At 37.3% G+C, this 144,179-nt stretch overlaps 2 protein-coding genes across 3 annotated transcripts; one reads left to right on the top strand and one right to left on the bottom strand.

Annotated features, from left to right (window-relative positions):
• The first annotated feature begins 3,854 nt into the window (after window positions 1-3,854).
• LOC149832353 (helicase-like transcription factor CHR28) lies at window positions 3,855-81,621 on the top strand. Of its 2 annotated transcripts, none has more exons than XM_090014470.1 (13): window positions 3,855-4,071; window positions 9,667-9,852; window positions 9,939-10,138; window positions 10,259-10,405; window positions 10,534-11,231; window positions 12,656-12,727; window positions 12,817-12,894; window positions 12,981-13,881; window positions 27,112-27,242; window positions 32,854-33,075; window positions 58,891-59,475; window positions 59,633-59,842; window positions 81,276-81,621. In XM_090014470.1, exons 3-13 carry the CDS (start codon window positions 10,033-10,035, stop codon window positions 81,378-81,380), a joined length of 3,255 nt encoding a protein of 1,084 aa, XP_089870596.1. In that variant the 5' UTR covers window positions 3,855-4,071; window positions 9,667-9,852; window positions 9,939-10,032; the 3' UTR covers window positions 81,381-81,621. The 2 variants fall into 2 exon arrangements, with proteins under 2 accessions (XP_089870596.1, XP_089870595.1); XM_090014469.1 differs by having other exon boundaries at window positions 9,961-10,138.
• A 4,702-nt stretch (window positions 81,622-86,323) lies between these two features.
• Window positions 86,324-131,915, bottom strand: LOC149832354 (phosphatidylinositol/phosphatidylcholine transfer protein SFH3-like). Its single transcript, XM_090014471.1, has 15 exons — window positions 131,877-131,915; window positions 131,263-131,394; window positions 129,973-130,219; window positions 108,008-108,107; window positions 94,737-95,003; window positions 94,521-94,598; window positions 94,308-94,409; window positions 94,176-94,225; window positions 93,735-93,834; window positions 93,532-93,630; window positions 93,285-93,392; window positions 91,357-91,498; window positions 90,002-90,357; window positions 87,360-87,434; window positions 86,324-86,632 (listed from the first exon to the last, which is right to left on the bottom strand). Exons 2-15 carry the CDS (start codon window positions 131,309-131,311, stop codon window positions 86,615-86,617), a joined length of 1,791 nt encoding a protein of 596 aa, XP_089870597.1. The 5' UTR covers window positions 131,312-131,394; window positions 131,877-131,915; the 3' UTR covers window positions 86,324-86,614.
• Window positions 131,916-144,179: the final 12,264 nt, after the last annotated feature.

The following is a 144,179-nucleotide window of genomic DNA, read 5'->3' on the forward strand; positions in this document are numbered from 1 at the left end:
GGCACAACCTCTACTTTGGCTCAGTGGCCCGTACGAGTGAGGTGCTCTCATAGGCACAGGGATACGAGTCATTATGACATTATTCCAACAACGGACATCATTACGCCATTTAACCGGTTTCGGCAGCTCTTCTGTCAACCATTTTGTCAGCACCTCCCCTGCTCTATTGGCAGTGGTGTGACGAACCTTTCTACGTTGTAGAAAACATTTCATGAACTAGGTAGCACTCCGCTATATGACAGAGTATCCTGTTACATTCTTTCTAAGCTATTCTTAGCTTCTTCAGAAATTTCAGCAACACTTCCTCTCTTTGATGAAGAAAGCGTGCGTTTCTTTTATACATTTTAGCGGCATTTCTCATCTTTGGCGAAAAATTGCTATGCTTAACTCAAGAAATGGATGCGCACTGTTGTGCGTACTTTGCATCCATCAAAGTTGTTTGGAACCTTGGGTCATAGCCAGGCCATACATAAATAACTTAGTATTTACGAAAAGAGCATTTTACCAAAAAGCGAAGCCTTTCCAATAGAGGCCTCATTCGTCAAGCAAAATCTTGAACGAGGAGCGGTAAGGGAATCACATTGGCGATTTGGAGTTGATCTCTATTTAAACGCTCATTTACGCGCCATATACTTAGTATAAGTAGAAGCCTGTGCTTTATAGAACGATGGCGTAAAAGAAATACATATACTATTGTTCAGGGTGTGTAACTGAACGAAATATTCTACATATATATTTACAGAAAACATAAGTCTTTGCGTCATTCAACGCGACGACATAAGTAAATGCATAATCGGAAGTGAATTAATCAGAAATTGCAGAAAGCAGAAAGCCTTGACATCATACGATGCAACAACAAAGGTAAATTACACAGCCTTGGCGATATAAGACGCGATGACCCATTTTCAGACGATATACACCAAGATTTGTATCCAATGATAGTTACAAGGCGACCGGGTGAACACCAAAGTGTCCTAGAGGGCTTAACCAAGAACTAAGGTGAGATACCATTTTTAAGAACGCATATACTGCATAATTGAACATATATATCCGATGATAGTTACGAGGCGAGCGAGTGAACACCAAAGTGTTCTTAAGGGTTCAACCAAGAACTAGGATCAGATACTACTCTAGAAAGTATATGATATATACAAACAAGCAAACACTTGAGAGAGATGGATCAACGAAGCAAACTTACTTCAAATTACGGAAGAAACGACTCCTGAACGCTCCAACGCTTCAAACGAGGTTCGATCCTTCCGTTGAGAGGTCAGACCAGGTCAGATGAGGTCGACCTAGTTGAGAAAGAGGTAAAGCAGGTCAAGCTGCTCAACCTAAGTGGTTTGAACCAAACTGGGTTCGGTCCAAGTCAACTGGGTTCAGTAGGTTCGGTTTTAGCCCAAACAAGCTAGGTCTAGGTTCAGAAAACCAAACCAGAATTTGGACTAAAAAAGACTTTGACTTCAAACCCAACTAGGTTCAAGTCAAGTCAACTGGGTTTGGACCAGGTCAAGTGAGATAGGACCAGGTCAGGCAAGCTAGGACCAGATCAGGCAGACTCAGACCAGGTCAGGTAAGCTAAGCTAGGTAGGGGAGGTTCAGAAAGGAGGAGAGAGAGGGGTTGGCGATTTTTCTAAAGGGGGAGGGGGGGCTCCTCTATTTATAGGCAAGCTTGCTGAGCCCCTAAGCAAGCCCTTTTACCTTAATGCCCCCTTGGCTTTTTCAGAAATTCAGGTTGATTTTATCCATCTGACTGTTTGATCTTATCCAGATGGAATATTCTATGGAATATTCCCCGAAAGGTTCTGAAAATATCTTGGGAATATTTCAGAATATTTTTTAAGAAATATTTTTGTGGGTCCCACAAATATTTTATCGGGTCCCGCAAAAAAGTCGAGTTTTCGGTGATTTTTTTTTGAAAAATTCTGAGTACGTCATTCCCTTCGTATTGACGTAACTAAGAAAGTTGGTTCATAGAAATCTTTTGATTTCGTTCAGGCAGAAAGTTATGACTTCTAGAGTGTTTGAGTATATATTTGCAAAGCGACGAATATCCTAAGTATAACTGATTCGTAGGAATTGATTTGTTTCACATTCTGAGAAAAAATGTTATTTTTACCGGTAAATGCCTCATGAATTTTATTTATAATTTTTCTGAAAATTTGCGGGTCTTACATGTAGCATGAAAAAATAAAGTGAAAAATGAGAAAGAGGAGGGGGGGGGGGGCATAGATGCCACCTCTTGCATCTCAACCTCAAGTAGGACATGAATCCTGGTAGCCTTAACATCCCTGAGATGAAACAACACCCAAACATACTTTACAACGATACTCCAGTTCGCTCCTCTATTGTGTCCTTTACTGTACAAACCTTAATTGTGAAAAGATGGAAGAGAAACCACCATTTGAAAAAAATGGATCATTCTAACATCAAAGAAAGCCAAAAGTGCCTATTTCATTGAGGGTTAGGGTTTGCTAAATTCATTTTATGATATACTTTAGAATTTAAGGTTTTTGTATTTCAATTCTTAATTTTGAAATTTATTGAGTGAATGATGTTGAATCTGATATTTTTTGGGATACACTTTAGATTTTATGGGTTTTATATTTTAATCTTAATTTTTATAATTTATTGAATGAATTATACTAAATGCGATTTTTTTTTCAAATCTGCTTTAGATTTTATGAGTTTTATATTTTAACTTTTATTTTTGCAATTTATGGAGTGAACAATGTTAAATCTTTTTTTTATATGCATTAGATTTTAAGGGTTTTGTATTTTAATCCATATATTTGTAATTTATTGAGTGACTGATGCTAAATATGATATTTTTTTGGACATGCTTTAGATTTTTGGGGCTTATATTTTAATTTTAATATTTGTAATTTATTGAGTGAATGATGTTAAATCAGTTTTTTTTTTATATGTTTTAGATTTTAAGGGTTTTGTATTTTAATAATTTATTAAGTAAATAGTGTTAAATTTGTTTTTTTCCAGATATACTTTAGAGTTTTGGAGTTTTGTATTTTAATATATATTTTTTGTAATTTATTGAGTGAATGATGCTAAATCCAAATTTTTTTATTGAATGTGTTTTAGATTTTAAAGGTTTTATATTTTAATTATTATTTTTGTAATTTGTTGAGTGAATGATAATAAATCCGATTTAAGAGTTTTGTATTTTTAGAATTGCATACTAAATCTATTTTTTTTAATACTTAAAATATGATTTTTTTTATCAAATTACACTAATTTTGAACATTTGTGTACAAGTTATCCACAATAATGAATCAAGATTCAAGAAAGAGGTGTTTTAAAGTGGTGGATGCAAACACTACTAGACAAAGGCACCATGTAACTGTACTGGACAGGGTCAGAACATAGTGTATCCAGCATTGTCCAGGAAACAAACGCCTCCATTGTCAGAAAAACTCAACACTAATAAAAAATTTCAGGAAAAGTGCTGTGCGACATAAGGTGGGTCTGTGTCAGCAAACTACCCGATAAATTTTTCGTCGGGGGAAGGATAGGAAAACTATGCAAAAAACGTAAAATTTTGTTCCGTTCGGGAGCGAGAGGAAATATTCTGTCCTTCCCATTTGGTACCATGACGAGACATCCAAACGTAACCTAAGAAAGAAAAAACGAGACTCCGCGATCCATCGCAGAGTTCAGGTGGGAATCGGGCAAGAAAGGATGAGAAGAGCGCCGGTTCGATATAGACTCGGGAATATCCGAGTCTCAAACCGGGAACAATCCGTTTCTGGCTTCTCGCGTACGTTTTCCTGGTGAACTCACGTCGGCACGTCTCGAAAGCTGCCCACCTATTTAAAGGGTTTGAGAGGCGACGAGACGTAGGTCCGCAGGCCGTAGCCTTCTCATGCTCCTTCCCCCTCCTCTTTCAGAGCTGTGTTTATTTTTGTCGGTTTGCGTTTTTTTTTTCTTGCTTCCTTAATTCTCCTTTCTGCAATCTCATCGAGAGAAGGATTTGAGGCGAATGCTTGAAGGAGCGATCGTCCCGCCTTCTCATCCCGACGAGAAGATCTGGATCCATGTTTCGGTTATCTTCCTGTGAGTTTGTTTCTGTTCCCCTCCGAGAATCCCTCTTTTCTTCGATGTTTCTGTTTACTGATTGTTAATACGTGATTTTTTATACGGATTTTAGTTTTTTTGAGTGAATTAGTTGTGCCTTTTTGTTGCTTGGTTCTTGAATTTGTCAGTGGAAATTGGATAATGTTTTGTCTGTTTTTTTTCTTATCGTGGAATTTGAGTGCTAGGGTTGTCGTCCGTATTGATGGTAATATGGCGGGAGGCCACGAGGAATCTTCTTGTGAAAGAACGGATGTTTCGAGATGTTTTCTTTTTGTTTTTCTTCATTTGCTGAATTGATCCTAGTGCATGTCCAAGCCGTATGCTGGTCTAGAGAGAAGAAAGAATGGAAGTGATCGTGTTTCTTGGACGGTTTAAGTGGGTTCGTTGGCGGGGACAATCGAGTGATTGTATCAGTTCACAGGGAAGAAGCGGGAACCAATATGGTTCACCGATTCAAGTTGGTTACGACCCCACCTGTTGAATATCTGCATCGTAAACAGACATTTGGAGATACTTAGATACTCTTGAGTTTCTATATCAAACGAACGAACCCCTTGGATTTTTTTTTAAATTCTTTGATTTGGTCTGATTGCACAGTGAACAATTGATCTGGACATTTTTTTTTCATTCTTCCACACGTTGAAAATAAGCTAAATTTATGTGAAGGCAACACAGATGTTCATTGTTTCTGGCATACGTTTGGTTCCTGATACTTGTCCTACCAGTCAGTTTTTTCTTCATAAAACAAAGTTAACACCTACGTGCAGACATTCATCTATGGTTCAGTTTCATGAATCCTGTGCTCTCTCTCTCTCTCCAGACTTTTTTTTTTGGATTTTTTAATGCAATATGGCTTTATGATGCTTCACAAATTTTTGCTACTTAATTTTTCCTGATTATTTAGGCAATATTTAGGGCAGAGTTGACAGTCGGGGAAGCCAGAGCGGGAAGTGAGGCACTTCAACAAAGTGAGGCACTCCGCCCGTGTATAACTGTTTAGTTATCCACTGCCGGTCCCAAGCCCGGATAAAGGAGGAGGGTTGCGGTAGGCCTGTGACAGCCAGCATAAAAACTTAGTCATACCCTATGAATATGAACCAATATGAGAATTTCGTTGGGGCGTTCCCTACTGAGCGACGCGCTGTACTCTATAGGCCCGAAGGCAGTGATAAATGGGCAAGGGTTGCTAGGTCATCGCCCGGAAGCGACGCGTCACACCGGCGCCCGGGTGTGGTGTCAAATAGGCAAGGGTTCCCTCACTTTGTTGGACGGGTGGGGGTCAAAAAGTTAGTCCAAGACCATAAAATTAGGTTAGCCACTTGGAACATAAGATCTTTAACTGGTAAGTTGGTAGAGTTAGTAGATGTTATGTGTAGGAGAAAGATTGATATTTTATGTTTACAAGAGACCAAATGGGTAGGTGAGAAAGCAATAGTGATAGAACTTTGGGGATATAAGATTTGGTATACAGGAATAAATAGGAATAGGAATAGGAATGGAGTAGGGATTGTTATGAGTCGTGAGTTTATAGATAATGTAGTTGAGGTCCGTAGGAAGGGTGATATGATTTTACTTATTAAATTAGTATTAAGTTCGGAGATTATTAATATTATTAGTGTTTATGCACCTCAAGTAGGTTTAGATGATTCCATTAAGCGTCAATTTTTGAAAGATTTAGATGGAGTAGTACAAGGGATATCTTATGGAGAAAGGCTTTGCATCAACGGTGACCTTAATGGGCACGTAGGCAATAGTAGGGATGGATTTGAGAGTATCCATGGAGGCTATGGTATAGGAGAAAGAAACGAAAGTGGAGAAAGGATTTTAGATTTTGGTTTGTCCTATGATATGATCTTAGCAAACACTTGGTTTAGGAAGAGGGAGTCTCACCTAGTAACATTTAAAAGTGGGGTTGATACGAGTCAGATAGATTTTTTCCTACTTAGAAAGAGAGATAGGGGTTGTTGCATCGATTGTAAGGTTATACCGGGAGAAAGTGTAGCTACACAACATAGAGTCTTAATTTTAGATCTTAGAATTAGACAATACCACAAAAGGGATAGACATAGGATAAATCCTAGAATTAAGTGGTGGGCACTGAAAGGAGCTAAACAATGAATGTTTGTAGAGAAGGTAGTTAAGGAAGCTGATTGGTGTCTCGAGGAGGATTCAGAATCAATGTGGAATAAGATAGCGGGTGGCATGAGAAAGGTGGCTAAGGAGGTATTGGGTGAGTTTAAAGGCGGTGCACCGCTAGGTAAGGATACATTGTGGTGGAATGAGGATGTCAAATTAGCTATTAAGGTTAAAAGAGAGTGTTATAGAAATCTAAGTAAGAGTCGTGATAATGAGAATTTGAAGAAGTATATGATAGCAAAGAAGGAAGCTAAAAAAGTAGTTCGGAACGCGAGGGATAAGGTATATAAGGAGGTTTATGACAAGTTGGATACCAAAGAGGGCGAAAATGATATTTATAGGCTTGCAAAGATGAGAGATAGGAAATCGACAGATCTGGGTACGGTTAGATGTATCAAAGATGAAACACAAAGGGTTTTAGTCAAAGATGAGGAGATTAAGGAGAGATGGAAAAATTATTTTGATAAACTATTTAATGAAAGTCATGCTCAAGATCTTGGAGACTTGTCCATTCCTTTTCATGATATGAATCGTGACTTCATGCGTAAGATTCAAAAGAAAGAAATTGCAGAGGCTTTGATGAAAATGAAATCAAGAAGGGCAGTTGGCCCAGATGGTATACCTATCGAGGCTTGGAAATGCTTGGGAGAGAAAGGTTTAGAATGGTTGATAAATCTTTTTAACAAGATTTGACGGACAAATAAGATGCCTAATGAGTGGAGGAAGAGTACTTTAGTGCCTCTATATAAGAATAAGGGTGATATACAGGATTGCACAAACTATCGTGGTATAAAACTCATGAGTCATACTATGAAACTTTTGGGAGAGGGTGATTGAGTCTAGGTTGAGGAAGATTGTCATGATATCGGAGAATCAATTTAGTTTTATGCCTGGAAGATCAACTATGGAAGCTATACATCTTCTTAGACAACTTATTGAGAGAAATAGAGAGAGGAACAAAGATTTGCATATGGTTTTTATTGATTTGGAGAAGGCATACGATAGAGTACCTAGGGACGTTCTCTGGTGGACAATGATGAAGAAAGGTGTTTCTCTCAAGTACATTAGTATAATTAAGGATATGTATGAAGGAGTAGTAACCAATGTCCGCACTTGTGGAGGGGTGACAACCAATTTTCCTATAACGGTTGGGTTACATCAAGGATCTGCTTTAAGCCCTTTCCTATTTGCTATAGTGATGGATGAGCTTACGAGATCAATTCAAGAAAATGTCCCGTGGTGCATGTTGTTTGCTGATGATATTGTTTTGATTGATGAGTCTAGAGCTGGGGTTAATGCTAAGTTAGAATTATGGAGACAAACATTGGAAGCAAGAAGTTTTAAGTTGAGTAAGAGTAAGACAGAATACATGGAATGTCGGTTTAGTAAGCAACGAAGTAGTGATGGGAGTGTAGTGAAGCTTGGTGAGCAAGAAATACCGGTGGATGATTGTTTCAAATATTTGGGATCTATCATTTAAAAGTATGGAGAAATTGATGTAGATGTAAATCATAGGATAAAGGTTGGGTGGATGAAATGAAAAAGTGCAATTGGAGTATTGTGCGATCGTAAAATGCCATTGCGGTTGAAGGGAAAGTTTTATAGGACGACTATTAGGCCCGCTTTACTATATGGTACGGAATGTTGGGCTGCCAATAGACATCATATTAAAAAAATGAGTGTAGCTGAGATGCGTATGCTGAGATGGATGTGTGGAAACACAATAAAAGATAAGATTCGGAACGAGGAGATACGTAAGGAGGTAGTCGTTGCACCCATTGAAAACAAGATGAGAGAGAATCGTTTACGGTGGTTTGGACATATTCGGCGAAGGCCTAATGATGCTCCAGTTAGAAGGATGGAGAAATGGGAAAATATATTAGTTAAAGGAGGTTGGGGTAGACCTAGGAAGACATGGATGGAGGTGATAGGAAAGGATATGAATGCTTTGAACCTCACCGAGAACATGGCATTGGATAGAAATGATTCATGTGGAAGACCCAAAATGATTTTCTTTTTTGGTTCATATCGCCGACCCCAATTGTTTTGGGATGAAGGCGTAGTTGTTGTTGTTGTAGGAAGTGCGGGACGACTTAGAAGCAAACCAGGAATCATCTCGGAAGTGACCTAGGAAGCGAAAAAGAGAAAAAAGTAAGAAAAATAAAAATAAATCTAAGCACAAAAAAAATGAAAAAAATAAGTGGAAGCGAGCTTCCCCTAAATTGGGAAGTGCGCTTCCCATTTTTTTTTGGCGCTTCCCCGCATGTTTCAAAAGTGCCATGTTTCGCACTTCCAAAACGGGGAAGCGCACTTCCCCATATGGTATGGTGCTTCCGGTAACCCTGGTTTAGGGGTAAGGATTGTGATGTTTGAGGTCAAAAAATTGTATAATAAGTTGGACATATATATGGATGAGGATTGGGTGGAGGTGGGCCCCTATGTTGCAATCAGAAGTAGGGAATGGATTTTGTGGGGATAAGTTTGATTCGAAATTTGGTTGGAAACAAATTATAGTACGAGGACATATATTCACAGTTTGGGATTGTTTTGCTTGCTTCATTTTTTTGGCCCTTACCATCTATTCTAGATTGGCTGCCTGTGGCTTCCAACTCTGCTACTTATGTCTGCCAACGTAGGAGCTAGGGGATAAAGAACCAGAATTTATTTCTGTATCTGTGCATGTCTTTGTCGGGTGATGGGGCACTTGTGTAACTAATATGCTGAGCCCAGCATAAGCCTAAGTTGCCCAAGCTCTCTCCTATCAAGCTTGAGCTCAATTTTGTGGTCAAGCTTGGTTTGGTCTTATCTTGCAAAAAAAGGAAAAAAATCATGATTTTTTAATGTGAAAGTAGGAAACATGGCATTTGAACCCAGGACCTCTCAACTGGAACTGCAGTACAATATTGCTGAACAAGTGACCTTTTTTTATATATACAAATTTTAAAAGAACCTTTCTATGAGCCCATGTAATCTCAGGCTACCTCTCCTGAAAAAACCATGCTCAGCCTCAACCAGTTGATTTAAATTATGAAGAAAGGCAAAAATTTCAATACATGAAATAAACACCAAAACAAACTTATCATGATAAAATAGAGAGGTTCCTAACTATAGTTTTTTTAAAACTTCAAGGCACCTAGTCTTTTTGAGCTTGAGTTACAAAAGTTGGCTTTTGTTTTGGCCTTCTCTCAGTGCCGTTTTCTATTTCCTTTTTCCATCTGAATTCTGAAACTTACGAAGATGTTTGCAGGGTTTTCCTTGAAAAACTTTTTTTTAAAAATTATTTTGAGAAAATACCTTGCGAGTAGCATCGTGAGCTATTATATTTGCCACTATTGTTTAATACAAGACTACAAGTACAATACAGCTGTTGGAGATTGTGGAATCTGTATTATTACATTTTACATTTAACCTTATCATTCCCTTCATCTCACATTGCAGGTTCTCAAGGAAGTGGGCATGTAGCCAACCTAGATGCCAATCTATATAGTCCCTCTTTCAAAGGTTCTTCACATAGCTTTCCAAAATATATTTTATTTGATCAAATGTATATTTTGCACAGTTTTAGGAATCTTGGCAGCACTGGCAAATTATACAACTCAAGCATGCTCGTGCTGCGTGATCTGGGTGAGTTGATGTTTTACTGCCAGATTTTTGTATTATATCATCTACAGATGATTGAAATATCTGATTAATATTCTGATTTCTAGCAGTTTTAATAATCACCATTTGCAGAAAGGTAAATCAAATTGGAGCAGTCCTCATCATAGATTTCTTAAGAAAGAATCCAGCCAGCTTTCGACTTCCATGGATGTTGTGGATCTTACTTTGTCTGATAGTGAGGATGAAGCAGTTGGTCAAACAGATCGAAGAAAGCTTCCTGCATGGTCATCGACCACTGTCCCTAAGTCAAGTATGAGCATCTGTTCCTTTTTTTTCCTTTATTTTTTGTTTGGCAGGAGAATTGCAAGAATATAATGTAAAAGCATACGCATGTTGTCATGCACTAAACTTTGTTTCTTCGACCATGCAGTTTCTACTGCATTGCCTCGAAGGCCTGCTGTTGGTGGGACATCCCATTGGGAACCAAGGTCTGCTAGCATTAGCAGAAGTGCTCATGAGGTTGATGAAGCAGGATTGCCATCTCAGAGTGTTATTGCACCGGTTAACAGTAATGAAGGTCTGCACCAGTGTGATGATGTTTGTTTGCGGGTATCTGGGGATAACTAGTAACCAAATATCTTCTATCGCTAAGAATGACAGTGGAAATCCAATGAATTGTAATAAGGTGGTCAATATTCTGTGCAGGTATAGATGAAGTGGATGAAATGTTGTATATGGGAGAAAATCGAGCTTCTGGAAGAAGTGGTGGTATCCCTTTTTCTGAAACCGCCTTTGATCGTAGACGCCTACCCCTATCTCTCATGCATGGGAAGCCTATTTCTGGTGCATCTGGACCTCTAGAAAATGGTAGGAACAAGCGTATGACAAGTGAGTTAGATTTAGGACATCAGAGTAAACCCATGAGTGTTCCACAACTAAGGGATGGTGGAGCCCAGCTTGAACTCTATTTTGAGCTTGATCCTACAGGCAGGGTCAAGGTGCAGAATGTTCCGTCAGGACTCAGGTCTCATGGAAATACTGTGCATGGAGCTGCTGAAATTCAAACATCTAAACCTGCTGCATCAACAGATGGCCATAATTATTCCTACAGGAGTGGTCATAGCCAGTTTGTTAATCTTAATGACCAGTCTTTTCACCCTGTAGGTGGTAAAGAAGCAGTTCAAAAGGCTCCTTTTGCAGACTACATACAAGGGAACAATGATGAAGTGTTGATCTATGAAAATGTCAATAGTCGTAGGCAACTGCCTGATACTTTATCAAATGGAAAACATGCTGGCACTTTGCTTTCAGCTGGTTACGGTGAGACTACTCATCATCATGTCATTAGTGAAGAAAAGGCAAACGAAACTGATGAGAGGCTAATTTTTCGAGCTGCATTGGAGGTAATATTAGGAAATCTTTCCTTTACTCTATCGTAGATAACAAAGACACTAATTCACCCTCTTCCTGTTTTAATTCATGAACTTGTTGCATTCGCTCATTTCATGGACTTAACTTCACTAGTACAGGATGCCATGCCCTCCTTTGATTACATGAACTGAACAAGTTTACAGTTGATTGGTTTTTTCTTATATTTTTTATTTTTATTCTATAAGATCATTATGGCAGTTGCATATAGTGGATTTATTTGTTGAAGTTTATGGAGATAACTTATGATTGGTGCTGCAGATTTAACTTTCAAATGCACATTTTGTATGGCAGTTCCTGATGTAGCTGTATGGTTTTAACAAAATGGAACATTCCTTTTGGAGATGAATGCAAATCATATCAACCTTCAGTTTCCAAATCTTTTTCTATGTGGGCTTGGTCAGGAAGAAGCTGCAAATCTCCTTTTGGTAGTAGAAAATTTACAGGCCAAATTCTTGTTGATTGGCTTGAAACTATGGATGAAAATGGGTTAGATATGGGTCAGGTGAGGCTTGACCAGACAATGTATTCACTTTTGAATTGTGGGTTTGGATCAGGATTTAGGTCTGTCTCAGGTCTCGTGCTGAACCTCCTGATCCATTTAGAGTCTGTGTTTCTGTGAAAATGGATCTGCCTTGCCTGATTCTGGCATGGATCTGAATAGACAACCATATTTACTTTGGATCTGACCCAGGTTCAGATACATAATAACATGGGATCTGTGTCAGACCCAGGCTGGAGCTCTAACCCATTTGCACACCTACTTGAAACCATCAGGCTCTTTATCCTTTACACAACCATGTATGGATTGTAAGTTAAACTCCCCAAATTACAGGCTGATCTGGATAATTTTTTTGGTCACTTATGCTAGACTAGGTGCTTCCGTAAGAAAGTCTCCGTTGCTAATCGAGGCTGAGAGACATATGAGGACCCTTCTACTGTAAATCCAGATTTAGATTCTGTATGAGTAGTTTAACCTTCTTTTGGTAGAAGACTTGCTCATTGCCTCCCACTTTGTGGTGGGTTTTGAGAAAGCTAACAGAATGCACCAAGATGGCACTTCAACATCTTGTTAGACCTCTAGAAGATGCTTATACACACACACACACACACACACACTGCAAGAAACAAAAAGACATGCGTGCACACATACATATATACACATTACACATGTATGCGTGTTGTCAGTATCGTATCGTATTGATACGGCGTATCGCAGTATCGCTGAATCTTTAATACAACAACAACAACAACAACTACGCCTTCATCCCAAAACAATTGGGGTCGGCGATATGAACCAACAAAGAAAATTATTATGGGTCTTCCACATGAATCCTCCTGTCTAGTGCTTTAGTGCATAGAAAAAAATTGGCAGCTTATCGGTAACATTTCTCTGCAGGGTCTTGCTCAACCAAAACACGAAGCCAGCTTACCTGACGGCCTTTTAACTGTTCCTCTTCTAAGACACCAGGTCTGTATGCTTTTCTTAATAAGAGCTAACCAGTGCCTTGGTTGATGGTTCTTTTGAGAAATTAATTCTGCATAAATTTCCTTTTACAGAAGATTGCTTTGGCATGGATGGTCCATCAGGAAACTCGTAGTTTCCATTGCTCAGGGGGAATTCTTGCAGATGATCAGGTTATTTATTTTGCACATTCTACATGATTCTGACTGCTGATCTCTATCTTCCACTCTGTTAGCTAACTTAGCTTGTTATCGTACAGGGACTTGGTAAGACGGTATCAACTATTGCCCTTATACTGATGCAGAGGAGTCAGCATTCTAAGTTTATCTCGGATTCAATCGAACAAGTCAAAAGGGAGGCGTTGAATTTAGATGAAGATGTTGACAGTGCTGCTGAGGTTGCCAGAAATGAGCAGCACAAAGATTCTGAGAATCAAAATCAGGCAGCAGATAACACTGGGATGGCTTCCATCCAGAAAGGAAGGCCAGCTGCTGGTACTTTGGTGGTATGCCCTGCAAGTGTTCTTCGCCAGTGGGCCCAGGAACTGAGTGACAAAGTTGCAGATGATGCTAAACTTTTGTTCCTAGTATATTATGGAACCAATCGTACAAAAGACCCTTTTGAGCTTTCCAAGTATGATGTGATCCTTACAACATACTCTATTGTAAGTATGGAAGTTCCAAAGCAGCCTCTGTTTGATGATGATGATGGGGATCAAAGAACCCAAGAAAAATATGGGTTGTCTTCAGACTTCACTAACAGCAAAAAATCAAAAAAAACTGAACATAAAAGTAACAAAATAAAAAAGAGCAAGAAATGCCTTGATGGTTCTTCAGTTGATCATGAGATTAGTCCACTTGCAAGGGTACGGTGGTTCAGAGTGGTGCTAGATGAAGCTCAAACTGTAAAAAACTATAAAACACAGGTTGCAAGAGCCTGTTGTGGTCTTCGAGCTAAGAGAAGGTGGTGCTTATCTGGAACACCTATACAAAATTCAATTGATGACCTCTACAGTTACTTTAGATTCCTAAAATATGATCCATATTCTGTCTACAATTCTTTTTGTTCTGCAATAAAGCTTCCAATATCTAGAAATGCTAGCAATGGATATAAGAAGCTTCAAGCTGTATTGAGGACGATAATGCTGCGCCGAACAAAAGGTACTTTTTTGAAGAGACATTTGGTGTACATTTTACAAATATTTGACTTAAGCTTGCCTTCCATCTTCGTGATGTTATATTTGTTTGCTTTTTGATTGTTTTTTCTTAATGTTTATTGCTGTTCACGGTTAATACTGAAGTATGCAGAGGTTTTTTTTATTCAGCAAGCGTAAACTATCAAGGGTTCTGATCTGCAGTCTGGTGCCTGACCAACCAGAATCGAGGTTATTGGGTTTGGGAAAGGAAAACATGATTGAGATAAAAAAAGGATCTGAGTTCAAGAGTAACAATTCAAAGTTTCAGCCTCAGATGAGATCCGGACTTGGTTGGCCATTATTAATGAAAGAATATTATGGACAGAACATGCATGACCATACAAAAATGGTAGGGGCCTTAGGGTTGGGTTGGGTTAGGTCAACCCAGAATATACATTAAAATGTGGTAAATATTGAATTTCGGATTACAAAAAGCAATCTGGTTGGGTGTGTACTTACCCTTCTCTTGCCTAACAATGAGTAAAATGAAATTAGAAGTTAACTACCGATATAGTTGTGGAACAGGGTTGGCATAACCCAACTCTGATCTGATCTGTTAATAGCTCTGTCTAGTGGGCAGCTGTATATATATCATATGCCTGCATGAATTATAATACCATAATTTGCAGATATTGCTTTGTAATTTAATTACTCTGATGAGAAACTGTAGCCGTATTTGTTGCTGTGCGCTTAAGAAGTTTGTTAATTCAATTCCATGGACAAATCAAATAAGCTTACTTGTCTAAAGTATCCAGAAGTACTGATCAGTTCATAAATGTGCTTTTTAGCACTTACAGTATACAGGATGGAAAATTTTTGGTCATGACATGTCATGCATACATATCATATGACCTCATGGATTCTAATGCTAGATGAATGGCGACGGGATTTTTGTTCTGTTTTTTTTCCCTGTTTCCCTATGTTTTCCTCTGAGAGGAACCAGAGCTGTATTTTTTGATGTAAGTTTAAGAAGTTTCTTTCAATTTTGTGGAAACAAATCGTATCAAACTTGTGTGGATGCTTTCACTTGCAAATTTTTGAGCAGTGCTGATCAGCCCAAAGTGGGATATTAGAGCACTTATGGGATATCAGTATATAGCTGCTCAATTGTTGAGCACTATTTTTGAGCATGACACCTTATGCAGTTACTGGCTTAATGCGGTGATAACATTTAATTTATCATAGCGGCTTGTTAAAACAGTTGTCAAAATGAGAATTATCACCTATACACCATGAGGGTTCCTTCAATTGTCCTATGTCACAGGGACTCTCCAACTAGGTGCCACACCCGCGTCACACCCGCACTCGATGTGGTCAACCTGACCCTGAGTGCAGTCAACACACCCAGGGAGTCGTTTCCTAACCCTCTTTTTTTTTTAAATTGGACCAAAATGGACTTGGTCAAAGTCAACTGAGTCCATTTTGGACAAAGATAACCCTGGGTGCAGGTTGACCACACCTAGTGTAGCAAAACATGAATTTTGCCGCACCTGCACCCGTACCCGCGTCACGTCGAAGTGGATGTGGCGGTCTCTTTGGCGAGTCCGTGTGACATAGTATTAAGTATATAACATATATGCCAAAATAGACACAAATATTTCTCCAAATGGTGTAAATATGATTACTGCCTCAAGACTTGAGGTCAGTTAAAATACAAGTAATTGGAATGCTAAATTATAAGGAAAGATGTTATTTCTATTAACTTGTAAGCCTTTGATGAATTAATTAGATAGTTCTCTAACTTTCAGAAGAACATCAAAATGTATGTACTGAGTCCATATACAAGAGCCAGAAGGTAAAGGATAAAAGATGCTGTTAACAAATAATTAAAGGAAAAAAAGCTAAAAATACATAAATTCCCCTGCAAAGTTGCAACACAAGGAAAGATTCAAGCAAACACTATATCACTTTGTCGTAGTTCAGGTAGTGACAGCTTGGGAGGTGCTAAAAGTAAAGAGATATCATAAAGAGGTGTCAACAGACACAAACACACAGATACATCACAGACAGATTTCATAAGATGTATACATATATGCACACACATATCTATGTTTCATATTTGGTCTTGATGCCATTACATAATGTCACCTAGGTTATTTTTTTCTTTTCTGCTTCTCTTCACTTACAGGGCATGGCTTGTTTAGTAGAAATCAGCTTTTGAATTGTCTGACCATAACGGGTAAGCAGGTTTTTCAAGGGCTTCAAAAACATCAGCCTACAATTTACCAGATTTTCACTATTCAAAATGTCATGTTTCTTGGTCCAACAATCACATTCCAATGTGAAATTCCTAGCAAAAATCCAGGCTGAATCTGTGAGGTTGGATCGAGCCAATAAAACTTGCAACTATGATTTCCAGATACGGCATTTCATAATGGTGCCGTTACCAAATATGCATACATTTATACATGTTGTGTGTATATATATATATATTTTTATACAAAAAATTATATCACTACATCAGAAAAACAGAATCCATCCAAGGACTAATCCTTAGCAAATAAACCATGCGGACATCTATGTGGTCAGATTCAGTTGATCCAACTTGCATCTATGATTTCCAGCTTCCATACCTTCATTAATATCAAATATTTACCCTTTCTATATATATATATATACATATACATGGTGGTCTTCAATGAGTGCCCTTGGAACACTCAAAAGAAGTGTCTAAAAGACACTTTAAGCAAAGCCCTTAAAAAAGGGTAAAATAGGAACAACACACACATAAATAAATAATTTTATTTATGTAAAAAGATGCTTGAAAAGCATTCCAAGAAGTATGTAAACAAGAGGGGCTGCACCCCTATTTATACAAAAGCAAGAGGGAGAGCTCATCCTTTCTAGTCATTGGACTAGTCCAACGGCTAGAAATCTAGCCGTTGGACTAGTTCCAACGGCTAGACTATTTGGTCAAGTTCCAACCGGAACTTGACCAAATTACATTATCTAGTTCTATGTGAACTAAATAATGTTTATTACATAAAAATAAAATAAAAATAAAAAATATATATATAATATAATAATAATATATTATATTATGTATTATGTTACATATTTTAACACTCCCTTTCAAACTTACGGTATAATGAGCGAAAGTTTGTCTAAGAGAAAGTGAAATATGGGAGTTGCAAGAGGTTTGGTGAAGAAATTTGCTAATTGGTATTCTGATGTAACATATGGCAGACTATGTCACACAGATTCAGCTCCAAGGTCAACGCACCCGCGTTGACACGCACCGACACGGGTGCGACTCAGACTCGGTTAACTCGACCCTGGGTGCGGTCAACGCACCCAGGGTCATTTTGTTTCATTTTTTGGATTTTTTTTTTTAATTTTTTGGGCTACAAAATTTAAAAAAAAATTTCTTGGAGGGGGGGGGGCTATAACCCTCTGCTGGGGGCGCCCCCCCTGACCCCCGCCTGCTGACCGCGCCAGAGGGGACCCCCCCTCCTGTAAGGAAAAAAACCCTGAATTAGGTTTCACAACTCATCACATGTCCCCTAATGGGCACAACTTTGATCGAGTCTGTTATATTATATATATATATATATATATATATATATATATATATATATATATATATATATATATATATATATATATATAGCCGAGTCCCTGTGTCCAAAATTTTTGAAATTGCGCCGCACCCGTGTCGCACCCACACCCGCACCCATGTGACATAGATGGCAGATCAATGGTGCCGTGCAGGAATTCCTCTCGAACATAGTGACAATCCATCTCTATGTGTTTGGTGCGTTCATGAAAAGTCCGATTGCTTGCGATATAGATTGCACTCTTATTGTCACAGAACATGCGCGAGACCTGTGTTGCTTCAGCTCCCATGTCAGCTCACAGTCTTCGGAGCCAAACAACCTCCATTGTGGTAGTTACCATTGGCTCTATATTCGACTTCAGTGGAGGAAAGAGAAACCTTCTGCTGCTTCTTGCACCTCCATGATATGAGAGATTCACCTAAAAACACACAAAAACCAGTGGTTGAGTGCCTATTATTAGGATCATCTCCCTAATCAGCATCAGTATAAACAATTAAATCTAAAGATGATGATGCAGACAAGAAGAGTCCTCGTGAAAGAGAACTCTTTAAATATCTAATAATACGTAAGACTGCTCCCATGTGAACATATGTGGGAGCATGTTGAAATTGACTAGCTGTGTGGACGACATGTGCAATGTCTGGCTGAGTGATAGAAAAGGTAGGAAAGAGCTTCAACAAGTTGTCTAAATGGAGTAGGATATTTAAGTCGTTCTCCATTATCAATTTTCATCTTAACATTAACTACTTCTGGCGTATCTACTTTCTTTTCATCTGAGATGCCAGACCTGCAAACAATGTCAAAAACAAATTTAGATTGAGATATCAAATACCCTCTAGGGGAATAAACAACTTTTATTCCTAGGAAATATCGTAATAGTCCTAGGTCAGACATCTCAAAATGAGTTTTAAGAAGAGTTTTGATATTAACAACTCCTTGTTTGTCACCTCCAGTGATGATCATATCATCCACATAAAGAAGAAGAATGATGATACCTGCATCAGATTGCTTAATAAACAATGCAGTGTCAGTCAAACAAGAATGAAAATCAATATCAGTCATAACATGACTAAACCTGTCATACCAGGCTTTTGGTGCCTGTTTAAGACCATAAAGCGCTTTCTCAAGACGAAGAATTTTACCTTTAGGAAGATTAATACCAGGAGGAGCTTTCATGTACACTTCTTCAACAAGACTCCCATTTAAGAAGGCATTTTTAACGTCCATTTGAAATATAGGCCATTTCTTAATAGAGGCTAAGGCAATTAAAGTTTGAACTATGGTCATTCGAGCCACAGGGGCAAAAGTTTATTCGTAATCAATGACATACTCTTGAGCATAGCCTTTGGCTACAAGTCGTGCCTTATATCTTTCTAGGGTCCCATCACTTTTGTTTGACTTTATAGACCCATCAACAACCTATAGGTTTCTTTCCAAGAGGTAGGTCTTGGATAAACTAAGTATTGACTTTTTCTAAAGCATCTAGCTCTAATTTCATAGCTTCAATCCATTCTGCATGATTTTTGGCTTCAAAATATGAGGAAGGTTCAACATAGGATTGAATTAAAGCAAAAGCTGTCCTATATGAGGGTGAAAAAGATTCATAGGACAAAACTTCCCGAGGGGCCTAGAGATTCTAGAAGTCCTACGAGGAGGAGCTTCAGAAAATCTTTCTAACGCACATGGGGGGCGTTGCTCTCCAATTCTTCGTCTTAAATACTGAAGACTAACATCCCTACTAGTTTGATCTTCAATATCATGTTCATAGGGCTTTGATTATTGTCAAAATTACATTCAAAATCCTCTTCATCGGATTTAGAAGTTAAGTCAATCAAAAAGGAATATTCAGTAATATCCTTGGGTTTTTCACCTTCAAATTTTTTTTCTTTTTCAAGGAAGGTCACATTCCTTGACACATATAACTTATTATTTTGAACATTGTAATATCTGTACCTTTTTTGGTTTTCAGCATATCCTAAAAAGGCACATGGGATTGCACGAGGAAAGAATTTAACATTTTTGTTTGTAAATACAAAACATCTGCAACCAAATACTCTTAGTCTGAAGTAGTCTGGAGCTAAGGTACAAAGTTTTTCAATTGGAGATAAGTTTTCTAAAGAAGAAGATGGCATTCGATTTATGAGATAAGTAGCAGTTAAAGCTGCTTCAGCCCAAAACCCTTTTGGCACTTGGGTTGCTATTAACAATGTCCGAGTGGTCTCCATAATGTGACGATGTTTGCATTCTGCAAGACCATTCTGATGCGGGGTATTTGGGCAAGATCGTTGATGAATAATGCCATATGAATTAAGATAGTTTTTAAACTCTCCAGACATAAATTCTCCCCCTGAATCAGTGCGAAAAATGGAAACATTACTTTGAAATTTGTTTGTGACCATTTTATGAAATGTTTGAAAGTGAGTGAAAACTTAAGATTTATGTTTAAGAAAATAAATCTAAGTATGTCTAGTAAAATCATCTATAAAAATGACATAATATGCAAAACCACCTTTAGAAATTACTGGTGCGGGTCTCCAAACATCCGAATGTATTAACTCAAGTGGTTTTGAGGAGACAAAAGTTCTACTAGAGAAAGGTAATCTTTTCATTTTTTCAAGAATGCAGTCTTTACAAGCAAAATTTTCATATTTACAAAACTTTTCCAAACTTGAAAAATATTGGATTTTAGACATATGAGGATGGCCAAGTCTTTTGTGCCATAAGTCTGTTTCCAATTTCTGAACATTTAAGCAAAAAACATTCTTGGGTAGTTCCAAAAGGTCCATGTAATATAGTCCTCCTTCTCTATAGCCTTCCCTAATCAGCTTCCTTGACTGACAATCCTGTATCCAGCAACCATCAGAAGAGAATGATATATTACATTCATAATCAGAAATTTGAGAAACAAATAGGAGATTCAAATTAAGTTTTGGGATATATCTAACTTCTGGAACACAAAAAGTTTTGGTTTTTTCAAAACACCCAATTCTCTTTATTTCAAGAGATGTTCCATCTGCTGTAAAGACTTTTGAAATACTTGAGTTATTTTTAAGACATTCAGATAAGCATTTATAATGTGGAGTCATATGAAATAAGGCACCAGAATTTAAAAGCCAATGAAAGTTACCTGAACCGGGAACAGATGCAACTGCCGCTCCGGTTGAGACTTCAACGGAAGAAGAGGCCTTTTGAAGAAGAGGCTGAAGAATCTCCATAAGTTGAGCCATAGAAACAGGTGCATCTTGATCTTTTGATTCTTCAACTGATGCAACCTTCTTTTCATCTCTTTTCTTTAATTTTGGACATTGAGGCCTATAGTGCCCCGGTTCATGACAGTGATGACAAATCACTTTTCTTTTATCAAATTCACCATTTTTTCTCCCAAAATGAGGTGGCTTGTAGGTGCGAGTATGATTCCTAGGCCTAGATACAGCTAGGATGAAATCATCATCAACTTTAGAGGAACCTTTCCAGAGACGATTTTCCTCCATTGTTAATTCTTCAATAGTTTCAACAATGGAGGGAATTTTTTTTCCGGTGAAGGAAGGCCGATTTGGTAGTTTCAAATTTCGGCCTTAATCCAGTTATAAACTGGTAAAAGTGTTCAGCATCGAGTTGTTTTTGGCGAAGCTTGATGTCTTCGGCACAATGCCACCTTGGTTCTAAGAGAGAAAGTTCCTTCCAAAGTTCCGACAACCCATTGTAGTATTCACGAATCATTTTATCTTCTTGGGTCATTATTTGAACTATTTCTTGAAGGTTGCACACATGTGCAATATCTTTAAGGGAATACATATTTTTAAGGTATTCCCATGCCTTATCGGCATGATCAAACTTGTCAAGGCTTGAGCACTTCTTAATGTCAACGCTATTGATAAGCCATGACATTATTTTTGCATGAGCCATTCTCCACTCTTTCCATTTTTTCTCATAAGAGGCTAGGGCCTTGATTTTCTCTTCTTCCAATAGAAGAACCTCTTTATCTCCCTCTTTTTTGGTAAGAGGTAGTTTAGGTTCCGAATCAGAACCATCCACAATCCCTCATAGACCTTTTCCCCATATATGGTGCTTCATGATTGAAGCCCATGTTACATAGTTTGTATCACTTAATTTCATGGGAATGGTGGTGACTTTATCATTGTCATCCATCGATTACAAGGGAAGAGAAAGAATAGGGGTAGAAGAGAAGCACAATAAAAGAATGAAAAAGAAAGAAATACAAGATGTAAGCGCTCTTCCAATGAAGTGATAAAGCACTTCTCTTTAAGTGGCGAAACACTTTTGCAAAGGACACGGAAACCGAGGCAGATTTTCTCCAAGATCTAATATTCCCGTACCTCTGATACCATGTAATGAAATGGTGGTCTTCAACGAACGCCCTTGGAACACTCAAAAGAAGTGTCTAAAAGACACTTTAAGCAAAACCCTTAAAAAAGGGTAAAATAGGAACAACACACACATACATAAATAATTTTATTTATATAAAAAGATGCTTGAAAAGCATTACAAGTACGTAAACAAGAAGGGCTGCACCCCTATTTATACAAGAGCAAGAGGGAGAGCTCATAAGGAGCTCTCCCTTTCTAGTCGTTGGACTAGTTCCAACGGCTAGACTATTTGGTCAAGTTCCAACTGGAACTTGACCAAATTACATTATCTAGTTCTATGTGAACTAGATAATGTTTATTACATAAAAATAAAAGGAAAAAAATATATATAATATAATAATAATATATTATATTATTATTATATTATATATTATGTTACATATTTTAACACATGCATGCATAATTCATGCACATATGGATATATACTTGCTACTATATACTGTATGTACAATCTAGTTGAAAATCATGCTGGCGAGTTGTATCCACTCAATTTGACCTCATAGATGTGGTCAACATGGTTTCTTTGCTGGGCATCATGCTTTGGATAATCTTTTCTCTATCTAAAATTAAGTTTTTTTTTGTCATGAAATTTTGGTACGTTATGGGCCATTGATTTTGGAATCCCTTGGAAAACCAACTTACATATTGCAAAAACATAATCCAAAACCTATTTTCAACTAAAGAAACTATATAGATCAGATCTATAAAGGTTAAATCTGCAAAAAAAGTGAAAAAGTGGTGTTTTCCAAGGTTGTAAGTATCGTATCGTAACCCGTATCGGTGATGCCCCGTATCGTAAAAAATCGTAAAGTTTTAATAAAAAGTTTCCAAAAATTTCAAAAAAATCAAGAAAAATAAGGAAAAACTTGAAAAAATTCTAAAAAAATCATAATACATGAAAAAATGATGAATTTCACAAAATACAGCCATAAAATCACATATGAAGCATTTATGTCTCTATGAGCTGCACAAGACATTATCAAACACTGATGAATTGCATAAGATAAAACTCTAATATTACATATCAAAACAATTATGTGCTATGAATGGTATGAATGGCCCGCATAAGACATCAAACATTAAATAATCAAGATAATATGCTAGTATAAATGGCAATCTTACAAGAAAAATGCAAACTATGAAATAATAATCATATTAAATAATGGATCTAAGCTAATAAGTGACAAGATTCATAATTATATTACATGATGCAACATATATCTAAAATATATGCATTACTGTATAATGAGTTTGAAATCATATTTGGCTTGTCAAAGCTGTTTTACAAGTTCGAACGAGTTTTTACGAACTGAACCACAAGCTGCTTGACTTATTTGCCGACCCTAGTCTTGGTCAACCATGTGTCCTCCATTCCTGGATTCAGACTCTCAATTCCCTGTAGTGTGGAGCCTTATTGAATCTATACAAGTCCAACTTTTATCAAACCCTAATTTTTGGGGCAATTTACATATTCCTAAAGCGCACCAAATTTATGTTTAGAAGCTTTCGTTTTCAAATTTTAAACAAATACCTACTTTTTTGACACAAACAAAAAAATAGTGATTTTTAATGCTTAAAAAATTTACATAACTATTTTTTTTAAATTTCAAACAAAAATGAATTAGATAGCTTTCAATCATTGAGTATCATCAACATCATCTTTTTTTTTTTGGAAAAAAAATCTCTTTAAATCACTCTTAAGCTCTTTAGGGATGAATATGAACTGGCCCCAAGGAGCCTTATATATTTTTGAAAAAAAATTAAATAAGTGCATTTAAAGTTTAAACTGCATTTATAGTGTATCTTAAGATACGCCCCATATCGTAGTGTATCGGAAGATACACCCCATATTGTAGTGTATCGTAAGATACACACCCATATCGAGATTTGAGTGTGTATCGTATCGGAACACCCCCATAGTAACGATACATATTGTACGGTACTGTATGATACTTACAACATCTGATTTCTACTAGACTAGTAATGTGCTGGTGCTCTGCACCAAACTACAAGGGAGAGAGCCTAACTCCTAACTCTAGGTAGCGTTTGTGTGGAGCAGGACACTTCACAAAATGTAAATACCAATCATCGGCTAGACTGCTCAACAGAGAACCTCTCCGGAACTACAATATTTATAATTAATTTCATGTTTAAAAAACTCAATTGCTCCCTATATTAGTAAGGAGAGATGACCATGGTTAAAAGTACTTGAGTTCAAATATGGTGCAAACTGTTTGGTTTTTGGCATACCTTTGATCCAAATCCAGTACATTATTTTTGAAAAATATGTCTTAAGATAATATTAAAAAATATATTAGATTGTAGTTAGATTTGCATTTTTTTTACATGGCCATGGATCAGATCCACATTTTTTGGTGGATAATTTGATCTTTTTGCAACTTTTACATGTAAAACTATGTCACATGGGTGCGGGTGCGGGGGTGCGGCACTTTCAAAAAACTTGGGTGCGGGGGTGTGTCAAAAATATAAAAAATTATATATATAAACTCCAAAAGTTGGACATAAATGACCCTGGGTGCGTTGACTGCACCCAGGGTCAGGTTGACCGCATCGGGTGCGGGTGTGACGCGGGTGCGGCACCTAGTTGGAGAGTCCCTGTGACATAGATGTAAAACTATTCTTACCGATATTTTTTAATTGAATCTAGTATTACCATATAATATTAGGACCCTGGTTCAAGTCTAATACAGCAGATCTGGTCTAGATTAACACTCAAACTTGTTGGATTTTGCTTGAACTTTGGATTCAAATTTGGATATGACAGGGCCTAGCCCGTGCTACTCATCTGCATCCTTTGTTTCATAAGTACCATTTTCTGACTATTTTGAGCAAATTGCCTGCCTCCTAACATCTTTGAGATGATGCATGAAACCAAGGACACCATTAAAAGTTTGGCTTTTCCAACCATCTCAATTATTTTACATACAAGAATGGCCAGATTACCAAATGGCTTCGAAGATAAAATAAGAACTGGTTTTCTTTTGAATAATTATTTTGAAGAATAGAAAAAAATTTATTTCAGATGAGGAGTGATAACCCTGTTAATTAAAGGAGAAACAGACACAAACAGTGAAAAAGGAAGAAATAATTTGACTGTAAAGTGTAATGTCAAAAAAAGAGTGAGAAAAACACTAACTACGTAAATGTAAGCCACTTTAATATAAAAAATGCAATATTTTTTAACCATAAAGAGATGAAAAAGTTTATGCATGCTAAACAATGTAGTTTGACAATAATAAAATTAAAAATAAACTGTGTATGCTTATGTGCTTCATGAGACTGAGAAGCCAGTTCTTTGAAAATTTGCCCAAAAGATAGTCTGTATTCTTGAAAAATGGACTGCATCATAAGCATGCACTTCTTTGGTATATAACAAATGTTACAAATGCTTACCATATGGAAAACCTATGCTGATTATTTTGTCAAACTTGGTCCAAGAAACCATGGTGCTTAGATAGCTTTGCCCTACTTGCAAACTCTTTGAACCTCCATTATGTCAATGAGAGAGAGAGAGAGAGAGAGAGAGAGAGAGAGAGAGAGAGAGAGAGAGAGAGAGAGAGAGAGAGTTGCGGGGAGCTAGTGGTGGACGTGGCTGAGAGAGGAGAGGGTAAGGGTTAAGGGGTTGATAATTGCTCTTTTTAAATCTTGAGCGAGAGAGGGCGGGGGGGGGGGGTAGTTTGTTAAACATTCTTTCACTTTATTTTTTTATTATTATGTGTTGAATTTTGGAAAAATAAAAAGCACACAGAATAGGTAGTGGTGGAAGTGGCTGAGAGAGAGAGATAGAAAGGGAGAGGAGGGGCTCCCTATTTTGTGGTTTTTTGTCCGAATCAGTTACTGATGGTGCTTTCTATATAATATAGATTGCATGTACAAACGATTTGTAGCAAATTCATATCCTACAAGTGTGTGTGGTGTATGTATGTTATGCCTTGGGATGACAGACAATTCTGAATCAACGTTGTCCATGAAAAAGGAAGCTTTTATATATATAATCATGATAAATTTAAAGACAAGTTTCTTTTAGTATGGATGATATAGACGATAACCTATCTCAGTCCCTGAGAACTATCCATTTAGTCCTTAAATTGCCTTTCCACCTATGACTTCCTATCTTATCATTACTTGTAATGATCATGTGGCCTAAATATGAGTAAATAACATAATAATGCCTTCAAAAGATGATCTAATTAATGAAGGTAACTAAATCAATACTACATGTTCTAGAAAATGAATACATTTCAGATTTTGTCTTTACAGCATATGAATTAGAGTACGCCCAATTATAGTTTGAACAGTATAAGCCACCTAGAGGATTTGGAAAGTGCTTATGAGGAGAATGATCTTTCAAAAAAAAAAATGTTGTGTGATCCCGCTACCTGACCCCTACATATCTCTTCCTCAAGGTTTGGTTATGGTCACACCTAATCAAAAAGCTGTGGCACAGCCATGGTTTTGTAGGTATGTGGGTAGCTTGTAGTCTCGCCTTGTGTGCATGGACTGCACCTAGAGGTTGTTAGAATGACATAACCCACTACTGCACCTGCATGTGTGTGTGTGCATGTGTGTGTGTGTGTGTGCAAGTGCATTTGTGCGTGTATGTTGCCAGCATATTGACATCTCTAAGTGGTATGTGTGTGGGTGTGTACATCTCTCAAGTGGTTGATAGAGCTTTACCTGCATCAACACTGGCATTTTTATCTCAAGATTTGCTTGACATGATGGGATTTTCTTGCCTTGCTCACAAGCCTTGGATTTAGGCAATTGCGATTGCACTATTGCACATTGTGATGCCTGAGGAGATTGATGGAAAAGGAATCTGCTCCTAGGTAGTCATTTAGTTGGAATACCAATTTTATGAAAACTACTGTACTCTTGATTTTCCTTCTGTCTATTTTGAGATTGAATAGGTAAATTTTAAATATGTTTAATGTAGCCCCCTTTAACTAGGTTGCTGATGTGCCTTGGTTCATTGTGTTTTCTGTTGATGTTGGTAAATTGACATGGACAATGTTGTTCTTTGGTCCAAATAGATGATCTATGTCTAGGTTATTGTTTGATGCATTCTAAGGTATGGGGTATTTTGTTGGTGCATTGAATTGTTTTGTTGATTTTGAGCCATGGTTATGGTCCTTTTATGTCTGTGTTCGTACATGGGTTTTAGTAGTCATCGTCATTGTCATAGATTATGCCTGTGTTTCTAACCTCACGTCCATTCATTTGAGGCAGGCGCACTAATTGATGGGAAACCTATCATTAATTTGCCCCCCAAATCAGTATGTTTGAAGAAGGTAGACTTTTCCTTTGAGGAGCGCACTTTCTACTCCAGCCTAGAAGCTGACTCACGTTCAAAATTTAAGGTACTTTCTCTTGCATCAATTTCAAAATATAGGTGTGCATGAATGTTGTAATTGTTCTTTATTTTTGTGAATGTATATTCATCCTTTTTGCTTGTGTCTATTTGCATTTGATTTTAAATGTGCTTGGTGCATGATAAACACAAACCATTATACTATCCCCTATAAGATGGGTTTCTGGCTGAGTATTGTTGAGGCTTATGACCTAGTGTTGGTATCGGTCATGCTTGTTACACTATGGTCGTTCACCAATAAACCTAGTGGTTTACAGAAATTTTGTCCTTCATCATGCTTTTGTTTTTAATAAAACTATCAAGAGGTATTGAACTTTTTCCCACCCCTGACTAGGGATGCATAATGAGTCGAGCTAGCTCAGGCTCGGCTCAGGCTCGACCTGTTTAAGCTCGGCTCGAGCTCGTTCGAAAAATAAATGAGCCGGTCTTGAACAAAGGTTTAGGCTCGGTACACATAAATGAGCCGAGCTTGAAGAGGTAGTCCAGCTCGGTTAGGCTTGATAAACCCGATTAAGCTCAGTTCACATAGTTATATAAAGAAATTAGATTTTATATGTGTATATTATTTTTTTTACATGAACGCAAAAGGTGGTGTTACCTTAGTGGGTAAGTCTTTGAAATCTTTTGAAAGTGGCCTATGTTCAAATCCCACCACCTCAGTTTCTTTTAAAAAATGCTTTTGACACAAATTTTAAAAAAACTTACATTTTTTTTATAAATGTATTCAGTTCGAGTCGATCCCGGGCATAGCTCGAGCCGAGCCGAGCCAGCTGAAGCTCTGTAATGCCCAAAAATTCAAGACTTGTAACTTTTTATGAAAAGTTTGAAAGCTTTGTAATCATTCGTTTATCAGAGTTTTTAAATAGTAATTCAACAGAAAATGGTATTGGAAATAGCAAGTCAATGGACCTTGGGCGCATTACAGCGTAAACTTTCTTTCACAACCAGATTTGGAACTTCATACATTTAAGAAACCAAATAGATTATGAAAATATAATTTTTAATAGTTTAAGACTTGTAAAAATGAGAGATTTTCAAGAAACCTTTATGCAAATTTACTGAAATATCCTTATGAGCGAAACGTCAGGGAAAGCGTCACATCTTGATCTCATCACGCCATCATGCCATCACTTGTTTTGTACAGATCCAATTATTACGTGTGTCAATAAAATGAGTTAGTTTCACGAAAAAACTGATAGATGCACAAAGTGAGACAATATGAAACTGAAATAAACAACCTTAACAAGCAATACGCTATAACTAGCATGATTAGATGAGCAAGTAAGCTATCTCTAGCATGAGCAATTAAGCTATCAAGCAACACAAGGTAAGCAATTCATCCATCATATGATATAAGCAATTTCACGACAACAATTACATTAATCACAAGATGTAAGCAACTTGTATGACAAACAGTTACATTAGTCATAAGTTGTGAACAATTCGTAGATTACGAGTTGCAAGCAATTCTATCAATCACAAGGTATAGGCAATCCGTAGATTATAAACTGTAAGCAATTGCATTAACCATAAGATGTGAACAGTTCGTACATTACGAGCGGTAAGCAATTGCACAACAAACAATTCTATTAATCATAAGACACTCAAGCCAATAAGTGTTGTGAACAAGATATTTATTGTTTCGATATTAGTTGGCCTTGCAGGTATGCACAAGGCGCGACACGTAGAAACAATTGAGACTAATCCAGGGGTTTATTTATACCATGCATTTTAGATACCCTGGGTAGCTAACTGAGTTCGCTTCAAAGGGGACGACCAGTGACCAAAAGAGAATTCCCCAAAGGCATTTGTAGACAACTGATGCATCCTACTTCTGCAGAAGTCTATGGGATCTACCACGTATGATAATTTATGGTAGTCTCGTCCCTTAATTTCGATGACAGGAGACACTGAGTCATTTTCCCAAAGAGTGGTTGTTAACAACCTGTCCATCAGAGTTTTGTACCAATCCATCTTCTCCCTTGATGAATAGAGTGGGTCGAATGGGTGCGTCAGGTGTTATTTAACTGAAGACCCATTCTATATACTCTGGTCTTTCAACCCACTCGAGTATCTTGCCTGTGAAGGTGAACGTCATCATTATGTGATTTGAATAGTGTGCCATTGCACGTTTTAAGGTTACCACAGACCTCTCATCCTACTCATCGTAATACACGACGTACATGTCTTAAAGTACAACCATGATGAGAGGGGTCAACTTGTGAGGATAAAAACATTACCATAATGTGGTTTCGAAACACCTGCCATTGCACGTTCGAGGTAAACATAAACCTCTCATTCTACTCATCGCAGTACACAACATATCTGTTCAAAAGTACAACCACGATGAGAGTGATTTAGATTTCTCCAAAGAAATCCTCACAATATTATTTTGTAAAAATACATGGAGTAATCATTCAAGTTTAAATTTGATATGCTCTGGTCCTTTAGACCGACACGAGACTTTTGCCTGTTAGGCGAACAACAACATTACATGATTATAATAATGTGCCAACGCATGTATCGAGGTGACCACAGACCTCTCATCCTACTCATCATAGTCCAATCATGTCCTTTGTGCCTAAAAATACGACTACGAAAAGAGGGGGTAAAAGAAACTCAATAGTATAATCTCACAGAAGAAGTGATGCAGCAAGTATCTAGTTTAACAAGAAAACCCAACAACAAAGTCTCGCAAAAGATGTGATGCAACAAATATCTTATTTTGATCATGATTTATCTTTCGAACAGTTGGTACAACACTTGTGCAACTTGCACGAGACGAGATCACTATAGAACTCTCATTCGTCTATCGCAGTATCCGTATGTTATGCATGCCTCGCAATACTGGTCTCGATAAACAAGATAAGGTTTTTTCTAAGGGATCACCCCAAAACACAAATTCGTGTCCCTAATCGGGATCATCCGAGTCGTATCGAATACACGAACCGGAGTTGTAAGACACTTCTCCCAAATATATTGATTTGGGAGATCTAGCTGTTATCTCGCAAGACTTTCAAAATCGGTTTTGCAAAACTAGGCATTTGAAAAAAAATGGGTTTGCGCTTGAAGATCATCTTTTTTTAGAGAATCACAATGCATACGTGTGAGTCATGACTTTTAAGACAAATGAGTGAAACAATATACACTCGAAGCTGCACTTAGTGAGTGCAAGCCAACAAAGAGCAAGTTCGTGCACAATACAGTGCAACGGCGAAATAAGAAGCAAGACTCGATGTACGAAGCTGCACATCGAGAGTAAGACGTGCAAGCAATGCACGAGGTATGAAATCATATCTCGACCACCCAAATACACAAGCAAACAAATGTGTAAGCAACACACGAGGTACAAAATCAAACATTGGCTAAGCAAGTGCATAAGGTGACTCGTGAGGTATGAAGTCGTACCTCGATTAAACAAAAAGCGTAAGCAAGAAAAATGCAGGAGCAAAGCTTGTGCATAAAGCCCGACGACAAAGTAAGAACAGAACAACACATGCAAAAGCAAAATGCGAAAGCAAGCCTGTACACAACAAGCGTGACGACAACAGAAAGCAGTAAAGCAAGTAAAGACACAAAAGTAATGACAAGAATTTAGATGCAAAAAGGAAAAGCATGAACACATAAAGCGCGACGATAACAAAAAACAATAAAAGACAAGAAAGTAAATGCAAAAAGAAAAGCTTAGGCATATTAAGCGCGGCGTCGACAGAAAGCAATAAAAACAAGAAAGTAAAAGAACAAGGATCGCGAAATCGTGTCCTTTCTTTTCCCATTTTAGGTTTTAATTGCTTAATATAAGTTCGTCCATTATCCTTTTGTGCAACTTTCCCCTACCTTGGGGAGTCGCGGTACTGAGTTCGTCTTCGAGCGTAAATGATAACGATCTCGAGTTGCGGGGCACGAGGAGGCTTCGTTGCGCAAGATGCAAATGTACAACACATTAGCACATAAAAAGAAGAAATACAAATGAAAGAAGAAGAAGGGGCAAGGGCACCCCTGCATGTCGATTCAAAAAGGAAGGGAAGGGGCAGGGGTTGTGTCTCTCTACCCGTTGCCTGTCCTTCCGAAAGGAGCAGGGGCAGGGGACACACCCCTGCCGATCTGTTGCAGAAAAGTGGCAGGTACTCTGCCCCTGCCTGCCAGGAAACGCAGAGGCAGGGGGAAAGCCCCTGCCTTCCCGAGAATGTAGAGAGAAAAGAGAGGGGGCCCGATCCCTCCTCTGCGTGCAAAGGGAGCAGGGAGGGGCTCAACTCCTCACCTGCAGCAACGGAACACAAGGATGGGTTTGGCCCCTTCCCTGTAAACAGGGGACACAGGGAGGGGGCTCAGCCCCTCCCCTGCGTACAGTAGGTACGGGGAGGGGCTCGGCCCCTCCCCAGCAAGCATGAGGGAACAGGTGGGGCAGGGGCCTTGCCCCTGCCTGCTAGAAACACTTAGGCGGCAGGGGCTTTGCCCCTGCCGACCTGTCAAAAAAATTGGCAGGGGCTTTAGCTCCTGCCGGCCAACCATGGTTTATCGAAAAAAAAAGAATGACAGGTAGGGGCTTTAGCCCTTGCCGGTCGATAGAAAAGAAAAAAAAGAAAAAGAAGAAGAAGAAGAAGAAGAAGAAGAAGAAGAAGAAGAAGAAGAAGAAGAAAGAAGACACAAGAGAAAGAGAGAGGGGGTGAGAGGTTACCTGAAAAGGGGCCAGCGAGAGGGAGAGCACCGACGTCGGGTCCTCTCCGGCGAACCGATAGGTTGAGGGAACAAGAGAGAAGACGAGCGAGCGAGGGTGTGTAGAGGGAGAGAACCGAGAGCGAGGAGGGGTACCGAGGCCGGTTGGTGACTCGTCGGTGGTCGCCAGCCGAAGTTGGATGGCTGGACGAGGGTGAGAGGGGAGGCGCAGGGTTCTCCGACGAGGGTCGCTGGCGAGTGCACGGGGGGAGAGGCAAGGTGTCAGCTGGCAGGGTTGCCTGTGTTGGTCTTGACAAACAAAAGAAAAGGATGAAGGAGAGGGAGCGCAGACGGGGGGTGTCGATCGGGGTGGCCGTGGCAAAGGTTCCGGGGGTCGGCTGGAGATCGCCGACGAAAGGGGGCTCCGGCGAGGGCCTTGCCGGCGAGCTGAGGGGGGAAGATCGGGGGGGGGGGGGGGTCTGCGGGCGAACGACGTGAGAGAGAGAGTGGGGGCACAGGGTTTCTCGAATGAGAAACCCTTGCCCCCTGCGTGCTTTAAGCAAGCACGGGGGAGGGCCTGCACTCGGTTCAGATCTAGGTCGGGTCCGACCCCAAAAGCCCTTTTTCTGGTAAAATCGTGGGCTTTACAAGCTCGGCTCGAACCCGGGTTGTGTGCATCCCTACCTCTGACTGACCTTGTAAGAACAGCTGTACTTTTTGAGTTCACGAGTGTCTTGGTTCCTTGCATTAGTAGGGAGTGATGCATGACCTGTGGGAGGATATCAAGATATATTTCTTTTTCTCCTTTCCCATAGTCTGATTGTATAATGTGCCTCTGCTATCAATTGTTTGTGTTAATGTTATATTTTGTATGAAATGTTACGACATTAACATCATAGTTTGTTTATATTGACTCTTTTATTTTGAACTTTGTTTGATTCCAGGAGTATGCAGCTGCAGGGACAGTAAACCAAAATTATGCAAACATACTTTTGTTGCTCTTGCGTCTTCGTCAAGCTTGTGATCACCCTCTTCTTGTAAAGGGCTACCATTTTGATTCTAATAATAAATTGTCTGCGGAGGCTGCACAAAAACTTCCTAAAGAGATTCAGACGAGTCTGCTAAATCACTTGGAATCTTCTTCTGCAATATGTGGCATCTGTAGTGTATGATCTCATACTCGCAATATTCCTATAGGGATTTGGTTTATATATTAAATGTTATTTGGAGTTTTATTTTTGCATATGATAGTTAATTGCAATGTTATAGAATGTGCGTCGCAGAGTGTATCATAGTTGCTAAAAAATAGTACTGCATCATAACATGTCATAAAAATTCTAAATTTGAATAGCATGAACTTAGAAAAAAATAAAAATTGAAAAAAACAATTAATAGTGATTACAAATGAAGCTAAATAATGCAGTATATATGCCACATGATAGGGTCAACAAATGCAACCATAAATGACCTATGTTACAGGGATTCAACCAGCCAAGTGCCGCACCTGCGTCAACGCGACGCGGGTGCACGTGCGGGTGCAGCACCGGGTGCGGTCAACGCACCCATGGTCGTAAATGGCCAATTTTTGGACTTAAAAAAAAGAAGCCCGATGAAATGGGCTGGGAGGATTAGGGCAAAAAAAATTTGCCCTCTCCTCCCGACCCCGACCTCCTCTCCTCCCGACCCCGACCCATCTTCTCCAACACCCCGACATGGCGACGAGGTATCACCGTCTCCAACCCACCGGCGACGCCTCCTCTCCGTCTCCAACCTAGGTATGCATTCTCTCTCTCTCTCTCAATCTCTCCTCTCCGTCTCCAATTCAAGGGTGTAAAGACCATGAATATTCGTCAGATATCTTGGGCCCAATTAATTCAGACTCCATTCTCTTAATTTCTTGGGAGATTTCTAAGTTTAGTTTTTTTGGGAAGATCTTGGAACTTGAAAGAAAAGAAGGCATGGGGAATTAAAAGAATTCCTTGTTTTCTCAAGTTTCAGAAATTCTTAGTGAATACATCTGTGCTGAGATTGTAAATCTTTGTTTGGTTGTTTTTGAATGAATCTCAATAGATTTGTATTTTCTTGTTTTCTGAAATATTACTCGAAATACCATGTGGTATTTGCAGTAGAGGTGAAAAATTTTCTTCTAGAAGAAGCAAATATAATGTAGCCATTTCACTTTGCTCCATCTTTCATGCAATTTTCTGCCACACACGCTGCCATGCTTCACATGATTTACTGCATTCTGTTCATTTCCTTATTCTGCTTTGGTTATTTCTTCCATTATTTTTTTTTTTTAAAGTTCCCCCTCTTTCTGCAAGGTCAACAACTTCTCTATCCAATCAATATGATACGGGTTTGGTAAGAGGAAGAAGATGCATCTTTGACCAAGAGGAATGCAAGATGATGGAAGTGACCATCCAACTTAGGCCTTAGACTTGTTATTCTCTTACCTTGTAATTCATTTATGATATAAATAACAATTATATTCTCTGCTGTTTAATGCAATGATGTCCCAGACATCATAATTAAGAAAAAAAAATTTGCATTACCTCATGCTTCTTTTACCACTACAACAACAACAACAACTACGCCTTCATCCCACAACAATTGGGGTCAGCGATATGAACCAACAAAGAAAATCATTCTGATGAAGAATTGTAGATTGTGGTGTTGGTTTTTATGATGAAGAATAGAATTGTTGATTGTTAATTTGATTTATTGCATGCATGATGATTAATTGATTTGATGATATTATGATAATTGTTTTTTATTTCATTAGTGTTACCGGTGTTATCTGTTAAAAACCTAACATATATATACCCTCCCGCACCCAGGTTTTTTTAAGGTGCCGCATGGCTGCATCCGCACCCATGTGACATAGTAAATGACTAAAGCACAATCTTAGCATTCAAGTTGATTTGAAAGGCATGATGCATAAATCATTTCATCTAATCCTAAATATTCTAAATTTCTAAGCTCTAAATATTAACACCCTAAGATTAGCATATACTGTCAAATTTTTTCTAAATAAATCTTTAAACATTTCATTTTGAATTATGTCTCTTTTTCATAGGTCGAGAACTTTGTTCTTTTTTTGAAGTTGGTCGCAGTGATGATGGGTCATCATCTTCATCAGACATTTCATTTTCAGAATTAGGAACAACTTCTATCAATTGTTTCACACTTAGCCTATCCATTTCTTCTGGCCTAGCAGTAATCTCAGTATGAATATTGGCTGGAATCAGTGTTGTGAAAACCTTAATTTGTACGTGTGTGTGTCTATATATATATTAATATTAAAAATAGTATGGTAATATTAAAATGTAATCCTTAATTTCGTCATTTGTACGTGTGTGTGTGTCTATATATATATTTCTCTTTATTACCTGAAAAGGGTATTTCTGTAATTTTTTATTTTACGCATATTCCATTTGGAATATGATTGTATTTCTTTTTATTCTTTTCTTTCTTTCTTTTTCGTGGTTTGTGCCACCTAGGAAGGCTCCCCAAAGAGTCATTGGGGAGCCTCCAACGGTCACAAATGTGACAGTTGGGGGCTCCCAACGACTCCTTTGGGAGCCCCCTAGGTGGCTCCTCTTGTGGTGTATAAATAGGGGACTTCCCGTTGTATTTTGTTAAAGCTTGTGAGCTCAAGCTTTTCTTATTTTTCTAATATATTGTGGCATTTCATGCCTTTGTGCATGTTCGTATTGTTTTATGCCTTTGTGCATATTAGTGCAAGTGTTCTTTGAGTGCCTTTGTGCACTCTCTTGTGAGGGTTTAGTGCTTGTATGCGTATTGTCTCATTGAAGACAATTTTACATGGTATCAGAGCTTGGTTAAAGATTGAAGATTGCGTGCTTCTTTGTTTTTTGAGTGCCTCGAAAAACGTGCCTTTGACCTCTTGAAGATTAAAGTGGGGGCTTCTTTTCCTTCGTTATTTTAGAAGGGCCTTACGACAAGTAAGACTTAAAAATCTTATTGCGGTACGTATTTCTTTTATCTTTCCTCTCTAAGGGGTGAAAAAGAGTCATTTCTCTCTTGGATTTAAACTCAATGGTTCCAACTATCATGTTTAGGCCGGAAACATGAAGGCTCACATAAAAGGGACAAGTCTTTGGGGGTATGTGTAAGGCACAATTCCGGAACCGGAACAAAAAATCACCTTGATGGAGAAAGGTGAAATTAAGATCCTTGAAGGGAGGAAAGAACCAAAGCCCTTGAGGAATATTCGAAAAAGCATGATGAATGAAAAATGAAGAATTTCAAAATATTGTCTTGGATTTTTTCTTTCGTTGAGACCAAAATCAACGCGAATATTATAAAATTTAAAAAGGTTTCTCAAGCATGGGAATATCTTGAGAAAATGTATACTTCTAGGGACTTGTCCCATAAATATTATCTTCAAAAGAAGGCCCTAACTCTTCTTTAAGGCGAAATGACCATTAGGGAATATTTCGCCGAACTTTCTTCCATTTGGGATGCGCTTGCTATGCTCGAACCAAAATGGAGTGGAGAGGCGATTGAACTTCGTCACAAACAATTAGAAGAAGATCGATTCCTCAATTTTTTGAATGGGCTAAGGCCCGAATTTGAGCAAATAAGGTCTTCTCTTTTGTCTTCTTTCACTCCTTCGCTTGAGGCTGTTCTCACCAAATTAAGTGGGGAAGAAACCCGTATCGGTATAAGTAAGCAAGGATCTAATGTGCTTGCGGTTCCATCCAATTCCGAAGACAACGATGGGGTCAATGCGGTGTCTAGACCCAGAAACAATCTAAGAACCTATCGTCTCTTTCATTTTAAAAATCAAAATCAAGGAGGAAATGGTGGACAAGGTGGAAAAAAGGACTATAGCAAAATTAGTTGCCATTTTTGTAAAGAACCGGGGCATATCAAACCCGTTTGTCCCAAGTGAAAGAAGTTGTTAGCCATGACCACCACTTCTCAGCCGCAAAAGGAGGTGTTGGAGGCTCTTTAAGCTCTTCTCAAAGGAGCCATCTCAGGAGCCACTGTGTCTTCCTTCTCTCCTCTAGGTAAAACTTCTTGGGTTTTGGATTCGGGTGCGTCTTTTCATATGTCCCCAAACATGTATTCTCTTTTCGAATATTCAAAAAATAGTTCTCCATCTTTTGTTTCTAATGCGGATGGGACTTCTCTTGAAATTAAAGGAGTTGGGAATTTTGAAACTCAAAACTTTTTCATTCCCAAAAATTAGATTTATACCAAAATTAAACTTAAACCTTCTCTCTGTTTCTCAACTCTCGGACCATGGATGTGATATTAAATTTTCCTCTGATAAATGTTTAATATAAGATCGCTGGTCTAGGAAATTGATTGGGGAAGGTTCTAGGAAGGGAGACTTATATTATATGGACTCTCTTTAAGTTCCTAAAAATTCTTTTTGTAATGTTGCCCAACATAAAGATATAAATGTTTGTCCCAAAAGACTTGGTCATCCCAATATCACCAAGTTATCTTATTTACATTTTGCTAAAATTTTTTGTAAAGATACACTCTCTTGTAATGATCCCATTCTTGGAAAAATGGGAAGTATCCCTTTTGAACAAAGATCCGTGTTTACTTCTAAACCTTTCAAAATTGTTTTTTCAAATGTTTGGGGATCGACACCTATAGTTTCAAAAGGAGGGTTTGCCTATTATGTGATTTTTGTGGATGATTTTTTTAGGCACTCGGATATATTTTCTTAGACATAAGCACGAAGTTTTTTCATGCTTTAAAGCATATCATGTTATGATAAAAAATCAGTTTAATAGTGACTTAAAGATATTTAGAACTGATTCTGGAGGAGAGTATCTCTCAAATGAATTCAAGAAGTATCTTGAAGATAGAGGTATTGTTCATCAAATGTCATGTCCTAAAACTCTTCAACAAAATGGGTTGGTCGAAAGAAAACATAGGCATATCATTTAAACCACTCGAACTCTTCTTACAACTCAAAATATTCCAAAAAACTTTTGGGATGAAGCAGCTCTTGCATCTGTCTATCTTATTAATTGTTTACCATCTAGAAATTTGGGTAAAATCTCTTCTTTTGAAACACTATATAAAAGGGAACCAGATTATAATATATTATGATTTTTTGGTTGCAAATGTTTTGTTACAGATAAGAATGACAAACTTTCACCTAAAGCTATTCCCTGTGCCTTTCTTGGATATTTCGAGACTCAAAAAGGTTTTCGTTGTTACAATTTTAAAAATGATAAGTTATATTTTCAAGAAATATGACGTTTTTAAAAAATGAGTGGTTTTGAAAAGAATGATTCTCATCACGAAAATGTTGACTATTCTTTCTTATTTGACCTATTATCTAGTAATGATGATATCTCTAGTGATGATGAAAGATAATGATAATGATAATGATAATGATAATGATAATGATAATGATAATGATAATGATAATGATAATGATAATGATATTAATGACTTCAACTCACCTAGTACTCAAGAAGACAGAACAACAAATGACCCAATAACCTATTCGCATAGAGATAAAAATACTTTTAGAAGTGCAATTGAGCAATATAATGATTCTATTCCTAGGAAGCCTCCAACAAGATTTGTTTCTTTTGACTCTTTTTCACCTAAATATAGAGTTTGTCTTAGTGCCATTCATTCTTATTTTGAACCAAGAAATTTTGAGGAAGCCAAAAACTGTGTTGAATGGCAAAAAGCTATGAAAAACGAAATCAAAGCTCTTAGGAAAGCTAACACATGGGAATTTCAAACTCTACCTTATGGAAAGAAAACTATAAGTTGTCGTTGGGTGTTTAAAGTTAAGACCAGTGTTTGAAAAGCATTGAGGCGTAGCGAGGAGCTCCACCAAAAACCAAGGCGAGGCTGCCTTGAGGCGTAAAGCGTAAGCCTAAAAAAATTTAAAAAATTATAAAAAAATATCTAAAAGTGCAAATAAATAAAGAAATTCTTTATTGATGAAATAACAACCAATAAGAAATAGAAAATCTCAAATAAGTACTAAAAATATGAGATTAACATATAAAGATAACTAAAAACTGATTATATAATTGAAAAATATATGAGATTAACCAAAAAAAGTTAAAATATACTAAGAAACTTATTACATAACTGAAATAACTGAAAATATATGAGATTAACCAACAAAAGTTAAAATATATGAGATTATTCTAAAAAATATGAGATTAACATATAAAAGTAACTAAAAAAATGATTATATAACTGGAAAATATATGAGATTAACCAACAAAAGTTAAAATATACTAAAAAATTGATTACATAACTGAAATAACTGAAAAATATATGAGATTAACCTACAAAAGTTAAAATATATGATATTATTCTAAAAAATATGAGATTAACGTATAAAAGTAACTAAAAAACTGATTACATAACTGAAAATATATATGAGATTAACCAACAAAAGTTAAAATATATTAAGAAACTAATTACATGACTGAAATAGCTGAAAAATATACGAGATTAACCAACAAAGGTTAAAATATAGTAATATACTAAGAAACTTATTACATAACTGAAATAACTGGGAAATATATGAGATGAACCTACAAAAATATTTTTGATTGTCTCAAAAGTCTTGTAAAAAAAAATTGCTCCTCAGGCTTGCGTCTTAAGGCATAGAGGACCACGCCTCAAGGTGTGACGTGCCTTTTGCGCCTTAAGGCACATTTTTTATTACACTGGTTAAGACTAAGAGTGATGGATATCTGGAGAGGTATAAAGCTCGCTTAGTCGCAAAAGGGTATGGTCAAGAATATGGAATTGATTATGAAGAGGCATTTGCACCCGTAACACGGATGGTTCCAGTCAGATGTCTCATCACTATTGCGTCTATTAAAAAATGAAACATTTTTCAAATGGATGTTAAAAATGTTTTTTTAAATGGTGATCTTAATGAAGAAGTTTATATGAATACCCCACCAGGTATGAAAGTTCCTAAAGATAAAGTTGTAATAACCGTGAATTTTATCAGATAAATAAACGTGAATTTCATATTCAAAAGCTGCTACATGGATACTATCATTGTTTGATTTTTTTATATCTAATGGGATCTTGAATGCCCTGCTCGGATTTTCGATCCTTAAAGTATTATTTGGATCTTCGATCATTGGATCCAGACAAATACCTAATAGTAGATTTTATTTTTGGTTCAGATCCTTGATATTGGAATCTCGATATCATGGTTAGATTTGATAATGGATCCAAAACTTATTAGGTGGATCTGCGAATTTATAATCAGATCTTAAAGGAGAAAACTTTATACAAGATCCATACTAGTTTATTTTGGAGCCATATTCATCTACTGAAGGTTTGGATCCAAATTATATCTTTTGGATCCATAGTTTCAATAGTGTAATAGAGAGAAAAGTTTCAGATTCAGGATCCATAAAGGGTCCATATTTATGTATAATATCATAAAAATAAAATAAAATAATAATAAACATAACTTATATATATATATACCCAAGTTAATAAATGGATCCACAGTTGGATCCATCTGGATCCAACATGCGGATCCATATTTCGGGCAAGCTGTGGATTCGCACCATAGGTGGGTCGCAGATCCAACTCTTGGTTGGATCTCGGGTCTTGGACTCGGACCCAAGCCCCGCCCCGCATACGAAAAAAAAAGGGCCCCTACCCGATAAATCAAGTGTTAGGGTTCATTTTTGAACCCTAACTCGTCATGAGGGGTGGATGGGGAATGCAAATGCGCAACCGAGGGGAGTGAAGGAGGTAACCACCTCCTTCCGTTTCGGGGGCCACCATCCTACAAAATCCCCCTCCTGAGTCTCTTCCTCCCATCTCCCTCTCGTTTTTGCACGCGCCAGCAAGGCCAACCGACACCCTCTGCATCTCCCCCTGCGCTCTTCCTCTCCCATTTAGCCGAACCCTCTCTCTCAGTCTTCCTTCTCCTCCTGCACTCTCTACCTCCCTATTTCTTTATTTTCTCTCTGTCTACCTGTGTGCAGCAACCTCGACCATCGCCGACGCCGGTCAATGCTGCCGGCGACCTTGCACGATAGCCGAACCTGCCTCTCCTCTCGTCTCCCTGTTCCTCTCGATCGTGCTCGGTAGTAGAGCCGTGAACGCCGGTGAAACCTCCCTCTCGCAGCATCAACCACCATCACGCTGGAAAGAGGTAGGTTTTACTGTGATTACGTATATTTACTAAGTTTCAAGCATTCTTTGGATTTGCCGTAACTCCCAACTCGAACAAAATTGGGGTTTTTGGGTTGCCGTGAAACCCTAATAAAAAAGGAAAGGGGATTTGGGGTTTAAGCTACCAAAAATCCATATAGGATTTTCTATTGTCCCAGTTTATCTTTGCGCACTCATACACGATTGTTGCATAAGATCATGTTTAACTATCATCCAGGTTGGATTCATCTTAATATGTTCAAGTGACTAGGAAGGAATTGGGTTTTTGGGTTGCTCAATGAAGATTCAGGCCCATTTCTTTTATTCAACTATGTCATATGTATAGGATGTTGTGTAATCAATGGGTAATACTTGCTGTAAAAGTCTAATTAGTGTTTCTTTTAATTCGATACAAGAGGCCTTTGTTCAATCAGTTATGTGAGTAATTTAATTCAAGTATATGCGTGTAAGAGTGTGGCTTCATAAAATGTTAATTTTCCAGTATTGCTAACTTCTGAAAGTATTAGTTTTAGCTACAGTGTTATGTGACCTTAATAGGTGGATTGTGTTTGATGACTTTCGTTTTTCCTTTTTAGGTTCTGAAAATCTTGCTTTAAGGGATATCAAACATTGAACTGTTACTAATTATTCCCTGCTAAAAGAAAAACATGATTTGTATGTTTTTGAGAATATGTGTTGTGATTGGAAATAAAACAATGCTTGGTAAGTTCGTTAACTAATTTATAATCGATGATGTATGCACTTAATCAGAACTGTGGGGCTGAGACCGAAAGACAAAATTATTTCTGTTTCTTGCGAAACTGTCCAGTCAGTGTATAAGCATGTACAGGACATACATATACTAATTCCATGTTGAGAACTCTAATTGTTACTATACATACATAGTTGAGTTATGAATAATTAGTGGCACAGGTTAGCATGCTTGTATGCTCTGCATTCTTTTTCAATAACTCGATATGCAATTGGTTCTGAAGACAGCCAATGAGCGTTTGAATCTCCTGTAGCTGAGTTGATTTTATTTTTGTTAGTAACCACTCAACTAGTGACATATTTTACTGAACATGCCACTGCACTGGAGCCTACATGTCCAGGTGTTTTGTATGTCCTGATTTTTCTCAGGCACAGATAACTGCATATTCTAAAATTGTTATGCCCAGATTACTGCGTGGTTTAGAATAGAAGCATGCACATACTGATTGATTGATAGATAATTCTTTTTAGCTTCGGTAGAACAATAACCTGTACACACCTGTCAACCTGTTAGGTTGTACAAGTATATGCCTATCCATATGCAGGACAATATCTACATATATATCTGGTTAGTTATAATGGAGATTTCCCATTACTATATAACTTGAATGGTATATGTGTTATAAGTGGTGAGTACATTGAGCCTTGGCTATAACTTTATGTACACAACCAAATGGATGCATCCTGTTTTGGTTTTGGCCTTTGGGAGTTTCTCTCGGTCACTGGCCGCTCCCTTGGGATTTCAGTCACAGTTAGAATGTTCGGGTTAATAAAACAACTTTGAATAATATACCCCCGAACGTTCTCTTCTGTGATGGTTGCCTTGGCCCGTGTGTACCCGCGGGATAAGAAAAGATAAACATCAATTAGAATATTTTAAGTATTACAGTGATTGAAATTATTAGGGAGACATTCTTATATTCTTCCATCATGTTCTGAGCTTGTGATGAAATGAAATACTGAAAGGTGTATATATGAGATAATGGAATTCATATTGTGGTTGTCACATGACTGAGATGCATGTTGCTGCTGTTGCACAATTCGCTTTACTTGCTTATGTATATGTCTGTTACAGTTGTCGCATAGTCTGCTTCACTTACTTTTAAGCATTCAATGGAATCGGTGGCCATGATATATTTAAATGCTGCAAATGATATTACCTTATCATGAGAAGAATTCTGTACTCCTGCAATGGTTGATTTGGGCTTGATAGTGTTCTTATATTCTAGCTAGAAACTTAAATTAACAATGTGCAGTAGTTTAGTAATGTTCATATTCTCATGCTATGTTTTATTGTCTGTAATTAAACAAATCCCTTGCATACTTGTTACTTAATATATTTGCCAAATTTACATTAATTTCTACTTAGACGTGGTAGTCAAATTCCAATCAATTTACTATTTTTCAGGTAAAGAATTATGAGCGGCTGCGGGATGAGACATCGGATCGAGATTTTTGGATTTATTGTTCCAGGGATCCCTTGAGTTTATTGTAAATTTTAACTGTTCATATCATTTAAAACTCTGATGATTTTCATTAATATTGAAATGAAATAAATGTCTTGGGTTTCTCTCCACCGTAATGTCTCGAAATGATTAACCTTATTTTATTTCTTGTTTCTCTAAAAAAAAATCTTCAAATTTTGGGTTAAAATTTCGGGGTGTTACAAAAGTTCTCAGTCTTCGGAAAGCTCTCTATGGTTTGAAACAGGCACCCAAAGCCTGATATGACAGATTTAAAAATGTTATGTTAGAAAATGGATTCTCTTCCTGTTACAGAGACACTGCATTATTTATTAGAAAATCCAATGCAGGTATTGTGATATTACTGTTATATGTTGATGATATGTTAATAACAGGTGATGATGTCAAAGGAGTCAAGGATATCAATTTTGTCTTGACTTCGAAATTTGAAATGTCAGACTTAGGGTTCCTGACATATTTTCTAGGAATTGAGGTTGCTTACTCCCAACGTGGTTATTTTCTATCTCAAACTAAACTGGCTTGTGAGATTATTGACAGGTCAGGAATCTCAGATGACAAAATTTGCGAAACTCCTGAAATAGTGGGCTCAAAAATAAAGATCGATGACAGAATTCCTCTAACCGATCCTACTCCTTACAGACAACTGGTAGACTCGCTAATGTATCTTAGCATCACTCAACCTGATTTGTCACATGCGATCCATATTGCCAGTCAATTTCAACATGCTCCCACAACGGTTCACATGAGTGTCGTTCTTCGCATCATCAGATATTTAAAGGGAACTGCAAATAAGGGAGTATTTTTGTTTTCATCTTCTGAATTAAAGTTAATTACCTATACTGATTCTGATTGGGGAGGTGACCCAAATAACTGTCACTCCACCACAGGTTTCTGTGTTTTCTTAGGTGAATCGTTGATTTCTTGGAGGTGCAAGAAGCAACAAAAGGTCTCTTTGTCCTCCACCGAAGCTGAATATCGAGCCATGACATCCACAACCATGAAAATTGTATGGATTTAGCGTTTTCTCGAAGACATGGTAATCTATATTAAAGAGCCAATAAAGTTATGCTGCAACAACAAAAGTGCAATATATATTGCCAAGAATCATACTTTTCATGAACGCACAAAGCATATATAAATGGATTGTCACTATGTTGGGGAAGAATATTTAAAGAAGGTCATTAATCTTCCATATGTGACGTCTGAGTACCAACTGGCTGATTTCTTCACTAAGGCTCTTTGTTCGATTAGATTTAATTTTCTTCTTGGCAAACTTGTGGTTATCGCACCGTAAGTTTGAGGGAGGGTGTTAAAATGTAATCCTTAATTTCGTCATTTGTACGTGTGTGTGTGTGCGCGCGCGCACGCGCGTGTGTGTCTTTTTTCTCCTTATTACCCGAAAAGGGTATTTCTATAATTTCGTATTTTACGCATATTCCATTTGGAATATGATTGTATTTTTTTTATTCTTTTCTTTTTCTTTTTCGTGGTTTGTGCCACCTAGGAAGGCTCCCCAAAGAGTCATTGGGGAGCCTCCAACGGTACCGTTGGGGGCTCCCAACAACTCCTTTGAGAGCCCCCTAGATGGCTCCTCTTGTGGTGTATAAATAGGGGACTTCCCCTTGTATTTTGTTAAAGCTTCTGAGCTTGAGTTTTCTTATTTTTCTAATATATTGTGGCATTTCATGCCTTCATGCATGTTCATATTGTTTTATGCCTTTGTGCATATTAGTGCAAGTGTTCTTTGAGTGCCTTTGTGCACATCTCTTGTGAGGGTTTAGTGCTTGTATGCGTATTGTCTCATTGAGGACAATTTTACAGGTAATAGTTACACTCGATTTTCAATCGGTTTTCACTCATTACTTGAGTGCCCTATTGTTATGTCAGATCATTTGATGCCATCTTTTTCCAAAAAAACTCAATAAGAAGCAAAGGATAAGGATTTTTTTTACCTTAACCTACTTTCTTGAGTGAAAAAGTGATGGAAATGCACTATTGAGAAAACCCTAAAAGCCCTATCCCTTGCTCACTGATCGATCCCCAAATCGCTCTCACAACTCCTAGGGTGTGTGGATACCCCTCGAATGACCTCTACACAAATGTGAGAGTCGACCCTCAAGAGGTCTTTAAAACCCAAAAAGAAAAAATTATGATTCGGCCCTTTTTAAAGTGCGTCGAAGGTGTATGGTACGATACAAAGTTATATCGTACCGTACATACGATACACTCGTATCATACAAGTGTGTATTGTATCATTATTTCCCATAGTAACGATACGGTACAATACTTACAACATTGTGTGTGTACGTAGTTATGTATGGATATACTTTGTGTACGTATATTATATAATATATATTATTAAAAATGTAATTTTTATTTTTCCTTTTTATTTTATTTGAAGTAGCTGTTAGAAATGTAGCTGTTATGCCTGTCTAACGGCTAGTCTAAGAGCTAGTAGAGCTAGTTAGACTAGTTGTTAGGAATGCCTAATGGCTATTGTTTCTCTCTTTTGGTCTCCCATTTTGTATATATATATATATATATATATATATATATATATATATATATATATATATATGGGTCTAGCCCATTGATATGTGTGCTTTTTAAAGCCATTTTTATTAATAAAAATTAATATTTTGTATATGTTATGTCTTAATCGCACTCTTGTGCCTTAGGGCCTTTGTTCTTTGCCCTTAGTGGCTTGTGTAATTTCCCATAGTGGTGTGTACTTGGCCTTAGTGCCCATTGATATATCTTGTATTTTTGTGTTATTTCATTACAGGTTCTTTACCTGGCGGTGTGGAATACATGTGGCTGATAAGGCTACCTGCATTTTCCACGAACAGATTAAACACAATTTTGTAGGGTCAGTTTGTTATATCTTACTTATTTTATTAGCCTTGGGAACATGTTGGTAACAGGCCCATGATTGTCTTGTCATGGACATGTCTTTCGGTTAATTGAAACCACTCTTCGTATAATAACCAAGGTTGTCTGTATCATGTCGTATCGTACAATACATATCATTACTTTTGGGGTTTACGGTACGATACACACTCGTATTGCGATATGAGTGTGTATCATACTCGTATCAGGTGTATCGTACAATACACCTATATCGTACGATATAAGGCGTATCGTACTATACACCTTTGGCGCACTTTAAAAAGGCAATTTTTTTATTTTTATTTTTTTTGAGTCTTAAATACCTTTTGAGGGCCAACTTCTTCATTTGTCTAGAGGCCATTAGAAGTGCATTTTCACTCTTTTTTCACCCAAAGAAGTGGGTTAAGATAAAAAAATGCATTTATATTATTTTTCCACTCAAGAAAATAGGTTAAGGTAAAAAAAAATCTTTATTATGAGTAAAATTACAAAGCTACTCTCTAAAATTTTTTGCGGAAATTAAAGATTTATATCAAGGTAGAAATCAGGCTCCACACTTCAACAAAGATGACATCAGATGATCCAGCATAGCAATGAGGCACTCAAGTAACGAGTGAAAGACGATTGAAAATCAAGTGCTGAAATTCCACTAGAGGGGGGGTGAATAGTGAAATATGATAATGATTGATAAAATAAAATAATTAAGCAATAAGGCACAACACATAAAACACAGAAGTTATACTGGTTCGGTCAATATCCAGACCTACATCCAGTCCCCAAGCAAACCACTTGAGATTCCACTATAACATCCGAGTTACCGGATAAATAGTACAACACCCTCTTCTCAAGAGGTCTTCTTCTCTCAACAGAGAAGGGGCACACCCTCTTCCCAAGAGGTCTTCTTCTCTCAACAGAGAAGGGCAACACCCTCTTTCACAAAGGTCTACTTCTTTAAACAAATAAGGAATACAGTGAATAACAGAGTTACAATACTTCCTATAGAACCTTCAGAATGATATGAATGCACGAATGAAGGATTCTAAGAATGTTCTGTTTGTCACTCAGAGGATACTCTTTGTCAAAGAGCTGGACTTGACTTTTTCTCTTTTCGTTCTTTTTCTTTTTCTCTTTCTTTTTCAAGGCTCTCTTTTCAAATCACGAATAGAAATTTTTCTCTTTGTAAGCTCACACGTCTATTTCATTCCATTGTTTGAATAGTTTATTTGTGTGTGTTTATATAGCTTATAAAAAGTAGTCGTTACATTTTGGAATTGTAACTTTTTTGAAATTTGAAATGTTAGGTCATTTCAAAAACATCTTTTAGAGAAGTTCGAGAATGCCTTTTTCCATAAAGGTGAAATAAAGGGTACACTAGTCGTTGTAATTTTTTAGGTAATACACATTTTATGTAAAAAGTCTATTTCTTACAATAGTACATTGAACGTTGGGTTGTAGTTTTATCTTTATTCTAATTAATGATTTGAGGTACATTAGTACTTCTTTACTTTAAATGAGTGTAAGTACTATGAGTGCTTTGAGATATTTATTTGTACATAGTCATGTCAAGTGTTTTCTTTATGTTGTGTATTTCAAAGTCTCCAGAGAGAATGAAGACCAAAAAAGAAGGTCGACATTCTTTGAGAAGGATATTTAACAAGGATATGTTACAGAAGGCATTTAATGCTTTGTAGAGAGAATGATGACTTCAAGTAAGTCGACATTCTATGGTTATGAAAAAAGGTAACTAGAGTCCTTTTAAAAACATATTTTATTTGTTTTTCTTATGTGTAGCCGATTTATGTTTTTATCTTCTTCTTGTATTAAGAAACATTTCATTAAAGAAGATAACTAGAGTCTTTTGAAAAACATATTTTATTTGTTTTTCTTATGTAGTCGATTTTATGTTTTTGTCTTCTTCTTATAAAAATATTTCTTTAAAGAGGGAAACTAGAGTCTTTTCAAAAACATATTTTATTTGTTTTCTCCATGTAGTCGATGTTATGTTTTTGTCTTTTTCCTACATTCCTTTTTTCATGTTGTCTTGTATATAGTGTAAGGTACAATGACAAAATGTCTTTTTCATAAAAGGTTGTAAAAAGGTACAATTATTATATGACAAAATATCTTTTTCATAAAAGGTTGTAAGAAGGTACACTTATTGGTTTTCAAAAAGGAGCTTTTTGAAACTATCGTATACTTTTATGATATAGTGTTTATGAATGAGTATGTAATATGCAATATGCAAGTTCCTGAAGGTTCTGTTACATATGACTCTAAAGAAGAAAAAAAATCTTCATCTTGAGGTAGCCGATCTCTTCATTTGAACTTTAGGAAAGCATGACTCATCAAGCTTTTTCTTCAAGGAGTATGATTGCACCATAGTTGTACTTGAACAGGAAGTCTCCATCCTTATTGGGTGAGATATCCTTGCATCAAATACTCGTTAGATTTAAGGCAAAACATATTCAGTCATAAGATAACATTATTTCAAGAGAACATATTATCATATCATATAAAATCAAATGAGACAGTGTATCATATTATGTGACATCAAAACCGAGTTCTCAACATTCTCCCCCTTTTTGATGATGACAAAATATGCTCCCCCTGTCAAAAAGACATTATGCATAGAAATAATAATATGATAAAAAAGTGAAATAATGTTTAAAGAGAGAATATTTCTCTAATATGGAGACAGGTTTTCTCCCCCTTTGTCATGGACAAAAAGGAGGGATCAGAGTAAGAAAGTTATTACAGACCAAATATATATAAAAGTTATTACAGATAAATGAGTTTTAGTCAGAGTCAGTGGTATTGAGCTTGCGGCGGCGGCGACGTGAATCTTGGCCCATTGTCAAGGAGTCAAAGGCCTGTTGAAGAGAGGCTTGATTCCTGAGAAGTTGAGCCTGTGTATTTTGGATGTCGACGAGGGTAGAGAAGATGTCGGGGTCAGAGCTTGCTGGGGGATCAGCTTCACTGGTGCTTTCATCGTCAGAGTGATTTCGAGGGGACCCTTCCTCAGGGAGGTATGAGTCATCGAATGCATGATCAAATCGGTGAATGATGTCTTGGTGGAGAGGCACCTGGAAGTGCTGAAGGATATGGGTGATGAAGTACCCGAAAGGAAGAGAGTGGAAGGTCCGAAAATTGATCATGTTATTGAAAATGATACTGAACCAGTTAATGGGAAAGTTGCAGAAGATTGCATATAGGAGAAGGGAGATTTCGTTTGCCACGAAACCCTTGGAAGGAAGCTTTGGAAAGACGTTGGATGAGAGGATGTGTGAGAGTATTAGAGCATGAGGTTTCAGATTGCTCGTATGCCATGGGAAATGGGTGCAGCGAGTGGAGAGAAGGACTTTCTTAAACACAGTTCGATCTATCGGAACTATGTTAGGAAGCTCAATGCCATAGGAAGAAAGGTTTAGAATGCAACCTAGTTGAGAGATATTGAAGGAGATGAGTTTTCCATGTACCATGGATGTAATGGTGGTGTGGTCACGGTCTACAGAGAGGTTGGTGTAGAAAATTTTGATGAGATGAGGATAGTAGGTCATGGAGTTAGTCATTCCTAAGATGGGAACAAAATATTGAAGAGAGGTATGGAGGTCAAGGGATGTGAAGGCGTCGAAGTTTACTAGTTTGCCAGTTTGAATTGGCAAGGTGCTAATGTACTGAAAGTGGTGAATAAGGTCTGGGTACCTTAGATCTGCGGAGGTGATCACATTGGTGGAGGAGGAAGAGGCCATTGCAAGAGTTTGTAAAAAAAAGAACTAAGGAGAGCGAGTTTGAACCGAGAGAAAGTTTGTATAAGGATAGAAAAGTTCGAATGGAATGGTAAGAGATGAACCAATTGATTAAATAGAAAGAAGAAAATAATTGTTGATATGAAATGAATGACATTGGAAGTGAGTAATTTTTAGATTTTAGTCAAATAAGGAAATCCGTGAGTAGTAAGTTAAGAGACTTGTGAATGACAAATCAAATCAATGTTTGAGGATAGTGTATTATATTAGATTGAGGAGGACATAGTTATTGAAATATATAGATTTTACTATGGATGAGTTTATCGACTAGTGAGAGAAGCCATTAATAGAGTATGGGGTGTCATGTTGAATAAAAAAAAATGATTCATCTTGAAAATAATGGCCTAATAAAACAAACAACTTTTTACTCTATGTGAAGGGATTCTAAATTCGTGAATGGATAGTTAAAGACATAAAAAGATGATGTGGATATCTAGAGATGAGAGAAAGAAGATAAAGGACAACATTTACTTGATTTAGATATGACATAAAGTAGAGTTAGAATAAATAAAGGTTTGCTTGGAGACAAGACTTTAAAGGTTCTCGATTTTAGAGAGATATACAATAAGAGAGAGGCAAGGTCACGGATGGAAAGAAAGGTCATGATTGCTTATTTAATATAGAAATAGTTTTTTTATGGAAATAGGTCATAGGGTGATCATGTGATGTGTACTTTGAAAGATATGACATTTTAAAGAAAAGAGTGTCTTAAAAAATGTTTCATGATTAATGTGTTTTCATATTGGTAATTTTTATGAGTATACGTAGATATGAGGACACATTTTGACTTTGACTAGTGGTAAAAGAGATGATGAGACAAAAAGGAGAAAGAGTCAAAAGTATATAAGAATTGATAAATGATAGATTAAAAATAAGAATAGACATGGAGGAGTCGGATTCAAAAATATATAATAAAAAAGTATTCGAGAGATGAAATGAGGAGACAAGGAAATATTTATGAGTGAAGAGTAATAATTGTGAGTTGTCATAGAGAGAAATGAGATGACATATATGGATTTTTGTGTAGGATAAAGAAGTAATAAAAAATGATTGATGAAAGACATAATGTTATGATTGATATGAATTATTGTTTATATTCTCAAAGAAGCTCGATTTGAGGAAGTTCATAGTTACTATTAGAGAATAAGGTTAAGTTTTAAACAAGAATTGACAAGAATGGAGGCTCAATTTGTATATGAGAGAGATGATAATAGAGTGTACGTAATCTATGATATATCAAATGATATAGTAAAAGCAATTTACGTGAGAATATAGCAACTAGATCTTTTAGAAAAAAAAGGTAAAAGGACCAAAAAGAGTCATTCGATTCTAACTAATAAAAAGTAAAAGTTCTCATAAACTAAGTAGAGAGGTGAAACAATTTATCGTAAGACAAGTTTTCATAAAGGACAAAAATAATAAAGGAGTTGAGTGATGTGAACATTGTTATGATAGCTTTTAATACAATTAGTTTTTATGGATATGAGAGAAAGGAGATAGGACAAGGAGTTATAATGGATGTGTACTTGAAAGATGACAAGTTGAAAGACATAAAGAATGTGTCTTATAAGAATACGTGAATATGGAAACTTAGTTTGACTAACTAAAATCGATAAGAAGGAAAGCAATTTAAAATAAGATTTAAACAAGACTTATAAGTATTATAATAAGTGTGATTAATTTATAAGTCACTTAGTTTGCATATTCCTAGTTCTCTTCTAATTCGTGTGAAGTCTTCATGTTTTAATGGTTTAGTGAATATGTCTGCTAACTGTTGATTAGTGGGTATGAATTCTAGTTTAATTATGTTGTTTAAGACTTGTTCTCTTAAGAAGTGGTGTCTTATTTGAATGTGCTTAGTTCGTGAGTGTAAAATAGGATTCTTAGATAGGTTTATAGCACTCGTATTATCACAGAAAATAGTTGTATTTTCAAAATTTAAACCAAAATCTTTTAAAGTTTGTTTCATCCAGATGACTTGTGTACAGGCTAGGCTAGCAGCAATGTATTCGGCTTCAGTAGTTGATAATGATACACAGTTTTGTTTCTTACTGAACCATGATACTAGTGAGTGCCCTAGCATGTGACATGTTCCACTTGTGCTTTTTCTGTCAGATTTACTTCCAGCAAAGTCAGCATCGCTGTATGAGATTAGATCAAATGTAGAGGATTTTGAATAGAATAATCCAAAATCAACTGTCTTTTAAATATCTCATTATTCTTTTTACAGCTTTAAGATGTGATTCTTTTGGATTTGACTGAAATCTAGCACACTAGCAAACACTGAACATTATATCTGGACGGCTAGCAGTTAAATAAAGAAGTGATCCTATCATACCTCGGTATACCTTTGTATCAACAGACTTACCATCTTCATCTTTGTCCAACACAGTAGTAGTGCTCATAGGAGTAGATTTTGAAGCAGTTGAGTTCATGTTGAACCTCTTCAGAAGTTCACGAGCATACTTAGATTGGTTGATGAAAACTCCATCCTTGGTTTGCTTAATATGCAGTCCAAGAAAGTAGGTGAGTTCTCCCATCATACTCATTTCGAATTCCTTCTGCATGGACTTAGAAAAATCTTCACAGAGAGTGTTGTTAGAAGATCCAAAGATGATGTCGTCGACATAAATTTGAACAATTAGGGTATGATTATTCACTACTTTGACAAATAGTGTAGAATCTGCTTTGCCAACAGAAAAACCAGTTTTTAATAAAAAAGTTTTAAGTCTTTCGTACCAAGCACGAGGTGCTTGTTTTAAACCATACAAAGCACGTTTGAGTTTAAAAACATGATCTGGGTATTGTTCATTTTCAAATCCTGGAGGTTGTTTTACATAGACTTCTTCATTTATAAAACCATTTAAGAAAGCACTTTTAACATCCATTTGAAATAATTTGAAATCCATATAGCTTGCATATGCTAAGAGCATTCTAATAGATTCAAGTCTAGCAACAGGAGCAAATGTTTCATCAAAGTCAATACCTTCCTCTTGGTTGTATCCTTGAGCTACTAGTCTGACCTTGTTTCTTATAACATTACCTGTTTCGTCTAGCTTGTTTCTGAAGATCCATTTTGTCCCAATGATTGGATGATCCTTTGGTCTAGGTACAAGATCCCAAACGTCATTTCTTTGGAATTGATTCAGTTCTTCAGTCATGGCTAGCATCCAGAACTCATTAATGATGGCTTCATCAATCTTCTTTGGTTCAAGTTGAGAAATGAATGCCATGTTTGCAATCCGTTCTAGCTGAGCTCTAGTTTGAACCCCCTTTGTTAGTTCTCTCAAAATCTGCTTTTGAGGATGATCTTTGATATCGACAAAGGTTCTTTGGTGATCATCTTCATTAGACTTAGCTGTGTTATCTAAAAATAAATCTGTACTTTCAACATCATCATCATTAGTTTGTATATGAACAGATTGATCAATAGATTCACAAAAACTAACATGCATAGATTCTTCAATAGTATTATGACTCTTATTGAAAACTCTGTATGCTTTACTATGACTTGAATATCCTAAGAATATGCCTTCAACAGATTTAGCATCAAACTTATCCAGGCTATCTTTTGTGTTTAGGATAAAGCATTTACATCCAAAGACTTTGAAATAGTCTATTCTTGGAGTTCTGTCATAGAATAGTTCATAGGGAGTTTTATTTAATAAGGGTCTAATGAGAACTCTATTTGTTATGTAGCATGCAATATTAACAGCTTCTGCCCAAAAAGATTTTGCAAGATTATTGTGTTGGAGCATAGTCTTGGCAGATTCTTGAAGGGTTCTATTCTTTCTTTCTACTACACCATTTTGAGGTGCAGCTCTAGGAAAGGCAAAGTTATGAGAAATACCATGCAAGTTACAAAAATTTTCGAAGAGTTCATTTTCAAATTCTCCTCCATGGTCACTACGGATTTTAACAATAGAACAAGATTTTTCGTTTTGTAATTTTTTACATAAGATTTCAAACTGACAAAACGTGTCACTTTTGTTTTTCAAAAATATTACCCAAGTAAATCTTGAGTAATCATCTACAATGACAAAAGCATATCTATTATGATTAAGGCTAGCTACCCTAGAAGGACCAAAAAGGTCCAGGTGGAGAAGCTCTAAAGGTCTTTTACTTGAAATGATATTTTTTGATTTGAAAGAAGATTTTGACAATTTTCCTAATTGACATGCATCACAAAAATAATCCTTTTTAAAAGATATGTTGGGTAACCCACGTACTAACTTATCTTTAGCTAGTTTAGACATGTATTTAGAATTGACATGACCCATTCTCATGTGCCATAGATGTTGAGTGTCATTATTAGCTATGAGACAATGTTCTGTGATGTTTTCTAGGTATAGTTCATATATATTATTCTTTCTTATACCTTTTAAGATGATGTTTTCATTGGTGTCAGCTATGAGGCATGCATCATGATTAAAGCTAACATTATAACCTGTGTCACACATTTGACTGATACTTAGTAGGTTATGTTTTAAGCCTTTAACAAGGAGAACGTCTTTGATAAGAGGTTTGTCTATGTTGCCAATATTTCCAATACCAATTATCAAACCTTTGTTGTTGTCTCCAAAGGTGACGGTTCCTCCTTCTTTATGATGAAGAACAACAAAAAGGTCTGGATGTCCTGTCATGTGCTTTGAACATCCACTATCTAGTATCTATCTGTTCTTCTTCTTTAGAGCCTGCAAAACATTAAGTAAATCTCCTTTTTGGTACCCAATCAGGTCCTTTTTTGTTAGACTTTGGAACCCATATCCATTTGGATTTGGGTTTGTCTATCTCTTTAGAGGAGTTAAAAAGATTATCATTATAATACTCCTTATTTGGTTCAGATGAACTTTTCACAAACGTGATCTTTTGATTTATACAAGAAGGTTTTTTGAAATGAGAATAGCCAATACCATTCTTGTAAAAAGAGACCTTCTAAGAGGATAAGAGTTTATCCAAGTTCTCTTTACCTTTAGTAAACTTGAAAACCGTTTTCATGAGGTTCTCAGTTTTACTTTTTAGCTCTGAAATCTCTATTTGATATTTTTAGTTTTGGAGCTAGTAGAAGAAATTTCAGACATAAGCAAAAGATTTTTCTTTTTCAACTCAAAATTTTCACTGCTGAGTTTTTCATTCTCTTGAGAAAGCTTTAAATTTTCAGATTTTAAAACTTTATTTTTGAAACTCAATTTTCTAGATTCTTCAAATAGTTCTTGAAAAGCATCTAGAAGTTCTTCAAAGGAAAAATCAGAGATTTCACTTACCGAATTTTTGTTTGCCATGAAGCACATATTTGCAGTTTCGGCTTCATCATCACTTGACTCTTCACTAGTGGATGGTTCTGAATCATCCCATTGAGCATGCAGAGCCTTTTTCTTGAAGAACCTCTTCTTTGGTTCCTCAGTTTTGGACTTTCTTTTGAGAAGGGGACAATCACGTTTTAAGTGGCCTGGCTTATTACACTGAAAGCACATGGGATCTTCTTTAAGATCTTTTCTTTCCTTGTGCCTGTTTGGAAGCCGGTTCCTTCTCATGAAGCGTTGGAATTTTCTGGTAAGTAGCGCAATTTCTGATTCTTTATCTGAGTCTTCATTCTCAGATAGGGCTAGGAAAGCTAGAGTTTTCTTTACTGGTTGCTCTTATTCCCTTCTTTCTTTCATGTGGACTTCATAGGCCATAAGATTGCCTATTAAGTCGTCCAATGTAAGTTTGGATAAATCTTGAGCTTCTTCAATAGCAGTAGTCTTTTTCTCCCAATCAGTTGTGAGAGATCTCAAGATTTTCTTCACCTTTTCAGTCTGGGAATATGTTATACCCAGAGATTTCAGATCATTGGTGATGTTGGTGAATCTGGTAAACATCTCTGTGATGGGTTCATCTTTGTTCATTTTGAACAACTCATATTTTCTAACAAGAGATGATATTTTGGCTTCTTTTACTTTGTTGGTTCCTTCATGAATGACCTCCAAAGAATGCCAAATGTCATATGCAGATTCACATATAGATATTCTGTTGAATTCATTCTGATCAATGGCACAATATAAGGCATTCATAGCCTTTGCATTTAGGTTTGCCATTTTCTTTTCTTCATCAGACCATAAGTTATAGTCTGCGGATGTAGATGTGTATGGATGCTCAACAATTTTCCATACAGCAAAGTCTATGGATTTGAGAAAGATAGCGAATCCTGCACTTCCAATATCCATAGTTTGAGCCATTGAAGAAAGGAGGACGAGATGCGTGTTGACCTTCAATATCACGAGTATAAGAGGTAGATGCCATTTGTGCTGGAAGACTTGTTACATCGAAACCAGCAAACCTGCTCTGATACCAAATGAAATTCCACTAGAGGGGGGTGAATAGTGAAATATGATAATGATTGATAAAATAAAATAATTAAGCAATAAGGCACAACACATAAAACACAGAAGTTATACTGGTTCGGTCAATATCCAGACCTACATCCAGTCCCCATGCAAACCACTTGAGATTCCACTATAACATCTGAGTTACCGGATAAATAGTACAACACCCTCTTCCCAAACGGTCTTCTTCTCTCAACAGAGAAGGGGCACACCTTCTTCCCAAGAGGTCTTCTTCTCTCAACAGAGAAGGGCAACACCCTCTTTCATAGAGGTCTACTTCTTTAAACAAAGAAGGAATACAGTGAATAACAGAGTTACAATACTTCCTATAGAACCTTCAGAATGATATGAATGCACGAATGAAGGTTTCTAAGAATGTTCTGTTTGTCACTCAGAGGATACTCTTTGTCAAAGAGCTGGACTTGACTTTTTCTCTTTTCGTTCTTTTTCTTTTTCTCTTTCTTTTTCAAGGCTCTCTTTTCAAATCACGAATAGAAATTTTTCTCTTTGTAAGCTCACACGTCTATTTCATTCCATTGTTTGAATAGTTTATTTGTGTGTGTTTATATAACTTATAAAAAGTAGTCGTTACATTTTAGAATTGTAACTTTTTTGAAATGTGAAATGTTAGGTCATTTCAAAAACATCTTTTAGAGAAGTTCGAGAATGCCTTTTTCCATAAAGGTGAAATAGAGGGTACACTAGTCGTTGTAATTTTTTAGGTAATACACATTTTATGTAAAAAGTCTATTTCTTACAATAGTACATTGAACGTTGGGTTGTAGTTTTGTCTTTATTCTAATTAATGATTTGAGGTACATTAGTACTTCTTTACTTTAAATGAGTGTAAGTACTATGAGTGCTTTGAGATATTTATTTGTACATAGTCATGTCAAGTGTTTTCTTTATGTTGTGTATTTCAAAGTCTCCAGAGAGAATGAAGACCAAAAAAGAAGGTCGACATTCTTTGAGAAGGATATTTAACAAGGATATGTTACAGAAGGCATTTAATGTTTTGTAGAGAGAATGATGACTTCAAGTAAGTCGACATTCTATGGTTATGAAAAAAGGTAACTAGAGTCCTTTTAAAAACATATTTTATTTGTTTTTCTTATGTGTAGCCGATTTATGTTTTTGTCTTCTTCTTGTATTAAGAAACATTTCATTAAAGAAGATAACTAGAGTCTTTTGAAAAACATATTTTATTTGTTTTTCTTATGTAGTCGATTTTATGTTTTTGTCTTCTTCTTATAAAAATATTTCTTTAAAGAGGGAAACTAGAGTCTTTTCAAAAACATATTTTATTTGTTTTCTCCATGTAGTCGATGTTATGTTTTTGTCTTTTTCCTACATTCCTTTTTTCATGTTGTCTTGTATATAGTGTAAGGTACAATGACAAAATGTCTTTTTCATAAAAGGTTGTAAAAAGGTACAATTATTATATGACAAAATATCTTTTTCATAAAAGGTTGTAAGAAGGTACACTTATTGGTTTTCAAAAAGGAGCTTTTTGAAACTATCGTATACTTTTATGATATAGTGTTTATGAATGAGTATGTAATATGCAATATGCAAGTTCCTGAAGGTTCTGTTACATATGACTCTAAAGAAGAAAAAAAATCTTCATCTTGAGGTAGCCGATCTCTTCATTTGAACTTTAGGAAAGCATGACTCATCAAGCTTTTTCTTCAAGGAGTATGATTGCACCATAGTTGTACTTGAACATGAAGTCTCCATCCTTATTGGGTGAGATATCCTTGCATCAAATACTCGTTAGATTTAAGGCAAAACATATTCAGTCATAAGATAACATTATTTCAAGAGAACATATTATCATATCATATAAAATCAAATGAGACAGTGTATCATATTATGTGACATCAAAACCGAGTTCTCAGCAAGTGCAACTATTGTCATAATATTTTTTTTATGTAGCATGGAAGTATGAGTCTTGTGGCATGTTCTTAATTGCAAGGTATTTAATATTTTGCATTGTTCTTGTGAGATAGTTGATGTATGATAATGTCTTTTTGCAGCTCATAGAGACATAAATGCTTCATATGTGATTTTTTGGTTGTATTTTGTGCAATTCATTGTTATTTGATGTGATGATTTTTTTAGAATTTTTACTAATTTTTAGAAATTTTTTATTAAAAATTTACAATACGATACGATACAGTGTTACTGTTGGCTCAAATGATACGGGAAACAATATGCTACTTGCGACCTTGATAATAACAAAGAGATCAATTTGAATTTTCCTCATTTTATGATTTCTTTTCATGGAATGTTTTTTCTGTTTTTCAGCTTTTATTGTGTGCATTTTTTAAGCTAATTGTTGAACATCACTAACCTTAAGTTATGCTGTATATTTATTTGCTTTCAGGATGTCATCACCTTTCATATCATCTGCAGGATTTGTATGAATCTGCTATACAGTATTTACATTTGGAGCAAAACACTATAAGTACTTGATGTCAGTCCTTATTTTGCTGTCACTGTTTCAGGATCCACCAGAGGATGCTGTTACTACAATCTGTGGTCATATTTTTTGCAACCAATGTGTATCTGAACGTCTGACTGGTGATGAGAATTTTTGCCCTTCAGCTGATTGCAGAAGAACAATTGGTATCGACTCCATCTTTTCCAGATCTATTCTAAGAAGTATTTCAGATCATTCTAATGGTGACAGCACAGTCGGTTCTGGAAAGTCAGAGGAAATTGAAGTAGGACCAAGTGCGTGTAGTTCGTCAAAAATTAAGGCCACACTGGAGATTTTGCAATCACTCAATAAAATGCTGCAACAAAACGACACTTGTTCTGCAGGGTGTGATGAAGTCTATGTTTCTGCTTGTGACACTGATGTGAAGAGTTGCTCCACGGACTTGAACACACATGCACAATTGAATATGAAGTTCACCACACAGGTTTCAGTTCCAGAGAAGGCTATTGTTTTCTCCCAGTGGACCAGCATGCTCGATCTGCTAGAGATTTCATTAAAGAACTCATCTATACAGTATAGGAGGCTTGATGGGACAATGACTTTGGCTGCTAGAGATAGAGCTGTGAAAGATTTTAACACCCTTCCAGAGGTCTGATGCCTGTTATAGAATCACTGCATAATTCTTATACCATTTTATTGTCATCATTCAGCAGCCGTACCTTTTCATATTAATAACAAAGTCTATTTTTTATTCATCAAAGTCCTTTTTTCTTTATTGTTATATTCAGTTAATTAGATTTATTCAGGTAACTGTCATGATTATGTCACTCAAGGCTGGAAATCTTGGTCTAAACATGGTTGCGGCCAATCATATCGTGTTGCTCGATCTATGGTGGAATCCAACAACTGAAGATCAAGCTATTGACCGAGCACATCGCATTGGGCAGACTCGTCCTGTGACTGTTTCTCGATTGACTATTGCAAACACTATTGAGGACCGGATATTAGCTCTTCAGGTATGCTGGTTCCCTTGTGTGTAGTATTTTTGGGATTGCTTGACATCTCTTTAGAAATTGATTGACATGCATATTTTCTGTTATCTGATGCGTAATGGTTTTCTTTTAGCTCGTTGACCCTGTGTATATTTATTTGTAATTCAAGGGCATCTTGATCACTTATTTTCATGGTCTTTTTTGTGCTCTGAAATTCTCTTTCTCTCTGTTTTCTTTGTGCACTTCATTTTGGAGGTTGCTTCTGAAAAGAAGCGTGTATTCACTGTTGGGTTTGGATCTTATCCAAACCCAATTAGAGTTCATCTAATTACATATTTAAGCACATGTTCATTAAAGGCATATTGTAAATTACCTTTGTTGTGTGATGGGTATTTTCGTACCCTAGTAATTGTAACAGCATGTATTTAATGGGAAGCCCAATACCACAGTCGGCTATTGGGAATTCTGCAACTCTCGTCTCTCTCCCATTCGGTGCTTGCTCTTGTGTATGAAATAGGGAACCATGATTTCTATCATGGTATCATAGCGTCAGATCCAAGCTTAAGGATCTCTTCCTTCATCTGGTAAAGCTTCTTCCCATTCTTCTTGTCTTCAAATCATTTCTCCTGTCTTCAAATCGAATCATTCAAAATAACGTGTTCATCTTGTTCTTCCTTCTTACATAGTCCACCGTATTTTGCTTCCAAAAACTTGGATTTCTTCACGTTATCATATTTTTGTTTCACTGTTTGCTGAACAACCTTCTTTTCATAGCCTAACTGTTCAGGTTTCCTGTTTCTCTATTTTTCTTCACGTTATCATATTTCTGTTTCTCTGTTTCCCTCTTGCCTTATTGTTGCAAGTGATCTTATATATTAACAACACAAATAATCACGCAAGATCGGATTCACATCATTTGATCTTTGTGTGATTCCAAGGCTTGAATAGGATCACATCAAATGCTTTTACAAGTTGACTGCACATCAGATTCAGATCTTGAAGTGATCCCAGGTCTGTCCTGATTAACTAATATCACATTAGTTAATCATTCTCTATATTCTTCCTCGTTTTGCACTGCCTGTTTATATTCCCTCATATTCTGAAATAACACACGTTAATTTCAAAGTAACGTGCCTCTTTGATTAAATTCTAATTCAGAACAGGTTCTTCTTACCGCATAGTTCTGTTTTTTGCCTCAGTTTTATCATACAAGTAGTAAAAAAAAGGCTGACAACAGAATTTTCTGATATTAAGTTCCTGTTCTGATTTTCATTAGAATTCAATCGCAATTGGGTCCTTGTTGTAAAGCCATTTTCTTATTTCTTATCTCTTCTTATTTTTTGGTTTCGATAGAATATGGACTCATTTTTTCACTCTCAGTCTGATCGTTCCTCAAACTTTCTTAGTCAAATCGTGTCTGAGAAACTGAACAATTCCAATTTTCTAACTTGGAAGAGACAAATCATACCATTCATAAGAAGTCAGGACCTTTTTGGACATCTGGATGGTTTTGTTCCTGTTCTTCCAGAGTTCATACCACAAGAAGAAAAGAATGGTGAGGGAGATCTTTCTATTACCTATGTCAGAAATCCAGAATATGTATCCTGGATGAAGTGAGATCAGGCGTTGGTTGTCTATATCACTTTTACGTTGTCACAAGAAGTGCTTGTGGCAATTCCAGATGACTGCTCCGCAATGCAATTATGACATCGATTGGTTCAGACATATTCTCAAGTTTCTCAGGCCAGAATATTATTTTTGAAGAAAGAGTTTCAAATGTTGAGAAAGGCCTCCATGACTGTCATGGAGTACTTGAACAAAATGAAGACCATTACAAATCAGTTGGCCATCGTGGGATGCACAGTTAGTGACAAAAATATGGTGCAACAAACTTTGAGTGGATTGGGATCAGATTATCATATGATGGTTACTTATTGTGTTTGTCAAATTTACCTACCTTTGAAGATCTTCGTGCCAAGCTTTTGCAGTATGAGATGACCTTAAAGAGATTTTCTAAAGATATTCATTCTCAAGGTGGAGCACACAATGTTCTTGCCACAAGAGTTGCGTATGGGCGAGGACGTGGTAGATATGATTTTCGAGATAGAGGGAGTCAAGAAAGAAATGGATAAGGAAGTCGTGAAATATTACCTACACCTAATATTCCTCCCAGTGGACAAAGGCAAAAATCAATACCGACCTGTTTTCTATGCAATAAAAGGAGGCATATCAAAGCAAATTGTTGGTTTAATCCTCAAAATAAAGGTAAACAGCCAGAGACAAGCAAGGGGTCAAATAAATTGAAGAACAAAAACGAAGTCAAGGAGTTGTTACTCTCTGCTCTAGCTGAATTGAACTTAAAACAAAATGATCAGGGCACTTAGTATGTCGATTCTGGTGCAACCACTCATGTCACTGGTGATGTTCGTAAGCTCCTAACTCGTGTTCTCTGTGCTGGTAAAAATAATATAGTCACTGGAGATGGGTCTCACCATCGTATTTCTCACATTGGAAACTCTGTCATTCCTATGTCTACTTCTTCCCTTGCTCTTTCAAATGTCATTTATGCTTTGAATATCAAGAAAAATATTGTTTCTATCTCTAAGCTTGTTGATGGCATCAATGCCTTAGTTGAGTTTACTCCTTTTTCTGTTCGTATCAAGGATCTTCACACGAGGGAAACGTTTGCTGAAGGAAACCGACAATGAATATGTACGTGTTCCAAGAGAATCCTTCCACTTTGAAGCTCACATCATCTTCTTCAGTTTCTTCTAAAAATGTTTTGTCTTTCTGAGTGCAATAAGCCAAGTCTTTGGCATGGTCGTTTGGGTCGTTGTTGTAGTCGTTTTATTGAAAAGCTTGTTTCTAACATTCTTATTCCCAAGGCAAGTCTAAGTTTAAATGTCGATGATAAGAAATGTTCTAGTTGTCTTCAATGTAAGAGTCATGTTCTTCCATTTCATTCTATTAATAAAAAGAGCTTTAGAGCCTTTTAAAATTATTTGTTCTGATGTTTGCGGTCCGGCTCCCGTTCCCTCCATGTCTGACATCAGGTATTATCTCTTTTTTGTTGATAGCTATTCTCGGTATACATGAATTTTCTTTATGAAATGTAAATCTGAAGCATTCAAGTTATTTCAGAATTTTCATTCATTTGTTCAAAACAGGGTTACCGGAAGCGCCTAGCTAAAAGGGGAAGCGCGCTTCCCCGAAGCGCGCTTCGGAAGCGCGAAACGTCGCGCTTCCGAAGCGTGGGGGGAAGCGTCCCCCTTTTTTGGGAAGCGCATCCCCCTTTAATGGGGGACGCGTTTCCCTTTAATGGGGGACGCGCTTCCCTTTAATGGGAAGTGCGCTTCCCCCACGCTTCCCCCTCGCTTCCCCCACACTTCCCCTGTTTTTTTCAATTTTTTTGTATTTTTTATTTTTTATTTTTATTTTTTTCGCTTCCCCCTCGCTTCCGAGACGCTTCCTATGTCGCTTCCGAGACGCTTCCTATGTCGCTTCCGAAACGCTTCCTAGGTCGCTTCCGAGACACTTCCCGAATCGCTCCTAAGTGGTCCCACGCTTCCCCGCTTCCTAAAATTTTGAAAGTGCCTCGCTTCCCGCTCCCGCTTCCCGTATCGCTTCCTCAACTGGCAACCATGGTTCAAAATCAATTATCTGATAATATCATTTGTTTTCAATGTGATGGAGGGGGTGAATTCTCCTTAAATGACTTTATTAAATTTCTCCAGACAAATGGAATACGTAGGCAGGTGTCTTGCCCTCATACACCTCAACAGAATGGGATTGCTGAACGCAAGCATCACCATATTGTCGAGAGTGCTATGAGTATGATGCATGATAGTAACCTTCCAGTTACCTTCTCGGCAGAGGCCTTTCATTCAGCCGTTCATATCATAAATCGATTGCCAATGAATATCTTGGAAAACAAATCACCCTACCTTTCCTTACATGGTGTTCATCCAAATTATCATGATTTGCGAGTATTTCGGTGTGTGTTATGTTCATGTTGACAGTTCAATGCGACACAAGTTTCAGGATAAGGCCTTGAAGTGCAGATTTGTGGGGTATGTTGATGATTATAAAGGGTACATGTGCTGTGATCTCGTGAGCAAGCGTATTAAAATATCCAGGAATGTTGTATTTGATGAATTGAATTTTGATCACAAGGTTGACAACCTTCCTGAAATTGAAGTTTATCACCCCTGGTTGAACTCTGACCTCTTCTCTAGTATTGATGATGTTTGTCCTTCAGAATGTAATCAAAGAGATGAGGGAAACATGTCTGATGTTGTACAAACGACTCAGGAAAGTGTCATTTCAGATCCACTCTTGCCTCCCGAAAGGTATAAAGGCATTGTTTACTCTCGACGTGAGAAGGGGATTCTTCTTAATTCTAATCAAGAGATGAATTCTTCTTCTGCTTTTGTTCCATCCTCTGCTCCCAGAAGATCCACTCGACCCCGATATCCTATTGATAGATGGGTAAGCTATGAGAATTTCACTATGGATTTTCTACTCTTCTTAACCTCTTTAGGTAAGGAAGATCAGCCCACGACTTTCTATAAAGCAACAAATTCTAAGCGATGGATTGAAGCTATGAATGAAGAAATGGAGGCTCTTCATGAATGTGGCACTTGGGAGATTGTTCCCAGACCGCATGATCGAAATGTAGTTGGGTCCAAATGGGTGTATAAAATAAAGTATAAGCCGGATGGTACTATTGAGCGATATAAGGCTAGGCTGGTTGCCAAGGGATTCACCCAGGAGCAAGGACAAGATTATGATGAGTCCTTCAGTCCGATTGTAAAAATGAGCACTATTCGAATCATACTATCATTGGTTATTGAACATCAGTGGATTATCAATCAACTGGATGTAAAAAATGCATTTCCACATGAAACTCTAAAGGAGGAAGTGTACATGGAACAACCCACTGGGTATGCAGAAGGGAACTCCAATGAATATGTGTGTTGATTAAAGAGAGCTATATATGGTTTGAAGCAAGCCTCTCGATCTTGGTTTGACAGTTTTTCTCTTGAAATAGAGAAATATGGTTTTAGTCGTTCGCTTCTTGATCACTCTCTTTTCATATTCAAATGTAAAGACACAATTACCTTATTATTGATATACGTAGATGACATAATCATTACATGTAACTCTGATGAACACATTGAGCAGGTCAAAGAACTCCTGAACCACAGGTTCAAGATGAAAGACCTTGGTAAACTGCGATATTTTCTTGGAGTAGAAGTTGACAGAACTATTGAAGGCATGACACTTACCCAACATAAGTATGCTATTGATGTTCTCAGCAAAGCAGGCATGAAAGATTGCAAGCCTCTAAACACACCCAGTGTACTTCATCAGAAACTCAGTTCTCGAGATGGCGATTTGTATGAGGATCTTACAGGATATCGCAGGATAGTGGGGATGCTTCAATATCTCATTTTTACTCACCTTGATATTGTCTATTCAGTCAATCAGGTATATCAGTTCATGCATGAACCGCGTATTGGACATATGGAAGCTGTTAAACATATTCTCTAATATTTGAAGGAAACTATTGGGGATGGTCTTTTGTACATAAAGAGTATGAATGAACATAACATGCATGAACTTCTTGTTTACACAGATGCAGACTGGTCTGGAGATCCAGATGAGCGTAGGTCAGTGTCAGGATATTGTGTCTTCGTTGGCCTAAATCTTGTCTCTTGGAGCAGTAGAAAACAAAGGGCTATTGCCAGTTTGAGCACAGAAGCTGAATATAGATCAATGACAGCTGCTACTGCTGAAGTAACATGGATTAAACATTTGTTGACAAAAGTAGGAAAATCAATATCTAAATGTATTCTCTTATGTGACAATCAAAGTGCCATCAACATGTCATTCAATCCTATCTACCACAGCCATGCCAAGCATAATGAAATTGATTAACATTTTGTAAGACAGAAAGTCGAAGAGAATGAAATTGAACCAGAATTCGTTTGTACTACTGATCAAGTTGTTGACTTGTTTACCAAAGGGCTTATCAAGGACCGATTCTGGATGTTGAAAGGCAAATTGTTCATGGTTCAAAACCATATACAACTTGAGGGAGGATGAAAAGAAGCGTGTATTCATGACTGGGTTTGGATAAGATCCAAACCCAATTCGAGTTTATCTAATTACATATTTAAGCACATGTTCATTAAAGGCATTAATGGCATATTGTAAATTACCTTTGTTGTGTGATGGGTATTTTCGTACCCTAGTAATTGTAACAACATGTATTTAATGGGAAGCCCAATACCACAGTCGGCTATTGGGAATTTTGCAGCTCTCTTGTCTCTCTCCCATTCGGTGCTTGCTCTTGTGTATGAAACAGGGAACCACGATTTCTATCAGCTTCCCCAGACCTTGGGTTTCATGTGCTGACCCAACATTACTGTTTATGCAAACAAATGTTTTACTGTCATATAAACTGCATGGGTTTGGACCAAGCTGGATGTTACTCTTTCACCGCTGCTTTCTTTTGTCTCAAGTTCACTTGTTGTCATTCATTTGTATTTCCATTATTCACATCTAATATAAATCATGGTATTAAAGAGGTCTACTTTGGAAATAGACATCTTAAACAAATTGAATTGCACTTGGTGATCATATTTTCATGCTTATTTTTTATTCTTGCATTTACCCATGTTCTTTTCTTTCTATTCTCCTATTCATTGGGCAACTTTAGCCCATAATAAAGAGGAAAATTCCATTTAGGGGCCAATCTTTTACCTGTAATTCGAAAAATGGGCCACACTTTTCTGAAATTTCAGATATGGGCCTAATTTTTTCTGAAAACAGTCAGATAGTGACCTCAGGTCAACATCTATCATCTTGGAAAATGTGATTCCTTTTTGGTTTCTTATATTGTCCCTTCAAAATTGAAAAGTCATCCTCATAAAAACAGAAAAGCTAAACAGTATGAACTCTTAATGCTGAAGGTCACTGTTGTAAGTTGACTGGTGATTTAACCTGAGTTAAAGGCCAATAATAAATGCAGGCCCTTGTTTGGCAGTTTCCAGGAAAACAGAGGCCCATATTTGGAATTTCAGAAATGTGAGATCTGTATTTGGAATTAGGGGCAAAAGGATGGCCCATAAATGAAATTTTCCCAAACAAAAATTCTAGGTAGCTGCTGCATGTACAGGAATAACTGCTGTAATTATTGAAATTTGGGATGTGTAAATTGCAGGATTAATTGGTGATGTATAAGCCTGTTCTTGTTAAGAATCACATACCAGATCTAGATTCAGATCCAGAGTCCAGATATAGGCACCTGACGTTTTAGATCATGCTATATTTTTTGTGTTTTGCATATGTTTATTTTGTTACTTTAGCAGTTGTTGTGTAAGGGTTGGGTCTGTTTGTAATGTGTAATATTAGAGCAAGAGTATTATGGTCACCATAATATATAAGAACATCATAGTAGAGGTCACCCAGCCCTAATCAATTGCTGGCTGGGACATTATTGCAGTCAATATCCTCTCTTTTCTTCTTCCTCTTGCTTTCCTCCTTGTGCTTCTTCCTCTTGCTTAACATGTGGCACTGATCCTAAGGCTATTTTCACATGGCGTCAAAGCAGTACTACAGGTGAGTCTCATCAAATTTATGCGGCTGCTTCCTTCTTTTCCTTTTTCTTTTCCCTCGTTTTCCTTTTCTTTCTCCTTTGCTACAATGCCATCTGCTCTCAATTGTATAAAGGGTTTGCCACAGATGAATCCCTCAATAATTTTCTTATGGACTATGACTTTTAAGTCTGCAAGCCTTTCCAAGCTATGTTAAAAAGTAATGGTGAAGTGGGCCACCTTGCCCCAGTCCACTTTTTATCTCGAACTGGAAATCATTTGTCCAATTTATCCTACAGAGCTTGAGGCTGAGGTAATAAGTTCCTTGTACCATGCTAGCCATTTTGCACCAAAGCCCATAGTCTCAATGTTTGAAAGAGATTCCCAGCTGATGGAGTAGAAAAATTTCATCAAACCAACCTTCAATATAAAAGCCAACATCTTTGTGATATTATTCAAGTGGATAGTCTCATTCTCTACAACCCCACATTCCTGAATATGCTGTCCCTGGATAATGGCATTCTCAATTGATGATATCAGATCCTTTAGTCACAAGCTTTTCTAACGAGCATTAATGAAGCTCTATTAAAAAAAAACTTCAGCATCTTACCATTTGCCATAAAACTCGCTCAAAAAATCCATCAGGCATCCTCCTTATAGGAGGATAAAAAATGCTTGTAAAATTCTAAAGTGAAACCATCTGACTTTGAAGTGACCAATCAGCTTCCTTAACTTCAACATAAAAAGATTGGCATCCAATCCTGAAACTTGCTTTGCTGTAAACCTCTGAAAGATCTGGCCATGTATATAGCCCCCTCATCATCATCCACTTTAAGGACAACTTCATAGTATTTGGATATTTTTGTTACTAAGCTATCACCTTTCACATATACAGATATACTCTGCTTATATTAGCAAACCGAATTCTGTTAAATCTTCTTTGTGAAGTAGAGTAATTTAAAAACTTGGTGCTTTGATTCCCAGAATTGAGCCAAAATACCTTGGCCTTTTGCTTTCATTTTAACTCCTCACTTATACGCCATTCCTTGATTTCTCATATTAGGTCTCTGATCTCATTCTCGTTTTGATCCATCCTAGATGATCAACATCTATGAGCCCTTGTTGTATCATAGATAGCTCATATTCTCCTGTTCCCATTTATCTAGGGGTGACCATTGGGTCGGGCCGAACTCGCCCGATAACGGGCCCGTAAAGCCAGATTAGTCGAATGAGTCATCGAAAGCCTGACCCTATATTATCGAAAGCCAGATTGTCTGCGACCTGCCAGAGAGAGAGAGAGAGAGAGAGAGAGAGAGAGAGAGAGAGAGAGAGGCCTGGCCCCAAATTCCCAAAAAGGGCATGAAGCCAGTTGAAATCTGTAAAGGGAAGAGGGAGGGAGGCCATTCACCTACCCTAGAAAGGAGAGAGGGAGAGACATGTGTCTCTCTTTCCTTTTCTCGTGTCAGATCATTGCCAGGGTATTCTTTTTTTTTAAGTTTTGGCTGTAAAGGTGTAGGAAAAGGCATACTTTTTTTCAAAATTTAAAAAGCATTTACTTATGCTTTTTCCATTGATAGTAAGGGCCTGACTCAGGCTGGGACTCAAGCTTGACCCTGACCCTGACCCAATAAGATATTGGATCAGGTTCGGTCTGACTTTTTTCTAGCGGGATCCTCATTTTGAGGCCCGACTCGGGCTGAGTATTGTGAGAAATCAGATGTGGGAGTCACCTTACTATCGTAGCAAGAGATAGAGAGAGAGGTAAGAGGGAAGAGAGAAAAAAAATGTTGGGCGGCAATAATGTCTTCTCCCCTTTCCATTGATATTTATATGTTGTACGAGTGGTACAATACAGTACAATAGTACAATACAGTACAGTATGCTGTACAATACAGTATAATACAGTACAATAATACAATACAGTACAGTATGCTGTACAATACAGTACAATACAGTACAGTAGTACAATACAGTACAGTATGCTGTACAAGTGGTACAATACAGTACAAAAATATATTCATTTACATATACATATTTAACAGCCTCCCTCAAGTTGAGGATGATCTTCAATCATGCTCAACTTGCCCTTAAGTAACCAAAATTGATGACTAACCAATCCTTTGGTGAAGATGTCTGCTACTTGGTCTTCTGATCTGACATACGAAGCCTCAATTTCTTCTGTTTCAATCTTTTGTCTAACAAAATGCTGATCAATCTCAATGTGCTTCGTGCGACAATGATGAATAGGGTTAAAAGAAATATTAATGGCACTTTGATTATCACATAAAAGCAGAGAGGAAGAGATAGGTTCATTCAACTCTTGAAGAAGATGCCGTACCCAAGTGACATCAGCTGTCCCTGCTGCCATTGCCCTGTACTCTGCCTCAGTGCTGGATTTAGCAATGGCCTTTTGTTTCTTACTACTCCAAGTGACAATATTTGGGCCAATAAAAACACATATGGCCCGTTGGCTACCCTTACATTTATCAATATGATGGAATCCATTGCTACCCTTACACCTAGTCAATTGTAGCCATGTTTGTTTTTGTCAAAAAAACATGATCTAACAGTCGATTCCTATCAAATGGACCACTGAGCACATCTACAATGTCGAATTTGCAAAAGAGGTATGGGAATTGTCTAGTTCACCCTCTAATTCTCATGTTCTACTGGGCCTATATATATATATATATATATATATATATATATATAGAGAGAGAGAGAGAGAGAGAGAGAGAGAGAGAGAGAGAGCTTCTAAACAGTTTGTCCTCAACCAACCTAAACTCTTCTAAAAGACATAGTTGCATGTGTTTTTTGCTTAATCTTATCTATAGATGCATTCATCATTGCTTATTCTCTAGAAGCCATGCTTTGGATCAAATCAATTCGATGAGAAACCTTAATTTCTATTTTTTCAAGTTTTGGTGCAATATGAGCCATCGATTTCTGGGCTCTCTAAATACGCATCTAAACACAAAAAATGCCTAACTAAATACATGTTTTCTACTAAGTAAGCTATAGAGAATATGTTTACGAGTTTGGATTAAACAAACACCAAAAACTTTGTTCTTTGAAGCTGTTTAGAATGATTTAGGAGATACTCATTACATTTTTTATTTTTTAAAAAGTAATAAGGTGCTAAAGTTTACCTAAGAATTGTGTTTGACTTTTTGTTTCTTTTTAAAGTAAATGACTTATCTCTACTTTTAAAAGTAACTATGTATTTCGAAAAATGCATTGCGTCCAAGTGTGTTTTGGTCATTTCAATTAATTGAATGATACTAATATATAAATTGGTACAAACCACCATAGGGCTGAACTGCTTATGAACTGGGCATTTGACACTTCTTTTTTTGAAATCTGACCCTGCAGATGTGTTCAGCATGGTCCACTTTCTAGGAATCAACACTTGGATGATGTCTTTCTGACAAAAAATCATGATTCTCTGAGCCTTAAATTTACAAGATTTGTGGGATGTTGATTTGCTGAACCCCTAAAAAAACCTGCTTACAAGTTGTAATCAGACAATCCAGTGAGCCAATCCCAACATAACCGAGTCTGTAAATCATTTTTCCAAAAAAAAAACTGCTGAAAACAGCCTGTTTGTAAACAGTTCTAATATATATATATATATATATATATATTTGTGGGTAAATATTCGCTACTAAAGAAGGTAATGAACTAATGCGTAGAAATCACTCTTAAAAATTTCAATTTTTTGTAGATCAAATGTTACGGATGTGATCTACATGGTTTGTTTAGTAGGAAACTTGTTTTGAATCATGTGATTATGACAAGTAATTAGGTTTTTAAAGGGGTCCAAAAATTAACGGCCCACAATGTAAAATTTTATAACTCAAAAGATCACAATTTTACATAAGAAACACATGATACAAAGCTTGATCCTTAACAAACAAACCATGTTGAACACATCTATGTGGTTAGATTGAGTCGATATACCTATGATTTCTAGCTCATTAGTTTCGTACCTTCATTAGTAGCCAATATTTTCCCTATATATAGTGATGCAGAGCAGGCCCAGAACATCCCAGGCGCCCAGATCCAACAGCACGCATAGTTCGTCTCGGGTCCGGGTCCAGACCCGAGACCTGGATCCAGCCAAAACACTTTAAATAGGCTGCCTAAGGTTTCGTGAAGGGAGGACTTTCAGAATTGCAGCAGCTGTCCCTTTCTTTTCAGCAGCAGTTTCCTTTTTCCTTTTCAGCATATTGTTTTATTCCTCTTTGGTCTTCTTTCAGTCAGCCTGTTTTCTTTTCACGTTGAATTCAGCCAGACCCCTTGATTGTTTTAGTTTTTGTTTTTGTCCTTTTGTATTTGTTTTTCTTCCATCTGAGCATTTATTTATTGCAGCAGCCTCCCATTAGCCTCATACTTTACTGTTTCCTTTTCTTCCATGTTATTTCTTTTCACTGTTTGATTAAATTGTTTTTTTTTTAAATAAAGCAACCACCGTTCTTTCTACGGTGATCCTTATTATTATTCCTCTGTTATCGTTTCCTGTGGGCCTTTTATTTTTGTTTCATGTGGCAGCAGTCGTTATTATCCATTTTCCCACGTTATTTCTCATTCTTCATTGTAGTACGTTACTTTTAATAATGGACTTAAGGAGGATCGATTGACCTGATTCCCAGCGTCATACTTCCATTGAGTATTTTGTGGTTTCACGACTGTTGTGCATTGGAGAACCATCGTCAATGTCGGCACCCGACAGCCAACATCGTCAGCCCCACTTAACGTGACTGCTTCCAATTCCTCGCTACATCACAGCGATCGGAACATCCAATCTCCACACTGCCTAACTTGCTGCACCCAAGTGCATCCCGGGGTCCGATCTCCACGCTGTGTCAAAGAGTGTCATCACAACACATTAACGTGAAGGCCACGGTTCCCTCACTGCATCATATAGGAGGGGAGGGGGCGCTCAACCAAAGGAAGGTCCAAAATCTACAGCTGATAATAATCGACGATGTTCCTTCTCTAACGATCGAGTTTTTCATTGATCGTACTTTACATATTGGCTTTTTATCATTCATTTGGTGAGCGACATGTTTTGGATTATGAATTTTCGATGTTTAGATGCGTCTTTGATAGCTCTAAAAATCAATGGCCCACAATACTTTGTATTGTGAAGTTTTAAATGTATTGTAGGCCGTCAATTTTTTATGTTTCGGAAAACATGTCTATATGTGTTAAAGTCTTCATGTAAAACATATTTCTTACTAAATAAATTATAAAGAACAAACTATATGTGTTAAAGTCTTCATGTAAAACATATTTCTTACTAAATAAATTATAAAGAACAAATATATGAGGTCTGAACGATGAGATGCTCAAGCATTGGAGAAGGGGAGTTGTCCGATCATCTTTGGTTGTAGATTTTGGACCTTCCTTTGGTTGGACGGTTCCTCTTCCCTATATATAGGGTTACCATTAAACCTATTAGGTTTAATATTAAATAGATTCAACTTTATGAAAATAGCTAAAACACCCTTAAAATATTATCATTTTTTAAAATGTAAGGTTACTTTTTTTGGCATTATAGATCTTTTAAACTTGGAGGGAATTGAAAAGTCAGAGTCAAACACCTTTTCCAAAAAAAAACCTTATGAAGCTATCAAAGTTATTTTTTTCACTTAAAAAAGTAACCTTGCACTTTCAAAAATGTCATTTTTAGTGTGTTTTAGTCATTTTTAGAAGGCTGAATCCATCTAATGTTAAACCTAATTGGTTTAATGGTAGATTAACCCATATATATATATATATATATATATATATATATATATATATATATGGCTCAACAAGCTATGGAATTGCCTGCTCTTAAGCGACTAGCTAACATATACTGCTATCTACGATATCTGATGAAATGAAATGGGGATCTTCGAAACACGAGCTTTGATTAACAAGAGCAAGTGTCAAGAATGACACTAAAGCATAACCCTTAAAAAGGGTATAACTGGAAACAAAATAAAAATAAAAATGTATTCTTTATTGATATGAAAAACCAATTGCTTAAGAAGCATTGAAGTGAAATACAAGAGGGGCTGCACCCCTTTATATACACAGCTGAAAGAGGACTCAATAGAGCTGTTGGGCACAGTCCAACAACTCTATTTAGAGCTGTTGGAATGTGTCAGTCCAACAGCTCTATTGCTAGTCAAGTCTGGACAGGACTTGACTAGCAACAGTCATTCTAGTTCAAACTGAACTAGATGACATAAAGACAAAAAATAAAAATAAAGGAAAAAAAATACAGAAAAGAAAGAAATTAAAAATGTATTTATATATATATATAATAATATAATATTATTATATATACATATATGTACAGTTTTACATTTTAACACTCCCCCTCAAACTTACGGTACAATAAGCGAAAGTTTGTTTAAGAGAAAGTGAAATCGGGGAGCAGCGAGAGGCTTTGTAAAGAAGTCTGCTAACTGATATTCTGAAGTGACATATGGCAGATCAATTATCCCGTGTAGATATTCCTCTCTGACGTAGTGACAATCCATTTCGATGTGTTTGGTGCGTTCGTGGAATGTTCTGTTACTGGCAATGTAGATCGCACTTTTGTTGTCACAACACATTTGTGAAGCCTTTGTTGCTTCAACTCCCATGTCAGCAAGCAGTCGTCGGAGCCAAACTACTTCCATGGTCGTGGTTGCCATGACTCTGTATTCAGCTTCGGTGGATGAGAGAGATACCTTCTGCTGCTTTTTACACCTCCACGAGATTAATGATTTCCCTAAAAAGACACAAAAGCCAGTGGTTGAGTGTCTGTTATTGGGATCACCTCCCCAATCAGCATCAGTATATGCAATTAAATCAAGAGAAGAGGAGGAAGATAAGAAAAGTCCTCGTGAAAGAGAGGACTTGATGTATCTGATAATACGCATGACTGCTCCCATATGAACAGAAGTAGGAGCATGTTGAAATTGACTTGCTGTATGAACAGCATGTGCTATATCTGGTCTGGTAATGGATAGATAGGAAAGTGCCCCGACAAGCTGTCTGTAAGGAGTAGGGTCTGCAAGAAGTTCTCCATCATCAATCTTCATTTTAACATTAACAACTTTTGGAGTGTCAACTTTCTTATCATCAGTAATACCAGACCTGAAAACAATATCAAAAGCAAATTTAGTCTAAGATAATAAATATCTTCTAGGAGAATAAGCAACTTCAATGCCTAAAAAATATCTCAACAAGCCCAAATCAGTCATTTCAAAATGAGATTTAAGAAGTGTTTTGATTGTTTCAACTCCCTGTTTATCGCTTCCGGTGATGATCATATCATCCACATAGAGAAGAAGCACAATGATCCCTGCATCAGAATTCTTAATAAACAAAGCAATGTCAGTTAAACAGAATTGAAAACCAATATCAATCATAACACGACTAAACCTATCATACCAAGCTTTTGGTGCTTGTTTAAGTCCATAAAGAGCTTTTTCTAAGCGAAGGACTTTACCCTTAGGAATACTTAGACCAGGAGGGGGTTCCATATATACTTCTTCAACTAGCTTTCCATTTAAAAAAGCATTTTTGACATCCATTTGAAAAATAGACCATTTTTTGATAGAAGCTAAGGCAATTAAGGTTCGGACAGTAGTCATACGAGCCACCGGAGCAAAGGTTTCTTCATAGGCTTCTACATGGAATATTCAAGATCTTCCTCCAGGGAAGAAAACTATAGGATGTCGATGGGTTTATAAAATTAAAACCAAGAGTGATGGTACTCTTGAAAGATATAAAGCCCGTTTAGTAGCCAAAGGTTATGCTCAAGTGCATCTAATTCAACTTTCATGGCTTCTATCCATTTGATATCATTTTTTGCTTGAAAATATGTGGATGGTTCTTCATATGAGTGCATTAATGCAATAACTGCCCTATATGTGGGTGAGAAAGACTCGTATGATACAAACTTTTCTGGAGGCCTCGAGATTCGGGATGATTGTCTAGTTGGAATGTTAGAATATTTCTCAAGTGCACATGGAGTATTAGACTCTTGTCGCCTGGAATATTGAATACTAGTATCTCTATGAACTTCTTCATTTTCAACATTAAGATCAATAATTCTTGGATCATCATCAAAGTTACAATCAAGGTCATATTCATCAGATGTTGATGTTAGATCTAGCAAAAAGGAGTACTCAGTGACGTCTTTTAATTTTCTAAAATCAAAGAAGCTCTCCTTTTCAAGAAAGAAAACATTTCTAGACACATATAGTTTATTATTTTTGAAGTCAAAACATCTATAACCTTTCTGGTTTTCAGCATATCCTAAAAAAGCACAGGGAATCGCACGAGGGGAAAGTTTATCATTTTTGTCAGTAAATATGAAACATTTGCACCCAAATATTCTTAATCTAGAGTAGTCTGGAGAAATGTTCATAAGTTTTTCAATGGGAGTGATATTTTGTAACGAAGAAGATGGCATCCTATTAATGAGATAGGTGGCAGTTAAGGCAGCTTCTGCCCAAAAGTCTTTAGGGACTTGATTTGCTATTAATAAAGTTCTAGTGGTTTCTATAATATGGCGATGTTTTCGTTCTGCCAGTCCATTTTGTTGAGGTGTATAAGGACAAGATCTTTGATGTGTGATGCCATGCAATTTAAGATAATTTTGAAAATCTGTGGATAAAAACTCTCCCCCTGAATCTGTGCGAAAAATAGTAATATCATTTTGAAATTTGTTTTTAACCATATTATGAAAAGTTTGAAAGTATGAAAATACTTCAGACTTATGTTTGAGAAAGTACATCCACGTATGTCGGGAGAAATCATCGACAAAAATAACATAGTAAACAAATCCTCCTTTAGAAATTACTGGTGCAGGACCCCAAACATCCGAGTGTATTAATTCAAGTGGTCTTGAAGAGAAAAAGGTTCTGTTCTGAAATGGTAATCTTTTCATTTTGCCGAGAATACAATCTTTACAATCAAATGATTCAGAGTTACAAAATTTCCCTAGATTTGGAAAATGTTGGATTTTGGCTATATGTGGGTGACCAAGTCTCTTATGCCACAGTTCCAACTCTATTTTTTGAATATTATAACAAAAAGCTTTCTTCGGCATTTCCAAAAAATCCATGTAATAGAGTCCTCCTTCTCTATGGCCTTCCCCAATCAGCTTGCCTGACTGGCGATCCTGTACCCAACAACCATGAGAAGAAAAAGAAATATTACACCCATAATCAGAAATTTGAGATACAGATAAAAGATTTAAATTTAATTTGGGAACATGTCTAATTTCTGGAATAAATTTTTTTTTTGTTTTATAAATTTTTTCAAAATCTCCTATTCCTTCTATTTCAAGAGAAGTCCCATCAGCAGTAAAGACCTTTGACACACTTGTTTTATTTTTAACACATTTGGATAGACTTTGATTATTTGGGGTCATATGAAAAGATGCACCAGAGTCAAGAAGCCAAGAAATTTTACCTAAATCAGAAAAAGATGAGGCTGCTGCGCCGGTTGAAGCTTCAGATGAGGAAGAGGCACCTTTGATGAGAGGCTGAAGGATCTCCATTAGTTGGGCCAGGGAAACTGGTGTATCCTGATCTTTAGGCTCCGATCCAGCAATTGCAGCTCTTTTTTCTCTCAGCTCCTTAAGTTTGGGACATTGTGGCCTGTAGTGTCCCGGTTCATGACAGTGATGACAAATAACTTTCTTCTTATCATAGTCACCATTTTGTCGGTTAAAGTGAGGAGGCCTATATGATCGAACATGATTCCCTGGTCTAGACACGGCTAAAACGGAATCATCTTCAATTTTTAAAGAACCTTTCCGGAGACGATTTTCTTCCATTGTTAACTCTTCAATAGTTTCAACAATAGAAGGAATTTTTCCCCGGTGAAGTAGGGCCGATTTAGTGGTTTCAAATTCCGGCCTTAATCCAGTGATAAACTGGTAAAAATGTTCAACATCGAGTTGTTTCTGACGAAGCTCGATGTCTTCGGCACAATGCCACTTTGGTTCTAAAAGGGAAAGTTCTTCCCAAAGTTCGGACAACCCATTGTAATATTCACGAATAGTTTTGTCTCCTTGTGTCATCATTCGAACTTTTTCTTGGAGGTTGCACACGTGTGCAATATCTTTAAGGGAATACATATTCTTAAGGTATTCCCATGCCTTATCGGCATGATCAAATTTGGCAAGACTTGAGCATTTTTTAATGTCAACGCTATTGATAAGCCATGACATTATCTTCGCATGAGATATTCTCCATTCTTTCCATTTCTTCTCGTATGAGGCAATAGCCTTGATTTTCTCTTCTTCCGATAGAGGGACGTCTTTATCTCCCTCCTTTTTAGTAAGAGATAGCTTAGGTTCCGAATCGGAACCATCCACAATCCCCCATAAGCCTTTTCCCCATATATGGTGCTTCATGATTGAAGCCCATGTTACATAGTTCGTATCACTTAGTTTCATAGGCATGATGGTGACTTTATCATTGTCATCCATCGATTACAAGGAGAGAAAGAATAGGGATAGAAGAGAAACAAGAAGGAAAATGAGAAAGAAAGAAAAAAAAAAAACAATACAACAAGATGTGAAATCTTCTCCAATGAAGTGATAAAACACTTCTCTTCAAGTGGCGAACACTTTTGCAAACGGGCACGGAAACCGAGACAGCTTTTCCTCAAGATTTAGTACTTCCGCGGCTCTGATACCATGAAATGAAATGGAGATCTTCGAAACACGAGCTTTGATTAACAAGAGCAAGTGTCAAGAATGACACTAAAGCATAACCCTTAAAAAGGGTATAACTGGAAACAAAATAAAAATAAAAATGTATTCTTTATTGATATGAAAAACCAATTGCTTAAGAAGCATTGGAGTGAAATACAAGAGGGGCTGCACCCCTTTATATACACAGTTGAAAGAGGACTCAATAGAGCTGTTGGGCACAGTCCAACAGCTCTATTTAGAGCTGTTGGAATGTGTCAGTCCAACAGCTCTATTAAGAGCTGTTGGACTGTGTCAGTCCAACAGCTCTATTGCTAGTCAAGTCTGGACAGGACTTGACTAGCAACAGTCATTCTAGTTCAAACTGAACTAGATGACATAAAGACAAAAAATAAAAATAAAGGAAAAAAAAATACAGAAAAGAAAGAAATTAAAAATGTATTTATATATATATATATAATAATATAATATTATTATATATACATATATGTACAGTTTTACATTTTAACATCTGATACATCCAGGGAATGAACAAAGTCTACGGATGTCAATGGAAGCAGAGAAAGCACTTACAAATGCAAGGGTATCACGCAGTAGATCCCAATTCTGCCAAGGAAGGAGCACGAAATTGCATTATGGTCTAAAATCCCTTCATTAAGAGTAGCAACTAGTAAAAGAGAATAAAATAGTCTTACCCAAGGTTGTAAGTATTGTATCGTTACCCGTATTGGTCGGGCCCAAATTAAAACTGTATCATATCATAAAATATCGCAAATTTGTAATAATTTTTTTTAAAATCAAGAAAAATCAGAAAAATTTAGCAAAACATTCATAGTAAATCTAGTAACTACACTACGAATCAACTGAGCACCACTGGTGTACTTTCTCATTAGGCTCAAAACCCATGCATGTTGTCTTGGGTGTATCAGACAAATCAATTGACTTCAAAAACATAGTTTCTTTGGGGCAATAGACAAAGAAATTTATCAATGTCTTTGACTTTGTGTCTATCCACCCATTTGTCGTGATGCTACACTCAGTTTCTCTCTATAATTGCTTCATCTCATCACAATATGCCTTTATTTCTTTCACATTAGTATTTACAACTTTTCCTCTCAAGCATGATATAAAGGTATTTTATATCAAGGCTCGATGCTAGTTACGTCATCTGTCATGACTTGAAAATAAAAGAAATTTGTTGTATTGAAAGAAATGCAGGCATCACTGAACCATCTCACGACTGCGACATTCATCTGCTCGACTAAATGTTGAGGAGTCGTAGTAGTATGAATGTCGGGTTGTGCCCCAACAGTAGTCCTAGGAGGGAAAAAATTCCTAATAGAGCCTTTATCTCTACATCCTCTCAAAGAACTCCTTCCTCTTTTTCTTTCTCCTCCTCTTCTTTCTCCTTCTCTTCTTTTTGTGTCTGCGTCGGCACTACTACCAGCACCAGTCACACCTTTCCCCTTCATTGCAAAACTTCCTACTTCTGATCCTATGCTAGGGGTTGTAGGATCGGAAGTAGGGAGCTCATCTTTGTAATACATATCCTCTTAGGGCTCTACATATCCTATTTTTGTCTTGTTCATTTATTTCTTGTCCTTTTTCTCTCAGGCCATCAAGTAATTGTTGGCATTGTCATTTCACGACATCCGGCAATTTTCTTGACGTGCATGCAACAACATTATGATGTGTTCCGGCTAAATGATGCTTCAATCGAGAGATCCTACCCAAAAAAGAATTTTGGCAATAGTTGCACTTGATTTCTAACCGGTTTTCACTCGTTACGTGAGTGCCCCATAGCCATGCCGGATCCTTTGATGCTATCTTCCCTAAAAAAAACTCAATAAGAAGCAAAAAATAGGGATTTTTTAGCTTAACCCATTTCCTTGGGTGGAAAAATGGTGGAAATGCACTCTTACTTGAGAAAATCACAAAAGCCCTTTTCCTTGCACACGAATCGGCCCCCAAATCGATCTCATGGCTTCTAGGATGCGTGGGTTCCCTTTTAACAGCCTCTAAAAAAATGGAGAAGTCTGCTCTCAAGAGGCCTTTAAAATCCAAAATGTAAAAAGTTTCGGGTCTTTTTTAAGTGCGCTACACTTGATGTATCGTACGATACACCCGATACGGGTACGATACACACTCATATTACAATACAAGCGTATTGTATTGTATCGTATTTCCAAAAAGTAACATTTCGTATTGTACAACACTGGTCTTACCAAAGATAGTTTTTATATTAGGTCCTAACCACCCTAATAGGATGCATGACAAATGAGCTAAGGAAATAGCCTAACAAGATTGGCACAGTGAAGAGTGACATGTCCTGCATCCCAAATGCTGGTACAAAACAGATGCGATGACCAGACAGCGCTACACCTCAATGAATGGAGAAACAGAAAAAAATGCCATCCTTGTATAGATGGAACTACTTGATGATGGTGATGAAACTGTTGGGATAAGGTATTGTAGCATGTAATGAATAAAGAGTTGTAGATTCTACCATAAGTTTTTTTTTAGATTTGGATCTTGCCAATATGGTATATATGGTGGAATGCTCAATCGATAAAACTGCTTCTTATGTATCCAAAAGCTTCTTCATTTTCTTTTCTACTGCTGAAATGATTCTGTTTTTTAAGCCTACTTTTTTCAATTCTCTTTATGATTTTCCTAAGAAAATAACAGGTTTTTTCGCTCTGGCAATTTTCATGAAAATGCAATCGAATCATCTTTAGCCATTCCCACATTATCCCAGTTGCTCACAAGTACAATCTAAGTGGAAACTGGGGTCTCTAGGTACAGTAGAACTTTCATAAAGTAGTTGCAGCTCCAAATTGTTGCCCATCTATGGATTCTAAATTCTTGTAATTGTAGGGTATTTTTGGTCCTCTTCCAGGTTTCATAGATGGCATTTATGAAATACGAATGTAGAAAGATAGGTACCTTAATCTCGCTAGAACCTAAGCCCTCTGCATTTATAACGACATTTATGTTCCTAAGCATTTAAATTTCCATTTACATCTTGAAGTGGTTAAAAACGCATATAGTGCACCCAGAAAATGTATAATGTTACCTTTCTTCAGTAGTCTCTCAATTTTGTACTGCTTGTATATTGAAATTTGTCTGAATTGATTTTCAGGAGGAAAAAAGGAAAATGGTGGCCTCTGCATTTGCGGAGGACCAAACAGGCAGCTTTGCAACTCGGCTTACAGTGGAAGACTTGAGATACTTGTTCATGGTATGATGCTAGCCTGTCCAGAGCTCCTTTTAATGTTAATACCGGATATGATTAATAGGGAAAATTGTTACTTCATGTAAAATGAACAATATTTGATCAGGATTGATCATTTTTGTGATACCACATTGCGTCTGTATGTATTGATTGTAAATGTTTCCTGCTGATACTGGAAAATATACGGAAGCACTGAGAGTTTGGTAGGTCTCATGTAAAGGTTCTTATTCAATGCCCACTTCAAGCTTGTGCACCATGTTTCTCGATATTTTCCCGTCAAACTGTTGCCCGTATAACGCACGTTATTGCGTGAACAAAAGGATTATATCCCACAATTTCACTTGGTGCTGGTCTATGCTGAACATGTTCATTTCTTCTGCTTTGCCTTCCTTCTTCGATCCTGGTGCTTCACGCTCGTGCACATAAGGAACTTGCGTGGATGCATGTAAATGTTTACACTTAGGTCGATTGTCCATCTTGCGTATGTGCATGTCACAGGCCTGTCCCTTGTGGTACTCACGTCTTTCGAGATGAATGAGAAAACCGATCCAATCAATGTAGCTGCCGAACTTGGATCTGCTTTGTTTTGCATCTAATTAGACACATCTGCAAATGTGTCCTGAGGTATTTGAATTGTGACGATTACATCGCATGGAGTAGAAGACACATTTGCCACGTAACCATTTGTACCGATTGCCACGGTTCAAGAAAACTGGAACTTCGGTGGATGCTGACCTAGGACTTTTATGTGGATCAGATCAATTCCCGGTGCCTGCTCTCCCTTGCATCATAACGGCTCTTTAATAAGCAGGGAACTTGGAAAGTTGTCATTGGCTTGTGGTAAACTTGGGGACAGGTTTGATTTATGAGGAGCCTTTCCTTGGGCTGGAAAGTGGTATATCAAATCAATTCGTACGCCTCAAACATTATGATGAAACCACCACTAACTACAAGAGTTCAGTCTTCGTGGAGAGTCGCAGACATACAATCACAATTCATTTTTATGACCTTTTGGTGCAAGGCTCGTTCGTTCCTCTTGGAAAGCAAAAGAACATGTTCAGATTCGTAGTTTTGAGTGCAAAAATAACGAGATCAACTATCCATTGATTGATCGAGCTTGAGAGGATACAGAAGACTAAATTCCTTTCACAGAAGATGGTTAAAACATGATTACGAGTGAAAGCATTGGAAGAGGATGGAGAAAGTATGTTGGTAAAGCATGGCTTGGGGGAGTTCGTGTATCACGACAACACTCCCCCCAATCGGACTTTGTTTCCGCTGTAAATGGGGTTACAAACGTGGAAACTGTGGCAGGTGGGAAGCTTTCAGCGCACAAGCTCTTTCTCGTGTTCAGAAAAGGCCCCCTTTTTCTGTGATACACAAACGCCTCCTGGGTGATCTACAACCGTACAGAACCCAAATGTCAAATCATTGCAATTCCCAGCTGCAGGTTGTGCAAAATTATAGGGTGTACTTTGGCATTAACCGAAAAGTGAAGGCACTCACAATATTGATTCAAGTTTGGGTCGTAGCTGTAATGTATTTGGCTATTAATCTCCTGATAAGCAATTAGAAACAAGATTCAAATGATTGCTATTTTAACTGCAAATGTCAAGTTGTAAATCTTTGTTAGCAATTATATACAGAAGGAATGCGCCTTAGATTGTGTAACGACCCCACGGATTTGGAACAAAAACCATACCTAACAAGAAATGTGGAGCATAAATAAAGGTCTTCCCAGTCATCACCATTAGCTAACCTTACCGCGTGAGTGAAAAGATCAAGTCCCTCTCTGTTCAACCATCTGAGGTTTTTGTCTACTGAACTGAAACCATATGCACATGCAAGTGGCTGTGTTGCTGCATCTGCGACTGGATCAGTGCCAGTTTCTGTAGCGGACTCATTTGACCAAGTTTAGGAGCCATTTCGCCTTCCCAAGAAGCCAGTTGTTTCTAGAAAGTGAAGAGTTGCAAAAGAGGCTATGGATTTGCTGTTGCTGAAGGGACGGAGTATGAGCAGTGACAATAACATAGGCCTCTTCAGCTTGAGTTGGGTGAGTTTTAGCAAGGTACAGACCCAGTCGGCTGGGCCAGGTGCCTGCAAACTACAAAATATATATATATATATATATATATATATATATATATATATATATATATACACCAATGTGATCTTGAAAAAGCGTGTTATGTTTTCTCTTCATTGAGTTGAAGTCACCTGTGTGAATTCCTCCACTGTAATTGGTTGTTTAAGTTGTCTAAGTCTAGTACCAAAAATAGAATTTAGAGATGACAATGGTGTGAGATCACACCCGCATACATATCTGATCCCAGGCAAAATAATTGGATTAGGTCACGAACAGAACATAGGGGATCTGACTATCAAACCCTGTACCCCACATGAAATCCGAACCTGGTAGCCAGTTGAATCCAGGTTTGAAATATTCTTTCATGCCAGACCCAAGAATGCTCTTTTTATGACAGACATATACCAATGTTTTGCAGCAATTTTGGTGACCGAATCTATTTACTTGTGAAATAATAGATGTTTTAATAGCCACCTGAAAATGATCTTTATATATATATATATTTGCACCCTGATGAAGGATGCAGAATTATATCATCTCATGTGGATCCTGTACCTGAGCATGCACTACCGTTAGATAGTAGTGTTGAAAAAAAAAAACTCTTGCTGGGCTGGCTGGCAGCTCAACCGAATTCGGCTGGCCTGTCAGGCTCTGAGAGACTTGCACAGGCCTGATCTGGGCCAGTGTAGGATCTGCCAGACCCAGCCGACCGTCAGTCGGCTGGGTATATATTTTGTGAATGAGGTTTGGGCATGACATTTCAAAAAAAAAATGTAAATCATAACATATGTTCATATTGTGCTTTTGTGCTGGACTCGGTGTGACCCAATTCGAGTGGAGTTTGAAAAAGACTTGTGCATGAAAAGAAAAAGTTTTAAAGCATGATACACTTGTGTGAATTATGTCTAGACGTCTTGTGTGATTTGTTCATGCATCGGATCCCATTGCATGCTCAGTTTATGCATAAACATGATTCGTATTGTACTTGTTAATTTTCAGCTTGTGCTCATCCGTGCTTTGGAATAAAATTTTACTTTTGGTTCGATAATTTTTAGATTTGTTCATTGTAATAGATTTGGCTTTATGCATGCAAAAGAATAAAATTTCTCATATGCTTGCACTTAGTATATCATGCTTAATCAAAATATTATTACATAGTTGCTTTCATGTACAGGTGCACACGAATTGATGTGTTCTTGCATGTAAATAATGACAAGAGTGTGTATATGTTAAATTGAGATGATGCATTTGACATGAACATGTGAACTGAATGAAAGCATGCATTTGACATGAATGTGTGAACTCATGCACATGCTTATCAATATTGTTGTTTCTTGCACATCTCTATATGGGCTTACATAATTGTGCATTGAAAGGCATGTGAAATGAATGCATAATGGCATGTTATTCATGATTTTTACACAAGAATGCATTGGTGATCCAAAATGAAACATTGTAGGTCGTGTGAGCCTTGGGCATGCGTTGCTCTTTGTTTTATGCATTACAAAAATCAAATGTGATATTGTTATTTTAATTTCACTGTTCTATATTGCCATGGGTTGTGATCTCGTGAGGAGCTTCACATGTTGATTTACGAGCTTGCGTTATTAATTCTGCATAGTGAATTGCAAATTAAAGATGAATTAATAACAAAATAAATGAAAGTAAAAGAACAGTGTAATATACGCTTCCTTGATGTCCCTTCTATAGTATGAGAATCTTGGACATTGCGATTTTGAGAAACCGTGATTATACTAAAATTTTGTGTACGTTGTTGTGCCCCTAAACTCGATATTGAGGTTCTTCTCCTGACCACAATTTTAAAGAGAATCCGTCAGTTTACCTATGGGTGGTGTATATACACAGTTGTTGTTTTAGTATATCAATAAAGTGACATTATGGTTGTTGATTTTCATAGTGTCCTGACATTAGATATTGATTTTTAATGTTCTGAAGGTCATTTCAGTCGGGGGCTAAGTTTGGAACACAGTAATAAAATACAAATTGTGTGTTAAGCTATAACTGAAAACCTAACTTGACCTAAAAAACTTTTACCAGTTTGAAGTATTCGCGGGCAACAGTAATAGAAAGATAAACTTAAATTATGTGCATTTAATAGGGACATGCATATGAAAATAAAACTCTGATAGAAGATACTAATTTATTCATGCATGTGCATTGAAATCATGCATATTCCTGCTATGCATTAGATCATGCATATTTACTCGTTCTCTTACTTGTGATATATTGGTGATTGCATGATATGTATTTTCTATTGCATGATAAATATCTTTATTGCATAATTGATGTTCTTTATTGATAATAATTGTTTTCTCTTGTTTAACACTTTTTTCTTATTGCTTAAATGATTAGTTAAATTATGAATTTGTCATAATTGCATCCCTCTAAAATATTGCATGAATCTTATTTATGTTCTTTTTACTTATTTGTTTCATTAGAAGGATTCATACACAAAATTCTTTGGATTCTAACACCCCTACTTTTGTATTTTTCGCAGCCTCAGAGGCCCAGTGAGATGACTTGCTTTCGAGGAGAACTACGAAGGTTATGCGATAAATTGACAGACTTTTTTTTGGACAACGTGACTTTTTTTTTTGCTTTATTATTATTATTATTTTATTTTGCTTATGTCTCAGATTCTATATAATTTAATAAATAAAGTTTGTGTTTGGTTTGAATGATGGGTATAAGATCCCTTGTGGTGGTGGTTGTGTTTAAACTGTAAAGGCCTTAGGTTTTTTAGAATGTTTTCACACGTGAGAAAAAAAATTGTCATTTTTTTTATGGGTGTGAGTTGGGATCGTTGCCGATTGAAAAGTCCTGATACCAACAAATAGGATGGGGAGTAGAAAAAGCAGAGCAGTGTGACTTAAATTGAGATATATCAACAATCAAATGTACAAGTATGAACCTTGTTCAAGGTTTTGAATGTACAACGGGAGGGTGAGTTGGTTGTTTTTACAAGGGAATTAAGAGTGCTACAAGAACCCAAAGTGATGCTTTCAGCTACTGAACTCTCGCCATCTAGGGTGCACTACTCCACCACTTCGACTAGCAGCACGATGCTTGCATTCCTCTCCCACAACCCCCTTTCCATGTATGCCTGCTGAAAACAATTGATTTTCTTCTGAACTGTAACTCACCAGCAGAATGGTTTCTGTGAAAGGAAAACATTTCAAAAAGTTTGATGTTATTATAGTCATTGAAACAGCAAATTTTCAAAATTCAATAATTTTTTTTTATCTAGTTACACCGAGAAACCCACAGCCTAGTAACAGGTAGATCAAATGTCGAAACCCAGGGGGAGAAAACTTCGTGGCTAGGAGGACCCTTGCCCACAGGCCCTATTCTGGGCTTCGGCTTATGCAAGGAGGTGACGCCCACAGGATTCGGACTTTGACCACCCCCTATGATAGCCAAGGCTCAATCCCACTACGCCAACCCCCTTTGGGGCAAATTAGCACATGTTTTGATTGTACCTACATGGACAGTCAAGTAGCAGAAAGAAAAGAAAAGGAAAAGAACTAGTACTTTTCTCATAAAACTGGATTAAAAAAAAACATTGGCATGCTACTTCCACGTACAAAATGGTGCAGGTTGTTAAGAACAAGCCCTAAATATTAACTTAATATGGTGTTCAACCTTTTTCTCTTTTATGCTTTTTACTACTAGATGCTTACTCTCATCACAGAAGACTGTCAGCAGTTTTAAAGGAACAGCATCATGCTAATGATTCAGTGACTCATCATTGGTTAACTGCTTTTAGAACACATTTCTCTATGGACAAGATAAAACTAAAGAACCACATTACAAACATAGAGAATGTTCATCAATTGGAAAGACAAATTCTGGCAATCAATATGGAAAGCACAGTAGAAGCATACCCTTGAGCTCTTTTTCTTTTTCTTCTCAAAATATGCAAGTAGCTCTCCTTGTCGCACAAGAGCTTCTTGTAAAGCCTACAGCATGCATAAATACAAACATGAAAGGATAGATATTTATGAGTGTTCTAAGATGGACAGTAAAGTGTATAAAGTTATTCTAGGATACAGGTGTTGGAAAGAGGTGAAATGTGATGCAATTACTACGACAAGAAATGTGCTAGAAACTGAAAATGTATGCAAAGTGAGGTTTTTAAAGGTGTCAGGTGTAGTGAAGCATTTAATAAGGTGCAAAGCCTGGAGGCATACCGAAGCACAAGCCTCAATCTCTCTTAAGGCATAAAGTTTACAAATATAAAATGTTTTATAAAATATTAGAAAACATTTTTTTACTTATAAAACATAAATAACATAACTACAAATGTTCACATAAACATTATTAGACTCCCATTCATTAATGTTTTTAAAAGAAAATGCTAGTAGAAAACTGCATTGTTTGCATTCATCATGTCAACATCATGATTCAATAGTAGTGTACATTATTATTCAAATTTGAGATCTTTTACCTAAATATAAAGTAGTCAATCCCTATAATTGTATAAAATCAATCACACAAGAATGAGAATGAGATTAACAGTGTAAGAGCTTGGAGAATTTTTTTTGTTATTTGACATTTATTCACCTTTTGCATTTATTTATTTCTGATGTTGGGGGAAAGTTTAGCGTTTTTTGTTGCTGAGAGGTGCAATGCTGACCATGCCCTATTTTGTGTCCTTGGTGTAAAACTCCATGGGTACTTTCCCTCATACGCACTGGGAAACCTTTTGCATGTATCTACATCTTTTAATTCTTTTTAAAATTTCATTTTTTAATTTTTAAAAATAATATAAGGTCATAAAGCTAAATAGATACATAGTTTTATTTAACCATGATAAAATGGTAAGAAATTCTAAGTTTTGCCACTTGACAATACTTGATATGAAATAGATTATCCTTTGATTATTTGCTTTTCTACTTTAGTTGGTGTATTGTAGTTATGCAGCCGATGTTCTTAGAGTACGAGAGTTATCAACGATTGCAACAGTTTTTCTTTTAGATATTTTTTGAGGGGAAACCCCATTCAAATAAAATGTAAATCTATTTTCTTATTTTAAGTTTACTGTATAAAGTTTTCCTTCTATCCTCATGAATTTATGTTTATACCAGGATCTTTTATTTTATAAAGGACTTTGTTTTCACGTAAAAAAAAACCTTAAAAGAATCTAGATTACTCAAGACTCTCAATGAGAAGCTAGATTTTGAGAGGTTTAAGCCTTTTGGTAGAATCTCAGCCTCAACATGGGCCTTAAGTCTCCTTAAGTAGGAGGCATAAGCCTCTTTACCAACCAAAGAGCCTTAAACATTTGAGGAAGGTAAAACCAGAGGTATAGAAGGCATATATGCCTCTAAAGCCTCACTTGTAGCCTTTCAAAACCATGATGCAAAGATGAAGTGTGTGCGCATGTGTGCATAGGGTGATTTTTCGTGGTACTAAACCACCATAACCTATGGTAGTATACTCTTGATTTATATATAGCTAGTCTTGAACAACACAAGCCAACCTTTTAGATCATATTTTTGTATTTATTATTTTCATGTGTTAAAAAAGTTGACTCCAACATGAGTTTCAGGCCAGTTTTAAATCATCATCTTCATGAACTGTGAGCAGTTGAATTTTCACTAGGAATGGCAGTGGGGCGGGGCGGGGCGGGGGACAAGGTCTCCACCCCCGCCCCGCCTCAAGATTTTATCCTCCACCCCCGCCTTCATCCCCGTTTCATGTCCTCCATCCCCGGTTCAAACGGGGATGAGGCGGGGCGGGGCGGGGATATTGCGGGGAAAAGTGGTCGGGGCAGGGTTGGGGCGGGGATCATGGCGGGGCGGGGAAAAGTGCACGTCCATCCCCGCCTCCACCCCCGAACGGGGATGGATTTTAACCTTCGTCCCCGCCTCCATCCCCGTTTCATACCCTTCATCCCCGGTCCAAACGGGGCGAGGCGGGGCGGGGCCCCGCTTTCCCCCGGTCCACTGCCATCCCTAATTTTCACCGTCTTGAAAATTATATCTTATGGTATATTGGAGAACCTATTGACATAACAAATAAGTTGGGGCTAGACCCATATACAGTCAGATCCAACATTTGGTGGCTAGATCCATACAAATAAGGATGTGTAGCACCATAGTAGATTTATCACACATACACACACACAAACACGTATATGGGTCCTGTATCCTGCAGGCTCAGCCATAAATAGGATGGATGTGTTCAACTTTTGGCTTAGGCCTTGGACTGAGCATGTGTGACACGCCCTTGGCAAGGCAGAAATTGCATGAGAAAGGGGAGTGGTCCCTAACTACACCATCACCCTGGTTGGCGAGGCTGTCCTTGATCCTAGAGTTTGAATTAGGATAAAACAACACAAGATCTTATCCAGTCCAACCAAATCCAGATCTCACCCTCTGGTCACACTAGGATGGCTGATCTGAAGCCTGAACCTGACCTCACCTGTTTTAAGCTATAAAGATGAGTATGCATGAAGAAAAGAATGCTACCATTGGAACAAGAACCTCTCTCACAAACTCTCCTCAAGGTATCATATGCATACCTTCTTAGTTTCCATGAGTTCATCTTCCAGAGCACTGACACGGTTTAGTGTAGCATTCAGAAGTTCCTCCTTATCAGGTGGCATCGCTGTGTGCTTCATACAAGCACTGCTAACCTTTTCTTCCAAGCCACTTAGATGTTTCACAATGGATGCATATTCAGCAGCAGAAATAGCTGGTGCTGGCAAAGAGCGATAAGCTCCATCTCTTGTTGATGAACCAGCACGGAGAGCAGAAGTACCATAATCCAGTGCTGCTTCAGTGAGCTTCTTCGGCATTGCTCGTGTAAAACGAACAACAGTAATAGCACCCACAACAAGGGACATAACCCCAGAAAGTATCTGTGTGCTGATTCCTTCTGGAGAAAATAAGTGTCAGAGAGAGAGAGAGAGAGAGAGAGAGAGAGAGAGAGAGAGAGAGAGAGAGAGAGAGAGTTTAGGTAGTACCAATGTCTTTTTTTGAGAAGGCAAATATTCAATTTATTATTTATGTGATCTCAATAATTACAATCTGAAAATACAATGTTATAGGTAGTACCAATGTCAGCTTTAGCTAGTTTCACTAAGGTTAGGCCAATGGTTCATGATAAGGCAAATTTAGCAAGTCAAAATTCAAATGAACAGTTCTCTTTATTTTCATTTAAATTCAGGAGAAGCGAAAATAGTAGATAATGAAAAGAAGGAACGGAAAGTGAACCTGGAGAAACACTAATAACCAGCATAAGTTTTCCACACGAAGCTCAAGAACATTGAAGCTTGATGCAGCGAGTTGCTGACTCCTGTACCTTTTGGTATTAATACTTTAGGTACCACTAAATTAAACAGGCACGCAACATTGCTGCCATAATATTGATTCTTCTATTTTTCCATAAATGTACACAATACAGATTGTACCATAAAACAGACCTATAAAAATTCCATCGCAGATTGGCACAAAACAACCAATATACTAAGAACATGATGAAACAGTATACTATTTTTCAATAACCTTTATGACAGTACAAAATCCAAGACTGAACAGACAGACAATAGTAGACGAATATTCACAGCCAAGCCTGCATAGTAAGTTATGTGATCCAGACAGATGGTCCAGAAAGTAACATAAAATAGCCTGGGCTTTAGATGTTTCATAACCGGTGCAAATGTATGTATGTATATATTTGTGTGTACAATGCTTTATGTTTTTTGTTGAGAAGGGTGTGTACAATGCTTTTGTGTACATTAGATGTATATGAGCATGTATGTATTTAAATAGATAGATACATATATACATGCCATTTTTGGTCCAGTTTAGATTAATTGAATCACTGTATTATCCTGCAATAAATATAAAATCCATCCAACATAGGCATGTGTACCTCTAGAAATTGCAGGACTTTGAGCTGAAGGCTTCACATCTGAAACTTCTTTTTCCCAACTACAATCAACAGCCTTATCAACCATTGGGATGCAATCAGCCTCTTCATAAGTTTTCTGGAAATTTCCATTCCCAATGTGTGCCTGCAGAATTTTTAATAGAAACTCAAAGCAGAAAGGGGAAAGGAAAGAGCACGAAGTGAATAAATTGGAAAAGAAAATTGCATGTTTTGAAATGATGGAAAAGACTTCAAAATTTCATAGATCCAAAAACCTCCACCTATAAAAGATAAAATTAATAAGATTTTGGCTGTGGAAAGAAGATGGAAATGCTAAAATTGGCTTCGGATATTTACGGAAAAATGGGAGAAAAATAAGGGGCTGGAAGTGGTTAAACACTACAGTTTTACACAGAAAATTGCTGGTATTAAACTCAAGGAACCAGTGTAGATTAAAGAGAAGGGCGTTGCATGTTTCAAAAGGATGGAAAATGTCTTGAAAGGATCTCATTTGGTAAACACAGTTGCTTGCACTTACATTTTCATGCCACAACAGAGAGAGAGAGAGAGAGGGGTCTGCTGTTTAAATCTTGATACTAATCTCAGATAAATTTGTCAAAGATTTCATAAGGTTAGGATATGGTTGTTATGATAGTGAGAGCAAGGTCCTTCTGTCAGGTTGGAACTTGAAGGTATTCTGTTCTCTTTGTCAGCTCCTCGTGCATTTTCCTGACCCTTTCTCGCATTAAACCCCACATATCAATTGTTATTATCAAGCTTCAACTTCTTAATGGTGTGGATCTCATCCACTAAGAATTGAAAATTGTAGCAAATATCTGATATTCATCATCTACAAAACCAGCTGAATGGTACAATTCAGCAATGATGTACCCAATGTGGAGATTGTGTTATAGATGAGAAAAAAATTGGCACTGGAAAAAAAAAAAATATATATATATATATATATATATATATATATATATATAGAGAGAGAGAGAGAGAGAGAGAGGGGTAGCTGCCAATGCACCAGGGCCGCTCATTGCACACGATGGGTGGCCTTGGATCATTTTGCTCATTAAAATTCTTTTAGCGGCGGGTGGAAACCGCCACTAAAAGTCTTTTTACAGACTTCGATGTGTGCGCATCATCCATCGCACGCATGATGGACGACATGCACGTCGGCAGCTACTCCCTTCTCTCTCTCTCTCTCTCTCTCTCTCTATATATATATATATATATATATATATATATATACTGTGGTTTCTCATTGGACAGAGATTATATATGTATACTGTGGTTGCTCATTGGACGAAGATCAAGTTCCCAGAGAGGCAGCTCCACACATCTCACCACACATTGATATATCATTTTCTCACCATCTATGGCAGTTCCTTTTTCCATCTCCCATGCACAATAATCCAAGGTTTTCAAAAATAAAACTTCAGATGTCTAAAATCAGTAGTCCATGCATAATAAAGGATAATTATTCCCATGGCTGAAATTCCACCAACAACCGCCCAAAGTTTGATACTTCTTGCTGATATTGAACACAAACCCCAGAGATAAGGAGAAATCAAACTCAAAGAGAATCCAAGTAGATGTGACAAAATATGACAAAAATGACAATCACATATTAAACCTGCATGATTATTATATATCGAAGATAATGTTTTGAAATAAATCATGCCTTAAGTAATTGGGAATTGCAGGTAATGCAAACTGTAAATTTCAGCCATAGGAACCTCTGAACTGACTTCTCTGATGGGCAATTGAATACTTAAGATTTTTAACTCCAAGAAAACTACTACCAGTTGCAAACAAGCAGGGTGGAAAAACTCAAAAAAGTAATTCTGCTTCCGGCACTTTTACACCAGAAGAATAACAGATACATAAATATCTACTTTGCATATCAGGAAGTATGAACAGCTTACTTCTTCATGGACAGGAGACAAATGAGGATGCTCTATAAACTCCCTTCCAACCCTTGGAGATGTCATGTCCTCTTCAAACAATGTCTCTCCAGAAAAAGAATCGAAACCCTTGTAGTGATAAGAAGAAAAATGAATAAATGTCAGTAAAGAAAACAAAATACACAGAATAAAATACATGCTGAAGACACCCGATACAACAGAAAAATACACAGTAAAGAAAAGTAAGCAAATGCTAAAGATTGAAAACCTTTGGGTACACTATATCTGTTTGAGAAATAGTCTTCTCATCACTGCCTGAAACAGTCACAATTTTTCTGGCACATTTGGCTTCTCCATTATGAATCATCTGCAATAAAATTCAGAAAATAAGAATTCAACGAGTATAAGATAGAGTTAAAGTGGGGTACTGCTCAATTTTTGAAATTTGGGTAAATGAAAACAAATCACAACCTTCATTATTTCAGGATCTTTCCATGGGCCTTTATCTGAATTAAGGCAGCCACCATGATCTGCACATGTGCAGGTGCCTCCCAGAAACTCTGGCAATTCACTAGTATAAACCGAAGGAAATAGACATATAAGCAAAGAATAAAAAGACAAGCATGCCATGATTTTCAATACAAAACTTTGAAATTCAGGAATTGATCAAGAGGCCGATCTGTAACTTTAAATGGATGGCAAGTAAATAAATGTCACACCTCTCTTTTGAAGCTAGGATTTAAGTATCATGTTCTTCAAATAGTTTAATGAAGTAAATAACACATACAGATAGTTCAGGTGTGTGGTTTGTTCATAAATTTATTATATGAAATGAAAATATCAAAATAAATCATAGGTGATTGTGATTGCTGATTCACTCCAAAAGACAAAAGTCAGCAATTTAAATGTTACCTGGCATCGATTACTTCAAGCAACTTGTCCTGGTACTTGTTCCCGAGGACCTGAAAAGAAACAAAGATAGATAAACTACAAACAATAAAAGCATCATGTCTGCAATGCTTAAGAATCTAGTTTTGTGCATACATGGATCTTTGAGGTGGTTTTGGGATCAAGAAAAGACTTCACAGTATTCCAAAGAAGTCTGAATCCAGAACCTGCATTTATGATGAACATGCGGCACAATGTCTGCAACGTAGCACTAAGGTGTTCAGTGAAATCACAGGTATCGTAACTAATAACAAGAAGCCATAAGCACTCCCATAAGAACCAAGAACCTGAGCAAGAAAAGAATAATACCTCAGGGTAGTTATCACCATCGATTTTCTGGAGACGCACTACAAGGTCTCTTGCAGCCTTACAGAAATTTTTAAGACCCTGAAGGACAAGCATGTGGCTTACGTGTGAGGTAGGCATACTCCAAGGTCCTGGTAGGCTACTACTCTAAATTACACATACAGCAAGAGAGAGAGAGAGAGAGAGAGAGAGAGAGAGAGAGAGAGAGAGAGAGAGTACCACGCCCTGTACATCCAGGATTGTTGTGCTTGAGTCAATGTGCTTTTTTGCTGCTATGGAGCATGCAGGGAATTTCAAGGCAAAGGTTTTCTCAAAATCCTGCACGTGATACTTTACATAACGCTCCATATTTGTTGCTTGCATCAACTTGTTAGGATCAACCTTCCCCAGTTGCTCTATATAAACAGGCCTGCCTTCCTTATCAACCCCATGATGACCTTGCGGATAGTATTTCCGGACCTCATCAACTTCTTTGAAATCAAAATCCTATCAGATATGGAAACAATCAACTAATTGAATGAAAATATTGATGATTAAAAAAGGACGATTTGCTACAGTCTGATCAAGATGTATAATGCTACATGCATATGCAAAAGAAGCCGCAAATTTGTGCTCTGAAACCTAAACAGTCTATTTCCTCAGACTAATAAAGGAGATACTCCAAAACAATTTTGCTAGGGAAGATTCCGAGTTCCAAAATATGCAAGAAATCCATCATTGTCCAAATATATGTTGTTTCCATAAAAGAGAATCATTCTAATGAGTCACGTTCATGTGTGAACATCGCTGAAAGCACCATGAACGTACCTTACATGGATGGATGCTGAATTCATATTCACAAAACTTCAATTCTTTCACCACATACATACCCCTAAATGCAACATTACACACTGTCATCATGTGGTTGCTATTAAGATTAATGTAACATTTTGTTATATAAGTATATATATTGTTTAATATATACTAATATATATTATATATTGTAATAATAATAATATATATAATACATATTATATATATTGTAAAAATATATATAATATGTTGGGGGTCAAGTCAAACTAGCTTTGATTTGCTACCAACGGCTAGAATTCTAGCTGTTGGTGTTAAAAATGTAATCTTCATATGTAATTTACATTTTGTTTAGTTAGGAACTAGTTAGAATTAGGATTTAGTTTTGTAAATAGGACACTCTTAGACATGTCACTTTTTGACCAAGTCAAAAAGTAGCATGTACCTTTGGAGTCGTTGGGCTCCCAACGGCTCTAATTAGAGCCCAATGACTCCCTCCTAGCTCTATTTCTTCTCTCTATAAATATGGGACTATTTTTCCTTTTGTAAAGACACTTATTGTGTGGGCTTTAATGAGATATATTTTCTCTCTTTCGTGTGTGCACTCTTTTGAGTATTTCGGTTATTGTGAGTGTGTTGTATGAACCATTGTGTTCATTATGAAAGATCATTCGTAAGCTTCTTTTTGAAGTTTTGTTCATGAGCTTCCGCTTCTTATATGGTATCAAAGCTATTGGTTGTGATCAAGCTTTTTATCTTGGTGGATTGGAAAGCGTGCCACTCAAGTTTTGAAGAAGAAGAGACGTTTTTCTTCAAGTATATATAAAAGTGTGCTTGTATCTATCATTTGTGGTAAAGTATATTCTTTTTTACCTCTACTCTTATTGTTCTTTTCTTTTCTTTTCTCCTTATTAAGCCTTGTAAAATGGATGACAATGATAATGTCACCATTAAACCTATCAAGCTCAATGATTCAAACTACGTCACATGGGCTTCAATTATGAAGCACCTTATATGGGAAAAGGGGTTATGGGGACTAGTGGATGAAACCGACTTGGAGCCTAAACTAATCCTCACAAAGATCGAAGGTGAAAAAGAAATACCTCTTACAGAGGTAGAAAAAACTAAAGCCATTACCACTTACGAGAAAAAGTGAAAAGAGTGGAGAATGGGACACGCCAAGATTATGTCTTGACTTATAAGTAGCGTGGATATAAAAAAATGTTCAAGTCTTGCAAAGTTTGAATATACAAATGACGCTTGGGACTACTTAAGAGAATGTATTCTCTTAAAGATATTGCACATGTGTGCAATCTACAATATCAAGTTCGAAATATGGTTCAAGGGGACAAAATCATTAGAGAATACTACAATAACTTGTCAGAATTATGGGAAGAGTTGTCTCTTCTCGAACCAAAGTGGCATTGTCCACAAGACTGTTAAATTGTATCTCTTAATATATATATATATATACTCACATATATATAAATATATATTTCTTTAATTATAAGCTCTCAGGGCATTTTGGTCATTTCCCTTTTTTGCGTATATTCATAATTATGAATATGACTGTAATTATTTGTTCTCTTTTTTTTTCTTTTCTTTTCTTCTTTTATTTTTGTTTTGGTTGACTTTAGTCAACCTTGGAATGGGGTCCAACTTCTAGTCGTTGGACCCCCTCCAACAGTTAGAATTCTAATCGTTGGAGGGGCTCCAACGACTAGCGGAGCCCCTTCCAAGGTCTCCTAGTGGCTTATAAATAGGGGTTTTACCTCATTGTAAATTAATAATGGTTTTTACCCTCTTCCTTAATGAAGATTCATTCTTTTTATCCCTTTTGGCTTCACCCCTTTGTGGGTTTATGAGTTTGCACTTTATGTGCATTTGGTTACCCCTTAGTGGGTTTGTGTATTCGCACTTTATGTGCGTGTTTATCGATTTATTTTTTAACCTATTGCATTCAAGGTCATTTTCTAACATGGTATCAGAACAAGGCGATGATCAAGTTGTTTTTTGGTGCATAGGGAAGTGTGTCACTCAAGAAATTTCAAAGAAAAATGGTAAAGTATTCATTGTCTCTTCTCTCTTTCTTGAAGTTATTTGGTATGTATTCTTTTTCTTGAAGTATCATGCATTATGAAGCCACTTTCTTGATCATTTATATGCATGTGCTTTTCTTTATCATTATGCCTTTTAAATCAAAAAGTATTTTTGCACATCTAGTGCTTATGTTATTCATTAAGATGTTGCTCTTTTCGCTCTTGCACATTAAGTGCTTGTGTTATTTGGGTCTTCATTGAACCCTTACTTTTCGCATATCACATTTCAAATCTTTTCAGTAAATTTGTTTTTCTAGATATATGATAACTCAAAATCTTGTTTTAATGGGTCATTAATAATGTTTAGCTTTCAAGCATAATTTGATATTAATCTCACTTGTGTGTATAACCTTAAGAGTTTTTGTGATTATATTGTTGATAACAAGTTTTGCATACGATTTAAGATTGATGAATATATAACCTTTTTTCTTGAATTATTGTTTTTTTTATATATGACCGTTGGTGCTTTGAATTTATATACTTAACTTTTGTTTGTAAGTATACCTTTCATATGAATAGATGTCTTTGAAACGAAGCTATGACTAAAAATTTTGTATGATATATGTAGTATAAAATTATTATACTCTTCATAATTATTGTTTCGTGGCTTCTTATAATATCACATGTTTTTCGGAAAAATTCTTGACATATATCATCTATGAAATTTTTATCTAACAAGGATCACTTAATGCATCATTTCATATGAGCAAATATTTAATTGAAAAAGTTTTTTTATTATTTTGAATTAAGAGTAGTTTCTATTAAAAAGCATAGTCTTGTATTGTTGTCATACGAAATATGGTTATCTTTCTGCATCTTGACATTTTTAAAGAATCTCCAATTTGATTGTCTTCAAGTGTGTCCCATTGTAAAATTTATGGTTGTTGCACAATTGTTGAATTATGAGTTAGTTCTAACTTCTTAAGTCATATAATGAGGTTTACTATGCATTAAGAAACTTATAAGTTTGCCTTAGTGCAATTTTATGTCGTACGGTTACAACAAGTCTATAAATTTATTAATCCTTTTAGTGTGGGTTTTGTCTCACTTGTATGAAATATATTCTTCACATTTTCATTTGGAATCTCTCTTAGGTATTTTGAGTGTGAACCCTAGTGGTTCTTAGGTGTTTGCTTTGTGTTTGAACCTTTATGGTTCTTGAGAGAGCTTGTTCGTGAAGAAGTATTTGAAGTTTGTTTGAGGATTTTTTTTTTAAGTGTGGGTTTTTCTCACTTTAATGAGATATTTTCTTTTCTATTTAAGTGTTTTAGTTCTTGTGAGTATATGCTCTTTGTGAGTTTTTCATCGTTATTGTAAGGAGATTGGTTGTGGGCATCATTTAAAATTTCAATTATGGACTTCACTTACTTTCATGGTTTTTCATAAGCCTTTCAAACTTCACCTTTATTAAGAGTAGCTATATTGGTCTAAATCTATTATTTGCTCATTCAAGATTGTTGTCATTTGACATCTTATGTTGCATAAAATTGCATCTATTATCATTTGATATGCATATAATTGCATTGTTAAAACTTGATTCTTGGATTATCCCAAAATGGTTCTTTCACATGGCATTGCGTATTTGAAAGAATGTCCTTTTAAGAGTATTCTTTGCCCTTTATGGCACTTATGTTGTCCATTACAAGTTGTTATTTGATCCCTTTTTTGCTGTATTATTGTTATATCAGAGATGTTTGTTGAGGTGAGTTATGGGCACCTCAGTTTAGGTCAGTTTTGGTTGTCACATGTGGTTTGACTCAAACTGACTGTTTTATGTTCTCTGATTATGAGTGTGTGGTATCACTCGGTTTCTCTTTGACCATTGTTTTTACTATGGATGTTCTTTATTATGAGTACCTGTGATGGATATATATTGTTTTTGAAACTATAGTATTTCAAAATATGTTTAAAATTGTCAATTTTATTTGCATTAGTGTTTGTCATTACAAGTCTTCTTACCTCAATTGACTTTCTCCTTTTATGCCTCCTATCTAAGTGTCACCTTATGTAGACAAGAAATGTTGTTCACACCTTGGTGTGTGTTTTTAGCCCATTGTTGGCTTTGTTCTCTTGATCTAGTAGCTGATACACTTGTTTTGAGTGTCATTATATGTAGACAAGGCTTGTTGTTTCACACCATTGTGTGTGATGTTGGCCCATGGTTGACTTTTGTGTTCTTGTTGTAGTCGCTGATACACTCATTTCAAGTGTCATTTTATGTAGACAAGCGATGTTTTGTCAAACCTTCGTGTGTGTTTTAGCCCATGGTTGACTTTGTACTCTTGTTCTAGTCGCTGAACATACTTGATTTCGAGTATCATTATATATAAACAAGAGATGTTTGTTCACACTTTTGTGTGGGACTTATACACACCTTCATGTGTGTCTTTGGCTCGTTAGTGGCATTATATTTATGTACTTGATTTGTTGGTTTTGAAGGTCTAATGAGGTGATTGATTGTAATAGATGAACTATTGTTGAGATCTGCAAAATTCCATGTTTATGGGAATGTGCAATTTGGTTTTCATTTGCATATGAGATTTTCTAACTCATGTTCATGTTTTATAGCACACTTTGTATGTGCACGTGTTCTTGTGTATCTAAAGATATATCTTTGTCTCATAAGTGAACTTGCATGTGTTTTTGCACTTTGTTCTGGTGTAAGGTTCATATCTTTTCTTTTATCATTTAAGCATTTCCTTTGTAAAATCTCCTTCAAGAGAATTGCTCTATTCAATAACACTTGCCTCTTGTAAGCTCAAGTAATATACTTGATTGAAATGTGATTGATGCATGTCCATTAATGACTTATTTTAGCTACATGATATCATATGCATATGCTCATAATGGCTTTTCAAGCCCTCATTCAATAAAGTTCATATTTTTTATGTGTTGCCTCTTTGAAGGCTTCTTGTGTTGTCCCTTAGTGGACTATTTCTATATTCCCCATTGGGGTTTGTGTTGGTCCATTCATTGGACCATGTGAATGCATTAAGCATTCTTGTTATACCTTTATGCTCATGGCTACTATTGTTAGGCACTTATTGAAATTTTCTCACTTTTGATTATTTTCAAGTATACGTTCTTGAAAGTTGGTCTGTATAAGACTTCTTTAAACACTAAATTATTGTATGATTCAATCTTGCATTCCATATTTTTTAGGCTCATGTGCATCATTACTTTGCTTTTGCACATTAAATCATATGTTTACGAGCTATGTCACAGGGATTCGGCTAGCAGGGTGCCGCACCCGCGTCGACGCGGGTGCGGCACCGGGTGCGGTCAACCCTATCCTGGGTGCGTTGACCGCACCCAGGATCATTTAGGTCCATTCTTGTTTTGGATTTTTTTTTTAAAAAAAAATTGCCCAAATGGGCTGCGATTTTTTTTTTTAAAAAGTAATGCTGACAGCAGCAGCAGCTGTTGCTGCTGACAGCTGCTGTCAGCTGCAGCAGCTGACAGACAGCAGCTGCTGACAGCAGTTGTCTGTCAGCTGCTGACAGCAGCTGACCCCTTTATATATATATATATATATATATATATATATATATATATATATATATATATATATATATATATATATATATATATATATATATATATTTACATTTTTGCCCCTGCCGCACCCCCGCACCCGGGTTTTTTGGAAGTGCCGAATCCCCGCGCCCGCACCCATGTGACATAGTTTACGAGTTGAAAGATCTTACTTGTTTTAAAGCAAATATATTTTCTTGTATACTTTGAGCTTCCTGTTTTGTTTTTCAGGTTCTTCAAGATCAAATGAAAGAATAATCCTGATATATTATAAAGACGGTCCGAAAAAATGCTTAAGGGAGCTCACTATTAAGATCAATTGGAGGAAGACATTTGCAAATTTCAATGGCATTTTTACTGAAGACTCTTGAAGACTTGAGATTCTTCCTCTTGTATTATTCAAACTTTTCGTTCCCATACGCAAAGTTTGAGGGGGGGTGTTAAGGAGAGATACATATATATATATATATATATATACTTATATATATAAATATATATTTCTTTAATTGTAAGCCCTCAGGGGTATTTTGGTCATTTTCTTTTTTTCGCATATTCATAATCATGAATATGACTAATTATTTTTTTTCTTTTGGTTGACTTTAGTCAACCTTGGAATGGGATCCAACATTTAGTCGTTGGACCCCCTCCAATGGTTAGAATTCTAACCGTTGGAGGGGCTTCAACGACAAGTGGAGCCCCTTCCGAGGTCTCCTAGTGGCTTATATATAGGGGTCTTACCCCATTGTAAATCAATAAGGGTTTTTACCCTCTCCCTTAACGAAGATTCATTCTTTTTAGCCCTTTTGGCTTCATCCCTTTGTAGGTTTATGAGTTTGCACTTTATGTGCATTTGGTTACCACTTAGTGGGTTTGTGTATTCTCACTTTATGTGCGTGTTTATCAGTTCATTTTTGAACCTATTGCATTCAAGGTCATTTTCTAACAAAGACATCAAACTCTGCCAAAATCAAATGAATGCGGAACACTTTTTTTAATTTGTCAATGGACTAAGATCGGATTTTGAAGCTACCAAGTTCATTCTTCTTCATCGAGGAAAGGTTCCCTCAATTGAAGACACTATAGAAGAATTAAGCATGGAGGAAAATCGACTCAAAAGTAGAATTGCCAAAAATGATGATGACTCGGTTCTAGCCATATCTAGACCAAAGAATCATGTTCGCACTTACAAACCTCCGAATTATGGAAGAACAAATGATGAAAATGATTTTGAGAAAAGAAAAGTAATTTGTTACTACTGTCGTGAGCCAGAACATGTAAAAACTTACTGTCTGAAGCTGAAGAAACCATATGAAAAGAAGGTTGCCTCTGTCGAACCTCTGCAAGAATCTAATGAATCTTCCATTGGAAGCATATCTCTAGCACAACTAGTCGAGACACTTCAACCACTGCTCAAGGGGACGTCTTCCTCAACTAGAGCCATAGTCTCTTCCATTAGCACCTCAGATCCAGGTAAATCTCTTTGGCTTCTTGACTCAGGTGCTTCGTTTCATATGACCTCAAATATTAATGTCTTATCTAAATGTCATAACTCAAATGGGTCAAACGTGTTTACTGCTGATGGAACATCTCTTGAAATTAAAGGAGTAGGAAATTTTGAAAACTTAAAAAGGATATACATTCCACAAGTCAGATATATTCCAAAACTCAATTTAAATCTTTTATCTATTTCACAATTAACTAACCATGGATGTAATATTTCCTTCTCCTCTCATGAATGTCGAGTGCAGGATCACCAATCAGGGAAGCTGATTGGAAAAGGCCATAAAGAATGAGGCTTGTACTATATGAATTTTTTTGACATACCTAAGAATACATTGTGTTGTAATGTTCAAAAAGTTGACTTAGACTTATGGCACAAGAGCCTTGGACATCCTAGTGTATCCAAGCTTCAGTTATTTCCAAACATGAAATTTTTTTGTAATTTTGAGAATTTTAAATATGAAAAATGTATTTTGGGAAAAATGAAAAGACTACCATTTTAAACAAGAACCTTTGTCTCTTCTCGACCACTAGAGTTAATACATTCAGATGTATGGGGCCCCGCACCTATTAGCTCACAAGGTGGCTTTATTTATTATGTAATTTTTGTAGATGATTTCACACGACACACTTGGATTTATTTTCTTAAACACAAATCTGAAGTCTTTTCACACTTTCAAATATTTTATCAGTTAGTTAAAAATCAATTTAAAGAGGATATTTTAATTTTTAGTAGTGATTCAGGGGAAGAATTTTTGTCTAAAGAATTTAAAGATTACTTAAACTTGCATGACATTATACATAAAAAATCATGCCCTTATACCCCTCAACAAAACGACTTAACATAAAGAAAGCATAAGCACATCATAGAAACAACAAGAACCTTACTTATTACACATCAAGTACCAAAGGTTTTTTGGGCTGAAGCCACGTTAACCGCAGTTTATCTTATCATCAGGATGCCATCATTTTCTTTAAACCATATATCTCCTGTTGAAAAACTTTTTAAACAAATCTCATATTACTCCAGGTTAAGAGTTTTTGAGTGCAAATGCTTTATTTTTTCAAACAAAAATGATAAATTCTCTCATCGCGCTATTTCATGTGTTTTTTTAGGATATGCAAGTCATCAAAAAGGCTATAAATGCTTTGATCTCAAAACAAGAAAATTGTATGTTTCAAGGAATGTATCCTTGTAAAATGAAAGTTTTTTTGAAAATATGAATTCTAAGGAAATAGATGAATATTCTTTTCTATTGGATCTAGTTCCAAAAAATGCAAAGAGTCCAGAAGAACTTGATCTAACAAATTCAAAAGCTTTTAGTGACCCTTTTGATTGCATTCAGTACTCTAGGAGAGGTAATTTAGAGAAACCTTTTGCTCTCGAAAAATGCACTAAAGAACAGGAACAAGTATCCATTAGGAAGTCATCGAGAGTCTCTAAAGTTCCCAAAAAATTTGTGTTATACGAGTCTTTTTCACCAAAGTATCAAGCCTATATTGCTTTGATACACTTCTATGTAAAACCCTTTTAACTATGATACGACAAAAGAACAATCTGAATGGGTCGAAGCAATGTCAGTAGAGTTAAGAGCCTTAGAAAAAGCAAATACTTGGACTATCCAAGATCTTCCATCAGGAAAAAAGCCAATCGGATGTAGGTAGGTGTACAAAGTGAAAACTAAGAGTGATGGCACTCTTGAAAGGTTTAAGGCTCATTTAGTTGCCAAAGGATATTCCCAAGAATATGGAATAGACTATGAAGAAACATTTGCTCCAGTTACTAGAATGACCATAGTTAAGATCTTGATAGCTCTAGCATCTTCAAAGAAATGTCATATATACCAAATGGATGTTAAAAACACATTCCTTAATAGAAACCTAGTTGAAGAAGTATATATGAAACCACCACGTGATATTAATGTTCCGAAAGGAAAGGCTCTTCGATTAAACAAAGCTTTATATGGACTTAAACAAGCCCCAAAGGCTTGGTATGATAAATTTAGTCAAGTTATGATTGATTTTGGCTTTTAATTTTTCTTATTGACACAACATTGTTTGTTAAGAATTCTAATACAGGTATCATCATTCTTCTTCTCTACGTAGGCGACATGATCATCATTGAAAGTGACAAACAGGGAGTTGATAACATTAAAAAAAAATTCAAAACATGTTTCAAAATGAGTGATTTGGGTTTCTTAAAAATTTTCCTTGGTATAGAAGTTGCTTATTCTTCCAGAGGCTATTTGCTAAGTCAGTCTAAATTTGTCATGGAAATTGTTAACAGGTCTGGTATCACGGATGAAAAGCAGGTTGACACTCCTGAAGTTGTCAACATCAAAATAAAGATTGATGATGAAGAATTACCTGAAAATCCAACTCTTTACAGACAACTTGTTGGAGCAGTGTCTTATCTCTCTATTACCAGACCTGACATTGCACATGTCGTTCATACATCGAGTCAATTTCAGCATGCTCCCACTACTGTGCACATGGGAGTTTTGCGCATTATTCGATATATCAAAACCTCAATTTTTCGAGGACTTTTTTTGTCTGCTTCTTTTTTCTTTGATTTAACTGCTTATACTGATGCAGATTGGGGAGGTGATCCCAATGATAAACACTCAACTATTGGTTTATGTGTGTTTTTAGGTGAATCACTGATTTCATGGAGGTGTAAGAAGCAACAAAAAGTCTCTCTCTCTCTCGTCAACTAAAACCGAATACAAGACGATGGCTACAACCAATATGAAAGTAGTCTGGCTAAAGTGTTTGCTTCATGACATGGGGGTTAAAAGTATAGGAGCATCAAGACTATGATGCAACAATAAAAGTTTTATTTATATTGCCAGCCATCGGACATTCCATGAACACACCAAGCATATCGAAATAGAGTGTCACTACGTACGAGAGGAGTTCCTACATAACACCATCGATCTACCATATGTTTCCTCATAATATCAACTAGCAGATTTCTTTACCAAACCTCTCGCGGTTCCTCGATTTCACTTTCTCTTGGACAAACTTTCGGTTATCCAACCGTAACTTTAAGGGGGTGTTAAAAATATAATCTTCATATGTAATTTATATTTTGTTTAGTTAGGAACTAGTTAGAATTAGGATTTAGTTTCGTAAATAGGATACTCTCAGACATGTCACTTTTTTACCAAGTCAAAAAGTAGCATGTACCTTTGGAGTCATTGGGCTCCCAACGGCTCTAGGAGCCCAATGACTCCCTCCTAGCTCTATTTCTTCTATCTATAAATATGGGCCTTATCCCACTTTAATGAGATATATTCTCTCTTTCGTGTGTGCACTCTTTTGAGTATTTCGGTTATTGTGAGTATGTTGTATGAACCATTGTGTTCATTGTGAAAGATCATTCGTAAGCTTCTTTTTGAAGTTTCGTTCGTGAGTTTCCTCTTCTTACAGTTGAGACCTCTCTCATTCCTTAATGAGTGATGACCTCCTCTCTCATTTGTACTTCTTCTCTTCTTCTTTCCTCTAGGGTTTTGCACTATTCTCTCTCTGTTTCTCCTCTATGAATTGGGGTGTGTGTATTTATAAGGATTGAGAGAGTGATGAGTAGTATTAGGCTTGTGTGTTGAGTGTATTTGTAGTGAGGATTAAATGTATTTTTTTTTGTATTTTTAGTGTCCATTATAAATAGAGTTATTCATTCATCAATATAATTTTTCTTTTGTATTTTTAATGTCTATTATGAATAGAGTTATCATTTACATATGTGTCCAAATGTATAATGTTTTGAGTCTTGAAGTTTATCATGTGGTGCATTGGAATCCATACCATTTAGTGACATGGTGTCAAAGCGAGGCATTAGGGTCTTGGAAAGGATTCATATTAATGAATGAAATGTATTCAAGGATTTCACATTCCGGTATGTATCTTTGGCTTCTTGTTTTTCATATGCATGGTAAGTTTTAAAAGGAGTTATGTTAAAAATAAATTTTTTTTTGAAGTATGAGGAAATTGTTGTGGTTTGATGTCTTAAATTATAGATGTGTAGTGAAAAACTATATTTTGCAAAGATATATGCTTTTGCACACTCATTTCATTGGAATAAAAATATATTTCTTTATATATATATATATATATATTGTGCCTTATTGTGTATCCCTTTTGTGGGATTTGTGAGTGTGTTCCTTAGAGAACACCTTTGTAGTTATCCACTCAAGTTGAATATGTGGCCTTTTAAAATATTATGTGTTTTGCAAAATACTAAAATTCATATTTCTTAACATATATGTATGGACTATTTTTGAAAATTTTAATATATTATGATGTGATCAAGCATGATCTTTTATCGTGATCTATCTCTAATGAGGCCTTTTTGAATATGTTATTTCATATATATTTAAGCAATATTGCTTTATTAAGTGAAGATTATTTTCAAATGACATGTGTTGGACTAAGATTTTCTTTTTTTGGTATATGCCTTAAGAAGACTATATTGAATGGCATAAGCATGACTTATTATCGTATAAAAAATATGCTTCGTGATTTCTCTCTTGCGTATTGATATTCTATATCATGCTTATTGAAGAATGTTATATTATGAGAAAAATCTCTTGTTTGGTGTGATCATATATATGTGGATCTTTATGGCTCTTTGGGAGTATTTGATTAAAAAAATATCTATATTGTTTTTATGTCTCTTGGTACTCTTTGCAAGGATTGTATGTAGTCCTTAGTTGGTTCTTTGTATCACCCATTAGTGGCTTTGTATTTGATATTTTGATGTGCTTAGTGCACTTGTTTCTCATTGGTGGCTTTATGATCTTTTAAAGAATTCTCAAACTTCATAATTCCATCACCTCTATGTAGAGTGCTTATATTGGGCATGACTCGTTATTTGCTTATTCAAGTTTGTGAAAATTGTCATAAGACATCATGTATTGCATATGATTGCACTACTGTTTATGCTAATTTTTTTTTTATCTAACTTTATTGGATTTTATTTGAAACTTGTCTTTTCAAATCACATATTTGATATGAACTCACCTATTTGGAAATTGAATTATGTGAGCATGTATTGCCTTTTTATGGCATTTAGATTGTCCATCACAAAATTTTATATGATACATCATTTCTCTTGGCCTTGTTATTTGTTCAGAGATGTTTATTCGGGTGAATTGTGTGCACCTCGTTTCATGTTAGTTTAGATTGTCAACTTATGGTTTGACTCTAACCGATGGATGTTTAATCTCTGGATTTGTGAGTGTGTTATATCATTCATTTGTTGTTTGGCCATTGTTATTATTATAGATGCTTATAACTAAGTATTGCACTGGTAGAAAGAGAAATCCACATCGTACAGAACTTAGGTAAGTAAACACTTCAACACTTGAAGAAACATGTATGACCAACAGAAATACAGATATACTGCTATGACATCTCTGCTCAGTGATCTGCAGTATATCAAAATTGACTTCCAGAAGATGGCATTAATTTAAGCAAAAACATCCAGCCGAACATCAAAAAACATATCATATAAAGAAATATCCAAAAAGAATATAACAATCTTGATCAGCAGATGACCAGGATTACCTCCAAAATTGTGTCAGCACCAAATTCTTTCCTCCACTGAATCATATCAGCCCACATTTGTTTGGTTTTCTCAATATCGAATTTTCTTGCTTTCAAAAACCTGAGGCATCACATCAATATACTAACATAAAATGAGACCAACTATTATCATAGAACCAGCTTGAGCATTTAGATACAAAAGTTGAGGCATTAATATGATAATTACACAATGTAATTAGAATAAGTGAAAAGAACAAATCCAACACATTATACCATCTAGAGTTTTGCAAGTTTTATGTATACTCGTTACATAAAACATATAGATACGTGAATAAGAGGAATGCATGAATATGCATGGACACATGCAATACAAAGTTATATAATATAGATAAAACTGGACTTGGTTTGGGTTAACAAAGTCCAGTTTCAGACAAATGGATTCCGGTGTGGTTGACCACACTTGACACTGCAGAGGCCGTGTCCAAGCGTTGCACCCACGTTTGGTGCAGGTGCTAGTGAAATGCATATTCAAGTTCAACATTGATGAATCTATTACGATGGACTCAGAGTTTGCCAATATCCTTGTCAAATAGAGGGTCAGAAAAAAGCTTACACATTTTCAACACCAATTGCAACAACATGAATGTGGTATTTAGATATTAATGGCATACTCACAATATCATTGATAATTTGAAATATTACAAATTTATCATGATATTTTCAAAAAATGATATTATGCAAAAAAAATTGATATTTTCAAAATGTCATGTACATATCGTGTTTTGTTTAGGATATTTAATATGACACAAACACTTTTTGCACTGTTTTTATATTATTCATATTTTTATTGATATTTCTATACCAATATTTGCCAAAGATTTTCCCAAGAAAAACAAGATTTTTGGAAATATCACACTATTTTTCTTTGCCAATATTTTCCAGAGAATGAGATTTGCAACTATGGTAAGATGAAAGGGACGCACAACTTAGATTAGCATATGGCTTGTCACATTCTTGCTCTACTGTAGAACTTCATTAATCATTATATTTCAGAATTTTACCTTTTCATCTCAAGACAACATAAGTTCTTTATTTGATGAAAGCTTATAGCCAAATAGCCTCAGAAAAATTCAAAATTCAAGTACCTCAATGTAAAACCCAGGTTTTTGAAAAAAAAAATTGTTTTGGGTCGGACCTGGATCCAGTCTGGATACCCCCCCCCCCGCAACGGAGGGGTTAGGGTTTTCTTTATTTGATGAAAGCTTATAGCCAAATAGCCTCAAAAAATTTCAAAATTCAAGTACCTCAATGTAAAACCCAGGTTTTTGAAAAAAAAAAATTGTTTTGGGTCGGACTTGGGTCGAGTCTGGACCCGAACTGGATACACCCTCCCCCGTCCGTGCTTTTATAAAGCAACAGAGGGGTTAGGGTTTTCTCGTTCGAGAAAACCCTCCCCATCTCCGCCGCCTGCCTTGGTCTCTCCTCCCGTCCGACCTCCAGCCGACGGCTCGCCGGAGCATCGACCGACAGCCAGCCTCCCCGTCCCTCTCCCTCTCTCTGTTACCCTCGCTCACCCTCTCTTTGTGTTCGCCCACTCTCCCCTTTTGTCTGACCTCCGAGCTCCGGCCTGCAGCTCGTCGGAGCCCTCGTCGACCACCGTCCCTGCCCCCTCCTTCCTCTCGGTGCTCTCCCTCTCGCCGGCACCTTTTCAGGTAACCTCTCACCCCTTCTCTCTTTCTCCAGTGTCTACTTCCTCTTCTCCTTCTTTTTCTTTTCTGTCGACCAGCGGGGGCTAAAGCCCTTGCCTGTCATTCTTTTTTTCGGCAAACCATGGCCGACCGGCAGGGGCTAGGACCACTGCCAGTTTTTCCGATAGGTCGACAGGGGCGATACCCCTGCCACCTGTGATGAAGTTTTCAGCAGAGGCTTTGGGCCCCTGCCTTGTTCCTTTCGACTGCCCCTGCCGCCTGGGTGTTTCTGGTAGGCAGAGGGGGCAAGGCCCCTGACCCGCTTATTCCTTTTTTTTGCCAGGAAGGGATCAAGCCCCCTCCCTGACTTCTTTATTTGGGTTACGAGAGAGGGGCTCAGCCCCCTCTCATTTCTCCTCTTTCGCAAGGGAGGGGCTGAGCCCCCCTCGTTGTTTGGGTTACAAGGGAGGGGCTCGACCCCCTCCCTATCTCACTGCTTCTTTTTGCCAGGGAGGGGTGCCCCCTCCCTGCTCGCTCCTATGTTCCTTGGACGGGATCTAGCTCGGCCGGGTAGTCGAGCCCAGCTGCCCCTTCCTCTTCTTTTTTTCAGATCGACGGGCGAGGGTTGTGCCCCCAGCCCCCTTCTTTTTCTTCGATCAGGACAGCGGGCAAGGGCTGCGCCCCTACACCTTTTTTCTCTGTTGATCGGCAGGCAGGGGTTGCTCCCCTGCCCCTTCCTCTTTTCCTTTGTTAATTGGCGGGTAGGGACGCAACCCTTCCTCTATTCGAGATCTCGACACCCCCCCTCCATTTTTAATTCAAACGTTTGAGTTAGCTTGTATGATTCTCACATTTTTCTTTCGCAGCTTGCACAACGGATCTCGCTCGCGCCCCACGGCCCGAGAAGTGCGTCACTCACACTTGAAGACGTTTGTAATATCGTGATTCCTCAAGGTAAGGAAAAGTTGTGCAAAGAACAATGGACAAACTTAAATTAAGCAATTAAAACCTAAAATGGGAAAAGAAAGGACTAAAGATAATATATGTATACATATATCTATACATGTATGCATTTAACTCAAGGACGCGGTTTCGCGATCCTTGTCTTTTCATTTTCCTGTCTTTATTGCTTTCTGTCGCCGCCGCGCTTAATGTGCCTAGGCATTTCTTTCTGCATTTACTTTCTTGTCTTTTACTGCTTTCTGTTGCTGTCGCGGTTTATGTGCACATGCTCTTTCTGCATTTAATTCCTGTATTTACATTCTTGTCTTTACTTGTTTTACCTTCCTGCTTTACTACTTTCTGTTGATGCCGCGTTTTTTGTGCATAGGCTTGCTTTCGCACTTACTTTTTGCATGTATTGCTTTGTTCTTCTTACTTTGCCGCCGCCTATGTCACATGGGTGCGGCGGAATTTTAAAAATTTTGGACACGGGGACTCAACTATATATATATATATCCAGTGTGTGCATATATCTATATAAATTTTGGACACAGGGACTCGGCTCGTGACTCTTTCGAGTTGTCTCAGATCCTGAACTAACCGAGTTAAAATAGTAGTATAACTGGGTTAGAACCAAATTCAGCTGAGTTTATCATTGACTCGGCCTCGGACAAGTCTTAACTACCATGGGAATAAAACATCATCAAAGTATTAATTAAAAGCATTAACTAAAAGCATGTTCTGGTAAATGCATTAAACATCTTTTGTAGTTTTGCTAAAATTCATAACATTAATTAAAAGCATTAAAAGCTTTTAATTTTTCAAAGCTAGATTTGAAAAAGAGAGAGATAACTGGGTGGATGAAAAGTGTTGGTACTCGTGGATGAGAATTTATTAGCTTTTAAGATTGAGAGAGAATTAAATGATAATATTTAAGAATAAATTTTTTTTCTGGGGCTTATGTTTGACACTCATGCTATATATATATATATATATATATATATATATATATATATATATATATATATATATATATATATATATATTAAAAATATATATAAAAAGATCATTTTTTTTTGTTTTTGCCCTAAAAATGGACATTTATGGACTCAGTCAACATTGACCGAGTCCAAAACAAGGATGGACTCGGCCTCGACTTGTTGACCGAGTCTGACTCAGCGTTGACCGAATCCGGGCCATGTCCGAGGCCGCACCCGTGTCGGGGTGTGTCGACTCGGGTGCGGCGCCTCCCTAGTTGAGTCTGTGTGACATAGGCCGCAACACTTCGCGCACAGGCTTTGTTTTTACATGTATTATTTTGTCCTTACCTTGTTACCGCGATTCATGCATAGACTTTGCTTATGCATTCATTTAGCCGAGGTACAGTTTCATACCTCGTACACTGTCGTACGTATTTTACTTATTGCATGTTCATTTAGCAGAGGTATGGTTTCATACTTTGTGCGCTACTTACGCACTCATGTGCTCAATGCGCAGTCCCTCACCCTTGGGGATCGATTGCCCCTTCGTCGTTGAACTATAATGTGCACGTGCTCGCTCTTTATTGGCTTGCACTTAGGTGCAGCTTAGAGCATATACCGTTTCGCTCATTTGTTTTAAAAGTCACGGGTCACACTTATACATTTTGGATTCCCAAAAAGATGATTTTTAGGCGCAAACCCATTTTTCCAAATACATAGTTTTGCAAAGTAGATTTTGAAAGTCTTTTGCGAAATAGCGGTTAGATCTCCCAAATCAATGTATTTGGGAGAAGTGTTTTACAACTCCAGTTCGTGTACCCGATACGACTCAGATGATCCCGATTAAGGGAGACGAACTTGTGTTTTGGTTTGATCCTTTGGAAAACCCTTATCCCGTTTATCGAGACCAGTATCGCGAGTTATGCACGGCATACGAATACTGTGATAGACAAACGAGAGATCTATGACGATCCTGACTCGTGCGAGTTGCCTAATGTCGTACTTAGTTTGAAAGACAAATCTGTTAAAAGAAAACTATCATTTGTAATCTCATAGCTTATCTCATATGTAATACATCCCTCATATGTAATCTTTTTTTAGTTTAGTTACATAGTCTAGTTAGGGCTAGGATAGTTTCTTTTTAGACTTTTTTTTAGCCTTTGTGCTTTTTTACTTTGGTCAAAAAGCACAAAGAAGAGTGAGTCGTTGGACTCCCAACAACTCTTAATAGAGTCGTTGGACTCCCAACAACTCTTAATAGAGTCGTTGGGAGCCCAACGACTCCCTCTTATTAGAATATGGAATATAGATTGGATATGGATCCGATAAAGGATCCATATCCAATCACGTGTTTTATTTCCTTTGTATTCTAATGTAACATGTGTTACTAATGAGGGGCATTTTTGTCCTTGTAAAAGATTATTGTAACCCTATTAAGACTAATGTAGCATTACTGCAGCTGCAAGGTTAAGAGTGGCTGCCGATTCCCAAATATCGAGTTCTCTCTCTTTCTCTTTCTCCCCTCTCTCTCTCTCACCGATTCCTTGATTCTTTTAGGAGTTCTTTCATGGTATCAGAGCAGCGACGTATCTGGGAGTAAAAAAGCTCTTCATCAGGTCCTATTGCAAAAACTGCCCAACCTCCTCCTATCAAGTCGAGTTTCCTGCTGCAAAAGCAGGTATCGTGAATAGTTCCCTGCTGCAAAAGCAGGTCTTGTGAATAGTTCCCTACTGCAAAAGCTGTCCCCAGCCTCCTCCTGTCACATCCCTTTTCCTGCTGCAAAAGTTGTCCCCAGTCTCCTCCTGTCAGGTCAAGTTTCCTACTGTAAAAGCTGCAATATTTCATCATCCCTTTTCAGATCCTTTTTCCTACTGCAAAAGCTGCCCTCCTATCAGGTCGAGTTTCCTGCTGCAAAAGTTGTCCCCAGCCTCCTCCTGTCAGATCCCTTTTCCTGCTGCAAAAGGTGAACAGTTTCCTGCTGCAAAAGCTGCCCCCAGTCTCCTCCTGTCAGGTCGAGTTTCCTGCTGCAAAAGCTGCATCATTTCATCATCCCTTTTCAGATCCTTTTTCCTGCTGAAAGTTGGTACCTATTTTCTTTTCTTTTCTTTTCAACGTGAAAGTTGGTACTCATCCTTCTTTTCTTTTCTGTACCTATTTCTTTCCTTCTATTTGTCACAACCTTTAGTGATCACTTTGTCTGTCGCAGATCTAAAAATATTTTCAGATCTACTATCAGTCATTTTCATCCCTCAAATTTGTCTGACACACCTACTTATTTTGTCTTTGTCTTAATTCTTTGTCAGTCCTTTATTTTCTGTCCCAGCCACCAGTTTCTTTCCGCTGTCAAACAGTCTATCAATGGATTCTTCAGGTAATTCAGGTCTCTCTTCCAGTATTCTGGGGCAGTTAGTTTCAGAAAAGTTAACTACCAACAACTATTTGACTTGGAAAAGGCAAATTGCCCCTTTTATTCGGAGTCAAGATCTTTCAGGCCACTTAGATGGATCGACTCCAATGCCTCCAGAATTTATCACCACCGAAGCCAAAGAGGATGGAGGATTGCCGAATACTATTCGCAACCCTGCATTTGTTACTTGGATGAAGCGTGATCAGGCACTCATCGCATACATCACTTCCACGTTGTCACAAGAAGTCTTGATTGATGATTGCACATCTAAAGTTTTGTGGGGTGCTTTAGCTCAGACCTATTCTCAAATATCAAAGGTTAAAGTGTTGTTTCTTAAACGCGAATTTCAGATGTTAAAAAAGGGTGCAATGAGCATTGTTGAATTCTTAAATCAAGTCAAAAACATCACAGATCAATTAGTCATGGTTGGATGTCCAGTCTCAGATAAAGAAAAGGTGCAGCAAACACTGAATGCCCTGGGATCAGAATATCATGTTCTTGTTACATCTTTATTATGCTTGCCTACGTTGCTCTCCTTTGAGGAATTACGCGCCAAACTTTTTCAGTATGAGATGACACTGAAAAGCATGTCTGAAGCTTCAATAGGACAATCATCTACGCATGAGGTCCTTGCCACAGGGGTGATAGCTGATCGTGTACGAGGAGGATGTGGCAGAGGCAAGGGAAATCCAATCCAGGGTGGACGCGGGTTACTACCTACACCAACTTCCAATGTCAGTTTTTCAAAGAATGTTCCCACATGCTATCAGTGTAACAAACGAGGTCATATCAAGGCCAACTGCTGGTTCAACCCACAAAATCGGAATAGAATGCAAAACAATAGAAATGTTGGTATATCAGGACCTGCCGGTACATTTCAGGTCAGTGATGATGCTAAGGATCTTCTACTATCTGCTATGGCCAACTTGAATCTAAAGCAGAATGATGATGAAATATGGTATGTTGACTCTGGGGCAGCAACCCATGTCACTGGCAATGCAGGTAAGTTCTCTACTTTGACTCCCTATTTTGGTAAATCTAATATTGTAACCGGAGATGGGACTCACCACCCTATTTCAAACATAGGCAATGTTCTCATTCCTTTGTCTGAGTCATCTATCCATTTATCTGATGTTGTTCATGCACCAAACATAAAGAAAAATATTGTATTTGTTTCTAAACTTGTTGATTGTACCAATTCTTTTGTGGAATTTACTCCTACTTCTGTCTTTGTCAAGGATCTTCAAACGAAGGAGATGTTCGCTAAAGGAGAGCGACGTGAAGACATGTATGTCTTTAATGAAGATCCAACCTCCAGTGTCCTGAAGCCTAAGTCTGATCTCATCTCTAAAAGCGTCCTAAGTACATCCAAATGTAATAAGTCAGATTTCTGGCATTCTCGTCTTGGTCATTGTAGTCAAGTCTTTATTGAAAAGTTAGTGTCCAATGGTTTTCTTTCAGAGTCTGTTTCACCCTCATTGAAGGATAAAATATGTCCCAGTTGTCAGGTCTGCAAAAGTCATGTACTCCCTTTTCATCAAATAAATAAAAGAGCTTCCATGCCCTTTGAGATAATATGTTCAGATGTTTGGGGCCCAGCCCCTAATCCTTCCTCTTCTGGAAGTAAATATTATGTATCTTTTATTGACAGTTTCTCTCGTTTTACCTGGATATTCTTTATGAAACACAAATCAGAAGTTTTTTCCATTTTCCGTCACTTTCATGCCTATGTTAAAAATCAATTCTCTCAAAATATCCAAATTCTCCAATGTGATGGAGGTGATGAGTATTCCTCCAAAGAATTTTAGATTTTCTCCAAGATAATGGGATGCATCGTAGAGTTTCTTGCCCGTACACTCCACAACAAAATGAAATTGTTGAACGTAAACACAGACATATTGTGGAAAGTGCAATGAGTATGATGCATGGGAGTAATTTACCCATTAGTCTTTGAACTGAAGCTTTTCACACTGCCACTCATGTGATAAATAGTCTTCCAATGCCTATTCTTGAAAATCAATCTCCCTATTATGTTCTCTTTGGTGCACATCCCGATTATAATGAGTTATGAATTTTTGGATGCACATGTTATGTACATATTGACAAATCCATGAGGACTAAATTTCAAGACAAAGCTTCTATATGCCAATTTGTAGGTTATGCAGATGAACACAAGGGTTACAGGTGCTATGATCCTGCCAATAAGAAGATTAGAATTTCCAGAAATATTGTTTTTGATGAAAATAGTTTTCTGGGAAAAGAAGCAGACGTCAATCGTGAACATATTGATGCAGTTGCTAATTGGTATGACCCATGGCTTAGTGCTGAACTTATTTCACATGCTGTCGAGCATACTATTTTGACTCCTGAAAACATACATGGTGAGACCGTTTCAGATGATGCATCACAAGCAGAGTGTCTGAGATACAAAGCTAATGTGTATACCAGGACACCTAGAGAGCCAACGAATGTACCTGCTAAAGAACACATTGCATTATCTAATAACAGAGAAACACCAAGAAGATCAGGCAGGATAAGGCATCCTATTGAAAAGTGGGTTAGTTATGACAACTTTTCTATGGACTTTCAGATTTTTCTATCCCAGATTGAAAAACACGATGAACCTCTTGGTTTTCATCAAACTATCCAATCCAACAAATGGATTGAAGCGATGAATGAGGAGATCGAGGCACTTCATGAGTGTCAAACATGGGAGATAGTTGGCCGCCCTCCAGATAAAAATGTTGTTGGTTCCAAATGGGTTTATAAAATTAAATATAAACCGGATGGTAGCATTGAACGGTACAAGGCGCGTCTTGTAGCCAAGGGTTTCACTCAAGAATATGGTCAGGATTATGATGAGACATTCAGCCCAGTGGTAAAAATGGGAACTATTTGCATTATACTTGGCTTGGCGATTGAACATGGATGGATCCTTAGTCAGCTTGATGTTAAGAATGCATTCCTTCATGGGGACTTAAAGGAAGAGGTCTACATGGAGCAGCCTCAAGGTTATGCAGAGGGAGACCCAAAAGAATATGTATGCAAATTAACCAGAGCTTTGTATGGATTGAAGCAAGCTTCTAGGTCATGGTTTGAAAGCTTTTCCTTAGAAATCCAGAAACATGGTTTCTTTCGTTCCCAACTTGACCATTCTCTGTTTATATATACGGACGGTACCACTATGATTTTCTTACTCATATATGTTGATGATATTGTTATCACTGGTAATGCTCCATACCACATTCAGCGAATTAAAGTTTTGTTGAGTATGCGATTCAAAATGAAAGACCTTGGGGAGCTGAGATATTTTCTTGGTGTAGAGGTAGACAGACAAGATGAAAAAATGTCATTAACTCAACATAAATATACTCTTGATCTTCTGGCTAAAGCAGGAATGACAGATTGTAAACCTCTACCCACACCCAGTGTTGTCAACCAAAGGCTCAGTATTTGTGATGGTGAGTTATATCCTGATGCAGTCAAGTATCGCAGTTTAGTGGGTATGCTACAATACCTTACCTTTACTAGACCAGACATTGTATATCCTGTTAATCAAGTATCTCAATTTATGCATAAACTAAAGACTGGTCACATGGATGTTGTCAAACGCATCCTTCGCTATCTAAAATGAACGGTGGGTGATGGACTCACATATATTCAATCTTCATGGAAGACACCAAAACATGACATACTGGCCTATACAGATGTAGACTGGCCAGGGGATCCAGATGAGAGGAGGTCTGTTTCAGGATACTGTGTTTTCATTTAGAGAAATCTTGTCTCATAGAGTAGCATAAAACAGAAGACTGTGGCAAGATCTAACACAGAGGCAGAGTATAGATCTATGGCAGCTGCCACAGCAGAAGTGACTTGGATTAGGCATCTACTTACAGAGATGGGAAAGGATATCTCAAACTCAACACTTATGTGTGATAATAGAAGTGCTATACAAATTGCATTCAATCCTATTCATCACAGTCGGACTAAGCATATTGAGATTGATCAACATTTCATCAGACAAAAGATAGGCGACAAAGAGATTGAACCAGTTTATGTGCCTTCAGACGAAAAGTTGCCGATATGTTTACAAAAGGTCTCACAAGTCATCGCTTCTAGTATCTGAAGAACAAGTTGCACATGGTTCAACCCCATGCACAACTTGAGGGAGGGTATTAGAATATGGAATATGGATTGGATATGGATCCGATAAAGGATCCATATCCAATCACGTGTTTTATTTCCTTTGTATTCTAATGTAACATGTGTTACTAATGAGGGGCATTTTTGTCCTTGCAAAAGATTATTGTAACCCTATTAAGACTAATGTAGCATTACTGCAGCTGCAAGGTTAAGAGTGGCTGCCGATTCCCAAATATCGAGTTCTCTCTTTTCTCTCTCTCCCCTCTCTCTCTCTCTCACACCGATTCCTTGATTCTTTTAGGAGTTCTTTCACCTCTTCCCTCTTATTCTCTTGTATTATAAATAGGGGATTCTCCCCTTTTATTTTGTATTCTTGGGTGTGGTTTTCTCCCACTTGAATCAGTCTTTTTTTATTTCCATTTGCTTTGCACTCTTTTTGAGTTTGGTGTATGAACCCTAGTGGTTCTTGTGAGTGTATGCTATTTGTGAACCTCCATCGTTCTTTTGTGAGATTGGTTGTGAGCATCATTTGAAGATTCAATTGTGGACTTCATTTCCTTACATGGTATAAGAGCCATTGGAGTGATCAAGCTAAGGTTTCTTGGTGCATTGGGAAGCGTGTCATTCGCAAATTATTTTTTGAAAGAAAGATGTGAAGTTCTTTACAAGTGGTGATCGTGTGAAAGCTTGGGAGATTGGAGGAATTCTTGTGCACATCATCCATCTTTGGTCCTCTCTTTTCCCATATTCTTCTTTACTCTTCTCCTAGTCATTTCTTTTCTCAATGCTTGTAAAATGGATGACAACGATAATTTCACCATTAAGCCCATCAAACTAAATGACTCAAACTATGTTACATGAGCTTCTATCATGAAGCATCTTATATGAGGAAAGGGCGTGTGGGGATTAGTGGATGGGACCAATTTGGAACCTACACTAATCCTCACAAAGATAGAAGGAGAGATAAAAATTCCTCTCACGAAAGTAAAAAAAATTAAAGTTATTGCGACTTACGAAAAAAAATGGAAAGAATAGAGAATAGGACATGCCAAGATTATGTTTTGGCTCACATCTAGCGTGAACATCAAGAAATGCTCAAGCCTTGCAAAATTTGAGCATGCCAATGATGCTTGGGATTATCTTAAGAGAATGTATTCTCTTAAGATATTGCACATGTGTGTAACTTACAAATCAAAGTTAGAAATATGGTTCAAGGAGACAAGAATATTAGAGAATACTATAATGGCTTATCGAAGTTATGAGAAGAGTTGGCACTTCTTGAACCGAAGTGGCATTGCCCACAAGATATGGAACTCCGCCAAAACCAAATAAATGTGGAGCACTTTTTTTCAATTTATTAACGGATTAAGACCGGAGTTCGAATCTACTAAGTTCATTCTTCTTCATCGAGGAAAGGTGCCTTGCAAGGAAATGAATCCAAGAAAAGAAAAATTATTTGTTATTATTGCCGTGAACCAGGACATGTGAAAACTCATTGTCCAAAATTGAAGAAACCATATGAGAAAAATGTTGCCTCTGTCGGACCTCCACAAGAATCAAATGAATCTTCCATTGGAAGTATGTCTTTAGCTCAATTGGTGGAGGCACTTCAACCACTACTCAAGGGAGCATCTTCATCAGCTGGAGCCACAGTCTCTTCCGTTAGCACTTTTGATCCAGGTAAATCTCCTTGGCTTCTTGATTCAGGTGCCTTCTTTCACATGACACCAAATATAAACATATTTTCTGAATGCCATAACTCAAATGTTTTTACTTTGATGGGACATCACTTGAAATCAAAGGAATAGGGAATTTTGAAAATAATTTTAAAGACCCAAAAGGTTTTTATATTCCAAAATTAGATATATCCCTAAGTTAAACCTCAATCTCTTATCTGTTTCTCAATTATCTGACCATGGATATAACGTTTTCTTCTCCTCTCGTGGTTGTCGAGTGTAGGATCACCAGTTAGGGAAGCTTATTGGGGAAGGCCATAAAGAAGGAGGTCTATATTACATGAATTTTTTGAAAATTCCCAAGAATGGTTTATGTTGTAATGTTAAAAAAATGGACTTGGATCTATGGCACAAGAGACTTGGCCATCCTAGTATATCCAAGATTCAGTTTTTTCCAAAGATAGAACATTTTTGTAATTTTGAGGCCTTTAAATGTGAAGAATGCATTCTTGGAAAAATAAAGAAATTACCTTTTCAAGAAAGAAATTTTGTCTCTTCTCGACCACTTGAGTTAGTTCATTCAGATGTATAGGGCCCTGCACCTGTCATATCCGAAGGAGGTTTTACATATTATGTCATCTTCATAGATGACTTTACAAGGCATACTTGGATTTATTTTCTCAAACATAAGTCTGAGGTTTTCTTACACTTTCAAATATTTCACAACTTAGTTAAAAATCAATTTAAAGATTATATTTTCATTTTTCGCACTGATTCAGGGGGAGAGTACTTATCAAAAGAATTTAAATACTATTTGAATTTACATGGAATTACACATCAAAGGTCATGTCCCTATACTTCACAACAAAATGGTTTAGCAGAAAGAAAGCATAGACATGTTATAGAAACAACAAGAACTCTACTCATTACTCACAAAGTACCAAATTTTTTTAGGCCAAAGCCACTCTAACTGCAGTATATCTCATTAATAGAATGCCATCATCTTCGCTAAACAATATATCGCTTATTGAAAAAAATTTCAAACAAATCCTAGATTATTCAAGATTAAGGGTATTTAGGTGTAAATGTTTTGTTTTCTCTAACAAAAATGACAAACTCCCTCCTCGTGTTATTCTGTGTGTGTTTCTTGGTTACGCAAACCATAAAAAAGGTTATAGATGTTTTGATCTCAAAACTAGAAAGTTATATATGTCAAGGAATATATCTTTTCTTGAAAAAGATAGTTTTTTTTAAGTCAAGAACTCTAGAGAAATAGATGAGTATTCTTTCCTATTGGACTTAGCTCCAAAGATCAGTGAAGGTGATATTGATCTAGAAGATCAAAATGACATAGTAAGTATTGAATCATCTCATGATAATCAAGGTTGTATTCAATACTCCAGATGGGGCAACTCTAAACAACCATGTGCTCTAGAAAAATATACTAAAGCACAAGATCAAATAGTAACCAGGAGATCATCTAGGATGTCAAAGGTTCCCAGAAAATTTGTATCCTATGAGTCTTTCTCACCAAAACATCAAGCTTACATCGCTTTAATACACTCCTACATAGAACCTTCTAATTATGATACAACAAAAGAACACCCTGAATGGGTCGAAGCTATGACAACAGAGTTAAATGCATTAGAAAAGGAAAATACGTGGTCTATTCAAGATATTTCGCCAGGTAAAAAACTCATAGGATGCTGATGGGTATACAAAGTTAAGACCAAGAGTGATGGTACTCTTGAGAGGTTCAAAGCCCGACTAATTGCCAAAGGCTATTCTCAAGAATATGGAATAGACTATGAAAAAACCTTTGCACCAGTCGCCAGAATGACCACAGTTAGGATCTTAATTGCTCTTGCCTCTGTAAAGAAATGGCATATACACTAGATGGATGTAAAAAATGTTTTTCTCAATGGAAGCCTAGCTGAAGAAATATATATGGAACCACCTCCTGGCATTGAGATCTCTCAAGGGAAAACTCTTCATTTACATAAAGCTTTGTATGGCCTTAAGCAAACCCCAAAGGCGTGGTATGACAAATTCAGTCAAGTTATGCTTGAATTTGGTTTTCAATCTTATTTTACTAACACAACTTTATTTGTTAAGAATTCTGATGCAGGTATTATTATTCTTCTCCTCTATGTGAACGACATGATCATCACAGGAAGTGATAAACAAGGAGTTAACAATATCAAAAAATTTATCAGAACATATTTCGAAATGAGTGATTTGGTATTCTTAAAATTTTTCCTTGATATAAAAGTTGCTTATTCCTCTAGAGGTTATTTGTTAACTGATGCAGTAGAGGGCACGATGAAGCCTTCACGGTGTTCCGAATTTGATGTGGCTGCTCTTTGCTGTCACGTGAGAACTCCCAAACAGCCATGTTAAGGGACTGTCACAGTGATGCAGGGGGTTTTCACGATAACGGTGATGCAGGGAGAATGCAGTACTCTCACGAATACTGGTACCATGCTGTTACTCCTAGATACAGCAACAGGAAACAGGCTACCCACGTACAGGCCTGTTACTTGATGCAGAGAGGGAACATGCGTTCACGTGCTGGGGCTTGGCAAATAGGGCTCGACCCTCTTGGTCATGCAATGCACAACACTAAGAAGAAGGCCACCGTAAATGATGTCACTTGATTAGCTTCTGGCGATGCACGGTCGTGCAGTGCAAAAAAAAGATAACGCAGAACACGTGAAACAAGAAGAGAGACACTCGGAACAAAACAAAAAGGGGTCGAGCCCAATATATATCTGAATGAAGACTCAATTAATAATGTCCACCGAATGAAGCTGCTACAGGGAATGAAAACAAAGACTGACAGAAGATAATAAAATATTCAGACTGAAAAGAGAAAAGAACTCAAACACAAAATGACAAGAAACCAAACCATAAAGGATGTGCGGCTGAAGGAAATGAATAACAACGAAAACTATAAAAAAACAGAAAGGAAAAGGCTGCTACAGTATTGATATTTTCTCCATCCCCGTATGCAACCCTAAGTTGGGTTATTTAAAAGGGATTGGCTGGATCCGGGTCTCGGGTCCGGACCCAAACTCGAAACACGGTTGTTTGCTGTTGGCTATGGGACGTGTTCTCCCCTGGTTGGAAAGAAGTCGGCTTTGACGATTTGTTGTCACCACGGTACACATATAAATCAGACACATTGACGATAGGCAACATGTATCGATATTCCTGCACAATTTCAAATTAAAGCCTGTAGATTGGTTTTGAAATTGACCGTCTATACCATCTGCTATGGCACCCCATGGAAGCACAAGCTGAATTTTTGTTCCTCCTGCACGCGGTCTTAAGGGTTTGGCTAGAATCCCAACAATACAAGCATGCCTACCAAAAACTGGACCACCTACTGAAAACTTCACTATATCTGCCCCGGATGCATAGTGGCTCTGCTCACCGTTTATAGAGGAATACCCATTCAGGATCTTCTTCCCAAAAGCAATCCCAAACGGAGTCAAAAGCTCATGGTAGCTGCTGAACCGAGCAACGTCTAGTGATCGCCCAACACAGCCAAATTTGTTAACCTTCATAAATGTTTGGTCAGATGGGTCAAGTCTCGAATTTTGGAGAATTCCTGGTGAGTTTGCATGATGAAATGGCTCATTGTCCTCTTGCAATGGTCGTTGCTGTTGTTCACTGAATGATTGAAACAATTTCTGATGCAAAAGGCGACTCTCGAACTGGTTATCAAACATTGCATATGCCTCTTGCTGGAGCATCGTGCATCTGGCATCCCTGTGCAGGCTCGCTTCGATGGACTCTGATGGCACGCTCGACAGTTGGAGGTTCACTGGGCATGGGTCGACTGCCACCGCACTCGGGTGGCCAACCACATCGACGCCCAATCCACCACTCGCTTTCAACGTGGACGTTGGGTGCGTCTCTACCGTCGATTCTAGGACAGCAAGCCGATCTTCGACTCCATCCATACGCTTCGACAGACCAGCTACCTCCTTTTCTAGGCATAGCATATCTTCCTGCATTTCCGTCAACATGTCGAGCATCTGCTTCATGATCTTCTCTCGCATCTTTCCGCTCGTAGGACCGTTCCTCGCTTCTTGCGTCATGCCGTTGACGAAGGAGGAGGGGCTGGGCTTTGATACCATTTGATGCAGTAGAGGGCACGATGCAGCCTTCACGGTGTTCCTAATCTGATGTGGTTGCTCTTTGTTGTCACGTGAGAACTCCCAAACAACCATGTTAAGGGTCTGTCACAGTGATACAGGGGGTTTTCACGATAACGGTGATGCAGGGAGAATGCAGTACTCTCACGAATACTGGTACCACGCTGTTACTCCTAGATGCAGCAACAGGAAACAGGCTACCCACGTACAGGCATGTTACTTGATGCAGAGAGGGAACAGGCGTTCACGTGCTGGGGCTCGGCAAATAGGGCTCGACCCTCTTGGTCATGCAATGCACAACACTAAGAAGAAGGCCACCGTAAATGATGTCACTTGATTAGCTTCTGGCGATGCACGGTCGTGCAGTGCAAAAAAAAGATAACACAGAACACGTGAAACAAGAAGAGAGACACTCAGAACAAAACAAAAAGGGGTCGAGCCCAATATATATCTGAATGAAGACTCAATTAATAATGTCCACCGAATGAAGCTGCTACAGGGAATGAAAACAAAGACTGACAGAAGATAATAAAATATTCAGACTGAAAAGAGAAAAGAACTCAAACACAAAATGACAAGAAACCAAACCATAAAGGATGTGCGGCTGAAGGAAATGAATAACAACGAAAACTATAAAAAAACAGAAAGGAAGAGGCTGCTGCAGTATTGATATTTTCTCCATCCCCGCATGCAACCCTAAGTCGGGTTAGTTAAAAGGGTTTGGCTGGATCCGGGTCTCAGGTCCGGACCCAAACTCGAAACACGGCTGTGTGCTATTGGGTATGGGACGTGCTCTGCTTCATTAACTCAGTCTAAATTTGCCCTGGATATTATTGACAGGTTTGGTATCTCTGATGAAAAACAGGTTGACACTCCTGAAGTGGTGAACATCAAAATGAAGATTGATGAGGGAGAGCCACTGGAAAATCCTACACCTTACAGACAACTTATCAAGGTGTTATCTTATCTCTCTATTACCAGACTCGACATTGCGCATGTTGTTCACATCGCAAGTCAATTCTAGCATGCGCCTACTACTGTTCATATGGGAGTTGGTTTATGCATTATTAGATACATTAAAACTTTCATCTTTAGAGTAGGTTTTTTATCTGCTTCTTCCTCGCTAGAATTAACTGCTTATACTGATGCAAATTAGGGAGGTGATCCTAATGATCGACACTCAAATACTGGTTTTTGTGTGTTTTTAGGTGAATCTTTGATTTCATGGAGGTGCAAGAAGCAACAAAAGGTTTCGCTTTCATCAACAGAAGCCGAGTACAGAGCCATGGCTACAACCACCATAGAAGTAGTTTGGCTACAAGAGAAGAGTAAGCCGTTGGACTCCCAACAACTCTTAATAGAGCCGTTGGGAGCTTAACGACTCCCTCTTCCCTCTCATTCTCTTGTATTATAAATAGGGGATTCTCCCCTCTTATTTTGTATTCTTGGGTGTGGTTTTCTCCCACTCGAATCAAAGTCTTTTTTATTTCCATTTGCTTTGCACTCTTTTTGAGTTTGGTGTATGAACCCTAGTGGTTCTTGTGAGTGTATGCTATTTGTGAACCTTCGTGGTTCTTTTGTGAGATTGGTTGTGAGCATCATTTGAAGATTCAATTGTGGACTTCATTTCCTTACAAAATCATGTCCCAAAATAGGGTGTTTAGTTTATTACATTCCAAGTATGCTCTTTTTAAAAAAGATACGGGTTTGCGCATGAGAACTAAAATCCTTAAAAGGATTTCTTTTCGTGAGTCCAGCTTTTCAAATAAGCAGTGTTGCAAAGTAAAGTTTTAGAGTTTGTTTTATTACGAAATAATAGCCAAGTCTTCCAAATCGACGCATTTGGGAATAGGGTTTTTGCTACTTCTATTTGCGGTTCCGATACAACTCGGATAACACTGTTTAGAGTCATGGGCATGAGTTGGGCAAGGGTCCCTCGCTAGATTTTCGCTGCATCACTTCTGTTGCGAAACTTTGTTGGGTTGTCTTGTCACTTCTGTTACGAGACTTTGTTGGGTTGTCTTGTTACTTCTGTTGCGAGACCTTGTGGGGTTTTCTTGTCAAACTAGATATTTGTTGCATTACTTCCTTTGCGAGATTATGTTGTTGGGTTTCTTTTGAGAAATATATGCCCTTCTCTTCGTAGCCATACTTTTAGACATGTACGATATGATTGGACTATGAGGAGTAGGATGAGAAGTCTGTGGTAACCTCAAAATGTGTTTTGGTATATTATTATAATCATATAATGTTGATGTTCGCCTAACAGGCAAGAGGCTCGTGTCGATCTAAAGGACCAGAGCATGTCAAGTTTGAACTTGAATGATTACACTATGTATTTTTGCAAAAACAATGTTTTAGAGATTTTCTTTGAGAAATTCATACCCCTCTCATCGTAGTTGTACTTTTTGAACAGGTGTGTTGCGTACTACGATGAGTAGGATGAGAGGTCTATGTTTACCTCGAACGTGCAAAGGCACGTGTGTGAGACCATATAATGGTAATGTTTTCACCCTCACAATAAGTTTACCCCTCTCATCGTGGTTGTACTTTTGAATATGTATGTTGCGTACTGCAGTGAGTAGAATGAGAGGTGTGTGGTTGCCTCGAACGTGTAATGGCGCGTTCAAATCACCTAATGGTGATAGTTTCGCCTTCACAGGCAAGATGCTCAAGTGGGTCGAAAGACTAAAGCATAAAGAATGAGTCTTCAGTTAAGTAACACCTGATGTACCCATTCGACCCGCCGACTTCATCAAAAGAGAGGATGAAATGGTATAAAACTCTGATGGACAGATTGTTAACAACCACCCCATAGGCAAATGACTCGGCATCCCCAGTCATCGGAGTTAGGGGATGGGACCACCAGAAATTATCCTAGGTGGTGGATTTCATAGACTTCTGCAGAAGTAGGATGCATCTGTTGTCTACGAATGCCTTTGTGGATTTACTCTCTTAGCCACTGGTCGTCCCCTTAGGAGCGAACTCAGCTAACTATTCAGGGTAATGAAAATATATGGCATAATATGCCCTCGACCGAACTAGTCTCAGTTGTTTCTACGTGTCGTGCCTTGTGCGTACCCCCAAAGCCAGCTAATATCGAAACAATAAATATTTTGTTTACATCAATTTTGCTTGTTGTGCAAATGCTTCCAGCTCGTAATCTACGAACTGTTTACATCTTATGACTAATGTAACTGATTGTCTTAGAAGCTGCTTACAACTTGTGATTAATATAACTTGTGTGATTGCTTACAACTTACATCTGGTAATTTATAAAACTACTTGTTGTACATCTTAGGATTAATGTATCTATTTGTTGTAAAACTGTGTATATCTTATGATGAATGAACTCTTACCTCGTGATAATTAATTGTCCACTTGATTTCACAATTAATTGCTCAATTGCCTAACTCAATTGCTCATATTAGAGATGATTGTTCATTTGTATAATTTATTGCTTATGCTAGAGGTGACTTGCTTAAGTAAAATCATGTTTGATACAGAGTATTTGCACATTGATTATTGCTTATTTCAGTTCTATATTGTCTTACTTGCGCCTATCGGTTTTTCGTGGAACTGACCCATTTTATGGGTCCAAGTGATATTTGGATCTATACAGAACAGGCGATGACACGATGGCGTGATGAGTTCAAGATGAGACTATTTCCCTGACGTTTCGCTCTTGAGGACATTTCGATAAATTTGCATACAGGTTTTCTTGAAAAAATTTCTCCTTTGTACAAGTCTTAAACTATTAAAGACCGCATTTTCATAATCTATTTGGTTTATTAAATGTACGGAGTTCCAAATCTGTTTGTCAAAAAAAGTTTACGTTGTAATGCACCCAAGGTCCGTTGACTTGTTTCAAAATTACCATTTTCTGCTGACTTACTATTTAAAACTCTGATAAATGAATGATTTCAAGGTTTTTAAAACTTTTCACAAAAAGTTTTAAGTCCTGGATTTTGGGGTGTTACACTCAAAGGAGGACATGCTGCTAATTTAATTTAGCTTTCTAAGTGAAAAAAGAAAGCCTACTGATTAATTACAAAGTAGTATTAACTAACTGAAAAGCAAAAAGGTACAACTAACAAAAGTTCATGCAAACATCAAATTTCTAGGGAAAGGAGGAACCTAGTCACTGAAAATGCCATGAAGGAAACATGGGCCCGTTCATTGTAAATAGACATGCTCAACAAACTAGACCATGAAACCCAAGCAATTTCATGCTCATTTGCATGCATTTCTGCACAATACTGATGCATTAAAGAAAAACATTAAGCACCCACAGTATTAATAGTAGGAATGGCTTTAACAGTCTGGCAAATAAAAGTTAGGTTGTGGACGTTTGTGTTAAACTTCTATGCACAATGCCATGCAGCAGTCTATGATTAGAGGATTGTTCTATTAGGTTTTGATACCCCTCCTGGCAGAAAAATGCCATGTTTTTTCTCTTCTTCCTGCTACCACTTTCTTGTTTTGCAATGAGAAGTCAACAATGTGCATACATCCAAAGGCATAAAGTTTGTGGTAGCATGCATGGGACTTCTGTATATCACTGGTTAAATGGGATGGAATGATGCCTATGGTTCATCAGTAAGATATATATATATATATATATATATATAACATTTGGTCATGGTGACATTAGGTACAAACACCTCCTTTTATTTATTTTTTTAATTTTTTGCTGTTTTTCATTAAATTAACCATACAGATGTGATCTACATGCTTTTCTTAGTGGAAATTGGCTTTTGAATTGCTTGATTACAACACGTAGTTGTGTTCTCATAAGGCTTAAAAAGTCAATGGCCTAAAGTGTGCAATATTTTCTTGGGTCATAAAATTGTTTATGGACGTTTGTGTTAAACTTCTATGCACAATTCTATGTCTGTAGTTTATGATTAGGGGATTGTTCTACTAGGTTTTGATGCCCCTCTTTGCAGAAATTGCCATATTTTTTCTCTTCTTCCTCCTACCTCCATTCTTGTTTTGGAATGAGAAATCAACAATGTGCATACACCCAAAGGCATAAATTTTGTGGTAGAAATCACTGGTTAAATGGATCAAATGATGCCTATGGTTCATCAGTGAGATACTATGTCACAGGGACTCTCCAACTAGGTGCCGCACCCGCGTCTGCACCCGATGCGGTCAATCTGACCCTGGGTGTAGTCAACGCACCCAGGGTCATTTATGTCCAACTTTTGGACTTTATATATATATATATATAATTTTTTATATTTTTGCCAAACCCCCGCACCCAAATTTTTTGAAAGTGCTGCACCCCCGCACCCGCACCCATGTGACATATATGGGTGAGATATTGTGTGTGTATATAAATATAGAAATAAATTTTACATATATATATATATATATATATCATGGCAGCATGAGGTACAAACACCTTTTTTTTTCTTTTTTTGGTTGCTTTTCATGAAATTAACCTTACGGATGTGATCTACATGCTTTTCTTCGTGGGAATTGGCTTTTGAAATGCCTGATTACAACACATAGTCGTATCCTACAATGTGCAATATTTTCTTGGGTCATAAAATTGTGTTTTTTTAACCTTACAGATGTGATCTACATGATTTTTTTCATGGGAATTGTCTTTTGAATTTCCTGATTACAACACATAGTTGTGTTCTCATAAGGCTTCAAAAATCAGTGGCCTACAATGTGCAATAATTTTTTGGGTCATAAAATTGTGTTTTTTCATCTAAAAAACATGATTCAAAAGCTGATTCCTACTATTTGGAACATGCTAAACACATCTATGAGGTCCAATTAAATCAAAACAACCTGTACCTATGACTTTCAGAGGAAATATGGCATCATGGCAACATTACCAAATGATTCCCCATATATATGTATATATTTATGTGTGCGTGTATTATATCAACAAAGTGTTAATTATGTAAGTCCTAAAGTTTAAACACTTTCCCAGTTCATAAGTTGACAAAGTAAGAAAGAAATTTTACCTTAGCAGCATATGATAATCATCGTGCCTTGAGGGTAAGAGCTCTTCCAGAATAAGTGCTTGGCGCAATGCATCAACAGCCTGTAACTCTTCCAAATCACGCACATCTTCAATGGAAACAGAGGCAACTCTACTGCTTCTCCTACCCCTTTTCGTCAAAGAATGTTTGAACTTGGTAGAGGCATTGATTGCTTTCTTTTTCAGAGATCCAATCCTAGTCTTTCTCTCATCTTCTGAGTTCTCAACATCTATATTTGGAGATATGACAAATATGACACCAATCAAGTAAAAATTGCCATGAGCATCATGGAGATGCACATGTCATTGATGTCAAAATTAAAGCAGGAGAAAACAGTTCCTTCAACTTACAAGCTCAGACAACCAGGCATGTCCGTAAACAAATTGATACTTTCCAAAACCATGCATTTATTGGATAAAAGGAAAAATAGGTGATTCCCATTTGCTTGGAACTCAATGACAGTTTTATGTATCACAAGGCTTTTATGCTAAAAAAAGTTAACTTGAAATTCCATCCATAACAACTCCCTATCGGTTGATCCTCTAACAACCATATGCTTGTTCAAAAGAAAGCATATCCTCAGCCCCTGCAGGGTCACCTAGTTGGTTAGGGCGACCATTGAGATGTCCAGAGGCCCCTGGACATCACGAGTTTGATTCCCCCTGGGATCAAACTCACGATAGGTATGGAGCAACATCATAGGGCTGGTCCACGCTACTGGGGTTTACCACTATAGTGTGGGGCCAATTAGGGCTCAATCCTGGTGGGTTACTCGTCATAAAAAAAATGTATATCCTCATACCTGATATACAATCCTAAAAATGGTAGAAAATACACAACTAACAGTAATTTATTATCAACCAAAAACAGGTGCAAACATTTTACTTTAGAACTATTGTCGAATCAAAACAATTCTTCAGGCCTACAATGGGATTTTCTAACCACGAGCAGGTAAGGCGCGTGAATTTCAGTTTTTCTCTGGACTTGCTTTCCCTCCAAATTGCGACTTGGAGGACCTGGAAATCCAAATGCATAAAGGCATGGCTGTAGTTTGTGGCAGAAAAGCACTAAGATTCTGCCAGACTCATGATTCTACTGAAGGAATTAATCTTACTGTCCATCAACATACAGTTACAAGAACTCGGCACTAGATAGAAAAACATATCAATGGTGTTAAACAATGATGTAACAGCAACAGCAACTACTCCTATTTCAATTCTTTCAAAGATTTTAAAGCCAAAAGAATGTAAGACAACAGCAAAAGATAGGTACCAGGCCTAGCGAATCTGTCAAAAGGTCCGGACATTTGGATTTCACTCATGGTTGCTCCAGGTAAGTTCACTCTTCTAAGAAGGAGAAGAACAGGATATTGAAAAGCTCATGCAATGAACAAAGGAAGCCCTCCTGCATTTCACCCAACAAAGGAAACACATCATAAGAATTAATTGTACTTCTTAAGAAACATAAGAATTCTTCTCTAAAAAAAAGAAAGAAACATAACAATTCATTACATATATACACAAAATCTAAAATGAACACAAAAACCTGCATAAACTCGCAAATTATCTAACATATCGATGTATAATAAACTAAAAAATAAATAAACCTACATCAACTAGAGAATTACCTATGAGTCCTCAGCTAAACTTCTAACTATTTAATCAAAAGTTCAAGAAAACATAAACAAAGAAAAACAAAATAAATTGGCATAAAAAATCAGCAGAGACGAGATTCATAAGAAAAAAGCAGAGAGCCAAAACAAAAGCACATAATATATATATATATATATATATATATATATATATATATATATATATATATATATATATATATATATATATAGAGAGAGAGAGAGAGAGAGAGAGAGAGAGAGGGTGGGCGTGTACCTTTGAGAGGCAATATGGGTAGAGAGAAAGGGGGTGGGGGTGGGGGGAGTATATATGTATATGCTGATTGGTGACACGGTGGCGGACGAACGACCCCCTGCAATTGCGCCGAAGGGTAGCGAGGGACACTACGCACACTCCACACCTTTGAAACAATCTTTTGCCCATTAAGAGAGAGAGAGAGAGAGAGAGAGAGAGAGAGCTGGGATTGCAGCAACGGCCTGCCCACCGATATGCGCGCAACTCCATCCAAGCGGGGGAACGCCCCCCAACGCCTCCCTTATTGACTGAAATGCCCCTTAATTACTCATGAATGCCAAAGAGAACCCTTGATTAAAGAAATAGCGTAATTTCCCCCCCCCCAAAAAAAACAGTAAAAGTTATCGACTATTTATAAAAATTAGAAACTGCCTCACGTTTTGGTTATTACATTCTGCTGCCTTCTTTTATACTTAATGCTTCAAAGATACTCTTGTTCTTATAATCATTTACTTGAATTAACTAAAATAAGCTCATTGTTGTTTTGTTTAGAAAAAAAAAAGAACATCATGAGATGACATGAGCTGATTAAAATGTTATTTTACTTAGAAGTGGCAAAATCTGACAGGACCCGCCAACCTTCTTCTTAGTCGGGTTCAGGTTTGGCTTAAACGGGTTCATGTCATAAACGGGTTGACCCGCCTAACCCGTTTATTAAACGGGTCGGGATCGTGTTAGGGGTATGCCAACCCGTTTGACCCGTTTAATAAACGGGCTAGGCGGACGGGTCAACCCGTTTACCCGAACCTGACCCGCCAACCCGCCCGCTAACACTATAAGAAAACTGCATATTAGCGGCGGATGTCAGCCATCGCAAATCCGTCGCTAAAAATGTTAACGACAGATTTTGCGACGGATAGCATCTGTCACATAACCCTAGTCGTTAAACTGCGGCAGAATTTATCTGTCGCTAAATAGCGACGGATTAACGGTGGATCATGTCTGTCGTTAATCCATCTCTAAATAGAGAATGATTTGGTTTTGCGACAGAATTTAATCTGTCGTTACTATTTAACGAGTGATACATATCCGTCGCTACTGTCTGTCATCAATTTGGGGATGGCCATTAACTATGGATTAACTTTCGTCACAAACCAACAACTGCTTCAAATTGGCGACGGAGTAACGATGAATAATATTCGTCGTTAATTTAAAAAAGAAAAAAATTGAAATTTTCTGAAACTCGAGAAAAATTTCTCGTTATACAATTCATATAACCTGCTTATAAAAAATAAAATACACATAAAAAATACATATACAAGTAGAACAAATTTAACACAAGTTCTAAGTTAAGCAAACTTTAACAACCAAATACAGTCCTTGACAAGTTATAAGTAGTTACAAGTACATCAAACAAATTAAACAAATGAATCTAATTCTCGCCAAGATTTTGGGCATCATCCTCTTCATTTTGTCGATCTGCCCCTCCCTTCATGCCTCCATCAGCTCCTCTACGCTGATCATCTTTAGCATCCTACAAGAGAACAAAAATGTTAGTATTTATAAATAAAATATAATGAAATAAATTTTATTCAATGCACCTAATCTAATGCAACAAAGTAAATGGCTGAATGACATAAAGAATAGCAATAAACTGAAGGACATGAACAGAATTCAAATGTGTTTTAAGACTGAAAAAATGTATAGTGACTCAATCATGCAGATATGTGTTCTAAGTTTGTCAAAGAATTTTACAGTGATTCACGCATGCATATATAGTTTATAAGGTTGTCAAATAAATGTGTTATATATCACAATCATGCATATATGTGTTACAAGACAGTAAAAAAACTTTCATAGTGATGAAATCATGCTTATATGTGTTCTAATGTTGTCAACAAACTTTCATAGTGATTCAATCATGCTCATATGTGTTTTACAGCAGTTAAAAAACTTTCATTTCGATTCAACCATGGATAAATGTGTTTTAAGGAAAATTTTATAGTAATTCAATCATGCATGTGTGTTCTATGGCAGGGGGCTCTGTCCCCTTGCCATTTGCCTTGTCGACAGAGGGTTCTTCCCTCCCCTGTTTCTTTTTGTGCTTTTGGGCAGGGGGTGAGGCTCTCCTTGCTCTTGTTGTCCCAGCAGGGGCGGAGCCCCCCTGCTCTCTTGTTCCTTCTCGGCAAGGGGTTCTGTCCCCCTGCCTCTTGCGTTTTGCCAGCAAGGGGCGAGGCCTTCCCTGCCTCCTTTGGGTTTCCAGCGAGGGAGGTGAAGCTCCCCTGTCTTCTTTATGCTTTCGAGTAGGGGCTTGCCCCCTACACTGTGCTTGTTCTCCGGCAAGGGGCTTTGCCCCCTTGCCTTGTTCATGCTGTCGACAAGGGCAGAGAGCCCCTGCCTGTTTCGTTCCCAGCAGGGGGTTGCGCCCCAGTCTAGTGTTCTGACAGGGGGTGTTCCCCCCTGCCTTGTTGCGGCAAGTGTGGCGAGGAGCCTCTGCTCTCTCCCTTGCCTTTCTTTGTGCCGACAGGCAGGGAGCTCCTGCTCCCTGCATCTGCTGCTGTTGCCAGGTAGGGCTAAGGCCCCTGCCTCTGGCACCCTTGTCTGCAGGATGCAGAAGTTCCTGCCTCTGCCTCCTGTAGGCAGGAGGCCTTGCTGCCTTTGTTGCTTCTTATTTATATTACGACATATACTAATGATTTTAGCATCGCAGGTTGAATGGTGGATCCAGCTCGCCTTCGTGGCTCGAGCTTGCGCTTACCTACGCCGCTGGCGTACGAGTACCTGCAACCCCTTAAGGTAGGGGATTCTTGCGTGAAAGGACAATGAACTAATAAATGCTAAAATAAGAAAAGATAACTAAAAAAGGATGATATATGTATACATATAATATATATACGTATGTCTTTACCTTCAAGGACGCGGTTTCGCGATTCTTGTCCTCTTTACTTTCTCGCACTTTCCTTTCTATTGCCGTCGCGCTATATGTGCCCAGGCTTTTCATTCTTGTCTTTACATTTTATGTCTTTTAACTCAAGGACGCGGTTTCATGATTCTTGTTCTCTCTACTTTCTCGCACTTTATTTTCCTGTTGCCCTGCGCTTTGCGCCATGACATTTACTTGTATATGTCTGTCTTTTACTCCAGGACATCCTGGTTCTCCTTTACGTTCTCGTACTTTACTTTTTTGCATTTACTTATGTCCTGCGCTTTATGCGTCATGGCCTTGCTACTTGCTTCACTCTTTGTACATTACTTTTCTATTGTTGTAATGTTGGTTGTTGCACTTACTTTCGTATGTGTTCGTCTTTACCTTGTTGCTGCACTTCGTGCATATGCTTTGCTCATGCATGTATTCTTATCTCTGTCGTATGCTCTTTTACTTGCTTACGCTTATCGTTTAATCGAGGTGCAACCCGTCATGCCTCGTGAGTCATCCTTTACACTTGGTTAGTCAGTATAGGATCTCATACCTCGTGAGTTGCGTGCGTAGTTGCCTGCTTGTGTGTTTCGATAATTGAGGTATGATTTCATACCTCGCATGTAGCTCTAGCGTTCTACCCTCACAGTGCAACTTCGCCCATCGAGTCTTGCCCCTCGATTGGCCATTGTATTAGTATGTGCATGGGTTTGCCCCTTGTCAGCCTGCACTTCCTGAGTGCATCTTCGAGTGTATAGTGTATATCGTTTCACTTGTCTTAAAGGCCACGATGCACACACTTACGCACTTCGGTTCTCCAAAGATGATGGTCTTAAGTGCGAACCTATTTTCAAGGATGTATAACTTTGTAAAGCAGAGATAACAGTTGGATCTCTCAAATCGATGTATTTGGGAAAGGTGTGTTACAACCTCAGTTCGCCTATCCGATACGACTCAGGTAACCCTGGTTAGGAGCCTGTGCATGAGTAGGGCGAGAACCCTATTGAGGCACTTGCGCCATCGCTAGATCAATGATACATCACCTCTAATGCGAGACCTAGTTTCTAGGCTTTCTAGTCAAACCACGACAATTGACACTCTTCCTTCTCTCACAAGATTATTGTTGGATCTCTTGCGAGGAATCCATGTTTCTCCTCTTGTAGTTGTATCCTTAGTCACGTATGATATGTTTGAACTATGAAGAGCAGGACGAGAGGTCTGTAGTAACCTCTAAACGTGTATATGACATATTAAGTTAATCTTGTTATGTTGATTTCGCCTAATAGGCAGAATGCTTGCGATTGTCTAAAGGACCCAAGCACGATAAGTTGGAACTCGAATGAGTTTACTAGAGACTTCTGTAAAGCAGATGCGTTGAGGGATTTCTTGCAAGAGATCCTTGCCCCTCTCATCGTGGTTATACATTTGAGCAGGTACATTGCATACTACGATGAGTAGGATGAGAGGTCGATGTCTATCGCGAACATGCAATGGCATGTGTTTAAGATTACAAGAGTGATGTTTCTACCCTCGCTATGAGTTAACCCCTCTCATCGTGGTTGTACTTTTGAGCAGGTACGTTGCGTACTGCGGTGAGTAGGATAAGAGGTGTATGGTTGCCTCAAATGTGCAATGGCGTGTATAATTCACATAAATGATAATCATGCGCCTTCACAGGCAAGATGTTCGATTGGGTTGAAAGACCAGAGCATGTAGAATAGGACGGCGGTTAAGAAACCCCCCGTCGTGCTTATTTGGGACAGTTCATCAAGAGAGATGATGGATGGTACAAAACTCTAATGGATAGTCATTAATGGCAATCTCGGACAAAGATCTGACTTCCCCAGTCATCGGAGGTTAGGGGAAATCCTTCAGGCCACTTCTGCAGAAGTTCAGATGCGCATCCATTGGGCCTTTGTTTGCCTTTGAGGATTTACTCTCTTGGTCACTGGCCGTCCCCTTAGGAAGCGGACTCAGTCAGTCATTCGGGGTATAATAAAATACATAGCATAATGGACCCCCGAATCGATCTTGAATTTTTCTACGTTTTTGCCTTGTGCGTACCCACAACGGCCTGCCCATAATGAGACAAGATATAACTTACACACATGATCATGAGATATGCGTGTTGTGACGTGAATTGATTGCTTGCTTGTTAGCTTGGTAGTTCAGTACGTTACTCGTTGAGCTATGTCTGTCTGTCGAGGTGTTACCCTTGTTGGTTAAACTGCTTGTGCAGTTCTGCTAAGTAATGACTAGCTTCTCATGCTAGCCAATTACTTATAATACCAGCATTATGCTAGTTGTTACATATTATGATATAACCGCTACCGTATGTTTGCTTATCATGTGTAGCTTATGAATTGCTTGTGATGCAATAGCTTGTGCCTTACGATTAATGTAGTTGTTTGCCGATAGACTGAGCCATCCAATGGTACTTGTATATGTATTACGAGCATCGTTATGAATGCTTGTCTTATGTAATTGTTTTGCTTGATTGGTGGATAAAGTTAGTTACTCTTCACCTTTAGAATCTGTGGGATCACTATAGTTGCTTGTTTAGCACTATGATCCTTCCTGCTTTTGTAGTTAGTTGTTTGCTTTACTAGAGCTTTGCTTACTCTACAACACCTTTGGTTAGATCTGCTAGTCCTGCTTTTTTCTGCTTGAGCTAGCGATCATCTTGCTTATTGCAGCCTTTGTTTTTTCTTGTCTTTTGCACCCCTACTAGTCTATTGTGAGACTGACCCATTTCATGGGCAGGTGGTGAACAGGTTATACAGCTTGCGATGGCACAATGTCGTGATGCGTTCAAGGCAAGACCCCTTTCCTGACGTTGCGCTCCTGGGGACACTTTAGATGGATGTGGTATAAAGTTTCTTTGAAAGCATCTCTTTTGATTAAAACTCTAGATTACTAAAACTGTATTACCAAAACGTGATTCTTCTTTTCATTTCAATAAAATGTATATTCGAATTGCAAATCGGTTTGCAAGGGAAAGATTGCATTTGCGTTGTAATGTGCCCAAAGTCTAGGGATTTTCTATTTTAAACCTGATCTTTCGCTGAACTTCTGTTTCAACTCTGATAAATGATTGGTTTCAAAGCTTTCAACCTTTCTCATAAAAGGTTTCAAGTCCATGATTTTAGGGCATTACAGTTATAGGTGGGTCATGTGTAGGCGAAACATCACCTACAGAATAATGAGTTAGAAATTTACATAATGCATATTTAATCTAATCAAATATATAATTATTTAAATGATATACCTATTGAAGCAGCCCGTGAATATGAAGGCTGAGATTGGCTACCACTGGGTGTTCGACGACTGTAACTTCCACGAACCATATTCTAACAAATAAAAAATGTCATGCGACATATTCAAACATTGCAATACCTTCAAATCATTCAAATCATTACAATACATTTCAATATATTCAAATCATTCACATCAAATATTGTAATACATTAAAACATAAGATATGAAATCACTTGCTAATCATGGATAACTTATCATTAACTTGCAATACAATTGGATCAATTACATAACTCTATATCTTTATGGATACATAAACAAATAAAAAAAAAACTTCATGCAAGACATTCAAATATTGCAATACATTCAAATAATTCTAACACGTTATAATGCATTCAAATCATAACTCTATACCTATCGAAGATACATAATCAAATCGAAAAAAAGTTCATGCAATATATTCAAACATTGTAATACCTTCAAATCATTGCAATACATTTCAATATATTCTAATTATTCAGATCAAATACAAGTATGTATTACAAGATGTATTTCGCTAGCTCAAGAATGCTTCATCACTTGTTTGACTTTCATATTCTTCTTCTTCTTCCTCCTTCTCCTCTTCGTCATCTTCTTTTTCTTCTTCATTGAGCGTCCATCCACTTGGTATATCATTTGAATCATATTCTTCTATGCATGTGCCATCTGATAATGGAGATAAGACATGCATACCATGTGTGACATTGTGACCATAAGAGAAGTCATAATATCATCTTATTGATAGTAATCACCCTTTTCAGCAATCTTGTCTTCCTGTAACTGATCATACTCGGGATATAGTTTAGACTTCACCTTACAAACTGCCCACCATTTATTTCTATCTTATTTCCTTATACTCGGATATGAAGTATAGTAAACTTGTTGAGCTTGTGATGCTAATATGAATGGTTCATATGTTCCAAATATTGATTTATGATTCACCTCTACAATGCCTTAGGCTTTGTCAACTCTTGTTGTTGTGGGATCAAACCAATGACACTTGAATAAAGTTACATTATTATTTGTGCCTAAGTAAGTCAACTCCATTATTTCTTCTATAACATCATAGTAGTCATGTTCATTTTCACCGTAGCTGCTACCCTTGACGCATACGCTACTATTCATCGTTGACTTGTTGATACTGTAGTCTTTTGTATAGAATCGATAACCATTTACGATGTACCCGTTGTAACATTGCATAACTTTGGTCGAACCATTTTTTAAATCACATATTCCTTGATCTTTAACATCACCATGACGAACCTACAAGGATAAACAATGACTGTGACCAATTAAGTATCTTATTATTGTTTACACAGAAAGAATGTATACCATCATCCTTACAAACTCTTTCAACCATGCCACAAACTTATTTTCACGTTCTTTCTTTACTTCTGCATTAGTGAGATGTGAAAGTTTTTTTCGCAACTCCAGATCAAATCGTCTGCACTTAACAAATACTTATATTACCAAACCAAGTATGCACATATAGAACTTAGTATTATATATTAAGTATACTTACTCGATGTATGGGTCGATTGCTAAGCAATTAAAAAGGATATAGATTTGTGTTGCATCTTGCTCTCGATCTTTCAAGAGTTTTGACCGGCAATTGCTAAATGCATGACCAAGTGGTTGAAATATCGACAATTTGTCAGCTACAGTAAATTGTTCTTCATCATCATTACGAGGTGGGCATGTGTAATGTGTTGGAATGTGAGGTTCAAAGTACATAGATGAGAAATTTGAAATCTCTTCTAAAGTGTACGCTTCACAAATAGAGCCATCTACTCTTGCTTTATTCTGAACCTTTTTTTTAGGTCAAACATGCATCTGTCAACAATATACATCTCAGATTATAATAAATTTTTCAATAACATTGAAAAGAAAAATATAAAAAAATATATACCTTTCAAATGGGTACATCCGCCGATATTGCACATGTCCACCAACCCTAAGTTCATATGGCAAATATATGATCACATGTTCCATAACATCGAAAAATGCTGGTGGAAAAAGCTTCTCTAGCTGACAAATAGTAGTGATGACAAAATCCCCGAGATTCTTTACCTCAGATACTACAACTTCTCATGTGCATAATGTTCTAAAAAATTTACTCAACTCGGACAATACCCCCCATATAGGTTTGTCTAACATATCATGGAATGCTAGGAGTATCAACCGTTGCATAATGACATAACAATTATGACTCTTCAACCCATATAACTGTCCCTCATCTATCTTCACAGCCCGAGCAATGTTAGAAATGTATCCATCTGGATATCTCAATTGTCTCAACCATTGACATACCAACTTTACTTGATTTGGTCAAAGCATGTACCTTGCTTTTGATTTCAGTACTTTACCATTGTACTCTTTGAGTTTCAATTTTGGTCTTTTACATATTACTTTTAAATCGATACGAGCCTTCGGATTATCCTTCGTTTTCCCTTTCATATTCCTTACCGTATTGAATACATTATCAAACATATTTTCTTCACATGCATGACATCCAAAGTATGTCATATCAATAAGGTCGGCCAATATGATAGTTTCCAAAATATAGATTTCTTTGTCTAATTGTGATCCTTCCTAAATTCAAGGAAGGGCGTCGGACTACGGGTATCTGTCAGTCCACATGGAAAGTATCACAATCATCTTAAAATCTCTATGCCAGACAACCATATAGGTGAACCTTCTATTTCAGTTGTGCTTGCTCAAAACACATTCCTTTGTCATCAGAACGGATGATCGTTGGGTAAAAATCAACGGTGATAATCAAACCAGCACGACTTCTTTCCATGCGCCAATCTAAAAGATTTTGTATCCTTTATGCAGTACGAACATGTCAACTTCTCATGTGTGCTCCAACCAGATAATATACCATATGCAGGAAAGTCACTGATTATCCATAGAACAACAACCTTCATATTGAAGTTTTATTTTTTGTGGGCACCGTACGTGAGAACACCGTCATCCCATAGTATTTTCAGTTCATCAATCAATGGCCTTAAATATACATCAAGATTTTGGCCTAGAGAAGTCAGACCATAGATTAATAAAGACAAGAAAAGATTTTGACGCTTCATACATAAGCTTGGAGGAAGGTTGTATGGGGTGACAAATACCGGCCAAAACGAGTATGGGGTTGATCTACCCCCAAATGAATTAAATACATCTGTACATAAACCTAGCCTAACATTTCTCACTTCCATTGCAAAGTTCTAATGAGTACGATTAAAGTGCCTCCAAGCTTCTGCATCAACAGGATGTGTGATCTTGTCTTCATCATGTCAAACTTTATTTGCATGCAATCTCATGTGTTTAGCTGTTCTCGAAAACATATACAATCGTTGCAATCTATGGGTAAGATTGAAGTAGCGAAGTGACTTGTCTGACACTTCTTTTGACCTTGTGCTACTATTTCTTTTTGTCTTTGGCTTGAAACGAGGATATCCACATGATGAATATGATTTGCTATTTTCTTGATCTTTTAAATACAACATGCAGTAATTTGGACAAGCATCTATCTTTTGATACCTCATACCTAGTGCATTGACCATAACCTTCACACGATAAAGATTTTGTAGCAATTTCTCATCTTTGGAAAACATACTCTTTACAATAGAGCACATATAGTCAAAACATGATTGACTCAAATTATACTCTGACTTCAAATTCAGTAGTTGAAGAACTGCAGACAAGATAGTGTGACTCTCGCAACCATTCTGTAGTGACTCATCAACATCTCTAAGTAAGTCATAAAATTTACTAGCTGCATCGTTTGTTGCTTCTTTCTCTACCCCAGTTGGTGCATCACTATGTCCCATAACGGAACCCATTTCTGATCCTCCGACATCAAATATCAAATTCACATATGGATTATTGTGCACCACATCCACCCATACGTCAAAATTATTTCAAAAATTTTCACCATGAAGCGTCCAATTCTGATAACCACTAACAAAACCCTTCCTGTATAGGTGATGTCTAACGTCATGAGGTTCTACAAATCGATTGTTCTTACATATCGTGCAGAGGCATCTGATCCCACCGACGGGATCCACTGTACTGACACTTGCCATTGCGAATTCAATAAAACTGTCAATACCATTCATATATTCATGCGACACCTCATTATCAACTATCCTACGATACATCCATTCACGGATTGCAGCCATTTTATCCTATAATGTTACAGATATTATCATCACCAGTTAAAAGAGAATCTTAATAATGCTATGATGAAAAAAATATTTAATTTATCTATTAATTCTTGTTTGGTGATTGTTTGTGAGCAATTTTTTGTTTCAATTAATGTGTAAATTTTCGTGTGTAACACCATCATATTATATTTATACACATCATCAGGATATTTAGAAATATGAAATCATATTTTATAAAATGATATATTCATTTGAATCATGTTTTCATGATACAATTTCACATGAAAGGCATAATCAAATGGAAAATAACTTCATGAAAGTATAAATACAAACACATCAAACATTGCAATACATTCAAATCATTCATATCAAAACATATGTCAAACATGTACCTGCAGCAAATACACTCCAATATTTCGCTAACTACTACCATGCCAAGTATGAAATTCGCACTTCAAAAATAAGAACACTTCTATTCTCATATACTAAAATCATGCTCAGCATGATCTCCAAACTCCATCAAAGCAGTCCTAGATATCCACAACTCAGTGAGTGTGTGAACAGAAAAATGTTGCATCCAATAAATTAAATAACATGTGATACGCTTGCATCACTTACTCACCACGGGTATTTACCCGATTGAACTGCTTTTGCCTTTGCATTGTATTTTTAGCCACATGCGATGCTTAGCACTAAACATCGTGTAATTAGCTCAGCAACGTACCTGTGAAGCACAAATATACAAAACAATACAAGGAGGAGACTCGACCCCTACCTGGCAAAGAAGGAAACATGGAGGGGTCAGAGTCCCTCCCTCGTATCCCGTAAGAAAGGGAGGGGTTTCCACCCCACCCTGGCGAAAAAAAGGGAGGGAGCTCATCCCATCCCTCTCATCTGAGACAGGTAGGGGGCGAGCCCCCTACTTGGCAAAAAAAAAAAGAGAGGGGGCTCGACCCCTCACTCTCATCCCATAAGTCAGGGGCCGAAAAACAAAAAACAAAGAGGGGGCTCAACCCCTCCATGGCAAAAAAAAAAAAAACAGGGGAGGGGGCCGAGCCCCTCCCTCCTATCCCGTAAGACAGGGAGACAGGGAGGGGGCTCAGCCCCTCCCTGGAAAATAAAAAAAACAGGGAGAGGGTTCGACCTCTCCCTTGCGAAAAAAAGGGAAGGAGGCAGAGCCCCTCCCGGCCAGGGAGGGGGCCGAGCTCCTCTCTGGAGAAAAACAAAATAGGGAGGGGGAATCGGCCTCTCCCTGAAAAAAAAAGGCGAAAAAAATAAATAGACAGGGGAGTCGGGGGGTTACCTGAGGTGAAGGGGGTCGGGCGACTGACGTTGGGTGACTGACGTCGGGCGACTGACGTTGGGTGTCAGGCATCGATCGATAGGCATCAGGCAACGAGTGGCGGTGGGCCGGGGGGCGGACCAGGAGGCGAGGGGTGACGGGCCGGAGGGCGACAGGCGGTGGAGAAGAAACGCGGTGGGCAATGGAGTCGAAACATAAAAGAAAAAGAAAGGGGTTCAAATTAGGGATTTACGGGAAAATTAGCGATAGATTAGCGACAGACCAATTCCGTCGCTAGGTCATCGCTATTTGGCGATGGGGTAGCGATGAAATAGTTTTGTCATTGATCCATCGTTAAGTTGTGATGGATATCGAGATAAAATAAATTTCATTGCTAATTCGTTGTTAATTTTGCAAATAAGCGATATTTTAACGACATATATATTTCTCTTGCTAATCCGTCACAAATTCGGGTTGGATTTTTTTTCTTCGCTAATTAGCATTTTTCTTGTAGTGTAACCCACCAACCCGTTTACCCAACCTGACCCGTTAATTAAACAGGTTAACTGTGTCGTGTCGGGTTATCCGTTTAATAAACAGGTTGGGTTCGTGTTGAGGTACGCTGACCCGCCAACCCGCTGACCCGATTGCCACCCCTAATTTTA

The sequence above is a fragment of the Nuphar pumila genome, chromosome 7 (genome assembly GCF_984573655.1).
Source record: "Nuphar pumila chromosome 7, dmNupPumi1.hap1.1, whole genome shotgun sequence".
In the NCBI taxonomy this organism is placed as follows: domain Eukaryota; kingdom Viridiplantae; phylum Streptophyta; class Magnoliopsida; order Nymphaeales; family Nymphaeaceae; genus Nuphar; species Nuphar pumila.

Coding starts and splice junctions, on each gene's coding strand:
- LOC149832353 (XM_090014469.1), top strand. CDS start 9,700: ATGCCAATCTATATAGTCCCTCTTTCAAAGGTTCTTCACATAGCTTTC. Junction 9,853..9,960: donor GCTCGTGCTGCGTGATCTGG/GTGAGTTGATGT, acceptor CACCATTTGCAG/AAAGGTAAATCAAATTGGAG. Junction 13,882..27,111: donor AATGCTGCGCCGAACAAAAG/GTACTTTTTTGA, acceptor CATTTGAGGCAG/GCGCACTAATTGATGGGAAA.
- LOC149832354 (XM_090014471.1), bottom strand. CDS start 131,311: ATGAGTGAAATCCAAATGTCCGGACCTTTTGACAGATTCGCTAGGCCT. Junction 94,599..94,736: donor TCCTGGATGTACAGGGCGTG/GTACTCTCTCTC, acceptor CTTGTCCTTCAG/GGTCTTAAAAATTTCTGTAA. Junction 94,410..94,520: donor ATGGTGATAACTACCCTGAG/GTATTATTCTTT, acceptor GCTACGTTGCAG/ACATTGTGCCGCATGTTCAT.